General features: G+C 39.8%; 2 long non-coding RNA genes across 3 annotated transcripts; one reads left to right on the top strand and one right to left on the bottom strand.

Annotated features, from left to right (window-relative positions):
• The first annotated feature begins 26,689 nt into the window (after positions 1-26,689).
• On the top strand, positions 26,690-121,847 carry LOC130158374 (uncharacterized). Of its 2 annotated transcripts, XR_008825266.1 has the most exons (5): positions 26,690-26,784; positions 63,892-63,959; positions 78,029-78,136; positions 79,133-79,255; positions 120,450-121,847. It is a non-coding gene; the product is annotated as an uncharacterized LOC130158374 (long non-coding RNA). The 2 variants fall into 2 exon arrangements; XR_008825265.1 differs by lacking the exon at positions 26,690-26,784 and having other exon boundaries at positions 62,887-63,959.
• Positions 46,597-70,023, bottom strand: LOC130158373 (uncharacterized). Its single transcript, XR_008825264.1, has 5 exons — positions 69,947-70,023; positions 66,943-67,116; positions 61,647-61,846; positions 60,433-60,517; positions 46,597-47,407 (listed from the first exon to the last, which is right to left on the bottom strand). It is a non-coding gene; the product is annotated as an uncharacterized LOC130158373 (long non-coding RNA).
• Positions 121,848-144,179: the final 22,332 nt, after the last annotated feature.

Genomic DNA, 144,179 nt, shown 5'->3' with positions numbered 1-144,179 from the left:
ATATTTGTCCCAAATGGAGAGTAAGAGAATGAACGATACATAGCTGAAGCATTAACACACAGTGAACATGTATCATGGCAAAGAGGAAATAAACCCTTAGAGCCTGGAAAACACTTGATTCCTGAAGAGCTCTAGGATAGTGAGGACAGCATCTCTTGTGGAACTGCATTCCTCATCTGGTTCCCAGAGGTTATGGTGAGGTGGTTGGGCTCAGGACAGGATTTGGTGTGGTGCATATCTCCTCTGTACCCTCACCCTGCTGTGCAGAGGAGGGGAGGGAGGACTCTGGCTTTGTTCTCTTGTCCCCCTCCTGTCCTAAACCAGCATCCTCAAAGTCAGGATATATTGCTGCTCCTGATCCAGCAGCATGTCTTGTTAACCACCCAGCCCCAGCTGCTGTGCAGAGCGAGGGCTTCACCACCAACTCCTTGGACTAAGCATCTTCAATGCAAGGGCCAAGTCCTGCCCATTCTTCTTGCTTCCACACAGCTGTACTCCTCTTGGAGACATTGTACTGTGTTGTGTGAGGAGGATAAAGCTCAAAATACAAATATGTACCCTAAATCAGAAAATAAAAGCATCAATGTTTTTCATGTGGAGATAGGATTGGGGAGGAGGAAGGACCCAGTCTTTGCAGCAGGGGTGCGACAGTGAGGAAAGCTGTGATTATCATGTACAAAAGGACAAAAGTGGGGTCTGTGTGAGTGGGCTTAAAAGGCAGGTGGAAGGGGGTTATCTCCTGCCATGTAGCTTGTAACAAAAAACCCCAACCCTTTCAAATCCCCATGGGCACTTGTGTAACCATGTATCATGTCACAGTTGTTGGCAAGTCCCAGCAGTGGTTTTTAGCTGGCTATTGAGTTCATGTTTCAGTGTGGCTGTTCTTCTGGGGCTCTGTGTGTCTCCAACATGTCTTCTGAGACTCAACCACCCTGTAATTCTCTTCCAGGTCAGAACTTATGTGTGCATGGGGTGCTGAGTGCTCCCAGTGGTTTCCCAGAGCCTGCCTGTTGCATTGTGGGTACTTATCACAATGCTGCTGCAAAAAATATGCACCATGTTAATTTTGGCTTTGTCTGTGTCTTGTACCCAAAAATGCAGTCGTCATCTTATGTCTAGGAGATTTGTGTTTCCATCATGGCCTTTTGTATTGCAGCACTTTTGCCAGAGTCCTCTGCTTTGACTTAGCCTTGAGTCAAGCTTTGGTCAGCCTTTTGCCTTTTTGCTCTAGCAATTCCCTGAAAGCATCTACATAGTGGGATATCTTACTGTGGTGAGGCTGAGTATGTTTCTTTGGCAAGTGCAGTCAGGTCTAAGAACTATGCATGGATCTATGAAGAGACCCAGAGAGATACATGTGTCCTAAAGCAGATATATAAACTTGATATGTTGGTGTCTTTAGGGCTACTGATAATTAAAAAGGAAGCATCTAGCCAAAGCAACCTCAATACGCTGGAGACACAGAAATATCAAGGCAGCTTAGTACAGAGAGAATTACTAAGTAAAGGGCTTGTGGCAGCAGAGCAGCTAGGGCACATGAACTCCACAGGGAACAGGCTCCCTGCAAAATGGATTAACGTCTGTTCTAAGGTGGGATGCTTAGTTTAGCCTGAGGTACTAAATCACTTTGAAAACCAGTCTGATGTGCGCACCAGCTACTTTAATGCAAGCTAACCACAGTTAAAGTGGTTCAACAACCCAATGTAGACGTGGCCTAAAGCAGTGCAATAAAATTCCCTTCTTTTCCAGGCCATTTGGGGTTCTGTTGGCAGGTAATATAATCCTGGAGGTGGAAAAATTACTGTATTACCAACAGAAATTTGGAGGGGAAGTCAGTTGACAATATTGCTTGCGTTTTTATTGCAGAATCAGCAATTACAGTACAATTATCTCGTTCTGGAAGAAGTGGACATACGGCCTCCACACCAGGAATATGACATCCCTGAGAGCAAAGAATTTCTTATTTTTAGTATGTGAGACATTTTTCCATAATCCCTTTTATAAAGGGTTGTTCAGATCTATGGAGTGAAGCCTGTGCCCCTTGTTTCTCAATATATACCTTATTTTTCAACATATTTCAGCGCTAGATATCTACACTTGGGAGAAATAATTCATTTCAGCACTATATATTTATAGGTTCATAAGGCTTCTAAGTGGAACTTTAATAACTTATTTCATTTGGTTATCAGTTTCATGATGCCTTCTGCAGAATTGTATTTAATTGCTTGTGCAGTTCTCTGACAGGTTCGATGTCAGGGTTGCTTGTCATTACAATAAATCAATTAAATGATTGCTATTAATGATTATACAATGCAAGGGTAAAAGGCATTTCTTAGCTTGGGACACAGAGGACTAGTGATATAGATGGTTCTGGTATGGCAGCTGAAGACTCCCTGTTTTGCCAAGATGGAGCCAACACACTCTCCTTTACTCCATGTTCAAACAGTAATGGGGATCATTGGGTTCTGGTAACCTTACAGGGTGTACATGGTATTTGCTCTCGCCACTAAGAACCTCCAGATACTTGTGAATATCACACACACACACCCACACACAAAAATATATGGCCTAGGAAAAATAATACGTCCTACAAACTTAAAATTTATCATTGTGAAGCAAACATTGAGTGCCTTTTGTCTCTTTTCGCACTTTAAAGTTAAAATAAGGATACTACACTTTATCCCTTCACATGTGTAACAACCATGTCCTGTCTGTACAATCTTTCATGTTATCAGCTAACTGTATTTCTAGCAGACTCCAATGTTTATTTATAATTTTTCATTTTATCTAGTTCAGTTATCTTTGAAAGCTTACATATCAGCAAGTCAAGCAGAGTACCTGCTCTGAAGTGGTCCCTGAAGCATTGATCTAACTCAGCGCATTGAGCTACTCATGCCAAAAAGGCTTGCTGTCTAACACATCCTCTGTGGAAATGGAGCCAGAGAACAGTCTCTTATAGTTACAAAGAATGCAAAATGTTGGCATTGGGCTTGTAACATCTAACTCCTTCTGGTTTTCTTCAGAGACATGAAAGCCTAGTCCAGCAGAATGGCTCACTGACCTCTCAACAAAGTAAGGGAATTTGGGTAACACCACTGGTCATTTAAACTAAATTTAACTACGTTTTCTTAAAAGCGAGATTTGAAGTGGATCAAGGAAAGGTAAGGGAGCAGAGGAGAACCACAGTCACCTAAACTAAGTGGTGTGTACAAACTGCCTGTCATTACTAAAAAGTTAAAGTATATGCTGGAGTAAGAAATGGGGACACATTTTGTTTCAGTTGTGCAGTGGGGAGTTATGAGCCTTTCTGTATTTGTGACCAAGGACAACTGTTGTTTCAGTCAGGAAACACAGCACTGAGTAAACCTAAGGAAAACCTACCACTACTTTTTCCATTTAATTTTATATGAAAGTGAAATCTAAAACTTTGCCAGATTCTGCAAGAAATAGCTTTAAAATAAATTAAAAAAACCTGAGCTGATGGCTGCCCATCAGTTACACCACTTCCATTGATCCATTGCTAGAAGACCTTCTGTGATTACATAAGCTCATCTGCTATTAACATTTCTAACCTGAGATGTTTCATATTAAGTGGTTTGCATAATAACAAAACAGTCATTGGAATGATTTCTTAAGAGTCTGGGGAAAAAAAACACACTGATAATTACAGTGTTTGAGGTTAATTACTTGTGGCTTGCTTCCTTTCAAATGGTATACATTTTATACTCTCTAAATATGTGCATAAATGATGCAGCTTGTGGACTTAAAACTACAACTCTTTCCTTCTGATTTATATTTTCAATTCACTCAGACTTATATTAAAAAAAAACAGTCTGCTAGGCTGGAAGAGAGGAGAAGAGAATGACTGAGACAAATTAACAAGCAGCCAAAAGCAAGAGGATAAAAATCTTGCCAGGTTCAAAGAGCTGATGGAGAAAAAGGATGGCGGAGCCTTACTTCCTTATATGCTGTCCTTTAGACTCTGCACGGAGTCTGATGTGGTAGTACATTCTGCTGTACTAAACATAGTAGTATCTATAATATGGGGAAAATCTTCAGCTGATAGTGGTCTGTAGTAGTTAAAGGCAGAAGTTGGTTCAAGCTGCCTTATGAACTTTCCATTGGCTGTTTGGGACAGTAGTGAACTGCTATGGGTTTGGATATTATTTCAGACCAGGGGAGCTCCCAGTATGAATCCTGAGATAGGAGCAGTCTGGTAGGAGATAGGAGGCAGTTGGTTGTGCTTCAGTGTAACATTAATTACAGGTGTGTCCTTGTTTCAAATGAGATAGAGTTGATTTTCTTCTTAGCAGTTGGTGTAGTGCTGTGTTTTGGATTGGGTGTGAGAAGAACGTTGATGGCACACTGATGGTTTTGGTTGTTGCTGGGTAACGTTTATCCAAGTCAAGGGCTTTTCAGATTCTTGGGTCCTTCCAGTGAGAGGGCTGGAGGGGCATGGGAAACCGGGAGGGGACACAGCCAGGAGAGCTGACCTGAGCTAGGCAAAGGGATATTCCATACCATATGACATCATGTTGAGTACATAAGCTGGGGGAAGGAGGAGGAAGGCAGGGACATTCAGCATTATGGCATTTGTCTTCCTGAGTAACTGTTACTGGTGACGGAGCCCTGCTTTCCTGGAGATGGCTGAACACCTGCCTGCTGATGGGAAGTAGTGAATAAATTGTTTTGTTTTTCTTGTGTGTGCAGCTTTTGCTTTCCTTATTAAATTGTTTTTATCTCAACCCTTGAGTTTTGCATTCCTTTCCCATTCTCCTCCCCATCCCTCTGGGTGATGAGGAATGAGCGAGTGGCTGTGTAGTACTTAATTACCAGCTGGGTTTAAACCATGACAGGTTGAATGGAAAATATAAGCCAAGTCATGGATATTGTTTAATTTTTTACCCTGTAAATTGTATGCAGCTTGCATTACAGAATTAAGTAGGTGTGTGTAGCTTTACTCATGACTATGGCCTTATCCCACTGTTCTAAAGTTTAGCTGTCGTACAGTTTTCTTGTACGTTTACCTGTATGTTAAAAAAAAACAAAACTTGGATGAGCAAGCTCATCAGGCACTATTAATAGATCTTCTCCTATAGTCTGCATCATCAGCATGGCATTGAGACTGACCCCTCAGGGCTCTCTTGCATGTTTTTAAATTTCCTTCTGTATTTTCACATTCAGACCACCTAGTCTTAGTGATTCATTGGTTTAGTAATTCTGCAGGTTGCTTTTGAATCGTGTTTGTAAGGAATAAGACCACCCAGCAGGAAGAATCATACAGCAAAACTGCAGTTGGAGGAAGCTTCCCACATGAGAGAGTCAACCTGCAGATCATCTGCACTCTCCTGGCAGATTGTAGCTTTTCTGTTCACATTAGATGTTTTCTGCGATAAAGAACAATGTCTTCAGGAGAAAGACATCTCTAGCCTTTTAACAAGTCAGAGTAACTTAGGAACCCTTGCATCTGACATGCCAGAGCCACAGGTGCCAGCCAGCTATGTTAAAAGAGAAAACTTCCCGCACTGTACCCCAGGGGAAAGTTGAACTGTCTGGGCTGCAAAATCCTGGACCTGCCATGCTTACTAAAGAGCTTCACCCCAGGAGACTCTGTTGTTCCTAGCTAGGTGATATATGAATAACATTAGGATTTTATTGCCTGCTGTATTCACAGACCTTAAGGTAGTGCATAGTTTTAAAGAAAGGTTATGACTTGCAGTCAATAAAATTATGTGATCCTATTCTTGCTTTTGTGTAGGTGATCAAATTTTAAAATAGGTACATTCAGGCAAGTGACTACAGCAACTAAATATTTTCTTGACAAATGTGTGTGGCTTTGAAATGAGATCTCTGAATTTCAATGACAAAGGGTGCTTGCTGTTTGGTTTTAATTGTTGCTTCTGATCAGCCAACTAATGGGAGAGCTAAGCTTTCTTCCAGTCATCTAAGGATGTTCTGGTTGAAGTTCAGGTGAAGACTTGTTTTCCTTGATTTACTAGGAGCTGTACATGAACAGTTATTATTGCATGTCCCATTTGCTGATGAACTGCAAGAGAGCAGAATAAGCAATTTTCAAAGAGCTGTTGAGATGAAACAGGAAGCAGACAAGATGGGACCTTGTTTCCCTGCAGACTGAGCATTTGCATATGGAAGTGAAACATACCAGAAGCATTTGAACCCGTATTATCAGAATTTCACTCTTTCACAGCTGCAGGGCTGGATATAGCTGTGGGTGATCTGACTCTAGCTACGTTTACATAGGCATGCATTCACGGTTCACCTACTGAAATCAATAGACTTTAATATAATTTAAATTTAAATCACTGCCAAAGAGATCAAACTCGGGCTCTATGGTTTCTACATACCTCTAAAGAGTCTGGCTGAGCCCATTTTTGCATGGACTTTCACCTCATATAACCCCATTACCTTCACTAGGACCATGCAATTGTAATTCAGTGAAAGGCTGGCACCATGTTTCCTGAAATTCAGTCTGTGAACTTGAGTTTCTGGGTGGATAGCCACATATTCTTATTTCTTTTCTAAAAATGGTGTGTAATTAATCATGAAAACAGAAGACCTCTCTTCTCCCTACTGGTATTTATGATCCTCTAACCCTTTTACACAGGAATATTAGTTTCCCTTGGTGTCACTACTTAAACTTTTTTTTTCCTCACACTGATATACACATTTGTGGCGGTTTTTTGTTTTGTTGTTGTTTTTTTTTTTAATACCTAGATGTATTAGAACAACTGAAGAAGACATTCTTTTTATTTATTTTTTTAAAACTAAAATAACTATTTGTTGATTCTTCAGAGTATTTTGATACTCAGGAGATGAAAATTAGTTCACCTTAGTTCTAATGATGATCAAATATATTTGCCCTCCCATGGCCCTACAGCCAACAGTTTAGTTAAATAACTATTTATCATTGTCATTAGAGTAACACATTTATAGTGATTCTAATCCACAAAAATGTGCTACTTCATAAAACAGAAATACTGTTGATAGCTCTGCACAACAAAACAAATATATTCATTTCAACCAGCACAATATATATTTGGAACCGATTATTATTATGTCACAAATAAACATCGCTTAGCAGCTGATTACTTGCGTATTATTCTTTCCATAGATTAAATAAGGGTATACCCAAAATAATCTATTTTATTTTCTCTAATTTTCCCAGCTGAATGCAAGGTCTAAACAGAAAATACTTCAGACTTTGCACTGTGGGCAGCCAAATAATCTTATCTTTGTCTGGCTACATATATTTTTCACAACTCTTCTCCCTTTGTTGTTGCAGGTGCAAAGTTGCACCTATTACGTTTCCAAAGAGTGCAAGGGTTTGGTGTCTTTTTCCCTATCTCACTAGTGTGACAGCAGAGCCTTTGCACTAACTGTTGCCACTCCTTGGTAGGCAAAGGAATGATCTCCCTCCATCCCTGAGGAAGGTAGGTGCTGCTGCTGGCTCCCTGGGCTGGCAGTCAGCACACAGACCCAGGAACTATCCCAGTGTCGTAAGATGTCCACGCTGCTCTGGGTGGCAAAAAGAAGCAACCCACAAGAAAATCAGCCATCAGCAACTGTAGTTAATCCAATGGAGATTAAATATGTCAAAAGGTATTATGTCCTACAAAAATGGACTCCAGAGTTTGCTGAAAGCATGGATAGTCACAGCCACTGATAATAAGTATATGATTGAAAAGAATAGCCAAGCAAATATGGCAGTTTGTAATGAACAAAATAAGGCAGAACAGGGCTTCAGAGGATCTGATTGCATTTTCCTTCCTCATGTCTGTGTTGTGGGTGCAGAGAATTTTACTAAGGAAAAATTCTGTTCACACCTTGTTGATGCAAGGTGGTGCCATCTGCTGAGACCTTCCAGCTTGTTAAGGATAGGGAGCCCTTGCATTGCTTGAAGAGGCCAGAAATTTCACCAATCCCTTGTACAGGGCTGACTTCCTCTCAGCTTACCCATTAAGCTTAAGGTGGCTAGATTCCACATTTTTGAAACACAATCACACAATTTTTGGTGATTGCTCTCTGCAGCTTTTGAGGGGTTTGGGCACTGGCAGAAATCCAAGCACAGGAAAGATTGTGAGTGGCTTATAGAAGTGGCATATCCCAGGACTCTTGGGATCGCATGTTTTGGCTACACCACAATAGGTGCATATTTTCCAGTTGCATATTTCATTCTTGAAACATTTCTATCATATTTGTAGCTCCACAAAATCAAAAGTTTGGGGACAGAAAGAAATGCTGCAGTTTTGTTGTTTTGACTCTTTAAGCTGCATACAGTCTGTTTCTGTAGTCCCTGGTTCAGTTACCTAGGAAACAGCTGTAGGATGGAATTTATTTATTCTGTCTGAATAAGTGTCTGTGATATATACGTGAGACTTACCCTGCTTGTATCTGTGGAAAATCAGTGAATGCTTTTATTACTATTAGGCTGATACCAGGTGTCTCCAACTACATGAGGGCAATTACTGGCACTATTCAAATGGTTAATAAAAATTCTCTGTCATTCCCAAAAGAAAAGCATTAAAGAAGAACTGTTAAAATATATTATCAAGCATTTATGATGTTGGGTTAGAGATGCGAGCCACAGGAGACCACAGCTGTCCAGAGCAAATGGGGACTGGAGTCCAACTGGCCCCTTCCACAGAAGATAGCAACATGCATCTGGAGCATGCTGTGAACCAGGCAGAGGGCTCCCCACACCTCACCAGAGCTGGAGGTATGGAGAGGAACAAATGTGGGTCAGATCTCCTTGTCCAAATCACACCCCAGTAGCCAAGATAGTGAGTTTGTGAACTCGGACAGCCCTGTCCATAGGAGCCCCCATAAAACACCAGCTCTTGCAGGAGACGATCAGGCACAAGTCCATGTGCTCTTGCATTCTGACTCTGCTAGTTGTTACTGTACAGCAGAGGGTAGGGACCGACTCATTGGCTGATGTACAGCCAGGCCCTGTTTCACCTTTGTCCTTGTATCCTCACCACCCCCTTCCATGCACAGTGTCATGCCACGTGAAAAGCTTGTGTTTCCAGGCTAGGAGACATTTTCTGATTCATTCTGGCCCCCAGTGGGAACCATCACTCTGTTGGCTCCTTGCCCTCAACTATTTCATTTATTTTTTTGACAAGAACACTATGTTTTCCCAGAGTGGCTATCCCAGTATGCCCTGTGAACTTGGTGAAGGGAGAAACCACCAGCCTGTTCCTTATCCGCATCCTTCCTTGCTTTTCTGAACCTCCCAGCTATGATGATCTCCGTGTGGACAACCTCCAGCCACCGTGGACCAGTGTCACATACACTGTGTGTGTGCTGCATGACATATGCTGATGTAGGTTTCATGTTTTATACTACAGGGAATAGTTAAATGACAGATAGATTACAGCCCAGGCTTCATGCAGATTTTTTTTAAACTGTTATTCAGGCCTTGTTGGTAGTTCAGGACAGGCTCTTCCAGCTCCCAAGGGTGACTGTGTGTGCAGCAGAGTTGCCCACATGCGGGCTTGGAGAAATGCTGCGAAGTGAGATTTTTCACTTCTGTTTCCCATTGCAATTGCTGTAATTGAGCATCTGTGTCTACTTTTAGTAGCTGGTGGACACCAGAAATTTCTAAATCAGGGCAGTCTCAGCTGGATTTGGGACTGAGTCCCTGGGGCTGAAGATACACCTCCCACTTCACAGCCTAGGCAGCCCTGCTGACATTGCACCCTGTAATCAGCCGCAAGCGCTAGGCCTGCAGTAGAGGTCAGGCTTTTGGCTGCATTACTTTAGCCAGCATGTTGAGAAGAAAATCTTGTACTTCAGTAGGATTCAGTTACATGGCACAGGGAAGTTTTGTGTGAATAGAAATATTTTCAAAGGCATTTAGCAATTTTAATAGTAAATAAGACTTTTATGACTATGTACTTTAAACTCTCCTACAGGGTGCCCCAGGTGCACCCCTATTCTAAGATCACCCCAGCTGTGTTTTTGATTGGTGACTTTTTCCTCTTTTCATAAGCTGTGTTGTGATGCTGCCACTGCTAAGTGCAAAGAAGGCTGCTTGCACTGCTCTGATTTATGCACTATGTAGTTCTGATTTTAATAGGATTAAGCAAGAGGAAAGTAAAGGCAAAATGTGGCCATTCATTGTATTTACTGTGTGTGTATCTTTAATGTGGTATTTTGATATTTCATCCAAAGATCATGAAGCGTTTTACAAAGACAGTAAAATCAGGAGGGATACTTTATGGCTGGTAAAACTGACTCCAGTTAAGAGAATTTCCCACTGTCACACAGAGTCAAGAGCAGGAAGATATTCTAATTTTTTTTAACTCTACACTCCCTCCTTTAATCGGTACATTATTTATTACAATTAATATATGCTCTTCTTGATACTGTATTAGCATAAAGCAATCGAAACCACTCAGAAATAATTTTTAAAAGCAGAGGAAACTCTTAAACTCATAGCGTGAGCACACAGGAAATTAAAGCATGTAAGAGGTTTATGAATTTAACAGATGGCAATCTCTCAGCTCGGTACATATGATGCTACAAGTTTTTTAGGATATTTATTTGAGAGGAATTCATTACACTACCAGAGCAGAGTGTTCTTAAAAGATCTTGGTTTTGCCTCTAGATGGCTCACCTGGAACTGCCATTGCAAAAATGTTATCCAAAAAGGAATTCCTACAGTATATTCTCATGCTATAATGGCTTGCTTTTCCAGCAGCAATGGAGAGTCAATCATGTAAATGTATTATATCTGTGTAAAAACATTCTGCCAAATTGTTTTGTCTTTTGTAAGAACAAGAATAACAGATGGATTAGGGACAGAGCAGATTTATGCGTAAAGTAACTTTCTATTAGTCATTATCATGAGTCACATCCTAAAATATTTTAGGGAGGGCTGCCTTTCTGGCTATAATAAACACTTTCCAGGTGAAATCCTTGCTGTGTGGTAGGTGATATGTGAGGCAGTGATTACATTGTCACCTGTCTATCATATTTCTGCCCTGTAAATTAGAAACGGCATTTTTCTTGGGGGACTAGGATACAGACTACTGTATATGTAGTCCAAAGACTTCAAGTTATATAAAAATAATAATGAATAATCTAGTAGCAATTAAAAAATACAAAAGCAGTTGGGGAAAGAGCCAACATGTTTTACTTCTCTCACTAAGAAATATGGTTCATACACATTTGTAGAAGTCCAGGTTAAAGTATATTTCTTATGTCCATAATAATTCACAAAGAAATGAAAAAGGACAGCTGGTAGCTGAGAACAGAGTAAAATCCACCCAGCTTCCATGAGAAGAATTCAGAGAGGGCTGTCTGTGCACTGAAGCTCACAGGTTTTGTGTTGTGAGAACTGCAGTGTGTTTAGGGGAGTCCCGTCACAGCCTGCAGATACTGTGAATTTGATTTAGAGTGCTCAGGGATACAAAACCATACAGGCAACACAGAAATGAGTGTCCTGTTCTTGGGGCTTCTGCGTACCTTACTGTAGTGTGAAATGACTTCCCCAATATTTTTATTTTATATGCTGTGCATTTTGGGGGTTTTGTCAGTGGTTCCTTTACGGTGAGATAAAAATCAACAGGAAAACTGCTTACGTCACACCATTCTTCTGACTGCAGTGGAGACTCTCTTTATCCTTCATCTGTCGAACAGGAGCAGCCCCCTTTTTTCTGGCGGTGCCCCACGCCATTCCCGCTTGCGCATTCCACCTTTGTTCTGCGGGAGGAACTCCCCTTGACGTCGATATGTATTCCACACACTAGGCGAGTGCAGAGCCAGCGATCAACAGCCTCTTCTGTGCTGCAGCCTGGGGAGAAGAATATTTCTCCAGATCGTTCCTAGCATTTTAATATTCCTGAGAAAGTAGAAATCTCCATTTTCTGAAATGGAAAGAGTAAAGAAAGGAATAAAAGAAGGGCTAGGTAATGAAGTAGGAATTAAACGATTTTTTTCTCTGTTTAATTATTATTTTTTTAATTCTACTATTTAGATACATCAGCATCTGAGTGTTACATTAAATGTTAAGAATGGAGCCTCAGACTGCATAGATGAGATGGAGAGATTTCCCAGACACTTTGTGAAGAACCAGGACACACAAAGATCATGACACATGCCCAGACTTACAGCAAACAAGGAACAGGGCTGAAATCTCTTGCAAAGTCTCTCCTGTCCCTCTGGTGCATAATTATGGGGGAGAATTTTGTTAATCTATAGTTAAAACTGGGAAGAAAAAAAAAAATCAGAACAATATTCCTCATTGAAATCTGGCTCCATCTCAGCCAAATTGCTTATTTGTTGTCAACTAGTAATAAAAAGATCTCCAAAATTAAGTCTTACAAAGATGTTTAAAAAAGGTTGTGCCTGAATAGCTATTATGAACCTTGATAAATGTGTGTCCTTAGAAACAACATGAATTTCTCAGGGTGGTCCCATGCTGTATGTCTGTGTTGTACCCCCTGGTCACAAGCCTTTTTCTACACATGCAGAAATCTTACCTTCTTTCCTCAGATTCTGGACTACCAAGCTCCTCTACCCATTGACATTCACCTCAAAAAACCTAACTGTCACCTCTGCCTCAACAAAGGGACACTACATGCATTTCCACACACACATTTCAATTCACAATCTGTGATATGAAAGAAGCTAGATTTTTGCACTTCCCAAATGAGATGCTGAGAAACACACCACCCAGAAGTGGCTCTGTTGTTTTCTTTCTGGTGGGAGCTCTACTGACATGTGGCTGCAGAGCCCACTTAATATTTATGATCTTTTCTACTTGCTTAGGTCTGTAAGTTACAGTAAGACTGAGGTCAGCTCCAACTGGAAGAGTGACATGTTTAGGAGAGGCCATTATTAGAAGAAATTCTACCTCTTTCCCTGTTCCCCCAGCACACATGAAACCTGAAATCAACCCAACCCTACTGCTTCTTGAAGAATTTGTCACAGTTCAGCACAACCAGCAAACTTAGCTCAAGAAAAGCCCAGCGTATGTTAACACAGAAACCAAATATGTGCCGTCGGGTTGTTGTGTGGAAGGGAGGGTTTCTTTAGGTCAAGGGCAAGGGCAACAGCTGAGCAGAGATGTGGCTGCCTGTGCTGTCACTACTGTGCCTTTTGTATGTACATAAAACTTTGGTTTCCAGGGGTTTGCAGGCACAAACATCCCCCTGACACCCAAACAAATAATCCGAAATAAATAACTCATGAAGCTGTTGATAATAAAGCCAGAGAATGGCCATTCATAGAAATATGCACTACATCACTCCTCCTGACTGCATGGTGATTCATCACTGCTTCCCTTCTCTTGCCTTTTATTCTTTCAATTATCTTTGCTCAGGGATTCCTGAAACACTTTCCACCTAATTTTAGATATGGTTTTGTTTGAAATGCTAGATCTTGGAAAAAGCCCTTTTCAATAGGAGTATTTCCTATAAGTAGGTCACTGCAGTAAAGGGTTAGACGTGCAGCCTTTGCTGACAAGATACTTTCCTTTCTAAAGCACTTAATGCTGCTTTACGAAATAAAAGAAAAGGAAAGAAAAAAAGAAAGAAAAGATACCCAATTGTTGACCTTTGTCTGGTGCTGGGTAAAGTGTCTTTCCGACCAGCTCAAGAGAGAGACATTAAACCAGTGATGTATAGAACTATATTTATACTCTGAATAAATACACTAAAAATATCCATTCAAACAGGGTAAGCTGTAATTTTAAATTGTAGCACTTCTAAAGAGCTTTCACTGATATCAGACACTCCCAGGCTCCAAGCAGCACAGCACTGCATTTTAATCAAATAACTGTGAAACCATTGCCACAAAATTGCAACCAAAATGTTTGTGTAATGTTATGTAGCTACGGAAACAAACTTGGGCTTCTAAAGTTACCTTATTAACTGGTTCATAGCAATGGGCTCATTGCAGGGTTTTGGCAGAGTTGCATGTTAACTGTGCAATTTTGCCCCTTGCCCCAAAAACAAGTAAACCCCACGAAGGTCCAAGAATAGACAGGCATGAAGTGTTATTGGGGTTTTGTTAACTTTAGATTGATTAAGGGCAGACCAATTTCCTACTCACCATTAACAGCTGGGACTGGTAAATCAAAGGTTCTTGAATGCATGCAAATGCCACATGGTGTTTACAATGGTATTTCTTAATTATTTTATTGTATAATCTTTCTTTTCAGACCCACTTCATTTCAGTTATAGCTACTTAGGGTGCAAGCAAAGAGACAACCTTTTGATTATGTGCCTCAAAGCATGACACTGAAGTCACTAGATTCTTTTCAAAAATGTGTATTACATTTAAAATAATCTATTTATAGTAGCTTACTTGTGCTTTTCCCTACTAAGGTCCATTCAGGCTTTGTCAGGAACTACTGATACCTAGGAGTGCGCAGGGATCAGGAGGTCCCACCACCCTTTTCCTTTTCCACCCCCTCAAATTTTTGGTGACAAAACACCAAAACTATTTGTGTGGACTGCACTGTCTTCCTTACAGTCTTCCTAGAACAGGACAGTTTAAAACAGAGTAATAATTTGCTCTGTGAAAAAAGCAAATATTAAATAAGATACTAATTTTCTGCTGGGGATCACACAGAGCTATATTTTAGAATAAGCCACTCTTTATGTGCCAATAAGCAGTTATCAAAAGCTAAATATTCTATAATTCAGTCATGCTGGAGATGGGTTTCAATATTTTTCTGGGTTTTTTTAATCTTTTTTTAATCTGACATAAAATGTCATCAGTATCTATGGAAATCTTCCTGTAAGGAGGTGGAAGGCAGAAGAAAATCGAATTTTGGTGAGAGAATAATTTTGCATGGTATTTATTTAATGAATCTGTATTTGGGATGAAGTATATTAAGGCTCTAAAGTGGTGGCAGTGGTGGTGCTCCTACAGGCACATGGGGCAGGGCAGCAAGGTTCCAGCTCTGCCTGGCTGGCTCCCAGGGGTTTTGTCTTGGCTCAGGGCTGGAGGAGGCTGGCAGCTTTCCGTGATTAGGGACTGCCTCTTGTTACTAAGCTTCCAGAAGAAGCACCAAGAATGGGTAACTCACTCTGGTCACAGAGCAAGCTATGAAACACAGAGCAACCCTCAGGCTTATTTTTAGTCCATTGCTTTTATTGTTCTTTGGAGACTGTCTTTCTGTTACTTGCAAAAGGTATGGATGTAGCTGGTTGAACTCTCTTTACAACCAGCTCACCTCATGATACAACCTCGCTAAGTCATATGCTTTCAGCAGACAGAGGTAGTAAAACTCAGAGGCTTTACCAGAGACAATTCTTCAGGTAAACAGGGTACCTTAGGGTCACCAGGCTCCACTCTCCACTCCTGTCCTCAGAGGACTGTGTTCATGTCATCCCTTCTGCTGTAGCCTTAAGCAAATGTCAGAGAAAAAGTGCTTGGTTATACTTATTTCCTATTTCAAGAGAGCAGGGAGCAGTACAGAAACTTTCTCACTTTCTCTGTTTTTCTCCCAGCAATATGAATATCAAGCATTACAGAAAGCCTCTGGAAATCGGGGCATACCTGGGGATTTCTAGGGAAAGCAAGCTTCTGCGAAGCTCTGCAGATGGGGAGGCAGGAGCAACACTTTGCTGAGCATCACAGAGGGATCCAACAAACTCTTAGCTGCAGCCCTAACAATTGCACTCTGAATGCATGTTGTGGTATCTGACAGATACTTGATGTACCTTTATAGCTGCCAATCCTGCTGAGGAAGGGAGGACTGTGAGTGAATCCAACAAAAGGGATCAGGCAAGCCTGGTCTGGGACAGGGGCTTGTGTCATTTATTTAATGCCCTGCTCTACCCACCCTCCTACCTAGGCCTGTCAGGAGTGTGGGCGCTCTGTGAGGATGTTAACATTTGTACACAGGTAGCTGAGAAGGGAGCTGTGTAGTAAAGGCTGAAAGCAAAAGTAGTCAGGGCAGCTGCAATAAGACCTGAGATGGCCATTACCCAGCAAGATTTAAATCTGTTTTTCTCACTTCTGATCAACCACAGTTTATGTTTAAATCTGGAATAAACTAAACATTTGGGTGGGAGTCAGAGAAGATGAAGATGCACGTTGCTCTGAACCCAACGGAAGAGGTCTCAGCACAGTCCTGATACCAAAGTCCAGCAGTGCTGATAAAGGCCTATCAACTTGAGAATGTGTTCTAAATATAAATATTTGCCTCCTTCACTTAGATGTGGAAATCCAACAAGTGGGTCATGATCCAGAAATAGTGTGAGAAAAAGGACCTGTGCTGATGGTCCTCACAAACTTGTATTGACCAGTCATAAAGCTACAGCCCCTAAAAAGTGTGTAAGTCTGCCAATTTCATATGGAAAACATGGAGACTTAGATGTTAACATGACTGTTTTGTAAAGCTGAACTGAAGTATTAATGCCCAATTAAATCACTCAAATTCTGTCAGGTTCCCAAAAAGTACACGATTGGCTTCAAATATTTTTTCTTCTTCTGTTTTGGTTTTGGGGTTTTTTTGGTGTTTTTTTTTTTTAACATAAAGATTGTAGAGGTGGTTGTCTTCTGATTGTGGAGTCTAACATTCAGATTTTTAAGCTTTCTCTGCAGCCATGAGAACCTGAAGCTCACCTTTTCACATGCGTAATCAGAGATTCTCATCATAAATTCAGAAGTTTAGACCTTAAAGAAAACATGAAATCATGTTTTCAGGTTTATGATAAAGTCACAAGAGCTGGCAGTGCTGCTTAAACCTACATTTTCTCAGCTTTCCTATGAACACAAATTACAAGATGTTCCTAAGGTTTTCCTGGAGGGGAGAATTGTGCCAGGAGAATGCTGTGCCATTTACAATGGTAATATTCAGACTGGTTCTTAATTTCAAAATTGATTGTTAGTCTCAATAAATATAATACTTAAAGTCTGATTTTTTGAAGATTTGAACATCCACAATTGCCATTGGCTTCAGACAGGGGTTTTGACTGTTGGTGCCTCTAAAAATCACACTCAGACCCACTTTTTATTTTAATAAGGATACCAGAATAACTGTACTGAACCAGACTAAAAGTCTCTCTAGTGCATTTTCTATTTCTGACAGTGGTCAGTAACCTCACTGAGAGAGAGCAGGGCAAGCACACTTCAGTGATGCACTCTTCCAGCCTCCAGAAACAAGCAGATCAGGAACTTTCTGAGCCACAAGCATCACCAACACATTTTACTACCCCTGATGGATTGTTCTTAGACCAGAATCCTTGTGAACTTTAAGAATCTAGTATTGCACGTTGTGTGAAGAACCTCCTTTGGTGTTCTGAGTAGGCAAAAAGATGACCTGCCTTTATCACAGAAGGCATGTTAAGATTCACAGGTTCCTCTGCTAACTCTCCTTGAGCTATGTGGTGAAGAACATTGAAGCAGATACTAATTTTTCACACACAGATTGGGTTCTCTTTGAACCAGAGGATGATTAGAGTTGTGACAACTTCTGAATGGATTTTAGAATCACATCTGTATCTTCAGCAGCTACACTAATCTTCCCACATTCCTTCCCTTCCCTTCTGCTCTTTATTATATTGGCATCTAGAAATGCTTACCAGATTCAAGCACAGTACGTACGTACCAAGAAAGAAAAGAATTACCTAACAAATTCTGTAAGAGAGAACCAAGCACAATTCTTTCTTAGACTTATCCACCCTAGAAATTCTGGAGACAGATGCCTTAAACTAAAGCTAGGGCACTTCTTAGTTATGAAAGAGTCAGTTGTTGGTGCTGTCATCTGTTTCACAAATTAGAAAAACTCGAAGAAATTGGAGATAAGCAGCAGCTACCTCTCCCTAGAGATGTTTGGATATTGTTTGCTATCTTGCAGCCTCTGATGAGCCTCTTCAGCAGGATTCCATGTGAATATCCACCAGCCTTGTGGCCATATCCACCCAACTCTACCAAGACATGAAAATATAACAAAGACAACTGATTACAAAATTAAGTGCTAGGACATATTTTATTCTTAAGAACTCCCATTTCTGAGCAGCTTTAGTCTCTAAGGGAGGTATCCTCAAATGACATTCTTCTCTATGCCAGGCCTAGGAGCAAACCTTGCCTGGAGCCCTCAGAGGTCTTGGGCAGGAGGAGTCTCCTGTGCTCCTGCAGAAGAGCTACCTTTCTTCCCATTCCCTCGGGAAGCAGTGACACCAAGCTGTCATGGTTCACGGCATATAAACAGCATCCTGAAATGGGCTGGGATGGCTGTACTGGGGCAGGCACACTGCCCACAGCTGAGCACATTTCTGTGGAAATTAGTGGATCTCAATAAAACTACTGAATGGGCCTTGGTAAAAGTTAAGTAGCATTGCTCCCAGGTGGTGGAGGGATGGCATCTCCCAGTGCCCTGTGCTATTAGCTGTCTTCTGCTTTAGGCCTTCTTTTCTTGACAGCTTTCCTTTTAAAGGCAAGCTGGAATCTTCCAGCATGACTGGTGTGGGTAGATTTGCAACACCTCAAATGAAGAGCTAATCATCCTTCAAGGCCCTCTATGCATTCAGTAGAGAAAAGCAGACTCCAAAGGATGCCTCAGAGCAGCAGCCTAAAGTCAGGGATACCACTTCCAATAGCCATGGCTTCTTGGTGTCAGAAGCCCACTTTTGACTTACTCTGGGCAGGAGAACAGCAGAGCTAATCCTATTGATTAAAAGTAATAAGCCATCTTACAGTGGGAACACCATTAATGGGCTGTGAGTATGGTGCTGTTGTAACCTACTACAACCCTGAGCAAGTTACAGCCAGTTCAGGAGAACTTACTTTAAAAACAAGTATAGTCTGTAGGATATAGGCTAAGGAGCCTGGGCTGTGTCATTCCCAGGCAGCAATATGGCAATTGATGTAAGCTTTCAAAATCCTTTTGTAAGGACTAAAAAGACTAACTTCTGTAAGTAACTTGACTTCCAGTTTTCATCAGTGCCTGTGAACATAAGGGAGGAATCTGAGTATTTAACAGATCCTGGTAGCATTTTATTCATGACAGAAAGCAAGGGTTTGTAATGTAGACAGACCATACCTTCTAATGTAGTCACTCTGGGACATTTGATTGTGTTATTCTCAGTGTTCCTTTATAATTTTTTTTTTTTTAGAAGCTGGACTTATTTTAAGTGGAGGTGAGAGAAATGGTTGTTTGCAGTGAAAGCCTGATTGCTTAGGACTGGAAACCAGGAAGGTCATAGATTTACACGATAAAGATGCAAATTTGCAGCTTCTCTTGGCATTTGTTTACGATAGGATTGTTGCTTCTTTTCCTAGAGTTGTTGAAACTACAGTTTACCTAAGTTATTACCCTCCCTTTACACCTGCTGTACTGTGATTTTCTCTTTCGAAAGATTTGAATGAAGAAAGTCTTCCAAATGACATTACATGTAGATACTTTTTGCTCTGGTTTTTAGGAAATATCCTGCAGCTCCTCTCTGAGACTGATGTATTTTTAGTATCACATGCTGTTTTCAGCAGCCACCACACTGTGCACCTAGCAAAATGTAATTACCTAGTCTGTGAATCCTGCATAGGATAGGAGTCAGACACTGTGAAGACACTGACATTTCTTGTACTATACAGTATCCGAATTTTAAGTATGAACAGAAAATGTCACAGAAGTTGTGTGTCTAGTGTTTTAGCTATCTACATAGGTTACAGGAGATTATTTTGGATTCTTTCTTGAATTTATATAGCCATGCTAACTCCTTTGGAGTGAAGTGTTAATCTTGGTTATGATTCTTAGCCTTGAATTATAGAGCTTGTATTCTTAAAATCTGGAAAGCACATTGAATGTACGGTCACAGGCAAGCTGCTGGTTGGTGGTTACACACTAAACCTACACCAGATAGCACCCCTGTGGGTCAGTATCAATGATTCATACCCACAAGCCCTGGACTGCACTGCCAAACAGCTACAAGTTGAAAGCTGTTTATTTAAACTGTTCCTCTCTCAGCTCTGGTAAAATGTTCAGCCCAAGAGATATGGAATGTGGAAACCTTCTTATTCTCTTGTGGATGAACTACAACACCATGTAGTACTGTACATCAGTTGTGAGGACCTGCAGTGATCCTGGAGTTCATGGTTTATTAAAGATTGCCAAAGAAAATGCCTGAAGTGCTGTTTATCTGCCGTAAATTATTTCAAGCACAGTTACTAGTGCTGTAGTATTAATGTTCTATGTAATATTTTTATATAAATATTATACTTCTTACTAATAACTTGAATAGAAGCAATGCATTCAAAAAATCTGGAACTCTTACAAAGGTAGCTTTTATTTCAGGAATCTATTTAATTGATTCATTTAAAGTGTCTGCTATAGATATATTTAAGTGTGGCTTAGATGCCTGTAGATGGATAACAAAGAGGCAAAGTCCGCTGCTGAAATTAATTTTTTTAATGCAGTGGCCAGTAACAATTTTTTTTTACAGCATTGATTCCTCCTCATCAGGCCTCTGTGAAAAAAGATACAAGATGCATGGGGAGAAATTCCCAGTTCTAGTGATTTCACTAAGTATAAAACATCAGAAGAGCAATGAATTATTTATCAAAAACAAAACTGAATTTTGAATTCAGTTCCTGCAATTTCCAGAAGAAAAGATAAGATAGAAATGGTATCATTCTTAAAAAAAAAAAAAAAAAAAAAAAAGCTGATGTGTATTAACCAGCTTTTTTCTTTCAATATTGACGTCTGCCTTAGGCACGGATCCTCTAAACACTGTGATTTTAACTTCAAGCATAAAACCAGCCACAAAAATCTCTCTAATGGGATTATTCACATGCTTACAGTTAGGAACACAAATATGTTTCCAGGCCCATGCATCTTCTGAAAAAGAGAACTCCAGGCCTTAAATCAAGACTATATATTCTCTTGTACAGCTGAGGCAATTAGTGCTAGATTGCTGTTCTGGGGAAACCACCTATAGAGTTATTTCCAAGTCATTCAAATTGTAGGTCTTATTTTGCTTGTTCTGTGGTCCTTCATGAATACTACTGTGTGATAAGAGTGTTGTTGCACATGAATGTCAGTAAGAAAATGGTATGGCCATAAAAATTAGCTTTGCTTGTCTGTAGCTCTGTGCTGCATAAAAAGCACATCCATCTCAGTAGTGCGTAAGAAACCAGTAACTCAAACATTGTCCAAAACCAATTCTAAATACCATTTTTCAGTTTCTGCCAATCGGGTGGTTAATAGCGTGAGAGCTGTAAATCAGCACAAAATGTTATTGCCAGTGAGAAATACTTAGAAAGTCCCTTGGTTATGACCGCTTTAAGGCTGAATTAAAAAGGGAGGCTTTACTTCTTGCTTGAGAACCAGCAATCAGTTTGGGAGTTGCTTTAGATTAGGGTTCCAATCAAGAGACCCCAAAGCTTAGGTTTAAGACCCACATGGTGCCATCATGCCTGATGAAGTTCTTAGCAGAACATTTCCACAGTTCCTGAATTTCTGCATAGTGTGTAGTGTCTTCCAGCACAATTTCTTTTGTAGGGCAAAAAGTAAAGACACCTAGAAGCTAATGTTGTCAAGTAAAAGTCAGTCATAATCTTCCCTTGCGGGTTTGAGGAACTCAGAATATTGTCTGTTGGCTTACATTTTACACTAAGTTGCAAAAGTTGGAAACTTGCAGGGTGACAGCGATATTAGAAGAGGACACCAACGTGATCTAAGGAATATTTTTGTCAGTCACAGCTTGCTTCAAGAAATCACCATCAAAGAAGGGAAAGCTGAAATTGCTGCTGCTTTTTAGTGGAGAGCACCGGCCTGTAAACTTGTACATGAAAGGCAGTAACATAAGACTTTTCCCCAGGCTTTTTGTCTATATTGCTTCCTTTCGGGTTGTGCAAGGCGGCTCCCTGCCTGCCATCCTGCATCCCATCAGAGATGCCTGCGCTCCCATGCTCGCTGTGGGGAGCCTGGTGGTCAGGCTTGGGGTCTGGTGCCTGTGGAGAGAAGGGAACCTGAAGGGCTCTTTGGTGATGGTGTCCACATATTTTTTGAGACTCCTTACATATTTTTTTCATTACCTTTTTCTTACATGACTACCCTAAGCACATTAGAAAATTTGTTCTCTGGGAAAAAATTCCACAGAGTTGAAAGAGTTTTCTTTATATTGGAGTTGGAATGGAAGAAATTTCTTAACCCTTGCCCGTTTAAAGTATTCAAACGTCTCTTTGAATATTTTACTTTGTCATACCAATACAAATGATAGGCCCTATTTCTCCGATCATTGATTAAATATATAAACATAATAGTTTGACTGGACTACTTTTTGTCATTTATCACATAACATTTGATTATTAATTATCTATAAATTTCTCTAAAAATAAATAGATTTATTTGAGATAATCTAAATTGCAAAATAATAGTTTTGTTCCAGTTGTAGTTATCAACAAATGTTAAGTGTTGCATATATTATACACGCTCACTGGAACTTGACACAGTGCATATTTAGCAATATTTTGTATTCTGTGATGGGACTGGTCAGTTTGTTTATGAAAGGACAGAGAACAAACTGAGTGGGTATATCCCTATCCTTTCCACAAAGGAAATTCTTCTATTTAAGCACTAAATTTCTTTCTTTTTGTATTTCTTCTAAATGATTCTCCAAATCAAAAGTTTCATTACTCTGATAAATGTGTTTTTCCACCTGAGCAAGTTTTTTCCTATTCTAGTCTGCATTGTATGTGGTTCCTTGTTACTGAGACCTACACAATGACTTAATCAATACAAAGTACCCTCTAGGCAATGAGAGACCACAAGAAAGTGCAGCATCATTAAGCTCAATTGTAGGCAAGCACTTAAGGAGACAAATAAGTATTTTGTTACTATAAAGCTTCATTTTTTTATTGCAATGATGACTGAAAATGTTTACAAAGCATGCATGGTACAGTATGGCAGAGGAAAAAGGCTGAGGAAAGGGCTCTAAGTTGAATGGCAGCAAGCTTCTGCTGCATATTGAAAACCAGGTTGGGAGCTGAAAACCAGAGCTGTCCTCCTGGTGTGTCCACAGAGCCACTGAGACACAGCCGGCTCACAGAGCTCTCCTGACAAGCAGTCCTAGCTTGGGGCCAAGGAGAAAGCAGCCACTCAAACACTGGGCAAGAAATGCTGTTTCCCTCTGGTTTGGAAATGTTAGGGTAAACTCACAGATAAGAAATTGAATGTTGCTCACCAAGGAGAAGTGCACAGGTCTCCAGGGACAACTTACGGACAGATAAGTAATTTCTACTTTAAATACACAATCACCGGCTCCTGTTTTCTCTATTTCTAAAGAGCTCTTACTTAGCTATTGGATATTAATAGCTGTGATGATTTCTATTTAAGTAATTTGTAAAAGTCATCAACCCTTCTGTAAAAAGTTGCTTATCTGATTTCCAACTTCCTCCTAATCAAGTTTTCCTTTCCTGTTTCTTAAAAACTAGCTAAATCATGCAGTTCATCCAAAATTCCCATGACAGAGCATGCATGTATCATCCTTCCTCATCTGTCTGTCTTTCTGCCAGGATTGTATATGAACACCTTCCTTATAAAATTGAGGAGCAATACTGAAATCCCTTCTTCAGTTGATGTAGTCTTTGGCTCATCTCCCTTTGTAGGAGATTAACCTTCTGCTCAGGCTAGGATCATATATTTAATCTTTATGGTTTGCAGCTGGCATAATTATTTAAAGCAACAAAATAGTGACTAACTTTCAAGATAATCTTAAACAGAGCACAAAGCTTTTCTGTGAAATAGAGCCTTCTTTTATCCTTAAGGTTGCATAGCTGAAGAAAAATGTCTTCATAAACAAGAAAAGTCACCTAACAACAAAAAATGTTTTATGCTAGCCTTCTTCCCCTCTGTAAAAATGTGGGCAATGGCTTATATATGTGCTGAGCATATACTTGAATTCTTCATGAAAATAAAACAAATGCCTATTTTTAAAAGGATCAGAGATGTGTCCATTTTGCTAACTGCACATAAACCACCCTGTCCTGTTTGTGCAGAGAGCACAATTGCATGTTGGAACTGCATATCTGCATTGCTTGTGAATTTATACAGGCAGATCTTTAATCGGCATTGAATGGCTGGATAAGATTTTTGGGCAAGTTTTTCAGAACTGTTTAGCATTGGCTTAACTTTGCTTCAGTTGACAGAAATCCAAGAATTCATTATTGACTTACAGGAGATCAAATTAGACTTGTGATGAATGCTTTGAAAAACACTTTTTTTCTTGGTCATCACACACATTCAAATTGTGATCCAAAACCAACTAGTAGCCTGAAGTGTGTTGAAAGATCTGGCTATGCACATGGGTCTGGACCCTCCTCTTCACTTCTGTCGATTAAACTGCATTACGATTAGCTACAAAATTTTTCTTCTTTCTTAATGACCCTATACCACACTCCCAGTTCCTTTCAAGCTCCCTTCCTAGTGAAGGAGCAATTACTGGCATGAAGTCTGGGCAAACCTACAAAAGCATGGATTCATTAGGGGAGGAGTGAAGCTAAATGGGTCTTATTCCCTCATTAGCACTGGTGTAATACCTACTCCTGGGAAAACACCTCTACACATTTATTTACTCCCAGCCTAGAACTAAGACTAGACGGGGAGTGTGTAGGAGATTTCCCAGTTACAGAAATTTTACACACAGTTTGTAAAGAGCTACAGAAACCAACTGCTTCTGCTGCCCACATAGCTGCCTGTGCCCTGGATCTTACAGGCCCCAGTCTAAATGATCACAAAGCTCTGGCCATAACTGAATGCTTCCTTACACACACACCCCTATTTATTTTAGAAGACATGCATCTAAATATTTTTTTTATTATAAGGAACTTGATATAAACAACTGTAGTTGCCGTACTACTGGTAGTTAACCAACAGGCAGGAGAAGTGATCTGTATTGGTCTCCCTTGACACGAGAGGTGGCCCATACAACAAACTGTTAAGATCTAATTCTTGCTGTAAAATGTTTGGGTGCTCTCTGACTAGAGAATGCAGCACAAGAAGGAATTAAATGCACTTTGTGTTTAAATGCAAGCACAATTGTCATTACCTATCAGGCTCACAAGTTATGGCATCTGTATTTTTTCAGCTTAATTTGTAAAAGTGAGTTGGCTTAACAATATGATCTGAAGGAGCTAAAATGTATTAGAGCTGTCAACATTGCTAAATATCAGTATTAGAATGAAATAACTTAGTTTCCTTAAATTAGGAAGGCAGGAAGGCCCCAAGAGGTTTTGTTATTAAAAAATCCCCCTTTTTTATCTGAGCTTTGGTTTTCTGTTCTGTTTCTACCACTTTGAAATGGGTGAGACAGGGTGAGAAAGAGGACAGGACAGGTCCCATTCAAGTAGGCGCTCTTCTGGTCAATGCAAACTGGAATTTGTGTCAAGGTCATGGGAAAGGTCAATGACCTAATTTGTTTTCCTGCTCTCAGCAGAGCACTTCATGTGCTCAAGAAAGAGGGGAGAAAAAGGCTCAGCTCTTATGGGCAGTGTCCTAACACTATGAATAAAGTGCTCAGTGTCATCCACCAACCATTGTGCAGAAAGTCTCTCCTTTTCTACAGCCATAAATATGACAAGCCCTCAGATCTCACTGCAGCCATTACCATTAATCCCTCACAAGCAATATGATGCACAGAAAGATCATGGTTCTATAAAGAATCTCTGTACAACAAAATGCCTGTTTAGAAACTTACTTTCTCAGTACGTTACTCATCTCTGGATATGATCTGATCTAGGTAAAGTGGGTGTACTTAAACAGGGTAACACTATGAAAACAGCTCTTAGTTCTAAGAGGAATTTGCTGGCATTTAGACTAAGAAAGAGAGGGAACACCTCGAGGATCTCCCAAAATTCTCCAGAATTTGAACATGTGCCTCCTGTAAATCTAGTCTGATATAAACAAAAGTGGCTCAGTCTGTAACTCAGTAGTTCTTCAGATTTAAGATCAGTTACATACAGCAGCTAAAAAGAAGGCTAAGGACTGTCAGATACTCAGACACCAGGATTAACCCTCACTGCATTGACTTATTACATTTCCATGCTTAAATAGCATTGAAGTGAGGTAAAAAGTAAGAAAATGCCCAAATCCTCCAGTATTCAGGTTGTGGGCCATATTTATGCCTGTCTCTAGGATGGGTTTATTGCTTTGCCAGCACATTCTCCCCCAGGAAGGAGTCTGGATTTAGCACCACCCTGTATCCATATATCCCCTGAATGCATGAGGATGGGAGAATGGTAGAGCACGTAAAGTGTAAAACCCCCTTTCTGTGTTTTAGAGCAGATTCTGGCAACTTTTCAGTGCTGCTTGGCCAGACTATTTTCCTTCCCAATTCAGGGACTGAACCTACCAGGTGAAAGCTAGTGGCAGCTAGGACATGCTGCTCATCAGTGGGTTTGTGGGCACCCACTGCTGCACAAGGGGAGCTTCCCACCCACAACAGCTCATGGTGCCCATATAGGGATGCTCAGCTCCCAGCCTTGGCACATGCCACCTGTGACAGGCGTTGCCGACCCCTGTGCCAGAGCTCTGCCTGGCTCCCAGGTCACCTGCCTTTCCTTCTTGCCCTCAAACAGTATTAACACCAAATCTCACTCCCAGGGAGACGGCTTTGGAAGCAGGAGTTGCCCCAGGAAGGACAGAAGGTTTATTTTAAATATACAATGAAAGAAAAACCAGCAGGTTTTGTTTTTTTTTTTTCTAGTGTGAGAGGAAATGTCTTAAGAAAAGAGGTTTTGTTGTCTGCTAAAGCATTGGCCTGTCTCCCTCTAAGGCTTGGCTGGCATCAGACAGAGGTGCCATGGGTAAGGAATTAACTGAGGTGGTTCATCTCAACCCCAATAGAAAGTAGATCCCATTTTTTTTTATTATTATTATTATTTAAATGAAATTTGTTCAGCTTATCCTGTTTGGTAAACCAGACTTAGGAAAGAAATTTAGCAAAGGCCTAGCTAAAAAGTGAGCCTTGCAGTGCAATGAAGTCTTCAACACACTGGTGCAGCAAGCCTGGTTGTATTTCTTCATGCTCAAACATTTAAAGATCTTTCTTGTTCCCATGTGATTGGTGTTTCTTGCTCCAGTTAGCTATATCTGCAGATTAATTGACCTAGGACCATCACTCATACTATTGTAGAGAAGTTTGTTTTTAAACTTATTTAAACTTGCATAGAAGCATTCTTTTACAGTCAGTCATTTCCATAGATATCAGAAAGCTGACTGAGAAACTATTAGCATCAGGCACTTAAAATAACCTTTCTTCAGTGCACTCATTAAGCCTTCGGTTCCTTTAATTGTATGTATTATATTAGCATGTCAGTGTATGGCTGTGCCCTTCGTTTCTTCATGAACTTTTTGGTAACTCTGTAAATGTTTTTTATTTCCTTGTTCTTCTTGGAATGAAAATACTATGTTGCATAGAAGTGGTATGAAATAGAGTGAAAAGTCTCCTCACATCAAGGAATTGTAGCAGATCCTGCATGCAGTTTGCTTTTCTTTTTCCAAAGGTGTAGCTACTAGGGTGTTCCCTAAGTATTAGGTACTGTTGAACTGGATTGAGCCAAAACAATTGAGGTGGCAAGTGTCTGTTCTTGAAACATACAGTTGAAGGCAAGGAAGCTCCTGAGGGCCAGTTCTACTATCAGTCCTGGAAGGCCTGAGCATCAGAAAGGCTCAGGAGTGCCAGCCCTGAAAGGGGGAGGGCTGGGCATCCTCAGGCACTGCCCAAGTTGTGGAAGGTTCCCCTGTTCATCAGGCTGGAGACCCTTGGCAGGGATCGCTCAGTAGCCCATACAGAAAAGACCCTGGGGTGCACAAAGGGAGGCAGCAGTGCCTTCCATCACAGAGTGGGTCACAGACCTGGGAAAATTAGCTAGCAGTTCAAGGCAGGTCTTTGGCAGCTCAGTCTAATTAGAAACATGGTGTATTGACTTTGCTGTTAGACACCCCAGCTTTTGCCGGTTTAGGGACGTGCTTTTCTCTAGTATCAGTATTGCTCACAGTCTGTTTCTCAAATCTGGGGTTGTTTGCCATCTGTGAGATTACGTATTTATGTAGATAGATTAAATAGCTCACTCTGACACGCTGCTTCCATTTCTATTGTGCTAGTTTATAAATTTACATGGCTACAACATTCTCTAATTCAGTGTTAAGAATAACATCTTTAGACACAGACGTTGGTAATATTAACTCCTGCCTCCCCAAGTACGGCAAGCAACTATTAGTAGCATTAGTATTCTATTAGCAGACATTTCACAGAGAATGAAATTCACTTAAATTAGAGCTGACTGAAAAAGGTAATACATGCATTAAATATTAATACAGTTTTCTCATGAAAATATTCAGAGGACACATCAGAATTGTCATTTAGCTTTCCCTTCTGTTTGTGCAATATCTGTGATCATAATTTTCTTCCATTCATTCCTTATTTAATGAATTGATTATGAATATTTGAAAGTCAAGCTGTGCTGCTCAGTTGTTATTCATCAGAAGTCACACAGTACTTTTTTACATATTTAAGCATTTATGAAGCAGATCCTCACATGTGCCAGTTTAAAATTTTGTTTCCACAAATTCTCTGTGATGCAGCTTTGAAACTTCTGTTTTAAAAAGTTGAACACAAATGACTTCTAAAAGTGATAGGAAGTGTGTTTGCAGGTGAATTCAGCAGCACAGATTCTACCAGATGCAAACGTCCACGTGCAGGACTGACCTAATAAAACAGTTAAGACAGTAACGGAAATGCATCTCTTCCAAAGGAGCTGGTTGTGCTTAAAAGTTGAATTATACTGTTTTTTAGCAAATCCAGGCAGATATTTCTCTCAAATAACTGCACTATCTCAAAAGTGCTATTCATTGCAGCCTCCCTTAGACATCCCTCATATGCCAGTCTCTTTGCAGTGAGTAGTGAGGCAACACAAACAACCAGCTTACACATGCCATTTTTAGATACCTAACGCTGGGTGAAATGCATGTAGCATCTCACATGTTGCACTGGTGGGTTGTTGCATCCCTTGCAACCCAAAAGTGAAGCCAGTTAACTAAACTACTGCTTGACATAGATAAAATTATCAGCACCTGCTTCTCTGTTTTTTTGTGCTAAACTGAAGCTCTTCGGGAGATTATTTATTTATTGTGGTTTTCAAGTTCAAAGGAAGCTGTTTCTGTGTAGTCCCTAATTTAATTCTGTGTGGTACTAAACACTGCTCGCTGCACTTGTTCAGACTATTCCAGCCTCATTATCTAAAAGTATTGGAATGACTTGCAAAATTTGAACCCATGGAAAAAATAGTGTGCTGCTTTTTTTGCCTTTGAAAAAAACCTGAACTTGCTATATATTCAAACTGAGCAACAGGGCTTCTGAAGTGACTAAGCAGCTCCAAATCAAGGTATTTTAAAGTCTTGTAGAGCCTCTCATGGACTCTGGAAGAAGTATCAAATAGTATTTAATCAATGCTGAAAGATATAATGGGAAGTAAGCTCTACAACATCTCAGAATATTATTGCATGAGATTTTCAAGCACTATTATCTTCAGGACCACTTGAAATATTCATGTATTTAGGCAACTGATAATTCTGGAGTGCCTCCCAAAATAATATTGGATTTTTCATTTAAGGCTTTTCAAAGCAGCAGAGTACTCACTCCCAGAATATCCAACATCTATAAGGCAATTTAGGCTAACAACCCAAAAATGGAGGCACTACTAGCCAATATTAAAAATGTAGATCTTAGCTACATTACAAGGAATCTGATGAATTGTAGCACAGCACACACCAAGATGCCAAGCACTGATCTTTTTTTTTTTTTAGAACAGATGTAGCCTCATGCTGTTGAATCTTCATATTCAAATAGACACATGAGAAATGCACAGCATTTAGCACATTCCTTCAGAGCAGCAACTCCAAGGGTGAGTTAAAATAACTAGCATTATTTCTCTGACTGTTAACAAAAATAAATTCATAGTGCATATCTTTGTCTCTCTCAGTACAGTATAACACATAGGGCCTCCCCGCTTGTTTCATTTGAAGAATATGCAGTAAAACGCTTTCATTTGTAGTGTGGGCAATTGCAAGGACTGTTCACCTGCAGATCAGGGATTCTCTGTTCTGTACAAACAAGGCACAAGGACACACTGTCTAAATGGTATGAAGCAGGTAGACACTGTGTTTGAGCTTCACAGTACTGTTCCTTTTAATAAGCATTTCATTTTCTGTACAGCATTGGAATCTGCAACTTGGCTTTAATAATAACACAGAGCTGAAAATGTGACAAGGACTTTACAGACATTAACAAGATGCATCCTCAGTCCCAAAGGGCTTTCAGCTTCACTAGCCAATATAGCAGCTTCAGGATAAGCACTGAAAGAAAGGCAGCAAGCCTGTCATCTATCCTGATCACAACTCTGTTTTATTGAACTCCATATTCTGATTCATTCCTTGTATTTACATTGGGAAATTCTACTAACAATCATTGCAGGGTTTTTTGCTGATTCTGATGCCTTCTTTTAAAGGCAAGCCAATACCAAAGGGCTAGGCAGCTGGTGAACTACAAGGCGATGATAACTCCTCCAGAAATAATGATTTCATAAGCTGCAGAAACAGCGTCAAAGTTCTTTTCAGAAACATGAAAATGTTTAAAAGGGACCATCTTACATTTTTTTCCAGTGAAAAGAAGTCTCTGGCTTTCAGCATTTGACAGCCAAACTGTAACTATTAATCTAATAAATTCCAGTCTCAATCTATTGCAAATCTAGAGGAGACATTGGCTTTTGCAGAATTTATCAACTATTCACAAGTGTTGTTTGCAAAGTTGCGAGGTTGGGCTATGCATCTGCACAGCTATTTGGAGAGAGATAAAGGCAACTTTAAAAAAAAAATACTCTATCTCTCTGCTAGGATATTATTAAATGTTCTGTGGGTGGGTTCTCACCTATCTAAGGTTATTCCATTCCAAAGATTTTACATGTTTTCCTTAAGATACTACTGTTCTTGGAATCACAGAAATGACAGCAGACCACTGTTTTCCTGAATTAAACATACAGCAATGTTTCTCACCTCCCTGTGCCCCTCTTTTCCTTTACATATCTAATTTCTGAAGGCATTTCTTGTAACTTCAAGACTGCTTAATATAACTGGCCAGAGAACAAAAGTTTCATTCTATGATAACTTTAAAGACCTCAAATTCTTTTTGTTCCACTCTGGAACACATAAAATATGGTCTTTGGAAAATATCACAAAACAGAACTGTTGCATTTGTCTATTTTAAATTGGAAGGAAAAAAAAATCACATTTTTTGAGTCACTGGTTTTCCCTTTTCTCTCTGGCTGGAAGTGATCTGCACCAAAGGAATATTCACATTTCAAACTTGTTGAATCTGTACTTCAGAAATTTTTGTGCTTTGAAAATGCAGGCTAATCCATGGAAATATATTTAGTCAGAAATTTCTGGCCATTTCTTTTGTTTCAACATTGGGAAAGGTCTGGTTATGGGGAAGGACTTCTGACATTTGCTGATGAGTTTGCCAATTGTGATACCTCTCTCTCTCTGATTTATTCATCAATTTTTACTGCAAAGTCGTTGTGCCATGGATGACTGTATCACCCTGCTACTTCAGGCAGTCCAGGATTCTTCAGGAAGAGGCCTTCCCTAGAAGTTAACTGGGAAAGTGTTAGCCTACTCATTTGTCCTGGTGTATGCTAGTGTGTGCCACTCCTTATCAGATTAGAAACGAGAAATGAGATTAGAACTTTCTCAGAACTGATAATATTCTGTGATTTCTCTCCTGAATGTGGGTTCTCCAGGTCACATATTTGATTGCCTCACCTGTGCAGCCTCCTGTCTCTGTGTGGGGTCTGTGCACTCCCTGAACGCATCTGAGTGCTGCTGGCTTTGTGATACCACCAGAGCTGTAGGAGAAGGTGTCTTCCTTCTGCTCTTTCTGCCCTCATGTTTTCCGCTCCAAAAGCTGAGCACACCTTGCTCCTTCCAATTCGTCAGATGCCACCCAGTCACACCCAAGCAGCACAAATGGATAATCAGCCACTCATACACGTCAGCTTGCAGAAGGGACCTGTGCTGCTGCTGTCTGCCATTCCCAACCCCAGCAGCAGTCCCAGGACTCAGACTGACAGGGGAGCCAAAGGGTTGACATATTAGCACAGTTGTATTCCGTGTTAAGATATGACCCTGCCTATCCATTTGCCAGCATCTTCATTCTGACCTTTCCATTGCTGGCACATCTCACAGCCCAAAGTAGCTCCCTGGACAGGTGGTTTAAATGCTACTCGCTCATATCTCCACGTGTGGTTGTAAGGCTTTTGTTTGCATGTTTGCTTAGAGCTAACGTTAGAAAAAGCTGGAAAGGCAACTTTTACAATAAATCTTTCTGAATGTATTTACTATGCACAGCAAATTTTAAAACATCTATATAACAAGGTGTGGGAACTTTGCAGTGCTTCCCTAAGACACATAAGCTCTGCCTCAAAATGGTGACATGTATAGGTAAATATATGCTCATAAAACTGCATTGGTGCTCATTGATCCTGTTACGCTAAAAACTTACATGGCAGCCTACTGTGTTTCTGTCCTGGTGGTTGTAATTCTTGCATAATGTGTACCCGTCACCTGACCTCAGTGTTTTAGTCTTGCTTGGAAAAGGGGTGGGAACTTGGCCTCCTTGACGTCAATGGTAAAACCTCCTTTAAGTGCACTGGGAGACTTTCTTGGCCCTTTTATGTAGTCCTAATGAGGGGTTTGTATATGTGTCTTCAGCAAAGCAGGCTTTTGCATCTCTAAAGGGAGCTGTGTTGCAAAGACAGCACAATGAGACACGACCCACTGTAAATTATATAAGGGGACTAAAAGGCAATGGCACAGCGGCTTCTAAAGAGAGGCAAAGTGTGAGGGCTGTTGTACTGAACTTTGTAGCACATATGGGGCTCAGCCCAGGGCCTGACTACACCGCTTTCTCCCTGCTTGTGTGAATGATGTTCATCAGCAGCAGGAGTATCTCATCAGGTCTTTGCTAGGGTCACTGATTTTGGAGAACAAAGTTAATGCAACTCTCAGTTTCCTGAGAGATCCTAAATGGCAGATTTATTGATTGATGTTAATTGTGCAACTTCACAAACTCTATGAACAAATGCAAACCTTTCCTCTGCTGCATAGATAATAATGAAACCAAAAGCTGCTTCTCTAGTGCAGGGTCTTCAGATGCAACAAATGTGTCTTTTGGTTTCAGCTGCGAATGCTGATCTTCCCACCAGGCCCTTTTGCTGCCTAGAACACACTACCCTGCAAGCAAGGCAAAGAATTAGGCAAACATACCTGTGGTAACCAGGTCTGTAACTGCAGGACCTACCTTGCAGACTTGAGAAGAAGCTAACAAATAAAAGCTACAGGAAGCCTCTCATATGGCTAGTGTATCAACATAAATATCTGACATCTTATTTGTCATTGGGTCATATATGGTGTCAATAAGAAGCTGGTCTAAATTACCTAAAAAGTGCAACAGGTTAAGAATTTATAATGTATTCACTGAGAAAAAAAGAAAAGATGCACTTAACTATCCCATGAGAGAGAAAAAAAGAAGGCAACATCTGTGATACCTTCTTTCAAGAAATGGTTTGTACTGTGGTATATGTCAGAAGGGTATTTACCTTTGTCCTATGTTCCATTTTGGATTACAAAAGGAGAAAAATTAGTGCATATTCAAGCACAGGTGATTTCTTTGTGGCAGAACCCAGTCCTATAGAAACACTGAGAACATATGACCAAATTAAAAATGTTTATTCCTACTCTTCGTGTCATTGGAGTTTCTCTAGTATCACTAGAAGAATCCAAGAGTATGTGACAAATATAGTTTAATATGTAGAATATTTTATTGCTGCAGAGACGTATTTTGCTTAGATACATCATTTAACTAAATGGGTAAGCAATTGCATTATGGAAATACTGTGACTGAATGGCTACAGATACTCACTATGTTCACTGCTTCATCTTCAGATATCTATGTGCAATTTAACTCCAAGACCTTTCAAGCTGGACAGAACAAAAGCCATTACTTGGAGGCACTGCCAAAGGGAACTGTGGAGCCCTAAGATGTTGTAACCGTACCTTGAGGTCCTCGAGCTTTAGCTGCAGAAAATGGAATTCAGCTCAGAGGCAAAGGCAAATGTGTGTGGAAGTGCACAGGCTCTGTAGTTTGCACCAGGCCCTCTCTAAAGAGGTTTACTGTAAGAGACAACAGAACCCATGACAGCAAGATATCAAAGTTCTCCCTCGCATACAGGCAAATGACCACAAACTTTCCTTTTACACCTTTAATATTAGGTAATAAAAAGCAATCATGAAATAATCTTAAATAGATCCCACTGAGGGGTTTTCCTAATGCAGAGCCCATGCCCTATGGACACACTTTGTCAGTGCAGCCAGTATTTGCAAAAGTCCTGGTCTCACTCCAAAGGAGGGGCATTTGTGGGGAAGAGCTGGAGAGGCAGTGAGGGCTCAGGGCCTGTCTACATGGCCACAGCCAGAAGCAACTCAGGATTCACTGCCTAGTCTGAGCACCAAGCGAATATGAGGTCTAAAGGCATCCTTCAGTTAATCTTACACCGAGCCACATATCTTTCAGTCTGTAGTGGTTACCTTAAGAGAACTGAGGCTGAAGGGGCAAACTTATTTTTTCATCTAGGAATTTTTATCCCAGTCTTGACAGATAAAACCTCATAGTTATGGGCTTACTAGCTGCTTGTTTTAAAAGAGCTTCTGGAACTTTTAAAAGATGTGATTGTTTCCCAGAATTGTTAAAAAAAGCTTTGTAGACTACAAAACACAGTTCTGCATTGCATAAGGCTGGAGGTAGCCACCACAGGTACTTCAGCTAGCTGGGAGATGAAAGACCTAGCTCACAGCAGCAGTCAGCACTACAAAGGGTTGCTCCAAATTTAACAGAATAGAAAATATAAGACAAATATAAATAGAACCAAAATCTAGCTATCAGTAGTATGTGAGGATGATTGCTCAACTGATTATGAAACCCTGTAACTTTTTAACCTCATAACTTGCTTCATAAAGACTTGGGGGGGGGGGGGAATTCTGTTTTCAGAAATCAGTTTTGCTGAATGTTTTTGTACAGTGTGTGTTAAAAGCCAAAAATATTGACAGGCATCACTGGGGTGAGGCAGAGTACCAAAAAATACTGCAGGAAATAAATACTTGGAAGATGATGGAAAATATATTTGGGCCAATTTGCTTTTTATTTATACTAGAAAATTTAGGCGTTAACTCCAATCAATACTGGCATTAGAATTATAAAGACAGAAAACTAACGGGAGAGAAATTAATTGATTGAAGCTTTTAAGCCTGCTTTTCCTGATGCAGGAAGGTAAAAAGAGAACAAGTTTCAGAAACAAAAATAGAAATATGAAATTATAATATAAATTAAAATCCAGAGAAGATTGGCCAGAAACATGCTAGACTTAAATGAGCATTAAAACAGCACCAGCTTGTTCCTGGGGATCTCATGCTATTTATTGCATGGTTTGCTAATGAAAGGTGCCAGACTCACTCTTCTTACTGTATAACAACACACCAAGGGGTTCTGGATAGAATACAGGATGATACTAGGGTGTCTCAGAAGCACAGGCAAAGCCAAATAATGCCATCTGGTAGCCAGGTTTTAGTGAATAAACGCAAAAGCTGGTGGAAGGTTATGACAAGCACACCAAAGCTTAATAATGCAGAGACATTAATCCTTTCTCCCCTGCCTGATTACCCCAGCAGAAAGTCTGCACCAGCCTGTTCTCTGTAAATGATTCAATTTACCTTTTTTTTTTCTCCTGGGCATGTTTGTACAGCATTTAGCATGTTTTCAGCATTGCCCAAATAATAAATCAGCAACCAAATAGAAAAAATAAAATCTATTACCTCAAACTCTTATCTTCCCAAGGTACAATCTGTGCCTAAAATTGATTTTATGCAGGCAAACAGTACTCTTAAGAAAAAAAAAACAAACAACCAAAACCAAAGAAGAGTCATCTTCAAGAAGTTTCGCCATGTATAATATGGCATAAAAAGGTGTGGTTTTCATCATGGTCACTTGGTGCAGTTGACTTCTCATGTCTGCAGGATTATCAAAAAGTTTTACCTATGTCTTTGCAGTCTGACATGCCTGAAGGCCAGTGGAAAGGCAGGAGTACTTGCAGATCCCTGCTCCCAGAAGATACTAGCTAAGTGCTTTGAATCCTAGCATCCTTCATGCCCTTTCCTGGGTTCACTCCCCATCACCAAAGGTTCTTCATAGCGTCAAGATCAGGGCGAAGATAGTTTGTGCAGATCCCTATCCTACTTTAAGGGTATCATCATCCTAGGTACCTGACCTAGGAGGGTTAGGACTGGGTTTTCTTCCAAGGGAGCTGTGGGAGAACAAAATTTGTTTGACCCATGCAAATAGTACAGAATGTTAGCTGTGATAAAGGATCTATTAGCTGTCTTGCTCCAAACCATCCGCACCATGCAGGGCTCACCCTAAGCATATGGTTCCTGTGCTGCTATAGAAAGCCCACAATCCCTTCCCCCTTTGCATTCGAGCCATCTTGCTTCCCTTGCACTGGCCATATGCCACTTTCCAAGCTGCCCCTCTGCTCCCAGCTGCCATTTGGCTGGTAAGTGCTGTCTGCAAGCTGCCTGATGTGCATAGCCAGGGCAGGGACTAACCTGAGCTGAAAGGCAGGCGATCCTCCGAGAAACAGCTCATCCTCCAGGGATAGAGAGTCATGGTGAGCCAGTCTGTGTTTTGGGAAGAATAAAAGCATGTTTTAACTTGTACTGGGAATTCATGAAAAAAAATGACCATGCTGCAGGTTGAAGAGCTGTTCTGGTCTCTGTTAATGAGCAGATAAGATGCAGTGGTTTTAGATGGAAACCTAAATTCATAGTGGTTGGCTCTGAAACTGGCTGTAGTCTGTGCCAGAGAGAGCTCTGTCTCCGGAGATGCCCACATGTTGTTCTCCGTCAAAGGCTGCTATACCACCTCCATCAATGGCAGCTGGAGAAGGAGACTGAGCCTCGAAGGGAACAACTATGTTCTCAAGATTCACCCCTTTGGAGCATAAACCTAGCGTATGTAAGAAATGCAGAACCCTAGCAAAGACACAGTCCGCTGCGCTTTTTTTAAGGATCAAACTGTCCTTGTCCTAGTGAACTCTTTGGTAGATGTGGAGGCATCAAAGCTAGTGAACAGGCTGTAAAATCACAAAATGAAAAACTGGAAGACAGATTACGAATTCTTCAGCGTGCAGAGGTGCCTACCTATGGCAAGCTTATGACCCTTGCCTCTACAGCTTGTAGAAGCCTGAACAAATAAATATAAATTGTCCACAGTACTCACAGAGCAAAGAATATAGGAAATGGAATGGTGCTATATGTACTAAGATAGTCATAAGTCCTTTAATTGTCTCCTCTGGCTTGCTGGATAATGTCCTTACGAATACTTGTAATTAATAGTAAGATCTGAGCTGAATATTTCCTACTAACAGAAAATCACTTTGAGCTAGGCCCTGTTTTTTTTAAAGGAAATGCTGGGGCACCTGCATGGAGCATGTGTGCTCAACCTGGGGACATGCAGTGGGCAGAGCAAGCCAGGTGAGCGCCCAGCCCAAGGGCTGAGGGTCCAATTTTGGCCTCTGCCTGTGGCTGTGAGCTAGCCCTCACTTTGGCCACTCACCCTGAAGGCTCAGGGTGCTTGGCAGGGTTCAGTGCCTGCACTGCTCTGCTAACAGGTGCTAACAGGGCTCACACTTGACATGCTGGAAAGTTCATCAGCAAGGTCTGAAATTCTGTGTATGGAGGTAAGACACTGGGAAAAGGGAACTCTAGAATATGAAACTAACAATTTCATACAAAATATGTCCTTTCAGCCAGCAGCTCACTGAGCCAGTGTCCATGTCCATTGATGCTTATTAATGCAATCCTCCAGGTTAGGCAAGCACAAAATAACTTTCTTTCTGCATCAGTTTGCCAGGCTTATTTACAGCAAAAAGTACTGTTGCAGCTTCTTGCAGGTTGTAGTTGTTGCTTGAGAAGTCACTTCAAATGAGAAACATCCTCAGCATTTTAGCGTTTTTCACTTTGGGAAAATTTTACAGAGAAACACCCAAGCAATGCCACCTTTGGACCTTTCAGCTAATTCAACTAGAACATCATTCCTCTTTAAGGTAGCCACCCCAGTTGCCATTCAAAGGCCAAGGGATGTAAGGTTGAAAACTCAGTTTTAGTTGATCACATGGAGCAGCTAGCTGAATGCTGAATAAAAGCTCAGATGTAGAAGGCTGAGGAGCATGAAGCAGGCTTTGGTTTGAAAAAGCCTAGGTCAGATTTCAAGAGGTGGTACCATAGTGTTTGACTTGGAAATCATGCAACACTGAACAGAAACAGAATAGAAACCTCTCTCAGAAAACATATATCATTCAAATATTTCCGGCATTTTTATTGATAACCTGTAAATACAAATAAGCTTGGTCTGGAGTGTCTTAAGGTATTCAGTAGGTGCTGACTCCGTTGTTTTCCAGAGGAACTGCTCTGAGGTATGCAGAAGGATGTTGAACATAACTATCATTCTCATCAGGGAAAAAATGTGTTATTTCCAACCAACCCAAGGTACTTCCATATCATGGAAGACTTACTGGACATGCCATGTCAACCTATGGAAAGCCCCTCATTTTCTCCCAGAATAGTAGAGGCACTCCTGCATTGGTAAGTTTCCTTGGCACATATTTTTTAATCCACCTAGCACAATATATGTAAATCTGCCCAGCTTAGGATATTCTTCCTCCCCTTCATACTTACATATTCTCTATGCTAGCTAATGTTCAAACCAGGAGTGCTCCTGCAGTGGTCTGTTTGTCAGTAAGCTAAGCTCCACAGTCTAAACTCCTTTAGGTTCACAAGATAAGTACTTTCACCCCTCTGTTCTGTCTTTGGGCCTCCATCCAGCTTGCCTTGTTCTTTCGTGCTTATTTCATCTGACTGTCTTAAACAAGTGTGACGGAGACTCTTGACATTATTGCCCAGTGCCCTGGTCACGCGTTGCTCTGAAAACACTGAAGCAGAAATCAGATGGTCAAGGTGCCTTTAGCTCTGCAGAAACTCTGGAGCCCTCCAGGAAATATTTCAGTGAAGTTGAGGTGACGGGTGGAAAAAGGCATCGAGGCTGGGGAGGGAAGAAAGACATAATTTTTGTTATTTTAAACACATAGACTTGTCTTGATTCATAATGGGAATTTGGGTGGGACTCACAGCTGGGAGGACAGAGGGAGAGGCTTATTTTTATTACGAAAATGTGCTAATTGTGGCTTAAAGCAGAGAGAGAGCGTGGGACAGCATATGATGGGGAAGCCACCTGTAGCGGAGGTGGGGAAGGAAGACAGAAAGGGCAAAAGGATACTACGTTTTTCATATCTGTTAATTGAAAATATACCTATTTCTTCTCTAGTGACTGAACACCAGCTAGCCAAGTAGCCTCAGAGCATGGAGTAACCCAGATGCAGCTCTGCTTCTGGCAATAGCCTTTATGGCTTGGTTCTAGCACTTTTTATTTAGACTTGTGTGAACAATTGGGTTTGGGTGGAATGAGATGTTTCAGTTGACCCAAAACTGACATTTGTTTTCACTCAGTCTTCTAAAAAGCATATTCTTTCCCTTTCAGGCATCAATTTGTATTATATTTGTGTTTGTTTAAAGCCGAGTAGTGGAAATGTAGAGAGGCATCATTTATACATGGAAGAAATTAGAGAAAGTTCTCTTTTTTTCTCAGCAATGAAAAATCCAAGAATGTCCACATCACTCTCCCATGCTGTAAGAGAACCCTCTTTGAGCCCTGTACTTTCCGAGAAACTTTTAATCCCTGGACTATGGGCGATTCTGAGTGGCAGCATATCTGGCCAGGTCTCTGTAGTAAATGCCTGACTATGTATAGGTATTGATGCTGATATGACGTCAGACATCCAGTTGCTCCGCATGTTGGGTAAATGTCTAAATGTTCTTTTTCTCAATGGCTATGATGGAGCTCTATCCAAAATAGAATCGTTTCATCAGGATAGACCCATAACATGGTGTTAATTAATCTCAAACTATTTGGCAGATTTAATTCAGGCAGCAACTCAAAGAGCATTATTTGAATTAATATACTAATTACTGCTGGTCTGAGGTTTTTGGAGCCTTATTTATTTTTATTAATACCCAGAACGTAAATGTGGGTCACTAGTACAATGTTATCTGGGGGCCTTAGATGCAGTCTTGTCAAGATGTACTGGAGGGGTTCTACCAGCAGTGCCAGGAGATACATCTTGTTCTGCAGTAAACCTATAAACTTCAATGGGCCCAGTACCTCTTCTGAAATAGTAAAAGCTCCACTGCTTCTGGTTACTATTCTAGTTTCCTCTTAACCTAAATGATTCAGCACTGCTCCTCTGGAAATGGCTTTTGGGCCAGTGACCCTCAAGAGGAAATACAGTAGAGTTTTCTTTTTGTTTTGTTTTGTTTCTTTTAAGTCTTGTGGGCAGCTAAAAAAGCAGATGATCTCAAAATTCCCACTGAGTATCTTTTGCTTTCACCTTTGAAAAATCCTGCTGTGATCCTAACTGTATTTTTTGGTGTCTAATACATTTGAAATCTGCTCCTAAAATACTTATTCCTTTATGCAGCAAAGTGCAATATTTTAGGCCTGGCTGAATAAGATAAAGGCACATTAAGGAGCAGATGAAAAGTAAAACTTGGGTTGCTACTTTCTCAGTTCCAAGAACCAAGAGGGAGTCTTGGTGAGAGGGGAAAGAAGGAAAGGAAAAAGGTTAGGGATATATTGATACACCCTGAGTCTATGGCCAAGTTTTTCTAACTCTCCCACTCCAACAAGTTCTCATTGTCTAGTGCTTTGAGTTATAATTAACCACAACCTGACTGCTCTATTCTGGTTATCCAGTAAGTGCACTGAACAGCCTCTGATAACACTGATAACTTGCCTATGTCTACTGTGGTAATGTCAGTATGAAAAGTGCTACCTAAAAATCAAACTCTTCTCTAGCTCTTCTACCCCTGTTTGTCATGAAAACACAGTGAGCAGATAGATATAGCTAGGTTTAATACATGAAGTCTCAAAGACAAAACATTTTTCTTAGGCACCATGAAATGTTCTGCTAATATTTTTGTTATTCACACCCAAAAATTGGCCAGGAGGTGTTCTTGAGAAGAGCTTTACAGTGAGCTTCATTGAGCTCTGCAGAGAAAAAAAAGCTCCTAAGGGACCATGCATGAAGCAATATAGAGGGTGAGTCAATTAGAAAATCATCTGTGTCATCTGATGCAGGAAGTTCTGTGGCTGGTATATATACTACAGTTTTCCCATAAATAGAAGTGAGGAAATTGTTGCTCTAAAACTTGAATGTGTAGCTAATTTGAGCGTGATCTCACAGAGGGTTGTTGTGGAGTTCTTATTTGTTATTATTTGGTGATTAAGCATAGCTTGTACATCTGAAACTCTTTGTCTATTCATTCCACTTTTAGACTTGTAGCAGCAGATGCCATACCAATTCACAACAGAAGATGATTCAAGCAGAGATTTCTCTCTATTTTGGGGATTTGCAAAGGCTTCCTCAGCTCTCATAATTCTGCCTATTAATTCCTTGACTGCTGTCATAAATCTTGTTTTTTGATAACCACTCATTAGCCCACACAAGCTACATGCAGCCCTTGGCAGAGCTCGAGACCCATCTTCTATACAGCAAATAGAAAACAACAGAGTTTCTGGATCCTTCACTGGAAACTGAAGCCTAATGCAAGCTATACTTTGCTTTCCACTGCCCAGAAAAAAAAAAAAAGGGTTGATGCTTGGATTTCCTAGGCTCAGCTCTCTTTTTTCAGTTTGGCTGCAGTTTACCCTGATGTACTTCCATTTCACTTAATGAGAGTTACTGTTTTCCAGTGAATAGAGAATCATTAATCATACATTGTATCTTCAAACAAAATCCACAGACACTTTTCTTATTCTAAAGGAAAACCCTCCCTCCTCCTCTGAAATATTTCACAAAAGGTTTCCCACTACTCGGAGACTAACCAGTGACTGGAAATCAGTGTCTCCAAAGGCTATGGACTCAAAAAAAAAAAATAATTAGACTTCCACCAGCTGCTTAAGTTAAAAGTGATGTAACTGTTGAAATTTGTGCTTCCATACATGCAAACAAGATAAGCAGTGGTCAGGAAGAAATTTTACATAAGTACCAAATCATTTGATGTACTTAATTAAGAATTTTTAGTCAAGAAAACATACATATAAAAACTATTTTCCAGCATGAATAAATGTTAGAAGTTTGGTCTTCAGTGTATAAACTGTAGCAAACATACAGAACCTGGTAGGAATTTATGACGTTATGTCATTTCAAATTGTAATGCATGTATGATGCAAATATGGTTAACTGGGAATAGTAATAGCATCAGTAAAGGCCAGCTCTTTTAGACTACTGAAAAGCAAGTGCTAACCTACTTGTCTAGTACTTTGCAATCAAAATTTCAACAGCAAAACTGCACAATCTTTCTGGAATCTTGACAACACAATGAACTTATAAATATATATCTATTCAGAGAGAAAACAAAAATTGGATTCTGTAAGTCCTTATATCCCTGAAAGTTCCTAAGTCTCAAAGACGCTGTCCAAAAGGATTGATTTAAAAGGGGCACACAGTGAGCAAGGCCTTCATTGTCAAGCTGCAAGTGAACTAGTTGCATACTACCAGTTATAGGCTATTGCCAGTTTTCCCATTCACTGTGACAAGGAACATGCTTTGGTTTGGATACTTCTCATCTGGGCCACAGACATATTCTCTCTTCCACTGATATTAATGTATGTAGTTAAATTATTTGTATAGCACCAAAATTTTTAACAAAGATGATGCTCAGAATGAAATCATATAATGACTTCTTCCCCAAAAAGTGCTGAGGGTGGCTTTGAGGATTTCCAGACCAGGTATCAAATGATGTTTATGTACACATACCCCAGTGAGCCACTTGGAAATCCAAGCCTTGACAATAAAAGACCACCTTTCACCCTTTTCTTTTAGGTCAAGTGAAAGTACTGCCGAAAGTATTGGAGAACAACCTGTTTTCTCAATAGAGATTACACAACCCCCTTCCTTCCTAAGACATTTTTCATGCCTTCGATTTTATGATTGACAAAATAATGACAGCTGCATCCTTTCTAATTTCTTAAAAGAACGCAGCTAACACTACCCAGAAGGACAAACCGCCAAGGTTGAGGGGAGCTGGGAAGGGAAAGAGCTTGCATGGTTCAGGAAAACAAGTGGCGTAAAAGCTTCCTGAAAACATTGAACTAAAATATAATTACTAAAACAGCTTTGAAAGGGGGGAGTTAAATTACTGACTGTGGCTGTGATCATTCTCCCTAGTTTAAATTACTCTGGTATAAATTAAATGAAATAGGACTTGGACTTTGCTAATTAACTACCCTACCCACAGGTGATCACAATATGTGCCACGTAAAATCCCTGCAAAAGCAAAATTTATACACCTAGAAATGACAAGTGTGCATATTAAAACCATTTTTGCAGTTTACAGGAACAGCAAAGACCTTTGATAGCTAACCAGGAAAATTATAGGGGGCAGGGGGTGGTGGTGGGGGTGGTGGAGGGTTGTGGAGGAAATCTTGCATACATTTAGAAGTAATGATTTAGACAACATTTCCCTTGAATTAGTTCATTTTAAAAGAGAACAAAGGGGTTGTCCTGCTGGGTAGCTTTTCAGCAGGGATGCCCTGACTGCCTTATTTCAGATCTGCAACATTATGTGGTTTCAATTAGTGGTAGCACTTGCAAAACTAGTAACACAGACATTTTGGCAAGCAATCTGACTCCAAGGCGGTGAAGGGTACTTAAGATCTATTCAGGGATGGGTGGAGAAATACAGTATATTTGAAACAGCGTTGATCATTTGCCATAATGGTGTCACTTCTCAAAACCTGACTGTATGTTTCTAGGCTTGGCTTCTCATTTCTTCTTTGCCTTCCTGTTTAGAATTTGCCTTCCACTTACCTAGTTATCCCTATTTCCTGTCTCTTTTGTCACCTGGCTACCTACTAGGCCCTAACTTAAGTTTTTCTTCAGAATTTTAGGGCAGCCAAGTGTCCTAGCTAAACATGCTCAAAATACTGTAGTACTCACAATGCTTAACATTTACAGAGGTCCTCTTCATCTTCAAAGTCCTTTGCAAACACTAGTTACAATAAGAACAATCCTGCATTGTCAGGGACTGACTGGTTTAATAGTCTGTCCATCCCCTTAATGTTGTGAAGCAATTACTAAAATATCCTTTTAAGACAAATATTAATTCTTTTAACTTTGCTGTCAGGAAAGCTGACTTCTGTTGCTGTTTCACATCAATGTGAGTGCCTCTTGTAATACATCTGCTGGTAGCAAAAAGCCTGTGCATGATTCAACAAAGTTTCCCAGTCCTACTTATCCTAGCTATCTTGATAGGCAGGTGACATTTTGATGAGCAAAATAACAAATGTCACTGCTGTGGTGATAGACACATACAATATTCCAAATATCCACTGAAAGAGAAGTGTTTAATACAGGAATGAGAAAGGCAACTGCTTGACAGGACTTGAACATGTATAACTATAATATTTTTAGCAATAAAGTCAATAATTTGTCTCACTATCACATCTATCATGGTGCTAAAGTAGTTTTTACCAAGACTTTCCTATATGCTACGCTAGTATGGTGATTGTCACCATAGTCTAACTGAGACTACAGCACAGATATGACAACTTTTTTTCACAGGAGTTGCATTCCTAATGTCCACTAAAGGATTTAGCTTTGTTTCAGTGGTGCTGAAGGTTGGAGATCAAAAAGGATCACAAAGATAGCCACTGTTTCATATGTTTTGCTAGCCTAATGCTGGCAATAGGCCTTATAAAAAGTCTTGCTTTAACATCACCACGTATTTGTCAATGTTTCATTTTGATACTTGTGTTTGCTCTCAAGCTGAAACAAAATGTAGGGGCTGCAAATGGAAATGGAATGAAAGCGTGGAAAATGCTGCTCATGTTAAATCCCATGGTATTCATCTGCTGAGTTACTCACGTGTCTGGTCAACAGCATTTGGTTTTTTTCAGTGTCTGGCCTTACTCTTCTTCGTGCTAGGAAGCAGCAACCTGAACTAAAGAGCAGAGGAGGGAGTAAAAGCATGGGACGCGGTTAGACTTTCTCTTTCTGATCCACTTAACAGAGATGAGAATATAAATGAGCAGTTAGGCCACTGTGATCAAACTCATATGCAGTGTAATTCAACTGATTTAGAGCTAAAATATGATATACCTCACGCTTCTTCAAACTTTCTGCAATGGGAGTGTCTTATTTTGGTAACAGTCTTTTTACGTGACAGGTAATCCACAATGATCTGGAATCATACAAGCAGGCTTTTCCCAATTTCATTCAAACTGCTTAATAGCTTTATTGCAATTCTAGGAATAAAGATGATCGCATTTCACTGACTTAAGAGAGTAGGTTTAATGCACTGTGCCATTTGCCACCATCCTGATGCGTCTTTTTTGTGCATGTGATTAATACATGTCTTAATGCTAATAAAACACTTACAGAGTTTCCCAGATGTAGACATGGCCCCTTAATCCTTCCCTGTTCTGCTGGGGATAATCATTTTTATAACATGAGATCACTTGCACCAGTGAAGTGCATTTTAACACCTTTCGTTGTTATCTATATGAACTGATGATCCTAATAGAATCCCAGCAGTGCATTTAAACTTTTATTTCCTAGGTTAATCAGGATAAAAGACAGTTAAGTAAGTTTCCCAAAGGGGGCTGCCTCTACATTAAAAAAAGAAAAAAAAGGAAAAGATGCTACTGGATTTGTTTATCACCAGAAATTTTACTCATTGATAAAAGCAAAGCAGCAATGCTATAAAAAGGATGTTTTTGTCTTACAGTGGACAGCGGGGAGGGGGGGGGGGGGGGGGGGGGGCGGCGGGGGGGAGAGAGAAAAAAGAAAGAGAAGTATTTTCTGAACAAAGAAGTCAGGGTAGTCCCCCTCTTTTTTTGATCTTTAATCCCTTCTCTCCCAAGTAGAATGGCAAAGGAGCTCTTCTCTCTTTCTAATAAATAGCTAGCAAAAGCAGGCATTCAATGCTATGTCCCTTTGATCAGCACAAAGCTGTCAGCTCCTGCCGCTTTTTTTTCTACCAGCTCTTGTTCCTGGTTAAAAGTGGAAGTAATACCCCCTGAAAGAAATACCCTAGGTGTCCTGCAAATCATCAATCCTATTTTTTTACTTGTTGTTTTTCAGTGGCCCACCCTCCTGGCCTGAGCAACCTCATTACTAACACCCCTCTTCCTCTTTCCACCCTTTTTACAGAATACCAGTTTCATTTGATACGCAATTCAATGTGCCAGTCTGACCTACTGGGACCTTGCTGTCTGAGACTCTACCACTGCGCAGACAGGGGAAACCTTCCTTCTAGCAATAAACAATGTTACTTCCATACATTTATTTGCCTGTAAAGGAATGAAAAAATATTTCACAGACACAGCAAAGGGATTTTTGGAAATTAGCTTTTAATAATTTGTAATACAGCTCTAAATTTAAAAACAGCATGACCCAAACAACAATTATAAAAATCATAGGCAGTGCTTGACCGAGTGTCTGAGATCCCATTTTGCTCCAATCTTCAGGCTGTTGCATTTCAGACGACATCGTTGCATCTCAGCAGTAAACAGTTTGCAAATACTGCTGCTTTCAGACAGGTCACCCTGCACATTTTAAAGCAGGCTCCTTGTTTACTGCTCAGATTATCTGCAATCTGCATTTCTGCTCCTCACGGTGTCAAGACCTGATACAGGGTTTGCAAATATTATGCAAAGGAAATAATTCACAAAGGCAAACAATTACAATCAAGTGTAGAACATGAGACTACCTGCTAATGGGAGAGCAGGGCAGAGGCTTTGGTGTCTGTCTGTGTGTGTGTGTGTATAAAGGCTTGGAGGGGGGAGGAACAGGGGAGCAAGGAAAAGCAACTGTATAAAAGATCATTTTTACTAGACAATGTCATATTCTTAGTGACATGTAATGATGTTTAAGTACCTTTGCCATTTCCCCCTGGTGATTGCTGCACTGGGTGTGTTCTGTGTGTCTATAGAGATATGTTTTTCAAAAATCGGGATGGAGTGAATGCCGTTCGTTGTTCTGGCTGCAAAATGTCAAACTGCAGTGGAAAGAAATACAGCATTGCAGTGGTGGTGCACTGAGGCCCCCGGTAGGAAAGCAGGAGCTATTAAGTGGAAAATTCCTGCAGAGGACGTGTTTCCATTTCTAATGCGAAGAAAGAGGGTGTTGTTTGAGGCTGGCAGGTCTGTGGAAAATACAGAAAACACAGGGAAGATGAGAAAATGACCTCATTGAACTCTGAGAACTTAAGCAAACAGCCAGCCCCAGCCAGCATACCACATTCTTGCAGCACTTCTGCCCAAACAACAAATTGACCTATAAGTTATATAACCACCCGCGAGCCCCTGTGCCCCACGTAAATGTGGGGAGAGAGAAGGGGGTATTCACTGTGGGAAAGGGGGCGGGGGAGGGGTATAAGCAGTAAAATCCGCTGCATTAGGAAAAACAATATGGGGTTGTGCTGCCTGTCCCCCACACACCATCACCTTCCCACCCCAGATGGAGTACTCACATGAGGTTCAGGTTTAATTGCGCTCTGAGTACCAGCAGAATGATGGCACTGGTTGTTTATTATACTACGAACTATTTCAGTACAGCATAAATTTTCCATTTCAAAGGATCCTGCATGCCTGCAGGGAAGGAACTAGGTTTTGTGAGCAAAGGGTGGCCTCTGTAAAAGTTGGTGGGGGTTTCATCATAGCAGTGGTTAAAACTGCATTCTTTGAACCTGACTGGGGGGACTCCAGGGAGCATGTTTAGGGTCTGTGTTTCCCCGTATAGAGGCCCCCTGTAGTGTTGACTCGGACTGCCTGAACAAATTCTAGTGTAAAAATGCAGGGGCTAACCAAAGGCCATGGGTTCTTGTGTGGTGCTGCTGGTGGTTTTTCTATGTAGCTACACCCTGGCAGAAAAAGAAGATGTATGCCAGCATCACCAACATCTGACTGTGCCGAAAGGTTTGATTCGTGTACAAATGCTTGCCTCAGTGTATTTCCAGTAACTAATTAATTGAACATAACAGAAAGTTATTAATTAGCAGAACAGCAGCTAAACTGTAATTCATAGTTTACAATAATATTACTTAGAAATCAGAAAAGGGGATTTCTGTTAACTAGTAGTACATTTGCTGTGGAAACGTGTTCTCTGCTATCATGTAATTCCAACATGCACTTTTAGTGGACAGGGCTCTTCTTTTCTTGTTTACAATGATAAAATTCTGTTGCCTTTCAGTTGCAGGTGATTTTATGCACAACCAAAACCTGTTCTACCACCCAGCATTTTGCATGGACTTTGCCTGTGCTAGGCATGTTAGTTTTGAAAGGTCCTTGCAACTTTAGACTGCATGGTGCTTTGAGGAGAAGCATAACTACAAGTAGATAAAGTGTTTGATCTTCAAGGTGCATCTTTAAAGCGTACACATAGGAATGGGCAAGGTTCAAATGTTAGCAGCAAAGCAGCTGACACAAGTCACAAACTACAGATGCACGTTCAGAGTTCATGTAGGCTGCTCTTTAGATCTAATGGTTTGATCCATTCCGTCATTAGATTAGGGACCCCTAGCCATGAATGCATTGGGGTGTAATTCAGAAAACCCCAGCATCTGTAAGGAGCTGACTAGATTCAGCGCTCAGCTTCCCTTACCGAAACGTTTTAGAGCAAGGTAAAGTGAATCAAAGATGGGTGCTGAGGAAAAAGTGAGGCCATCCCAAACTCAGTCCAAACATGCAACACTTGCCTCTTGCAGGGTTTGAAAAATGTGATAAATTACCATCTTTTCCTTTCCAGTTTGACATCTCCCTGAATACCTTGAACACCAGACAAAAAATGACAGAATTAAATACTACATACAAGATTTTCAGCATTATTTTATAGGCATACTTTAAGTTGTTTGGACAAAGACCAAAAAAGGTGGCTGAAGATTGGGGCACATGGTTAAATCAAACTGAAAATCTCCCACAGCTGTTAAGTATTGCCTTTCAAGGCTCCAGATACCATTTATTTCAGGTATGGAGGAGATAGTGGTGTAGTAACACAAACAGGAAATAATACTAATTATCTGGCTCAGACTTGAAAACCAATTTGCCCAGAATCCAGAGCTGTTTTAGTTTAACCCTAAATGCCTGCCTCCTCTGCAGCACAATGGCCAAAAGACATTCAAGAGCACCACAGTGTTAGGTTATTCCCTTTCTGGGAATGTTTAACCAGGGTGAACTATATAGTGCAGCATTTCTGCACGATGCCATGGATTCTGTTTCTCTTTTCCTTGTGCTGTGTAACTAAGGGGCACTGTAAGGGGTGCATAACTTACAGACGAGAACAGCTTTCTCGTCCACACTCTGACGGGAAATAAAAAGCTCCCAAAAAACTCAACAGAAAAACAAACTTTGTGAATGACAAAAAGAAGCCCTGCCAAAACAAAAGTTTCCTGCATCTAATAGAAGGGGAAAGGGAGATTTTTGCTCATCTTTACCTTGTGGCTGCAAATGGCAAGCAAAACAAAGACATAAAGAGCGCTCTATCTATCATTAGGGCTCTGGAGTTTAGCACCCATTTCAGGATTAACTCTTCTGAGGAGTGCAGGACTTTGGTTATACTTCCCCTCTGCTTTTTATAGGTTCTTTGTCTTTTACGTAGTGGACTTGGCTCATATCAGAGCTTCTGTTTTGTGTTCAGTTTAGAAGACTTTAGATATCTAAAGAGACTTTTAAGAGACTCTTTTAAATAAAAACTTAGATAAATCTGGGTGATGAAGTACAAACCTGAGCCAAAAAGATTGCAAGCCATGTTCAGCTCCTGCCAATGCACCTCTGTCCAGCCCTACGTTATGCCTTCAGAAGTGTGCAGAAATGCCTAGTCAAACTAATCCATGCAGGAGTTCATGAAGCACAAAACCAGGTAATAGAATAATCCAAAAATGTTGCTTTATGAGTTGCCCTTCTTTGCATCACAGTGTCAAAAAGACATGGAGTAAAAGAGCTACAGAAATCATTGATCAAGATCTGGTCTTTGCTTCTTTGTTCTTTTATTTTAAATCATCAGATTCATCATAGCTGGGAAATGAGAGCTGTCAGCATGCCAAAGCTAGCTTCAGCATGTCCCTTGTTCTGACCATAGTGGAAATAGGACACTTGGCCTCTGACCACTGGTGGAAGCATTGAATCCCCAGGATTTTGCTAGCACTGATCATATGGGTCTGGTTTCCTGCCTTTTATGAATCTAAGAGCTTGAAAGTTTTGAGATCATTGTCTGTAGAAGACCTGAGAGTGAATCAGCCTCCCTCTTTCTTTTGCAGTTCAGGATGAGGACCCCAGGACACGCTGGAGTAAGCTTACTGTTTTATCTGCATGCAGAAAGAAAGCCTGTTAGTCAAAGGTTTCATACTGAGGCAGGAGCAAAAAAGGAAACTTCACAGTAGGATGTATATACAGGGCTTTAATGGATAAAATGTGTGTAATCTGCCCCAGCACTGACAAGATGGATACCTTAATCTGCCTCAGGAGCCATAGCTCAAGTTGTGGGTCCTGCTTAGGAGCCATAGAGGGCAACAAGAATCATTAGGTGTTTATAAACCATGTCTTGGGAAAGCACTGGGCTTTCAAGCGCTCAAAGGGCAGGTGCAAGGGAGGTAATCTGTGTTTTCCATGTCCATTGGAACAAGAATTGGCTCAAATTATACAGATAGAATTATCTTGGGCTGTATTAAAAATCTTAAATTGAATGATAGGAGGAGGTACAAGTACAAAAGTGAAAGCATTCCCTTGAACGCAGATCTTCCCACTACCCAGAAGAAATACATAAATCAGTCAAAGTGTGGGTCAGTTTATACTTGGAAAAAGGTTTGATTCAAGCAGGGGCTGAGTGCTGCTCAGCTAGTTTTGACTCAGCTGGGTGCTGCCAGCCACACATGAAAAAAGCATGACGGTAGACTAAGCCCAACGTTTGAGAGTGATGGCACGATGGAAGGCTTTGGGAGGGTTTGGACCTTGTTGTTCCCAGCTTCTTGAAAGATCTAAGTCACAGTTGACCTCTACACACACACACATAGAGACATATGTATTTTTCTTACAGCAATTGATCTGGCAATGAAGAGTGCTTGGTTAGACTTTCTGCAGACTGATCTGTTCACAGTGCGAGAGCCTGTAGGTAAAATTTGCCTCCTCTGTTGAAGCAGTTTGTTTCAATAGACTTTCTCAGTTTTACACCAGTGAAACCGAGTTAAATTGCATTGTGAGGCAAGACAATACGTATACTAAAGATCTGACTCAAGATCGATCAATCTCATGATTTCTCGTGTCTACCTAAGTCTTAAGAAGAACTCCTTGGAAATTATTAATTTCTATAATGTGTATTACTAAAAGAAGTCCATGGCGTTCAGGGAGAAGCAATAAGGGAAGCTTTTAATATATTCCTTTTTCTGGTTTTGGTTGTGATTTACACAAGTAATGAGTATGATGCTAAACTCATTCCATCCAGCATAGTGGGAATGTTACCTAGTGTCACTAACAAGTATTTAGTCTGATTCAGCCCCATAAGCCCCCCACCTCATAGATGCTAATTGCAAGGATTAGGGCACACCAAGACACTCAAGCTCCACTCCTGTGGGTTTGGGGAGAAACAACACATTTAAACATTCCAGTTACAGTTCCCTTGGAAACGTACATAACAACAACTCAGTAAAATCATGGGTTTCTGTTTTCTTAACCCTTCAGGACATTGATTGAACGAATACTTCCTTGAGGAAACAGTTCAGTCAACCAGATATACTCAAACACTCTTAAATCCAGCAGGCCTTTTCTTACAAAAACAACATCAGTTAAATTCCATGTCAAACTGGTCTCCTCCCCTAACTAATGGGTTTAATTCAAACACACACATACACCATTAGCAAACCCACCATCAAAGCCTGCATGAAAAAAGACAGTAAAAACCAATCCCGAAATGTCAATGTTTCATATCATTATAAAGTTCCTGTAGATCAGAGGACACAGACAAAAAATACACAAGAAATTCTATAAAGCACAGAAGTATTCTTAAGAAACAAAACAATATTAACATTTGTGTAGATTATAGAACACAATATCGTTCCTGTCAGTTATAGCAATAATAATGTCTATAGCAACTTTGTAATGACTCCTCTGGGAATTTAAAATACTTCATAAATGTTAACTAATACTATGAAATAATAAGATTTACACCATCTTTATGAAATAGATGCCCCTAAGTTTATTCCACTGCCCAATGAACTGGAGGTTCCATGACATTAAGCACATCTGCTCTTTAGCAGTGGCTGTTCCTATCACACAGAAGTTTGGAAGAGGAACCTCCAGCTGAATGCATGTGCAGGGTGGTGGATGTCACCAGACCTCACCTGTACCTCCCAAAGAGCTGGTGTAGATTTTGGGCTGTCATTAGTAGGCAAAATTGGTGAACATGCTCACAAGGCCTCAGTTAATAGCTGCCACACCAATGGGATTCTGCAGGTTTATTTAAGTCAATGTTCTGTCCCCTACTGTCTTCCTCAGAAGTTTAGGTTTATGAAAGAAAGCATTGAAATCTTTACCCTAGGGACCTTTATCCTAGAGCATGGTCATCAAATTATGTATAGTGATTGTCTGAAGAGAACTAACCTTGCTTCCTCAGCATAGAAGATGTGATTTGACCTAGCTTTTTAGGCAAGAGAAACCATCAGTACCTATGATAAACATGTAACTATTCCTTAACTATCAGTGCACTGATGCACACTGACTTTATGCAAAGGAAGAGACTGAAGCTACAGAACTAAATCAGGGATCAAACAGATGTTGGTGCAGTCTAAAGCAATTACAGTTCATAACCCAGCTTTTTCCCTCCTTTCTCTCTGTAAGCTTTAATTTTTGTTATTTTCAAAAGGAGTCTGCATGACCTTCCCTTAGATCTTCCATCCTGTGATGGCGAGGCACCTTGTCACATTTTGTAGCTTCAAGCAGATACAAGAAAGAGTAACTAACTATACCTGCAAAATTGTTGAAGGCTCTTTAGCCTTGAACATCTAAGGCTCCATTGCTCCAGCATTGCTTTCCATCGATGGAGAGGGCTCACCTCTGCAGCAACTCCTATATACATCTCTGGGAAGCAGATACACACACCCCACCTCCACCATCAGCCTTAGTTCACAACAGTTTGTTAAAGATTATGCAGCATCCTCGCTAACATGTGGTTGCCAGGACATCCTTGTTCCCTAGCCAGCTACTATACTAAGGGTTTACTGGCAGCCATCCGGCTGTGCTTCATTTAGGAACCTGTGCAGCAGTAAAGGCTGTGTTTTTCCAGTTTACTGAGGAAATAAGTCAGTTAGCTGGTTAGTTTGTTGCTTTTCTTCTAAAGACCCTAAGCATTTGGGGAAGCAGTAACTTTTCGCAGAGGATTGTCTTCCTCTTCACTACAAACCAGAATCTAAATCTTACTGCAGAGAGCTTGGATGTTGCACTAACCCAGCTATTGTGGATCCTAGATACATCCTGTGGCACTGTGCCCAGACCAGCACAGGCACAGAGCCACACATGGTGATACTTTCCACAATTGGTCTGGTAACTCCTAGTTTTTGTCTCTGCAATGTGGTGATATTGTCTTGGTCGGGAGGAGAGAGAGTGTCTTAGCATGTGCTGCCGTTTATACATATCCCATTTCGCTAAAGATCTTACAGCACCACAGCAACACAAATCCCAGCTAAAATTGCTTTTAATGTCACGTTTTCTTGGGCCAACTGCATTTCAGATGGAAGGACTATGATGGTACTAGATAGCTATAAAAGGACCTTGCTTGCCATTTCAGTTAGTGTTGGTGACACCCAAAGATGTAGTAATGCTATTGTCGATTCCAGGCTGGACTTCTGCCCAATGGCTTGGATGGGCTTTGGTTACAGAAGCTGATTGCAGGGTACGTGGTGCCAGCAGCAGGCACAAACTGTTGCCACTGCAGTACTAAATGTCCAGAGAGCGCCCAAGGCCAGTGTCCAGGCTGAATGAAAAGCCAGAGGGAGGGTCATGCCAAGAGGACAGCTTGACAGGATTTTATTGCTCATGCCATGATTCTTCTGTCCACTAAAGCCTCTGGGGTGTCACTGCTTTTGAGTTTCTCATTGCTAGAACAATTTGTGCCATTATTGCCGTCTTGTGGTAACTTAATAGCATTCATGCAGTAAGTTCCAGGTAAAGAAAGGAGGGGCAGCACCCAGATGAAGATAGGATTTACTGGGTTATATATTCCTGCCATTTGAAAAGTAGAACAGGGTTCCACACACTAAGGATAATTGAGACTGAAAAAAAAATATCAATAAAAGGCAGGTGCCACCATTGCTTCAGCTGTCACTCATACACCTAACAACTACCTCCTGTATATATCAGTCCTTTATCTGAGAATTAATGCAACCTAAACTATACATACCCTGGAATAGGCAAGTGGAACAGGCAAGGAAAGTTTTCTTTTTCAAGCTCTTTGTTTTGAAAAGGCAAGAAATACAGCTCTATGTCTAACACTAGGAGAGCTATTCAAATTTTTGAGGTCTCCACAACCTTAGGCAATTTGTTCTTATAGCACCTATACATTTTTGCTGATTTGGGTAGCAGTTTACAGTCAAATCCTGGTGTCCTTTTTATCCATACTACTTATGTGTTAGCTTACACTTTGGCTTTAGTCTGGGAGAAGCCAGCCAGATTATCTAGACAAAGTCAAGACAAATTAAACACCAGATCTCATCTAAGGTATCTCCCTGCAGGATGGGTAAGCCTCACTTTAAATCACTATTCTAAGACTGCAAGCACAGCTATTGAGGACAGGCCAGATGCAAGCCATGTCTAGTTCCCAAAGCCTAGAGTGGATTAAAAGGCGTGACTGCAGATCTAGTAAGGGAAACTTTAACATAGCTTGTAGCAGATGAACTAAGAATGATATGGATTACTAGCACCAAAGTAGAGATTCTTGCACTCTAAGGCTGCCATAGCTATCGCTTAAATGCACTATATAATAGAAGTGGCTGATCCCAAAGACTGGTTAATGAACTAAGGCATATTGTCAGTGGACTACATGTTTTTGATATATAAATATATATATACACACATAAAAATGCATAAGGATTATATGTATGTGTAGTGCTTCTGATTGATAGTACCTGAACTATTGTTAGAGGAAAAAACATTGTATTTGCAATTCATTAGATCTTACTATTTAGAAATAGTAAACACTGTATCTGTGCTACTAAGTAAATATATGAGGCCAGAAAAGCAATGTAATAGCAAAAGAAAAGATGGCAGATGAATTATAGAGCTACATCAAGCCTTACCCTGATACCCAAGAAGCCCTGATCATCAGTATTCAGCCCTTAGTATTGCACATATAGCTTTAGCATTTCAGTCCTAAAAACCTCAACCCAACCAAACCCAAAACAAAAAAATCCCACAAGAATTTGGCTTTTGTTCACTGTGTGAAAGAGGAGTGCATAGCTCCTCACATAGTCCCACAGGACATGCACAATTCAGTGACTCACTCTATACAACCTTTCACTGAAGGAATGTGCAGGCAGCAAAAGTATTTGTGATACTAATTAAAGATCAGAAAATCCTCATTTAGTAAAATGCCCCTTGGCAGGGTATTTCAAAATAAACTAGACATATTTCTGTCCAAAGTGATGGAAGGGGCTGTATTTCTCATCTTACTTAGAGAACAGGGGATTAAAAATGCACCCTGGCTGGGGTGAAATAGGTTATAAAAATGATACATAAAGCATTTTACTTCAATGCCGACAAGGGTCCAAATTAAAGAATGGCCCTTTAGTCTAATGATTGAAAAATAACAGACATCTAGACAGAATAAAGTCTCATTGAATATAATGAGCTATTAAAAAAATTGGTAGCCTTCTTCCTAAAATAAAGCAATGAAAAATTTCATTCTTTTTGTCACAGTTGGGGGGGGGGGGGGGAGTGAAAATGTTATAACTGATATTATGTCTCAATGGAACACAACCTACAGTTACAGTACCAAAGTTTACCAGAAGACGTTTAAAACTGAGACAATATTTTGAGACCATATTGTACCCAGACCTAAAACTTGGAACATTTTGACCAGCTTCATGTTGTATAGACCTTGTTGAGTGGCCAAAAAAAAAAATAAAAAAAAAAAAAAATCAAAGGTAAATTAATAAGGTATCTGAAAAGATCTACATAACATATAGTTTTGCTGATGAAAAGTAATGCATACAATGTGAACTGATATTAATAAATGTACAACATAATGCGTTATCCTTTGTGGTATATATAAATGTTGACTATACTTACGTTTATTTGGCAGTACTGTTGTCATGGTTACCGTTCAGCTCTTTATGTTTTAATATGCCCTGTTTTGTAAGGTTGAGGTTCAATTCAAGTTCATGTGAAGCAAAGCAACTGAAGTTTTTAGATGTGGCCTCTAATTTAATGCACATCATTTTTTGAGAGGCCAACTTGAAATACTTTTGGCATGACTTTAAGACATACAAAGCACCTTCAGAGTCAATGCCCTGTATGCAGTGACTTGAGTCATGAATAATCTGCCAAATGGCACAGTCCCTTACAGTCTTATTTTAAAGCTTTATATACCTGTTTCAGTTGGTATAGAGAATGTTTCTGTACTCCTACAGCCTGAACCTACCACCTTTAGACACTAAATGTACAATGTGTCATTCCCGCAGCAGCATTTATTTCTCTGAAACTAAAGGAATGCTTGACTGTAATGTTGTAAAACATAAACTTAATTCCTGTGTGCAACATCAATAATCCAATACTTTTGGTCCATTGAAATGGAAAACTCCATTTCCCCTGTCATTTTTGTTTTTCCATGGAAACAGATGGACCTGCTCTGCAAAGTAGCCTCTTTACCTTATTAGCCTCAAGAAAATCCTTTTCACCACTCCAGCAGGCCACCTGGAACTGCAGAATACTCCAGGAATGGTTCTTTCTTTGCCTTCCCTTTTCTCAATTTAACTTTAGCGCAGCAGTGTGGCAAGGAGGTGTTGATCTTTTTTGTAGTGCAGTGCATAGGAGCAGAGCCTGGTCTATAGGGAAAGGTAACTTTGTGGCAAAGTTTTAGTAGAGCCAACTTCCCTATCAGCATGTTACATCCAATTGAGAATTTAATATTGCCTACTTTTCTCTTTGGTATAAAAATGGGAAAGGAAAGGGTAGGGGAGAAGGAACATTCTAGATCAGTGTCTCTTGGTATTCTAGGTTCATGTCTTGCATAGTCTTTCAGCTTTTAGTATTTCTAGTTCTTGACTCCTTTCAAGAGTGGACACAGGTAAACTAGCTGCACCTGCTGTGTTCCCCATGGCAGGTCTTCCTATGGCTTCAGCACTAGCGTTCTCTTAGAAGTATTCAAAGACTTTGATTTCTTTTCCTCTTGATTGCTGGGCTGTTAATTTCTTTTGTTTCCTTAATGGCATGGTCCTTGGGGACATCCTTCTGCAGCGGGATGGCCCAGAAGAATCTCTTTTCAGATTGTCTCTACTCATTCATACAACTCACAAGTGTGTAGGATGCAATTGTTAAAAACTCTTGCCCTTTCCAACAGCTCCAGAACATTTCTGAGGCACTAATTTAGTCAAAAAGGAAAATTCTATGTGTAGGACACAAAATGCAGCATAAGGTACAGAGAACCAGGTCTGCATTTGTGTTATGTGAATATATACACTATCACCTGAGTGCCTATGTGCACATATACAGCTCTGTGTGTGTATGTCACAGAGACATGTAATAAATGTTATTATGGAATTTAGAAAAAAACCACTCCATTCCTTCACCTATCTTTTGGGGACCCATTTAGATGTATAAGTAGGGTTGATACGTCTCTGTGTGGGTGTGTATTTCTAATCAGAGATACTCAATCATATTCTTTTTTTATCAGACATCTCAACGTCATTTCATTATTTGATCTCATGGTGTGCATTCTTTATGGCTCTTCTCCTATTTTGATACTAAATGGGCCACTAAGTTATAAGCTTTGTCTCCTAAACCCTAGAGTTAAGCATCATCAGAGAGCTGAAGATGAGATATAAGCAAATTGGATTGAAGGAGGCCTCTTTGGCCCCTGTTTCCAATTCCAGTGTATGTTCAGATGAGTGGAAAATGTTTGCTGCTAACCTCAATGCAGAGCTTCCAGTTCATTGCACAAATAATACACTTCCATACACTTGATGATGTGGTCTGTGATCTATGGTAAGAGGAAGGGAGCTCTGAGATGAACTCCAGATGCACCTATTTGCTATGCTGTTGGCTCTGGAGGCCTAGAACCATGCAAAATAGCATTTCAAAAGTCACTTTCTAGGTCATAGCATGAGATAGTAGTGATAACATCTCTAAACAGGCTGCCTTTGCAGAGAAAGCATCACCTGCTTTTGCACTGTGTTAAACACGGAACTGATTAAGACACTGTCTGGCATTGCAGGGTACAACCTCTCCTCTAGCAAGTGAGTTTACAGTATAGATGTGTGAGAATATTTTTATCACAAGCCCATGCTTTTAAAAAGGTTATCAGCAAAGCACCAGCAGGGGGCCAGAAAAACGAAGACTACTTTTTGATTTGTTCATTAAAATAAAATAATTATTTAAAGCCTAACTGATCAAACTCTGTACTTAAAAAAAAAAAAGTCCTCATTCTGCCTGCTTGATGTTAAATGGTAAAACAGCACAGAAGTGAAAATATCCTGGAGCCTTGTATCATCTTCATTATCTTCACTGGTGAAGTGAGTGAGTGAGTGGAGAGGTGTGAAATTCCAGCAGAGAGGAACATGCTGTTTTAAGAGGAAGTGCTGACATGCAGGCTACAATTAGACAAAAAATGACTGCTGACATTTAAAAATCATTACAGAGAGGAAATTGTGAGTGTAATTATGTCATCATTGACACTGTTCAAGTGTGCTGATGCATTTTTGCTGATCAAAATCAAGTGTTTATATTTGTAAATAGAATGCACTTAGCAACTCTATCAATGGAAACGTTCTAGCCAAGAACTAAGGAAAACGGAGCCAAGTCATTCTGACAAAAAACTTTTTTCCTTTTTGTGGATTTTCAGTATTTTGATTTCAGGATAATTTCTGGCTAACAAAATTGTTTCTTGCTATTTAGCATTTTGGATGACTGTTTGATCAGGGTTTGTTTGTACGGATTGTTTTTTTTTGTATAGAACAATAGGAATGGCCATTCTAGAGCAAGCCAAAGGTCCGTTTTGTCAATACGTATCCTAGGCCTAACAGTGGCTAACAGTAGATGCCTGCAAAAGGATATAAGAGAACAGTAAATATATAATGATATTAGCTACATCAGTCTTGCAGCTTCCAAAATCTGCTGCTCAGGGACTTCACAGACTGCTCAAAACCATCATAATAATGAAGTCTTTCTGACTGGATTTAGAAATAGCCTGATATAATGTCAGCAGGTGGCAAAATATGTAAATGTTATCATTTACTGGGAGAAGGGGAGTTTGTTGACTGTGCTAATACTGAATTCTTGGCACTGCATTATCTAATACAGTTCTGCCTTAAGTCCTGTTGTAAGTCCTTTACCTATGATATATTATCACTCGGTGACAGGGAAAAGTGACCAATCTATGATACATTGAAATGCTCAGTTCAGAATGGACAAAATATCTGAAAGGGTACATTTCTGGTTGATTCCAAACCCAGATTTTTTATTTTTTTTTTGTATTGGTGATTTGGGAGATTATATATAAATACAGTTTATAAATGTGAGAGCAGAAGTGTTTACAAAGGTTCTTGAGGGAAGTAAGGAAAGATCTTGGCTTCTGCAATGAAATGTCCACAACAAAAAATGTCTATAAATGCTAGTCCTCCTGAGGATGGCATTTTTGTTCACAGTATTCTGGAACACATTTATGATGGAGATTAAGGAAGGAATAAAAGCATGGACAAGATAAAGGATGCTTAATAATGAGGTACTCCACGTTATCAACACAGTTATTGAAGGCTGTGGCTGACACAGAAATATGAATATTGAATGTCAACTCCAAGTTAAAACTAACTATTCTTCACCCTGCATCTACTGAGCTATAAAATTCCCCTTAGTATCTCTTTGTTATTTTTATAAGAAATATAAATATTGGTTTGTCTTTGCCTTTTCTTTCTGGTTTTTTCAGTCCTCTATTTATTGACTTTGCCCCTTGGGAACGGATTTTTTTACAATCCACCTATTAGTTTTCTGGGTGTCCTCCTGCAGCCAGTTTTTCTTCTTTTGGCATTGGGTCCATCAGTTTCCATCAGTGTCCCTGTTTCCTGGATGTCAAAACATATATCCAGTCAAATTGTGTTACCAGAATAATGTCAAGCAACTTTACAGTCACCACATCAGCAAAAGAGCTGCTTTCATGATGTCAGTTTATGATTGGATGAATACTGTAATTCATTTTTAGAGTGATAAGGATTTCCATGTCAAAACACAGAATTCTTTGTGTCATTGAAATAGTGGAAATCCGTAGATAGGGAACAACCCATGCTGGGTGTCTTGAGAGAGGCCAGTCCCGCAGATATTTTGGATGACTGCTTACTGAAATAGGGAATACTGAAAAACCCATGATAGAGGGCTGTAGAAATAGGTAACAAGGCTTTACTAGTGTACAAAAATATGACAGAAAGAATAGTATGTTGTAGTTTATATTCTAACAGATACTTACAAGGCTACTTCCATCTTCATCTCCCCTTTCACTAATTCTGAATTTATTTTCTCTTTGGAATCAGAGTTTTCCATATGTAATATTTGTGGAAAGCTATTTAATTGCTGCTTCTAACAAGGTAAAGAAAAAACATTTTTGCTGTTCTCTGCTTGTCTTTGAATGACAGATGTTGAAAAAAATCACCTTTTTCTGCTCTGTAGACTGGTGCCACACACTTACTCTTCTTAAACACATCATTCCAGAACAGCTGAACTTTGAAACCTGGCAATATCTAGTAATTTTTTTAGTAATGTAAGTGTATTTGAAAGACATTACTTTGTCTGAAATTTTAATGAATACAGGATTGGCAGGGTATTGCTGAGTATCAGGGATGTCAAGCAGTTAAAGCCCCATACCAAAGGGAGGTAAACTCAAATCAGTACCAATGGACAGCCCCGTGTAATCCACCCAAATGTGAGGAAATTGGCACAAGTTAAAGACCTGATACTGAAAGCAGAATTGGAAGGGGCTGTGAGAGGTCCCCTGGTGCATCCTACCAGTATAGTTAAATCTACATGTTGTTTTTGCTTTTAGCTTAATAGTGATTGCATATTTTTTTTATTTATTATTATTTTTTTTTATTAAGACCACGATGGGCATTCTACAACTTCCCTGATAAAATGTATCCACCTGCACTTCTGGAAACCTTTTACCTAAATTCTAACCTTGGCATTACCTCTTTGAATGCCTACCATGTAGTTCTTTTTGCAGGATGAATCTTTCAGTCTTTGAGGGTAGCCCCTAAGAAATCTTCTAGCCTGTGTAACACAGCACTTTGCGTTTTCTTTACTTCACTTGGGAAGCACAGGTGGTGTTGGTCTCAGAGTATTGCTGGGTGCTTTGTATGAGGCAGAAGGAACAAACACTTCCCAAATAAAACACTGCATCAGCACTGAAATTAGAAAAAAACCCTGTAAGCAATAAAAAAAAAAAAAATGGAAGTCCTTGGAGACTGGAGGGTATCTCCTTATATTGTCTGCATTCCACAATATTTTTTGCTTTCGCTGTAAAACTATTTGTCAGTCTCTTATTTGCCAAGTCATTGTCAGCATAACATAATGCAAATCATGAGCTGCTGCTCTGATACTGATAGCCCAATCCTGTAAACTGTCTCCATTTAATCATAAAGGGCCCTTTCAACAGCAAAAAGTTTTAAAAGTCTATTTTGCCAGTCTTTCCTCAGACCACTCACCACAGTGAGGTGTGACCTTCAGAGTAAATGCTGGCATTGAAAGACACCTGCAGTATTGTTTTCCTGCATTGTGTATTCTTAACAAAAGCCAGTGCAAATAACACGTGTACTAACAATGTTCAGAAGAGTGATTCTACTTGAAGGACCTTGGGTATAGCAGTGGGAGAGAGTACGTAGCACTTATAGTAATCAATGCAATTTCTTATCAGTTTGTTTTGATGACATGGAATGATCTACCCTGTCAGCTTTCAGACAGGGACCAAATGTTAAACCCCTTTATCTCCATTGTGAGTAGTTATCTATCCAGGTTGTCTTTTCTCATCACTATAGCAAGGTAGGGGATTTACCAATAGACCTAAAAAAGACACTGTAATCCAAGTGGAGACCAGTGACAAGTGGTGTTCCTCAGGGGTCAGTATTGGGACCAGTGCTCTTTAGCATCTTTCTTGGCAACATGGACACTGGGATTGAGTGCACCTTCAGCGACACCAAGATGTGTAGTGTGGTTGACACACTGGAGGGAAGGGTTGCCATCCAGAGGGACCTTGACAGGCTTGAGAGCTGGGCCTGTACAAACCTCACAAATTTCAACAAGGCCAAGTGCAAGGTCCTGCACATGGGTTGGAGCAATGCGAAGCACAGACACAGGCTGTGCAGAGAATGGACTGAGAGCAGCCCTAAGGAGAAAGACTTGTGGGTCCTGGTTGACAAGAAGCTCAACATGACCCAGCAATGGGCACTTGCGCCCAGAAATCCAACTGTATCCTGGGATGCATCACAAGAATTGTGGTCAGCAGGTCGAGGGAAGGTATTCTCCCCTTCTACTCCACTCTTGTGAGACCCCCAACATAACAAGGACATGGGCCTGTTGGAGCGAGTCCAGAGGAGGCCAGGAAGATGGTCAGAGGCTGGAGCACCTCTCCTAGGAAGACAGGCTGAGAGAGTCGGGGCTGTTCAGCCTGGAGAAGAGAAGGCTCCGGGGAGACCTTATGGCAGCCTCCCAGTGCCTAAAGGGGCCCGCAGGAAAGCTGGGGAGGGACTTCTGACAAGGGCATGGAGTGACGGGACAGGGGGAATGGCTGGAGGCTGGAAGAGGGCAGATTTAGATCAGATATTAGGGAGAAATTCTTTCCTGTGAGGGTGGTGAGACACTGGCCCAGGCTGCCCAGAGCAGCTGTGGGTGCCCCATCCCTGGCAGTGCCCAAGGCCAGGCTGGACGGGGCTGGGAGCAACCTGGTCCAGTGGAAGGTGTCCCTGCCCATGGCAGGGGGGCTGGGAATGGATGATCTTGAAGGTCCCTGCCAACCCAAACCATTCTACGATTCTATGATTAAAACAATGCAGCTCTACTTCTTAAGGCTACTTCTATATAAATGCTAAATAATAGTAACAGAAAAGGGTGTTGCCTGATTTTTAGTAAAATGTACTGCAATAAGAATAATTATTTTTTGATCCATTCCAGTTTGAGAGGCTTCAGCTGAGCCTGTAACTAAGTTACACTGTCATAAATGAGACTATAGCAATCAGTCTCAAAACCTGTTAAATCTTTCAGTTCCATGAATGTAATATGCTATTTCTGCTGTACAATGAATTAAATGAATACATGACCAAGATCTAGATAAAAACATGCAGCAGCAAGTCTGAGGGCAACACTGTATAAAATAAGAACAATTTAAAATGGAGTAATATGATTTATAGCTGAAAATCTTTAGTTGATAAAAGAACCTCATTCTCTTCCCCCCCAGCCAAGTACAACCAAAAAGATCAGGAAATCTGAAAATGTGGGAGCAGAATAACAACCCAGCAAAGAATGGTAAGAAAGGAAAATAAGATAATATCCAAATTTCATTGTTGAAGCATTTTTGCTTCTGTAAAATACTGCTAATTAGCACTATTTACTCAGGTTTCATTAGTTGAATTTCAGTTATTATACATGTGAAATAAATTATGCAACTTTTAAATCTTAATTACATTGTTAATTCGGATAACTTTATGATCATGTTGTGATGCCTCAAATCAGTGAAACATTTCTCTGTTTCAAAGTTGATCAGAGCTGGTGACACTTCAAATATAACACGCTGCTGGTACTTCTTGATAGATCTGAAATCATTAATTATAATCTTTTCATTAGATTACTGAGTTTTGAATGCTACTATCCATAAACCAAAAAATACAGCAGTATTGGGATGTAATATCATTTTCATACTTCATGCAGCAATTGCTTCTGGTTAAACAATTTATATTAATCATGCAAGCATGAACCATTCATACCCCAGGGTTTTATGTCCATCACGACAGTGAAGCAGGTTTAGATTTAGACACAGCTGCAGTTGGCAGAAGCAGTACTTGTAGTGGAACAGATCAGAGGCGTGGGAGGTTTGATGCCAGGGCATTTGTAAACCTGGTAGGTTTGCCATGCTGAGATAATGTAAGTCAGTATTGTTTATAGACATTAAGACACTGCATCAGTTTATGCCAGCTGAATATCTGGCTTCTGTTAGCATCAGTTCAACCACTTTGCTTTTAATTAAATGTTGAAAGCAGACATTGGCATGCCTGGTGAAAGCAGTCCTACCAGAGGGACTGAAAAAAACAGAAAAGAGCCATAGGACAAGGTACTGGGCACTGGTAAGGCTTCAGCTTAAGTATCAGGTCCAGTGATGAGCACATGACTTCCAGAAAATTGTTAAGTGACAGGAGACAGTGATATTAGATAAAAGCTGTGAGAAGAACCAAAAATCTAGAAGATACAACTTAAAAGTTAAAATTGAGTAATTGGAGATAATTAGTGTGCAGGGAGACGACTGGAATAACAGTCTGCACATTCAGAAAATGGTGGTATAAAAATGAAGAAATGTGCTTAGCAGGTAAGAAGAAAAGTGAGAACAACGTAATTAGCAGCAAGAAAGACTCATACTGCACATTAGGAAAAAATTTCTAATGCTAAGAACCAGCTCAGACACAGCTTGCTTTTGGGGAAGTTATGGAGGTGCTGTGTCACAGAGGTTTTAAGAACAGGCTGGACCAATGTCAATCAGAAATGAAACATGTGACTGGCCCTATGTCCTTAAATAACCTCTTATGTCCTCAGCATCTTAAGCTTTCTAGGATGCATAAAGTGCTCCAAACTCCTGCCAATCTAGAAGTTCTTGCAAGCATTCAGTAATTCTCTGCTGCTCTGTACCCTAGGAAGAAGTGGCATTTCTGCTAGGACAGTACAACACTCCCTAATGAATATGCTGAATTGAGGCATTTCCCTGGTCGGTGTGCTGCTGCCATTGATCTGATACCTATGCCCAGTGTAAAGCCATAGATTATATTAAGTAAGCCTGTAGTACTGACCTTTTGAACACTTAAATCCTAAGTATACTTAGACCTTACCCATGCATGATGTGTGAGCCAGAATTTACAAATACCATTAAGTTATTTTTCTATTGGCTTCAGTGATATCGTCAATAAAAATTGAAGCCCTTCCCAACTGATTGAGGTATGAGAAAGCTGGATTGCCTTCTCCTCACAGAAAGATAACTCACAAATGATTCCACACAAAGATATGCGGTCTTAGATTGAGGCAAAGCTGGTACATGATCTTCGCTAGAACCTATTTGCTGCTGTGAAAGAATGGGACACTGCAGACCTTTTACAGTTCTGGTTCTGGTTGTCTTCAGAGTTTTCATCGTGCTCTTCAAGTATGCCACTCCACAAAGCAAAGTTCACATTGTGCTTCAGCGTCATCCTGGAAGCCGATTCATGTACTATGCTTTGTGTTTGTTTTAAGACCAGGCTCCTCCCTAGCCTGCCTTACAACACCAAGCCAAATTCCCATCAGAGCTACATTAAAATGTTGCTACCTCTTGGACTACTGGGCATAGTAAGTAAGCAAAATTAAAAAGAAAAAAAAAATAAAAGAAAAAAAAAAGAAAAGACAAATTAATAAAGCCTCAAAATTAAAAATGTCTTTGTTTTTTTCCCATCTGCATGTAAGTCAGTATTTCAGGAGACAAAATAAAGATCTGGGGAACAAAAATCATAGGTAGTGTAAACCATTCCCTGGCATCTCTCTTTTTTTCCTCTTTATGGGAAAGCCTAACTTCTTGCTAAGTAGAACAACTCCAGGGCTGATCACAGGAGAGCTCCACCAGCCTACTCTGTTACTGGCTGGGTAATAACAGTGTTTTATTTTCCACTGCAGCTGAACACCTCTGTCTTTGACATAGTCACTTTGTACCTGAAGGTTTTAGAAAAGCTTTTCAAATCATCGTAGAATAAGTAGGAATATGCCACGAGTGTAGTTGTAGGTAAAACTAAAAACAATCCTGGTTTGTTTCTGGACAGTTGGTTACAAGCTCTGCAGCTGAAGTTTTCAAAATATGCTTTCAAAATAAAAAATGCCTCTTGAAAGAGTAGACAGCCAAAGCAGCTTTGAGCTTCACTTTGCGCTTCACTTGTAACAGTTATCTGACCCAGCCTCACACCTCTCAGCCTCTAACTCTGTTAACAGGTCACCACAGCATAGTGTTACATGCTGTAACCTTGCCCTGCCATTCATGCTTAATGTGGTCATGGCTTGACTTTGTAAGGCATGTTGGGACTCCTAGCCAAATTTCATTGCTAATAGGGGAAAAAGCCAGACTGACAAACTGAACATTTCCAGCGCAAGCAAAGGAAGACGGAATTGCTTTTTACTCCAAATACACACACACACACGTGTATCTATATAGACACACTCATATATATATATGTGTGTCTAATATCTTGCTAGCTGAAGGCTTCTTTATGTTGTATTTAAGACTTACAGTGTTCTGAGAGAAAAACAACCATTCCCCTTGTCAGAAAGCTGCAACTCAGCCAGTCAGTTCAGTATGAGAACGCCAAGTGAGCCATTTGAGACGTGTGATCTTTCAGCTGCGCAGCATCCCATTCATCATATGCTTCAGAAATGTAATATGTAAAGCTGGAAAAAACAGAAGCTGCAGAGGCAAGAAAAATCAATTAGCAGGAAAGCCCATATATGAAAAAAGGCCTGCACAGAATCACCATGTTGCCATTTTGAATTTCCTAAAGTGACCTACTCCATCTTTTTAGGTGATCTTGGAACACATTCTCTACATTAGGATGAGAGGATAGGAATCTTCTGGTCCCCTAATTAGGCACTGATAATTTAACAGAACACTGCAGGACCTAAAGTGCACAAGGTAGCACTAAACACAAAGTTGGCTTTATATCCTTCTCTCCACACCCCTGCCCCACCAAAAATTTCAGATATGGCAAGCCTCAATGTTAGGAAAGAGGCTGTTATAGTTTGCAAATAGTTTCCATCCTGGAAGAAGGCGCACCCAACAGAATTTAAGCAATGCACACTGCAATCTCAGTTACAGTGGCATAAATGAGGATCAATTCCACTGAGGTCAGAGCAGTTATATCGGTGTGAGACACATGAGGATTGAGCCCTGTTAACAGCAATAGAGTTAATTCTCATCTACTTTCCCGTAAGTCAGAGCACAATCTGGCCCCTAGCTTTCAGTTGGACTCTGTCCACATAGTGGACATAGTAGGCCAAATCTGGCTCTGAATTTCAAGAGAATAAATGTGGAGATACTGATTTTATTGGAGCCATTCCCAATTACAGTAGTGCAAATTTTGACCCAGAGACTATTTAGAGTCCAGGCACCGAGCAGTGGCCAGCAGTTGAGGTCCCATCGTACTTTGGCCTAGGTGGACTGGAACATTCAGAGTGCAGACTGCAAAAGCATTTCTGTGCGATGCGAGGTACCATGTTTCAGACCTATGTTTGATCATGGATGAAGGCAGCAATTCCAGAAATAAAGCGGAATGCACTAGTTCCTCTCCCACCCCCAGGAATATTTCTTGACTTGTTAACTTTGGAACCCGATCTTCATGTAATACAGGAAATGTGTAATAGTGATACCAACAACCTTAGTAAAGTGCAAGCTGTGAATCGCCCTGGTGAAGCTGAGCAGCCCAAAAAGACAAAAATGTTGGTATGCCAGCTGTTTATTTCTAATGCAGGTGAATGGCTTTTAGAAATATTTAAACCAGCTGGAGTATACTCAACCAAATCTTCATTAATGGGAAAAAGGAAAGAAAGAAGAAAGGCAATAAAACATAAGAAGAGCATGCATGACCACATATACTAACGTAAACAGAAAAGATTCTTCCTTCAGTGGCAGAGGCAGCAATACAGGCAGTGGCAGAAAGGCAGAGCTGAGCAAAAGGTTACAGGAACCATAGTAATTAGAAGGTGAGTGAGAAATGTAGCTGTATACAATCAAGTCCCTATTAAGCATTCTCTCTCATTATTATAGGTTGAACTGATGCAGAGCTTAATGAAGCACTGCTTTCTGACAAATAATAAATATACCACTAATTTCAGAGAAAGTGAGACTCTTCCTGAATTTGAATGGAATTTAGCAAATAGGCCCAAATGAAACAATGCAGAAAAAAAATTACAATGTCAAAACACTTCATTTTAGTATTTTCAAAATGGAGTGTTTCATTCTAGAACTGCCAAAACACTTCTAAAAACTTTCAAAACAAAGCCTTTTAGCTGTTCATTTTAAAATTGGTCTAAATTTAAAAAGAAAAAAAAAGCCTTACAACATGTGAATCAGCCCAAGACCAAAAATGAAGTCATTCTTTTGAAGCTGAAATAAGTATTTTGGGTTGAACAAAAATTATACTTTTCCTGATTATTTTTTATTTTGCCAACATTTTTTTAAAGCTTGATTTGACCAAAACTAAAATATAATTCTGAAAAGAAAAATAGTAGCTAGATAGAACCATTGACTAAAAGTTCATGCATTACCAAGCTTCAGTTCTAGGTAATCTTCTGCCCAATTAATGCCTCTTTGAATTTAATGGAGCAGTTAGGCCCATTGCTTTCCAAAAAAACTATTCAAGCTTATTGATTTACTTTTAATTGGAAATCTGAAGACATTTCTTTTTATAATGGTGAAATAATAAAGGTTCCATCTGAAAACTCCCAGTCAGAAACACTTCTGTAGCCATGCAAATGGTAGATTTAGGTGCCTGATGGCATTGCTGTTCTCTCTGGCACTGTATCAGAATCAGCGTCCTGCTTAGCCTGATCCTGGAGCTCATTTTCAGCTCAAGCTCCCTGAGCATCCCTACTGCCGCGGCTTGCTTGCACTCAGGCCCTAGCCTAGCAGGGGGTACAGAGGGAGAAATTAGCTCGCATCCAAATTCTGCTTCACAGGCAGCACCGCTGTCACATGCTGCAGCCATTTGGCTGCATGAGCTCCTGTCCCTGCTTGAGCTCAGCCATGTAAGGCAGTAAAGATGTGGCAGTTGTGAGCCCCCTCACAAAGAGCATGGAAATGAAGCACCAAACTGCCATCCTCCTGAGAGGTGTGGCAGTAGCACTCCAAATCAATACTTTCAGCCAGAAATATTTGGCTTGCAGGTGTTTGGCTTTCTGATGAATAGCTCTAATTTTCTACAGAAAGCAGATACTTTTTTGTGGAAAAAATATTCTCACAGAATCCAATTTTCCCTTTAAGGAACAGATGGAGATGGAAAATTTTTAACCTACAAGATGTAGCAACATGTGTGATTTCCCCCCCCCGCCTTCCCCAAACAGTCTTTTCTGCATACCCATTGACTTGCCTTGCTACAGAAAATTGCACTAAACGTCACTGGCTCTGAGCCCAAAAGCCCACTTTCCCAAGCACTATCAATGGATTTATTAAAGATGTTTCTGTGCATGGACCTTTTTCTCATATACCAATCCCATTAGAGGTAGAACAACATACTACTTACCGCATTGAATGTCACTGGATATTATGATCATGTTCCAGTGTTGGCCAATGGAAAAAAAAGTGTGCTTGCACATACCTGGAAACACAGAGAACACAGAACAGGTCATCAGGTAAGGGGAGTCAGGTTTTGTAGCTATCTTAGAGGAATAAAAGATTTTATTACCAATACACGTGTGCAGACATTCAAGAACTTACTTGGTTCCAAAATAAAAAGTGAAAACATGTCATAATAGGAAAAGAAATTAATCTAACAATGTTTGGGATTTTTTATGATTCAATCAGCAAAAGAAAGGAAATCCAGAGTCAGAGATCACCCCCTCCCACTGTCTATCACAACGGGTGACCATCCTTAATTTTACCCAGCTATGTCATATTGGTGACCAAATATTGGAGGCTTGATCTTTTAACTTTGAAGTTTTTCTCTTTTGTGGTATTAAGCCAGAACCACAAAATTTTTGAAAACGCAGTGCTTGACTGGATTGAATGTAGTTTTTCTCTGTGAAAGTAAAACCAAACAGAAAGCTTTCACCCTTCCAAGAGATAATTTTTAAATTGTCTTTGACCCTTTTTCTTCATATTTATATTGGCTCTTTGATTATTTGATTAAAACTGTAGGAAATCTAATGCAAAAGATTATTTTTAAATAACAAATAAGGAAACTATGATTTTTTTTTTTCAAACTCCTGCCTTTTTTTTATAAAAGCTTTCCAGATTTGGCTTTACATTTTTACACATTTTAGCATTATCTGAAAGTTAATTCAAGTAACACATTACATTGGCCATGCATTGTAGTATTTTGATGCGTCACTGTTGGTTGACTTTAAGTGTTCTCTTTAGGAATATTTGATATAGAATAGAGGGTTTTGAGATCAAAATCAAGTATACATATATAATACATACGTATGCATAGGCATAAATATATATACTTGTGTATACGTATATGTACATATGTATATGTAGCCTACAAAAATCGATCATAAAAATGTAGTGTTCACCTAGCCAAATACAATAAACACATCATTCATTACTTTAAAGTTCAATTGACCTTAGTGATAATTTTTTCTGAATACAGATTATTGACTCTAGCCACAGTAAAACTTACCGAGTGTAACAAAATATTTTAATAGAGCTATGCCTAAATTAAAGAGACCTTGACATAGGGAGGCTTCAGTGGCCGATAGGAAGGCAGCAAGTTTTTGTGTCAATAAATGCGGTGGCATTTGCCAGGTAAAATGTTGTAATAATCCTTTGGGCGCTACTTCACTCCCACTAACATGTTGGACAGTTTAGATTAACGCCAGTAGAATGAGCTGGAAACCAATGTAAATGCAGAGAAAGAGAGAGAGAGAGGGAGAGAGAGAGAGTTCATTTTGCAGCCTTGTTTTCCCTGCATTCCCACTATCCTTGCACTAAGAGATGGTGGTATGTACAGAATAATGGAAGAGGACGAAAAGAGCTCTGGGAACAGGTGGAAGCATGGAGTCAACAGAACTGGGGGGAGGAAGAGGGAAGGAAAGTCAGGAAAAGAGTTATGGAGACATTACAGGTACTGGGGGGCAGTTTAATTTTTGGTAGAATAGATAGACAGGGATACTGTCCAGTGACATCGAGGAGCTGGCAGTGTTCAGAAGTGACAGCAGTGTCAGGAAGGGGAATGGTTCTCGTGGAGATGTAGTAAAGAAAATGGGAAAGGTGAATTATCTCTACATCTATCTAGAGGTACAGGGGTAATGACAACAGCACAGGAGAGAAATCTGGAGTGAAAGGAAAAGAATCAGGCAAGCATGAGCATTAGAGAAATTATTGCCCACTGTTAGAGCGCCAGAACTTGGATCTGTGTGCCACATTGCTCCTAGTGCTGTGCTGCTAAGCGAGGCACAGTAACAGAAAAGAAGGGAAGCAAACAACTTGTAAGTCTGCATGTCAGTCTTCAATCAAAGCTCCAATCCAGTTCTCCTCTAGCTCCTTCTTAGCTCTAAATGGACATATAAGTCTGGCTTAGCTGGCCATGGTGCAGATAAGCTTGCAACCTCATCAAAGAACAGCAGGTGTATTTAAAGAAGCTCTTGCAGCTGCTTTCTGATAGATTGAGGCTTTCATTCCCTCCTGTACCCTCTTCATGTCCTCTTCCCACCTTCTGAACTTGCCTTGCTTTGCCCTCACACAGGGATTGTGCTCCTAATGCTGAGCCAGACTGCCCACACCTCGACTTGTCCACAGTGTTTCTTTAGTGTGGGCTAACGGCAGTCCATGATGATGATTTATTATAAACCTGAAGTTCTCTTTTCCTTTGGGAAATATTTGTAGATAGAGATTATTGTGCAGTATCTGTAGTTTCCAAGTACCCATATGCAGGATGAATTAGTCAAAAATTATTCGCTGACTCTGCATTTACACTGTAGTCTTCCTGACAGAAAATAAATTGCTAACTTATTTGTAGCGGAATAAGAAGACCTTTACTCTACTGTTTGCAAGCTCTAGCCGGCAAATGAGAAATGAAAATTACTTCAAAGTAATACTTATGCTAAGCTCATTTATAACTAAATTAAATTACAGCTTCAGGAATGAATGTCAGCATTAGCTTGCACTGTGCTTCATTGTCACTGTAGTATTACAATTTGTGGTGGTAGGCCTATCCATTCAGACATACATACCTCTCAGATGAGAGGTCAGCAGGTGAGTTACTGAGTTACACGGACATGCACTGAGATTCAGATGGAGCTCCAGAAAACTGGCTCCAAACGATTTCTATGGATTGGCTTCTTTAGGTAAAGAGTCATGATGAATGCTCCGTTATACCAGAGGCAAAGATGTTTTTGCAGAAAAAGTATAAAAACAAATGGATAGTCTGTTTTTTACATGGACAGACATAGACATATAAAGTTTCCTTACATTGTTTTTCAAGGAGAGCTTTGGGCTGGGCTGTTATTTGTGAAAACGGTTCCACCTTTTTTCCTCATGTTTTTTGTATTTGATGAACCTAGGACTAATACCAATATTCATTTCAGTCTTTAATGAAGAAATATGTTCATACTGAAAGAGAATGCTCAAGTAAAGGGCACCAAAGGAAGTAAAATATTTGCAGGTCATCACATTGATTCTGTTTTTAAAGAAAATATGGGACAGAATCATTGCAGGCAGATTCACTGCAGTCCATCTGTGGTAAAATAATGACAAAATACTCTTAGTTAATTAAAAATGCCAGAATTCAAACTAACTGTTATTCATAAGAAATTATTCAGCTGGCTGAATCCATGGAGTGACAGCAATAATAAAAATCAGCAATGTTTCCCCCACCCCCCGAAAGAATTCATAATGTGTTTTTAATTAGAGGAAATCAAGTTTTCAAAAATCATGGGAAATTTCTGTGTGACCAGACTACTGCTACCTGGTCCACTAGTGCCAGCAGGAGTTAAGCGTTAGAGGTGGTCTGTCCCCCACTCCAACACTGCAGGTTTCCCTGGGGAAAAGGTATCCCCAAAACAGAAATTGTTTAGCAGACTGTAAATGAGAAGGTCTAAATAATGGTCCAAAATACCAAAACTTGAGGAAAGTTCAGGCTCTAAGCTGAACTGCATGGCTTATGTGCAAAGAATTATAAGAACTGTAATTTTTTTCCCCAAAACTGAAGGAGGGCAGGGATTCAGTATTTTCTTTAATCCTTGCTTAGATAGAATGGACTTGCAAGAGTTTGGCTTCAGTTCTAAACTAGCAGTGAAACAGACAAAAAGAAGTGAGAAGGGAAGTGTTTTCTAACACAGTTGCATAAAGCTGCCTTGCTAAAACTGTGCAGTGACATGGCAAGGTACATTATAAAGTTAAGCAACTGAGTCAACTTCTTGGCTGCAAGATTTCCATCTGAGGGCAACTTGCTCCTATTTTGATTTCTATGTTCCTGAAGCCAGCAGGACTGTTTTCTAAGACAGTGCATGGGGTAAGGGAAACAACATGAGCCCTCTGCTCCTGAAAGTTTCGCAGAGCATAAAGGCTTTCCTGACAACAGATATAGCAGCTGTAAAAATTATTTACACTCCAACAATCAATGTTTCAAGGAACTTCTAGGAGATTTGCATCATAATACATAAATTAACATGGAATAGGTAAAAACAAATAAGGCTCAATTCCGAATTTTGATCAGTTTTCCTTGTTTTACTCTTGTTTACAGTTTAAACTCTTCTTGCTCCATAACCACAATATTTCAATGCCTATGTAAAAACCAAGCGGAAGCATTAGATCTTAGACAGGCACTGGACTCCAGGCTGGTGGTTCCCAAGCAAAGATACCAAAGTTGAATCAGTCTATCTCTCTTTGTTTAGAAAGTGCAGAGAGAATGTTTCTATGTGAGAACTTATATCCTACAGTCTTAAAACAATAACTTTGATCCCAGTGACTGTTAGGCTGTGACAGAGTTTATCTCTTTAACAAAATAACATTATTCAAGATACATAGATGTATCTTTATATTTATTCATATGTTTATATGCATCTTTATGTGTATTAACATACACATGAAGCAACATAATCGTACTTACTAGATCACTTCAATAATGAAAGAATTAGAGAATATAACAGATCTTTTTCACAGGAGTGGTCCCATTTACGTCAATGGAATAATTTGCTGCAATAAGGGTTTAGAGGATCAAGTCTGTATAACAACCATCTGTGCTCCTTAGGTTTTATCCTCAGATAACATCATTCTCTGGCAACAGAAAGAAAATGCCATGTTGACAGGTAACCCAACCTGTTTCCAAACAGCATGCCAAGTCACCGACTGCTTGAGTGTGACATTTGACTGCAGTTGTTTTCACGCTTTTGATTTATTCTGCTACTCTCACCAGTGGCCTGTTCCCCCTGTGCAAATTCCTTCAGACACATTAGCATGGAGACTGTCACACTGCTTGTGCACTGGTCCCAGCTGAGCCCTAAGCTATTTAGCCGACACCCTGAGAATGACCCCAGCCAAGGTGGTGGCTCTACACTCTACCTTCTGCATTGAAAAACATGGCAAGAAGACTCTCACCGCTGTAGCAGTTACTACAGCAGACACCACAAAACTGCTAGTTGTTTCTGTGAAAATATGTCCTTATTAAGACACCAAATGTTGAGCCTTCTGCAAATATTTTAAAATTATGCAAAATAACCTTCACTACAGTATAATATTACTGCTATTATTATACTTAATAAATTAATCAATTTTACAGATTTTCCCTAACAAATGTTTTCAAAGGGAAACTAAGACCAGACTGCAGGATTTGGCATTTTGCAGTAGCCACAAGTAACAGTGTCTTTTTTAGGCAATATTCTGTCCGTATAATAGCAGTTTCACTGTAAGAATTTATAACCTATTTCTGATCAAAGTATTGCAAAATCATGATGTAGTTAAGGATTTTTGTCAGACACAAGGTGACAAGCTTTATTTCAGTTTTACTTTTTAACAGTTTAACTTGCAAATAAAACCCTTCCCTTTTGCAATGAGCAGCACACAAAGAAGAAAGTTTATCAGCAACATTTGCAAAAATGTATTTAGGGTCAGCACCATAGAATCTGGCTTGTTAGATGTCTTTGCTAAAGACAGGTTTCCCCAAGAACCTGTGCAGAGAATTAGATTTCTAGAAAAGGGTACCAAGGGGAATAGCTATGAAATTAGATGTCTGTGGATGGTCCAGGACTTAGGCATCACTGTATTTCTTTCCCCAGGGGCTTCTCAAATGTGAACTTTCTCATGTCTGATGTGGTGGGAGAGGATTGCAGAATAATTAGCAGATTCTTCTTAGTCAGAGCAGGAATGAACTTAACAGCTGAGTGCCCCAAGCACCTGGTACCTGGCTGTCTTGTACCGAGAGACAGGCTCCTTTCCTGCTAGGGCATTTCAACCTGATCTGAAGAGGTCGAGTCTTCAAAAAAGGCACTGAACCAGCTAAAGAAGCGTTGCTAACCTATTTGGTGGTGGCTAAGGCACTTCCTGGTGTCTGGGAAATTGTGATTCAGATACCTGTTCCAGAGTAGAGTGAAGAATGTCTAGGACACAGAAAATGACAGAGAGGTAAAGTAGCAAGGAGCCAACTCCAACCACTCAGAAGCTTCAGCCTGAGTCAGAGCACCTAGAACTTTGTCCTCCTGTTGTTTCCTTGTGGTCCTTTTGGGTCAGGCTTTAAAGCTGACCATCAGCTGAGTTATCTGTGTAGATGCCCTGCAAATCCTCAGCAGTATCATTCTTGCAGGAGGATTTCTGCTGCTTCCCAAGGTGACTTAAAGGAAAAGGTTCATTAAGGAGGGGAAGCAACCAAAGTGAGCCTAGAGGAAAAAGTCTTCATCATGCAGTGTAAATCTGTTCAGATTACTCCAGCCAATGGGCCCGCCAGATTGTAAAACAAACGTGGGGAGAAATATGGTGAATGGTTTCTGGGTTATGCGTAGTGGTACTATAATATCGGTCTGCTATTTCAAGTAGCTTCTGATTAGCATAAATACAAGGTTATCACAGAAAACTGTTGCTGTAAATCTTCACAATTTAGCATCACAACATTCTGCCTATTGCCTCCTATGAACGATGTGATGCAGAACAGGGCCTGCTGTTGGAATGAGATAACGCAAATGCTGTGCCTGCATACTGAAACTGAGCTTTCACTGTCATGTCTCTGTGGTACACAAGAAGGAAATAAACCACCAAGAAATAGTAACACTGACTTTCATAGGAAGAAATGCAGCATGAAGCCATGAAGTTTTGCTAGAACTGGATAAGCTGGACCTAGAGCTGTGTGAAGCTAACAGCTTTAGTTTGCCTACACTTCAGCAAATTTTGCCAGTAGACTGGTTTGCTTTGCTTGGTTTCCCACTAGTGAATTTCAGATTTGTGTGTTGGAGAATCAGAGCTAGTGCTGAACCTAGGCAAATTTTGCCACGTCCTCTTTTCCTGTGTACATTATCAGCACACAGTTAATCTTCTGCTGTCTCTGACAGTGTAGTATCATACATGCTCATAATTGCGCAAACAAGGAAAAAGACATAGTGCTGACTTAATATGACCTACTGCCACAGCACTTCCAAGGTCATTTACCTGTACCTAGATACCTAGAGAGAAAATACAGGATTTTTTTAAGGGTGAAGGATTTGCATGGCTGGTGGGATCTTCAGAGCTGCAGATCTGTGCCCACCAGCCATGAGCTTTGCTTTTGTAAACACATTCCTCCCATCTACCAAACAGCAGGCTATGGTTATTGGTTCAGGTTGGGTAGGATAGAATCACCTGTACACAGAGCTGTGTCAGGGTAACAGAAGGTGCAATACTGTGTGTTTAGTTAAATTGGGTTTTTTTGCATGAAAACCCATTTAAACCAGAGTTATGTGGGATTACACTGGGGCTGGATCAGGTGAAAATACCATCAGCGCCCACTCACTCCACTGAAGTGTTTTAACAGAACTCTTCCAAATTAACTCTTTGCAGCTTCTATGTGCAGAGAACCTTTTCTCAGAAACTCCTGTTCTGCCCCTGCAGGCCAGAATTGTGACTGGAGACTGTCACAAGTGAGAGATAATGGCTGGTGTAATGCAGTGTTCTGACATGAGTGTTAGGTTCAGCATGTCACCTGGAATAATTTAGCACTCCATGTGCAGTGATTAGCACAGCTATAGCCTGAAGTGGAGACTTCTGCTTTCCCAACATAGGCTTCTGTTCCACCCATTTTTTATGTCCCACATTCACAGCCCTGTATGACCAAGAAAATGGTTTTGGAAGAATGTTCCGTCTCCCAGCAGTTGCCTACAAACAAGTAGTGTGGTTAGCAGCCTGCCACAGCAGCTTCAGTAACTAATGGCATTTTAAATCATCATGCTACTTTTTGTGAAATGACTATATCATGCATTTGGCTTGTGCATAATGTACTGTTCAGTGAGAGATGTAAGCACTGGAAAGAACATTTTTAAAAGAATGTTTATATTTCCTAAAGATTAAAGAAAGTATATGACATTTTCCTGTATCTGTAAACAACATGAAGTCGATTAAGGTATTGTGCCAATAACAATGTCAAAATCTTGTTGAAAAATGAACATGAAAGCTCAACCTTACTAAATCATTCATATTCCAGATTTTCTGTGGGAGCTATCATAGGCTTTAAGATGTATCATCTGTGCAAGAGAGAATAATTGTTATTCACCTCATTTTCTGAAAATTAAAATCCAGAAGATGTACACAGGTAAGCAAATTTTCTTATATCTTTGCTACAGGAGCTGAGTCCATTGATTATGTTAAATGTGAATTTTTCCTGGCCACTCTCCCACAGTGTGGAGAGCAATTCAATTCATGTTTCCTTGAATGTTTAGCAGCTGGCAATTGCTGGCTGCAGCCTACCTACCAAGAAGACACTGTGCATACAAACAAAATATATGTTATTATGCACCTACTTACATATATGGAACAGAATAGGTCACATTTATCCCTACATTAATAAGTATATCAACTTTCACAGTGGTGGAACAAAGCATATTTCACTAGGCCATTGCTTCAGCAATAGATTTGCCACTATTACCGACTTTGCAGGATGCATTTCTTGGAGAACGGACAGTAGCTTCCAGTATCTTTGTCTGCTGTGAATGCAGCAATAAAAAGAATTGATCAGATGAGTACTGAAAATGCAGTTCAAATGTAGTACAAGTTTCTACCTTGGCCATTCTAGCAATATAGACAAGATAGATGTATTCTGTCTGTCTGATCATCCTAAGGATATAGATCTCCCTCTGGTTATCAGTCTGGTGAGTGCAAGAAGTAATTACAATTGCATTTGTTCTGCAATGGTACTTTCTTTGCTTATTGCTCCTTTTTACCCCACACTGAGAATGGAGCTTGCAAGATATCAGCAAAATAATGCTGTGGCACCACCGTGGGCATTAAAAGGCCATATAAGTACCCAGGCAATTATCATGTAGTGCAGTGGATAGGAAACTGAAGTAGCTATGAGTTAGAAGATGGCTAAGGAAGGAAAATGCTCAACATGGAGAAACTGAAAACTTGCCTCATGAGCTTAGCTACCCTTCTGAGACCATACCAAGTCCCTCCTTTGGTGGAGGGCCACAGCAATGGAGAGATCTTCCTGACAATGCCAACACCAAGGCATTGTGGTGACGGCAAACCAGCCCAGAGTCACGTATTACCAAATTATTTCTTAATGGTCAGCAACATTCTCACTTTACAGTACTCAGGACCCTGGCTCCAGGCTAAATTGTAGTGGAAGATGTGGCTTGCTCCAGAAGTGGTGGTGGAAGCCATTGCACCTGTGTAACTGACTGTCCTGGCTAATGCTCCCAAAGGTTCCAGGGTAAGTATATTTAATTGTTAACTTTTACTTTGCCTTTAGAAAAAGTAGCTTGCACGCATGCACAGTCCTACAGTTCCCTGCTCTGACGCAGGTGTGAGGGACCCTCCCCTGCCTGATGCACCAGCTAGCACAGCTGGTAATGACAGGGTCCAGCCAGCTGCAGGACTATGACTCTCTGATAAAGAAATATTAACAAAGTACTGCATCTCCTTCGTACTTTCCCCACCACCTTGACATACACTAGCTAGGGAAGCCACAATCGGGATATGGGTTGGTACTTAAAATTGCAACAAATCGCTGTCAATAATAATTAAAAAAATGGGTTAACTAAATGCACGGTAAGAATGGGAAATAAGATTAGAGGTGACACTTAGACCAGGAGGCCTTTTTCAGGCTGTGGAAAAAAATAGAACGCAGTTATTTTTCCCACAGCCTTGAGAAGGCCTCATGTCCTAAATGTCATCTCTAATCTTGTTTTCTATTTCTAGTGTATATTACACTGCACTGCTGGTGCCGCTATAGTTAAAGCGGTGTCAGTGTTTCCATTATAAACCCCTATTTTCAGAGGTTTGTTACTCAACCATAAAAATTTTGCTCTGGGCTGGAACTTGGCAAACAAGTTTTAGAACTGAAACATGTTTAATTTTTTCTTCTTACAATTCAAAAAAATATTTGTATTTAAAAACCAAAATTTTGCAAGCCATTAAGCTGTAAGAGCAATGCACAATATGTAGAGTTTGAAATTACCTCAGAAATATTCTGGCTTGTTAAGATAAGATTTCTAAGCTTTATTTTTAATTCCAAATACAGATCTACTACAGCGGTACTTTCTTTTTTAAGAATGAGTAGTCATACAACCAGGTCAACTTATTTGAGTTTTAAAACTATGAGTAAATTTTTATAGCACTGGGTCAATAATCTGCATCTTATAAAGGCTTCTAGAGTACATGTTTACATGATAAAATGTAACAACACTGCATCACAGACAAATAAATGAATAACATGCTTCTAGAAAACCTCATATATGTAGTGTCATGGGCCAATAATCTGCAAGTTTTTTTGACATGAAAAGGGCCTTTGTTTAGCTAAGAAAACTTTATTCATGTAGAAATAATCAGATCTGGTTCATCCATCTTTCCTTTTTTCCATGTGTCGTGGTCATGGAAGATTTGTATATATAGTTAGGCTAAGACAGGAGAGATATGATAGATGGCTACTGAGGTTTGAAGAGCACACCGTGGAAGAATTATTTAAAGTAACACAAAGGGGTTCTGGCAAGGACTGTATTAATATCATAAAATTATGACTACTGGAAAATAACAACCAAGAAATCCTGCCAGATGACTGAGGAGAAACATGGGAAAACCCCATAATTTGGAACATGAGAAATAATACTAAGTAAATAATAGAAAACTGTATTTGACAGGGAAGTACCACTAGCAGTATGGATTTAATATGTACAGGCACTTTGCACTTATTTTCTGTGCTGAAAGACCACCATTTCAGTAGACTGAGACTTTGATTTTGCAATTGGATCTTCAATTAATCATTTTGGAAAGTTTTCTGGAGAGAAATATCTGACTCAAAACGTGCATATGAAGAGCAAGACAATTTTGCAGTAATTTTCTTCACCAATGTCTAAATAAAAACTGTGAGTGGTAATCACATTGGAAGTGTTGCAAAATCAGCTCAAGGGACAACCCAGAAGTGCTAATTAAAAACAATAATAAATTGCTCTTCATATAAAACTAGATAAAGACATCTTTGGTTTAAGACATGTTGGTAACTACCTGTATATTCTGTTGACCTCTAACAAAGGCAGTTGCACTACAAATTAATAACAAGGAAGACAGCTATCATTACTCTTTTTTGTAGCCTGGCACAAATGTTGTTGTAAATAGTAGTATTAGCCCTACTTCAGGTATTCTCCCTGATTTATTTATTATAGATGACAATTTGCTAATAATGCTACTGTAGCTTCAGTTCAGTTCATACCTTTAGTTTTATAACCCCAATTTAAACATTACAGGGCATGCTTTTATAATCCCTGGAACAAAGTCCATTAAAGTCACTAAGCATCACTTGAAACCTGGTCCAAATCCTGCTGAGGTGAATGGCTCTCTTGCAGTTAATTAATTGGGAATGATTTTTTACTCCACTTAAAACTCCAATGACATCTCCATTAATGTTTATGGGAAATGTAAGCATGCATTCCTTTTATTTAAACGGCTAAGTCATTTTTCATATCTTATAATTTAAGATAAAGATTCTTGTTATATGTATGTGTAGTTTGTGATGAGTTTTATTCAGCATAAAGATTCCAGTGTATTGGCACTGACAGGAAGAATCTAAGCATTACTCCTGTTGTCCATCTTCTTACTCCTCAAGATGTCCCATTAATTTCAGTGAAATTCCTGGCATAAGGTACAACATGGACAACAATATCAGAATCTGATCCTTGACTGTCATTAAAAAAAAGGGGGGTGGGGGAGGGGCGGAGACTATTCTTCTATCCATCTATTACAGGAATGCTTACGTAATGTCAGCTGTATTCCTGACTCTTACAGGAAATATTATATCTTTTTCATAACTGACCTGGGTTGTAAAGTTATAAATGGGTAGGTACTGAAAGCCCACAAAAGCTATTTTGGAAAATGTGACTGAAAGCTTATTTCTTTGAGAAAAGAGAAAGGGAAGACTCTAATCCTAGTATAATATGGAGTGAAAGAAATACCTGTGAGATTCCACTGTTTTAATATGCTAAAACACAGGAAAGTATGCACACTGTGGCATAAATTCCAATCACCTTTCTTGTGCAAGAGACATTGTTGGGTTTAAAGGGACCAAATTTTTTGATCCTTTCATCTTTTTCTAATGTCTTATTCATAGTTGCAGTCTTAGCACTATGCAGCTCTCCATTTAATCATTGCAGCTTCCAGGAGGAACCTCTCAGTCTTCCAACTTTTAAGCATTTAGTTGTCTAAATTTATGATTGCTGCTTTGCCAAGAGATAGGAGACAAATCTGGGCTCAAAAAGAAGATGGATCCCTCCAAACACACGGTAAACACTTGGTGAATGAAAAGGCACATTTTAAGGAATTTACAGCAAGTGACCTGCCCCTTTTCACAGTGGCAGCAACTGTATTATTCACTTCACGTAATGAATTGGTAGGTTATGCTAATCTGAAGAGGGAAGCTATCAATTGTATATGTCCAGACCATCTCCCCCATTGATTTTTTAATTAATGATGAATGTACGTTTTGGGAGGGAGAGACTGCTGAGGAGGGAACTTCATGTGCAGAATAAAAATGTTACAGTAGCCTAATCAATTAGGTACGGTTGACAAATGGATGCAGGACAGCACTACAAAGTACTGCGCCTTAGTAGTGGTCAAAGAGTCAGAAAGAAGATGTCACATGATATCTATATTAATCTTTGCACAGGTTAAATGTGAACCATTGCATGCATCAGCAGGACCATGAGAAAACTGTTTGGTATCTCACAATCACATCTTTGAGGCTAACTTGAAACCCATTTGCTTTGTTCACCAATAAAAACATTGTAATAATGCACTAGAAGCTGAGAAGATAATTTGTCATTTTAAGGCTGGTAACAGGACTGAAAGCCATGTAGAATATCATTTTAGGTAACAAATAGCACCCTTTGGGCATAGACAACCAATCTTAAGTGTCAGGAGAAGAAGGTATGACTTTGGAAGCAGGTAGTACATCTCCCTTCGGATGCAGCCTGTGCAGAGGGTCCATCTTTCCATCCTCATGACAGGCCTTTCAGCCTCTCACTATAGCAACGGTTGCCACCAGGTGAAGTGACAATACATATAACCAAATCAAATATTCAGCTTCAGCTACACAGTGACATTTGGGATGGATGACAACGTATGTGCTAAGTTGTAACATTTCTTTCCAACCACATCTAGAAGCCTGCTGCAAAAATGCAGCACTTACTTAACTCCTCAAGTCTGACTCATGAAAATGACCACTCCCTACAGCCAGCTCTCCACTGACTTGACTATAATTATTCATAAGAATGACAGTGGTTGGCATGACAGGGTCATGTCTAGGACAACATTTCCACAGCACATCAGACCAGACAGCGAACAACGCTGCTTCAGTTCTTCAGGAAGGTTCTACTTCCTTTCAGGTGGGCTGAAGGGCTAACATATTTGTGTGTGTGTATGTTTACGGATGTATGGCATGTAAAACTTCCATTTTATTTCCCTCTTTTGACTTCTTTGGAAATACAAAACAAAACAAGACTTTTGGAGTGACTAAGAAACACGTAGGTGAGAGAGATCTGTCAGTTCTTAACTGAAGGATGGCAAGTGCTGAATTCGTACAAAAAGCATTTATTTTCCTGTAATGGTTCAGCAAAATGAGTTGTGTGACAAAAGCTCAAAAGCAAAGACATGAATTCTTATCTAGGCAAGACTGACTTACTGAAGGGACTTTTGCCTCAGTGCAAATTAAAATCAAACTTGGCACACTGTGAAGATGAGAAATCACTCATTTCAGTATAAATCCGGGGTAACTTGCTTGATATCAATAACATCCTAAAAAGACCCATTCTTATGGAATTCAAAGAGCCCTTCAGAGAATTTGAATTGTTAAGTTAAAACTGAAGGAACTGCATAATAATCTTCTACCACAGCACTTTTCACCTCTGTATATCACAAATATACACGAAAAGGACATGTCTGGGGTTTTGGTGTGTTTTTTGGAGGGGAGGGTGGAGGAGGTGGTGTGTGTTTGTGAGAATCACACTCTAGCCACCAGTACCATGTCTCTGCCACACGTGGACAACAAAGCAATTACAGGTGTACATATACCACCTATGTTTCACAAACCATACCAACATGCTCATCAGTGAGTTCCTGCATGGAAACCGCAAACACTGGAAACACTTTAAGGTAGGAGATCAGATCTGTGGAAGCCACAGCGAATAGTGATCTTTCTCCAGTTGTGGTGCTTTGCTTTACTTACTTTTCAGGGGTGCACTGGGATGACTACTTTTAAGTTACTATTTACTTTCACTTTGGACTGAGGAGCTCTGTACAATTTGTAAAGAAGGAATACAACCAACTACAGGCACAATATAAAAATCTGGATTTCATTAACTGGAAATGTTAGGCACAGTTATGGTATCTTCTAAAATTAATTGGTGCTCCTTAAGAGAAGAATTCCTCCTCACTTTAATGCAAATAAAGAGTAACTCATCTCAGGATAGTAGCATTAAAAGGTAATAGAAGGGAGCTATGTGACTCCATCATGTTTTAGATTTTTATGTGCCCAATGACAATGTCACATAGCCTCAGTTCAGCACAAAGTAATGTGTCATTACTATGCTTGTTATTGCTGGTGCGTAGCTGGAGATCTTTTTTAATTATAGGCAGGCAGATGCCTGGAAAGGTTTTTCTATCTACTGGGAGGACATACAAATTGTATCAGTGATTATTACCAGTGAAAATGATCAGAAATATTATTAATTTCAGTATTTAAGAAAAGGTACAATACTAACTGGGTTTTCCTATGTGTAAAAGGCAAAAAGAATAAGCTATGTTCACTTGAGGACTTGCCTTAAGCTGCATATTTGTGGACAGGAGCTGAATGGAAACTAAATTGAAATGTTTTCTGGCTTCCACGGTCTTAATTCTGTAATAAATCACTGGTTTCATCGCATGCAGGTAGTTTGGGGAATGCAGGTTTTCTTAGTTTGAAATTTGTCTTTCTCAAAGTACTTTGTTAGCATACTGATACCCCTGTTTCCTAGCACATGTTGCAGACTGTTAGTAGAGTGGGTACTAAAGAAGGGGACGAAAGAAAACCTTAATGTCATACGAGAAGCCTGGAAGGCATGATACAGACCATTACAGGATCAAACTCTACAAAAATCCTTACGTCTTACTCAAAAGTACACAGCAATGAAATTCAAGACGGTTACTCTTTATATACATAGATATTTGTCCTGGGAGGTGGTATAACAACAGCTACAGGATTTATTTTCATAAAGCAGACTAATATCCAAATGAAACTTTATAGGCAAGGAAATAAAACAGATAAGATAAATACTATCAGAAGAAAGAAGGAACTGTAATTATTGGTGCATCTTTTCACATGGGAATTTGGACAGGGGTGGAAGGAGTTTGTTATTTGTTTTTACAGCTTTACCCCTTCAGCCATTTCATAAGCAAACTCCCCTAAGACTCTAGTGCCAGTCTCAGTTGTAACTCTTGAGAAAGTTTGGGTTTTTAAAGTTTAAGAGTTTCTTTGTTTAAGAGTTTCATAAGAGCTCTATGTTATTATTTAGGTTTCCTTAACAATATGTTTATTAAGTTAGATAAATCCATTCTGGATTCTAAATTAAATAAAGAAGTGTCCCAGAGTCTCAGCTTTCACTACAACTCATTTCAAGCTCAGGATGCAGTGTCTGCGGTTAATTCTCCAGTGGTCCCTGGACTTAGGAAAAGGAAATGAGCACCATGCAGAGAAGGGATAAAAGTCAGGGCCAAGGTGACTACTTCAGGTAATACTAAACTGGGGGGCGGGGGTACAGCATGGAACATGACACATAACATGAAAAATCCTTGGGAAGGTGGTTAGCATGTTCCCTGCACTTTTCTTTTACAGTAACACTTCACTGGCATCAACTACAGTCAACTGACATCACCATTTGAAAAAAAACCCAACAATGAATTTGGCCTTTTAAAGATCTTTTAGACTCTCTTTGATGCTTCAACTATGTGTTAAATATTGTCCACACATTTTATTTTGTTGGTGTTTTGAGATGCTCTTTACTTTTCAAGACTGGGCACTTTTCCAAAAACTACACTCCAGCTTGTGGCTTGAATAAATCTGTGACTTGCTATGGTCCGTTTTATTCATAGGGTCAGAGCAGATAATTATAGTCATCTCTTCTGGTCTTAAAAGCTAAACAACTTTATACTAGCCAAGAAATCATAATGTTTCAAGCGGTAGAATTCTTTTAATGAAACATCTCAGTAGCCTGTAATTTTCCTAACATGTCAATGACAGTCAAAACCTAATGGAAGTTCCCTCTGTCTCTTCTTAAAGAACACTCCTTCTAATAATGTATTTTGTATCAATCAGACATATTTTCCCCCAGGACAGAGTTTACAACTGGACTGTCTTTGAGTCATATCAGTTTTCTTTCTTGTGTATAATTTTATTATTTTAGAGGACTTTTTTTTTTTTTTTTTTTGTTCAGCTGGGTGAGTTTTTGACATGTTTTCATTTACATCTTCAAGATGTAAGGAATCACACTTGGAAATTCAAATCAATTGACTCTATCTGTTGATTGGGGTTTTTGATGATTCAAGAGTCCATTTTTTCCAAACCATTTTTCAACCTACCACATAAAAAACACAACCTCTTCCCATAAACCTTTCCTTGTTTCCATCCACAGACCTTTGCATTTATAACATAACTAAACTTTCTAAAGTTGGGATTTTAAACCATTAAAACTGCAGAATGTGGCAAACATGAATTCTGCATTACCTGGTCAAGCCCAAACCTGAAGCAATTTAATGATGGAACAGAACATAATATAGCATAGAGTGAGCTGTATTTCTCATGTTATTTCACACCAACCAATCAACATTCTGGATGCTAAAACAGCCATTATAAAGCACAAATTCTTATTTTTTCATCTCCTTGAAACATACGAGAAAAAGAGATCTGTATATGCAGTGAAATAAGATATGAAAATATTTAATTCTGCTCAGTCTAACTCCTTAGTCTGTGAATAATTTTGAAGCTAAAGGGATTAATTAAAAAGCAATTCCTCCATGACACACATTCAAAATGCATTTCTTCTTTCTTCAGGTGAAATGAGGTAGTTTTCATTGGCTACAATGTTGGTCGAACTAAAAAATTTAGAATATAGAATAAAAAGAAAGCTGCTTCCACAAAAAAGGGACAATCATGTACAGGCATAAGTATATCTATGTAAAATCCATATACAAGAGAAGAGATGGGATTGTACAGAGAAATCAAGAAAAGGTTCAAGTCCACTCTGTAACGACTCAAATACAGCTGATAAAATTCCTGCATTTCTTTGCCATTGAAAAACTGCAATATTCTGAAATTTCCTTTCATTCTAAATCAGAATTGGACCACAAATTTCAAAACATCCTTCAGCACAGAAACTTTAAAAAAATCCATGTTAGATATTACCGAAATGAGTTTTGAAATTAGCACAGTATAATTAATGTAAGAGAATAAAGTGAAAGCATTAGCATTCTGGATCTACTGATGTGAAAAGTCCAGATCTTTTCTGTATTTTTCAAATCAGTACATTACAGTGAAACCTTTCTAGGTTGATATAAAATTATTTAGGATACATGGATATATTCATCACGTGTTTGCACATATAACTGAAATCCTTCTGCTAGAAAATTTTACAGTGGATTTACTTGAAAAGCAATGTTTACAGATCATATATTAGATCTCATAAAATAATCCTCTTCTACTGGGACAACGATGTGACTAAAACCACAGTCCAAAATATGAGTATGGGAGAACCTGAGGACCCAAGCTCTGGTAGTATAAAATATCTTCCACCATCCAGACCATCAGGAACTTGGGAGCAAGCTGAGGTATCTGTTATTGTATTTTCTCTCTGGAGCAATTGGGAAGGACTCAAAAAAGAGTGGAGAAGAGATCATAAAACACCGCTCAGCAGCTCACTAGGGCAAGGGCACTTGTGTGTCCAAGCAGCTGAGTTAGCGACAGTTTTAATTTGCTGATAATGTACAGCTGCAGTAGGAGAAACAGAAGAGTCACATCTGGGCTATTTTCTTTAAGCCACGATAACAAGGCTGCTCCCATCGCTGCCTGGACTAGTTGTACAGATTAGAGCACAAATCTAAAGGAAGGACAGTGTGTAAAGTACAAGCTTAGTAAAGTAAATTTTCACTCTGCTACAGCAGTATACTGCTGTAAATTAGGAAGTCACCAGTGAGCAATCAGAGCTGATCTTCCCACAGATTTTTATAACTTATGTTGTAACATCATTTATGCAGAGGCTTGATTTCTAGTTTTCTTTTGTCTATCTAGGCGCTACTAGAAATAAATTCACAATTAAGGAAACGCTATCACAATTTCTGATAGTTTTTCCTCCTGGGCAATACAAAATAATTTTTTATTTGTTTTGGGATACGCAAGACTCTGGGTCTGTCAGCTGTTACAGTTGGTTGCTGCAGGTTTCCCCAGTACTGCAGAGATGTCTCATTTTTAGAGTGTAGTTTAAAATTGTGCTTTATCAGGCAAGGCAGGTTTCATCAGTTAAGGACCAGGTGATCATCTGTTGATTAATCAACAGACATGTCATAGCATCCAAGAATGGGAAAAAAAGAAAAATTTCTCACTCCCGTAGTACACAGCCCAAATCTCTCCTGACACTGTTGAGGCACGAGACCAGAGTGGTATTAGAATATAGAGAGCCATAGCAGATCACTCCAAATGTCTGCTGAGCCCAGGATGTGTCCCCAGGAAGGTTTCGAAGGCACTGAGCAGGGAATAGCAGAAAGAGGGCATGTCCCCACAGGTTCTTCCATATAACAACTATTTTTAGCTGCAGGGATTTTCTGAGTGGATGCAGTTTCTGCAGTTTAATAAGTCTTAATGAATTTCTCATCCATAGAGTTGTGCAATCTCTCCTTGAACCCATGTATACTTCCAGCAGCCCCCATGTCCTTTGGAAAAACTTACATATCTACTACCTGTTGCATGAAAAACAACTCTCTGATTTCTTTTGACCTTGTCTCCTACAAGCTTCATTTGATGGCCCTTGGTTTTTGTACTGGAAGACACAGCAAGGAGCCAATTCTTACCCACTTTGACCATTCCGCTCATCAGTTTGTAGGTCTATCACAGCTCTTCTAAACTGAATGGTCCCAGTTTTTTTACGCACCCCATTCCTGCGATGGAAGTCATTTCACCCTACTTACACTTCCATGAACATCTCCCAGCTGTACTACATCCTATTTGAGATTAAAGGACTGGAACAGCTTACACTATTCAACCCCTGGGTCAACACTGATTCATACAGTTGTTCTCTAGTCTCTTTTCTCACTTAACATTTGGAAAACTTTTTGGCTGCCACTCAGCACCAAGACGATGTTTTCATGGAACATGATCCTGAATCATAATGGTCAGCTTAGAGCCTAGAATTTTGTATGTGAATTTAGGATTGCTTTTTCCTACATGCATCATTTTAGATTCGTGCATACTAAATTTTATTTGCCCACACAGTCTCCTGAGGTACTTCTGTGTTTCCACATAGGTGTTCTTCACATTTACTACCCTGAATAATTAACTTCCTATCATCCTCAAACTGTTTCACCTCTCTGGTCATCTGCTTGTCCCAGCAGTTTATGGTATGCTTATGAGGACAGACCCCAGCACAGATTATGCAGAACTCCATTAATGAGATCCATCATTTATTTTCTTGGTTTCCTTTAAAAGTCTTTGGCACAGGACTTCATCAAAAGCCTTTCAGAGATATAAGTACAGCAACTAGCTCACCCTTATTCACTTCCTTATTAACCTCTTCAAAGATCTCCAGTAGATTTGCAAAGTACAGTTTTATATCCCATTAAAGCCAGCAATGGTATGAACAGTTTTCATTCAAAATTTCCTTTTAATTTTAGGCAACATAACCAGACAACAATTAATGGATCACAACCAGCCTTAAATGTAAGTGGAAGCATCTCTGCTTATTTAACAGACTGCGCTCATTTCAAGACTGGGCCATTGAAGTACCAGCTGTTTATGGGTTTCTGCTGAATCTGATTTGGTCACTAGGAATTTGTAGGCATGGCCATAGGGACCCTGAGAGCTACAGCTTACTGTGTGAGAGTAACTATCATTGAAAAAGAAAGCTAGGGTGCTGAAAAGGGCCTAAAGGGGGTTAGAAGCTCATTAGCCATCACCAATTCCCTAAGTTTCCCTAGAAATCTCAACCAGATCAGTTATAGATAAGAGATACTAAATTGACATTCAGGAAGATGTCACATCCTGCTGCCCACAACAAGCACACCAGCAAGGGCAAAAATGACAGAACAACCCATATTGCTGTTATTTAAGGAATATTTCCCACTGTCCTCTCTATAGGTTCTGTAAACATCCAGCCTTGACAGGGAAGAAGAAAAAGGAATCTACAGTCTTCATAGCTGAAAGAGCTTTCAGTCACAATTGGGCATTTCTGTATATCCCCTTCTCCATTGCAAAGTAAATGCCAAAGAGAAAAAAATAGCTTTTTCTAGCCCTCCTCCCCACTGCCGTGCAATGATCTATACGTTAATTTATAATAACATGGAAGAAAATGGATGCAAAAATTCAAGTAAAAGAGAAACAGGAGAACAGATCTTGCAGAACAGGAGCTCAGTGAACAGGAATGCAATATCTTTAATTCACTATTCTAAGAACATGAATGTTAAATGGAAAAAATACTTCTAGGAATAAGTCAGAGGCTGTGTTGGTATCAATCACGCTTCCTCACTGTGGAATACAGGTACACACAAAGAGCACTGGGCAGAACAGTAAACAGATGGGCTCCCACTCCACTGCAAATTTTACTGAGTATTTATACTCATATTATCAAAAAGGAGAAAAAAGGTCTTTTGCTTTATTTTTTACCAATGTAAATACCCTTTATAGAATGTGGGTTTGTCACTCTTTTCTGTTTTATGGGGGAGAAAAGTGAATTACACGTTATGAAAAGGAATAAACAAAAAAAAAGTATGAAAGAAAATGTGGCTAAGTACCCCGATTTTCTAAAATTTTATTATTATCAGCAAATAGCTCCCTTTTAAGAGTAGCCCTAATTGGCTATTAACAACAGTAGCTAACAATTTCAAGGCAATTAATAATATTTTAAAATAATTAGATGGCTAATATATTACATTAGAGCATACAGTAAGCAGAAGTCTTGCTAATTATATATATTATTCTCCCTACTTCGTTTAATGAAGGTGTCTTGCTTTTAAACTAATTCATTCTTTCTCTAGTTTTTATTTTTTTAATCAGCGTAACTAATCCTCCTGCACACTATTGTAGCATTAAAGCAGAAAAGATGTGGATGAAGCAGTGAAAGAAACACGAAAAAGAACATTAAAATGAAGATTTAGTTCCAAGTTTCAGAAGCAGCTGCACAAAGTGAAGAATTAAGATGTGGGAAATTACAGAGAAAATGCAGAAGCCTGAGTCAACATTTATTTAACAGCTTCTGCCTAATGCTGAAAACATAAATCTCCACACAGAGGTAATCACACCCAGATCATTTTGATTTCCAGAACAAAGCAGTTGTTCTGACAAAATATTACTACTCCATAGCTTAAATGATTGTTTTTCCTGTTTTCTCCAAAAGCAGAGAGAGGAGTGGGCCTTGGATAAAGGGAGATTTGTTCCAAATTGGGAGCTAATCTTTCAGGAGAGAATAGCAATGAATAAATGGTTTACAGTCAAAATCTTCTCATTTGTATCAGCCTATAACCACATTTCACTCCCAAATATTTGAGCTCAGCTACTTTCTGCTGGTGGGATTGCACAAGTGAATTACCTTCACTGAAAGCCAGAACATACAAGTTTTCCTGCCATGTGTACCAGAAACATACCATATCCTGCGTTTTTACCTCTAGGCTCAAGAAACAATTCCAAACTCCCTGGGAGAACGATCCCTGTTTTGGGGAGAGGCAGGTGGAGGCAGCAGCATCTTTGGGGTTCCCCGATGAGGCAGAGGGCACTCCTGTGTCCCAGGCTCAGCCCCGCACATGCAGCTGGAGGCCTCTGCCCCAGCTCTGGAAAAGCCCTTCTCCAATTTCTCAATGAAGCCTGAGCAGTACCGCCTGGCTAAAATGTTGTAATGAGGAAACATGAGGTCAACCTCTCCACTTAATTACCCGACTGCATCTCCTACTGCTCTCCTATTGATATGTAATCCTCTTTAGGTTCCTGTTGGAGCTGATAATCATCACAAAACACAACTGCTCAGTAAACAGGACAAAATCACAAAAGGAACTCTTTCGGTGTGGCAAATGTCTCTTAAATCATATATAAGATCATATTTTAGCTGTGAGCTTGCTGCTGACTTCTGTATAAGTGGTATGGCAGTAAAAGTTGTCTATCCTATAAAATCTAAAGCCTTTACACCAACAATGTGTTATTAGGTTGTGTGCTCGAGACACAAAAAACCACAGGAAATGACCACGCCCATTAAATGAGCATATTTGGTTGTAAACATTCAGAAGACATGCATGCCCATCCCCAAACCAGCATGCACACAGCAATAGCTCACACACTTACAGCTTACCACTTGTACACACTTACTGTCTTTTGTCTTAGATCATGCCTATCGGACACACAGGGCATCTTTTTGTCCTACATTTCCACCTCGCTTACGAGGAAGCAGTCTTTTTCCAAGACTGAGACTTCTCAAAATACTGCTCTACCTCTTTTGTTTTCCATATTGTAACCATGATAATGAACGGTGGCTCTTGGGGACCAAGACCCAGACAGGGCCATATGAGGCAGGTTAATAATAAATGAATACATAAATGCATCCTGACTCAATGAACATTATTTTCTTTTATTCCTGTAGTAACTAGTGCACACACAGATGCAATATGTTGAGGTTCTCCCACCTTCTGAAAAAAATCTTTGCAGCCAGGTTTTGAGCTGTTGAAAGTAGCAGATGACTGATTCCCAAGGGGTAATAAATAATACTGTAAAAGACATCTAAAAGTAAAGTTTACTGGTAAATTCCCTTCCAACCTCTGTAGTAGTTTCTTCTGCGTACTAATTTCTATAAGGTTTTTTTCTTCTCATTTCAAGTCACCAGGGCACGCAAGACTAACGTGAGACATTTAACACACACATCCACTTATCGAAAAATAAATACATTACTAGTTTGTTGGAATATGTCGCAGTACGTACCCTGCAGCAGAGATAAAGACTAACCTTGGCCCGCAGATCACACGATAGCTCAACAAACTGTTGCTTTGTACCTTATCTGTCTTTGGTACCCACGCACGGTCCCTCAGCTTCAAGCTAACTTCCTAACTTTTCAACCATTATGGAAAAAAATTGCAGCACAGGCTTAAGGCAAGTGCTCAGTGGTTGCCAGAGTGAGCAGCAGCTCCCTCCAGTCACCCCCCTCCCCTCCCTGGCTTTAATATTCAGTCCAATTATGGTCCTTTGAGGGTTGATGCCACAATGGGAAAGGGCGTAAAAGAACTTAGATATATATTTATTGATATATTATATACACACACGTGTATAGGATATCAGTGCTTATATCCTACTCACAAAATGGGCAGAATCTAGTGAAGATGGTACAAGATTGAAAAAATATCCTTTCTGGTGTCTCCAATCACTTGGCAAATGCTCATTATTGAGCTGCCAGCAGAGAACAGAGACCTTGTCCCCACACCAACCTCTGACGTGGGGCAGCAATGCTACCAGCTTCCCTTTAAGCAGAACCCGAGAGAAGCATTTTATGCTTCCATCCTCTGAGAAAAAGGCACCAGGGCAGGAACACAGACTTTCTTGCAGGTGCAGAAGCCTCTTTTCGAAACATGCAGAGGGAACACCAGGTTTGGGGTTGCCAAGTACCTGATTTCAGGGTTCATTCTGTTACTGCATATAAATTTCTCTGGTGTGTGTTTGGCACGACATGTTATCCTAGACTGATCATATGTTCACAGATTGTGGAGAGTGTGTGAAAGCCTTTTTTGCTGTAGTTATTGGGCGAAGTCACGTCTGTTACCTGGTACTCATGCAGAGAAATCTGTAATCTGGGAACAGATGGTCAGAGAGAGAGAGACGCTGTCTGGAAGACTGCAGAGTTTTTCACTCAGGGAAGATGAAAGAGGAATGAACAAACCCACCACAGCATGACAAAAACATGAAAATACAGAAGAATGTCAGTCCTGAAGGTCATTCCTTTAGAATTCACCAACTGTCTATGCACCATATGTGCATATCAACACACCAAAAAAAGCCCACCATCCTGTTGCAGAGCGGGAGGTAGCTTGGCAGCCAAAAATTGTGGGATTGTAGACTTACCATTTAGAAAAGTGACACGCTCCATAGTCTAAGCATACAGTCTGAAAAGAATCTGAAAAAATATATAGCAACTTCTGCTCTGGATTTTTTACAAAATTTGGTAGCAATAGACCAGAACAGAAAAATTCACATCCTAGTCTTCAAGCATTGCCTTTGCAGGATATGTTTGGACCCAAGACTTTTTCAGCAACCTGAGAACTGCAGAACCAAGCTTAGCTTTGGAGTCCAAGTGCTCCTGAGATTGGTGACATCTGCCATCAGGACAAGTCCATCGTTCCCAAACAGTTACATGAAGCTGGCTATCGTTACCAAAGTGCAGCATCGCTTTACTCCAAAATAAAATGAGTTTGAGCTAACCTGTCATAAAATTTTGTTCAGCCTTCTTGACAGTGGGAATTTTGGTATTCAACAGCCTAACCAAAGCTATAGGGTGCTGCCTTGCTCACATGAGCACCCACCTTGCTGGCCTGAAAGCCCACATCTCCAGGTGGGAGCTGTGATGGCCTGAGGTGCTATAGTTCTCCCAGGGACGGGAGCACATGCAGCTAACGCAGGCACAGATCATCTTGTAGCTGTGACAGCCAAGGTGCAAAAAACCCAGCTGGGGGTCTAACAGAGTCCTAGGGCAGCAGAGTCCTAGTGGTCCCTGTGTGGCCCTGAATACACCCCTGTCATCACCCACGCTGGACAGTTTAGTGCATCTCGGCCCCATCCCCACAGCTGCCATCGCATCTTTGGCCACAGAGGAGCCATACTCTGAAAAATAAACAGGCCTCTCACCTTCCAGAAAATCTCATGATCATCCCAAGCCCCATGTTCCCAAAGACATTGTTTGGGATATTTCAGCCAGAGTGAGAACAAGCAAAACTCTATGTGAGAAAGCAGCATCACAGCAATGGCAGCAAGAGGTCTGGAGCGATGCTGGCACTGCCTGGTGTCGCTGCAGGCCCCTGGCATGGCAGGGCCGTGCCAGGCAGGCTGGGCAGGAGGAGCAGAGGGATCATCCGATCGACATTTTGCTCCCAGAATCAAAACGCCTCTGTGTGACAGGCATGTAGGGAAAGCTGGACCCAGTGACAAAAACCCTCCAGCCCTGTGAACGACACACGGCAGGGACTCTCAGCGTGGGCCCTTCTAAAAGCTTCTCACATAAAACCTGCCTGCAGGAGCAGGAAAGCGAGGAAAATCAAGACATTTCCCTGGATTAAATCAGTGGTATTACCCTCACATAAAATTGATTCAAAAAGATATTCAAGCCCTAATCAAAGAGGATGATTTCACCAGAAAGGTGAGGGGCTGCAATCTCACCAAATTATTGTCTGAATGAGACTGAATTTTTAGTTCTTTCAGCCTACAGCTGAAAACTCTACTTGTAACACATCAGATGAAGCCGATTTTAAGAACACTTCAGTTTTCAGCCAGCACAAGGTTTTACATTTGGGTGCTATCCAGTACTTCAGTTTTTCACAAGAAATCCACATTGTCAGATACAGACAAGCAACACTGTATTTTACTATTTATTCTTCCAGCAATGTGTCAGTCAATTTGCAAAGTTAATTTACAGATGGGACCAAACATTTTTGCCTCTCAATAGAACTGAGTGACTTCCCTAGAACATTAAAAGGCAAAATTCTTCTTCCCTCTCGTCTTTCTGTCCTGGTGAAAGGCAGCAGAGGCAGAGCAGAGTAACAAGATCCAGGATTAAACATGTTGCCAATGGAGTGAAAAAGATCTATTCTTTGTCAGTAACAAAGTGATCTATCGTACCTCATGCCTAAGCTACTGAAGAAGACAGCGTCCTTTTGGTCAGTCTCAGTTATTAAAAGTAATTGCTTGGAGCCAAAAGCTGGCTAAGATGCTCTGGAAAAGTATGAAGTATCTTACAGAAGAAATATTGTGCAATATAAAACAAAGGCTTCGACTACAGCTTTATGCCTTTGCCAAGTCAATTATACAGATGGTGATCCTGCAAACATGCAAAAAGGGCAAATATCAATTTAAAAGCCCAGAACAAGCATCTCTATACTCCCTCTCATTTGCGTATTTTTACCCCTTTCTGAGGCAGGATTAATTCATATTATGCAGGTATTACAAAGACTGTGATGCCTTTCTTTTCCTTCTCCATAGCTGTAGAAGAGAGGGTGCTGTCTTTAAGGAACAAGTTTCTCAGTCTAGTTAGGGTGCAGGGAAGTTATTACTCACAACCAAGTGGAATTGGGCACAGAGCAAGGCAGATCTTTTGCAAGAAGTTTTGAGCACCACATACCATCACTGAACACAGCACCAAGAGTGAAAACAATATTGTCAGTCTTCTAACTGGGAGAATAGAACTTCGGAAGCTTCGGAGGAGCTGCAGCTTTCAGAAGATGAGAAAATGACTATGATTTTACACCCTGAGGGTAATTCACGTACCTGCCTGATGGCTCCCACTATCCCCTAAGCTCCTGAGGCCCTTAACTCAGACAGCTGTGTGATGTTCACCTTCTACCTACAAGTGGTGGGTGTCAACAAACAGAAACCAGTCAGCTGACAGAACTATGCAGGGAAATGGTTGATTCAGAAGCACTGTAATGTTCTTGGTAATTTACTGCTAATGAGGCAGTGAGATTACAGACATCGGAGTACTGCATGCTGCATAAAAATGAAATATAAAAAAGCTTTGGTTTTAACAAAAAGAACAAGGGAGCAGAAAAGGCATCTTCAGCTAAAGCTGAACAGTGAGACTCAGTAACTGGTAAGAGTTGAGCACTGGGACTGGGATCTAGGGAAAGACACTCAGAGAGGAAGAGCAAAAGGCCCCCAGATTAACTCTGTGCACTATCACAATGTGATGGACACTGGTCCCCCAGCCTGGGCCAAAGCTATGAAGAGTGTACAGTAGTGTGCCACTAACAATGTGACAAAGAGTCCTTACAGACTGTGTAGGACAGAGAAGAGGGAGGACAGCCCTCCAGGCATGTGTTCAGGGTGCAGGAGCACACAGAGGCACAGGCCGGGACAAGGCCAGACTGGGAATGGTGTCACTTGTGAAGAGTTTGTACTTGCCAGCAGAGTGGGCACAGACATAGGGCCAGCGGACAACTCTGCCACAGAAGATGAATGTGCTATCAGCCTGAAAGCAGATGGCACATTTAATACCTTTAAGTTGGACACTGATGCAAAAGCCAGCAGGTTTCAATTAGGAGAATGAAAAAGCACTGGGAGTAAGTAAGTAACAAACAGTCTTTTTACAAAGTATCTCAGGTGTATCCTCCATCAAGAAAGGGAAGCTAAGGGCATCTCACACCACTGTTGTGATGGAAGCAAAACATATTTTGGAGTAGCAAGGGGATTGAAAATAGGCATAGCAAGTCTGCCATAGAAAGACCCAAGTTTAGTGAGAGTACAAGACTGAGTTGAAAGAACCTAAACCAAAGGAAGCGCTGCCCCAGCTCATTACTCTGGAAAATATAGTGAGAGAAGAACCAACAAAACAAATGTTCTGAACAGATCATGATAGGGAAAGAGATGATATTCTTTGTTGCTACAAAAAACCAAGGACAAAGGGGTTCAATAAAGAGATAATGAAAGATTATCTTCTATTATCCAAAACAAACAGAACAGAGACACCAAGCATGTGTCTACATTTGTCATGCTCGGCAGATCAGCAGGCTTCTGGCCCTTGGAAAACTACAGAGACAAGGTCTCAGGCAAGACTGGAAGTTTCACCACTCTCCTGTGGGAGCTGTACTGAAGTGGGGCATGAAGAAACACAGTTTCATTAAAAAGAAAAAAGCTGAAGGTTTCTCAGGATCTGTGTCTGAAAGTTGAGCTTGAAAGCAAAAAGGCTAATGGGATCTGCTATCCACAAACTGTGCTACTGACAAGCTACATCAAGGCTATTTAACTACTAAACTGCTCTGGTATTCTGCCTGCTGTCCATGCCCTTCCTGTAATGAAGCACAGCCCTTCTGATGATCATGTCCTTCAGTGCTGGGACCAGACAATGCATGCTGCTGCTGAAGTCATTTTGGTTATACTCAGTTATACCAATGGAGTGCCTGGCCTTTCACTCCTGCCACTGTTGCAGTACACAAATTACTCCTATGGAAATTCAGCAAAGCCCGAGGTTCTTAGAAAACCATAGTTGTCTTCACACCCGAATTCTCTGACATGTGAGTAACAGGAAGGTGTTTCTTCTAGGGGTGTACAGTAGCACTGCAAACATGGGGCACGTACTGAGGCCAAAAGAGTACAACTACAACTTCCTAGTACTTCCACAACCCTTAAGCTAAAACACGAAACAATTCCTGGACTCTCTATCTGTTAATAGATCACACCTGGGTAGCCTCTTAAACACTGTATGATTTTACCTGCCAGTGCAACTTTGGTACCAATTCTGATAGAATTGCAAACATAACAGCAGGATCTAAAGCACTTCTACTGCTGGTGCCAGCGAGGCATGCACACAAACTCCCTGAAAGAAAGTACACACTTGTTGAGCTCTATGTATACATTATGTATATGTTAGAAGTAATTTTATAGTAAGTTACTTGGCTTAGAATATAATGCCAGCTCTTCGCAAGGTCCTGGTGAGCCTAGAATCCGTCGAGGTTTCATTTATTGGTGCTGATGATAGGGATGAGTTAAATTACAGAAACAAACTGCTTTTAACATTATTCAAGGGGAACATTTCCAAAGAGCATACTGTTGCAAAAGGCGACAGTAATGTCTCTTCCAACATTTCCCATTTCAGAGAACTCCAAGCTGCCAATGTCTAAAGTGCAACAGTTTCATTAAAAGAATCCATGTCTTGTATTGAGCAACCTCTGCAGATCCTAAATGTGCTCAGCACCTTAGGGTCAAGCACTAAGCAGCTTGTCCTGGCACATTTGGAAATTAACCGTAAGACCAAAGAACCAGATTTCTGTCCAAGTTTCATTTGGTGTATGTTCGCATTGAAAGCCACACTAAATCCACCAACAAAGTCATCCTCTCTTTTCCTGCACCCCCCTTATTTGTATGGTAGGAGCTCATCAGAGCTCCAATCATGAAACAGTTCTAGGTGCTGTACAAACATAGAAATGATTCCATCCCAAAGAACTATTTTGTACACATCTCCAAGGAAAGTCAAAACAGAGAACACCGTAAGCAAACAGGTAATCACAGACTCTGGTCCTCAGAAGTTACATGCTGGTGAGTTAATGGGAAAGTGTTATGACTAGGTGCTGGATTTCACGAGGTGCTTTTTCAAATCTTTATGGAACAAGACAAAATCTATATTCTCTACACAAATTCACTCCGTTTAAGTTAATGTAGTCCAGAAGAGATTTAATTCTCCACATCACTGTAGAAAAACTTCAAGTATAAATACATGTTTCAGTGACAGAAATTGCCTCATACTTAGCAAAAGCTGCCATTTGTAATATTGTGAAAGAATTAACATTTTCTAAGACTTCCTGATTTTACATATTCCCAAGAGGTGCTCAAAAGAACCTGTTTTTCAGACAAAATCCATGACTTCCCAGATCCAATGGTTCTTATCAACAGTGCATAGTAACTGCTTTCTGAAACATGCCAAACCGATCATGATAATTCATTTAAAAAGTAGGATCTGAGCTGCTCAAGAAGATAGAGCAATCATGAACCCTTATTTAATTTTGTGGGATGCCACATCAATTGCAAATAAGAAATTAAGACCTGAGGTAAAATCTTTGATGGTAATACTGAAGGAAAAATGAGACTTACTTAAAAATAAAATTATGGTAATATGGAAAAGAGTAATTAAAGACAAATTATTCAATAGAGCAAGTACAAATGAGCTTCCAGCAGACGGGGTAGTACACTTTCCTCAGCTCATAGTCAGTCTTTAAGGCGACACTGTGGTACTTGTGGCCAGTAGGAACATGCAGTGAGAAGTAAGTTCTCGCTATTCATTTGCAGCATGTTCCAGTGCTCAGCACCACCCTCCCCTGGACACGCACTTCAGCATTTCCTTTCATCACTGCCTTCCCAGGGTTCATACAAGAATCGACAGAATGGAAAAAAATACATTTTGCTGTCTCATCAGTCATACATTTAAACTCACTCCGCTAAGAAGAGGGAGATACCTTTTTTTTTTTTTTTTTCCTTTTTCCTGAATACTAAGGAGACAACAAATCTTTGTGCCTTTGAGGACACTGCACTAAGTGGGAGCCAGTGTAGGGCTGCATCAGCCAGGGAGAATGATGACATGATACCTTTCCTCTGCAGCTTCCGAAGTCAAAATCCCTACTGACACGAGTATGGTCAGAATTTTGTGTTACTGTGAAGACCCTCTTCCTGATCTACTGTACACAGATGTGGTACATTCTCCTTATTCAGATAACAAATTATTTCTAACAGAAGCCAACTGCAAAGCTACTTTTCTGAGGTGATCAAGTACAACTCCACTCATCCTTCTCATCTCCTCAAAACATTTTGTGTCTGCTGTTTCCCCAGCCTTTTCACAGAGGTGGCCCATTTAAACCACCCACAACTGCAGTAAGGACAGTCGAGGTTTTGTATTGATAGGAAAATACGGAGCTATCGCATGTAAAGGACATGTAATATATGGTACAGTTCACAGAACCATCTATACAGAGCAGCTTTTGATCACCAAAGTTGTAAGGACTAGCATACACTGTATGTGCACACATTACAGGCACATGTATTCTCACCAAACTTGTCCAAGTCAGAGCAAGTCCTGCACAGAGAATATTGTACCTGTTGTAGCTGGGCATGGAGGCATCTTTTGAACCTGCTGTTTGTTTCTCTACTCTTGTTTCACTAATTTATCTTGAGCATTTGGAGTACCGTACTTCTAACACTTTACTATGGCTCTTATTATTACAAGAAGACAGCTTTGGAAAACCCAAAGATCACTTTTCTTTGAAAGGAGACAACTAAGGTGCTGATAAACCTAAGAAAGCGGCAGGGATGCAAAAGGAGAACAGAATTTTTGCTACAAGTAGGATTTCACTTGACTCTTCAAGAACAAAGCTTAGCTTTTCTTCAGGGGAATTAAATCTTTTAAAATCAGGCAATTTTTTCTTACCTGCTACACTGTTCCCTCCAGTCCTATCCCTATTGCAGGAGTATTATGAAATTGCTTCTTCTACAGCCAGCATAGCTTACCACTCCCCTTGCTGAAAAGCGTGTCTGGACATTGCTTCACTCTCTAAAGTCCCTCCCCACAATCTTTTATTACTGAGTAGTGCTAGCTTTTCCTGAGAAAAGGTGGTGGTTTTTCCTGTTATTGATTTAATTTTCATCCCCTTTCTGAAAGCCCTCAAAGATGCCCCTTAAAATATAGTGTGGGTGAACAGATCTGCCTGTCCATGGCCCAGGACATAGAACAATGCCCCAAAAGACTGTTTGGTGCTCTGTTGCCACCCTGGATAGCAGCAGCACATACAAGTGACTCCCAGCAGGGCTGACTGCACGGGGTCTGTGAAAGCAATCACGTGTACAGCAACGTTTGAGAAGCTCAGAGGCATATTGAAAAAGTTATATAGAACACAATTAAGCACATTACAATGATAGTCTTTCCAGGAACTGGAAATTCCAGAAAAATTCTGACTTTGTATTCAGAAAATTGTCTGGAGTATTTTTGATTTAAAAAAACCTTGTCCTTGTCAGACCTAGTTCATCTCTACCCCCTTTACATTCCCATCTAAAGGAAGTGGGGCTCCTCTCCTGCTCAGAGGGGAGATGGGTAAGACACTGGGTAATTCAGTCTCTAAGCACATACAGCCCATAACATCTCTGCTGAGCGTGCCAGCAAGCGTAGCGGTTGTGAAAAGAGGTGTTTAACCCAAGTGATGTAACCTGTTACAGTTCACTTGGTGTCTTGCAGAGACTGTGGCTTCCATTCAAAGCATTACAATCTCTATCCCAAAACCAATTCAGCCCAAAGAAAGAAAGAGTTGTTACAACAACCCAAATGGTGCCAGGATTGCACAGAAGGCTCCAGCACATTCTTTGTTATGATTATTTTTATTTCTATAGCTCAGCAATGCCCACTGCATGAATACATGGTGACCCACTCTCATTTCATCCACACTACTAAGAGTCAATGAAGCTGTCAGTGCAACATAAACTGGGATAACTAATAACTGTACTAACACGATAATAATTTTATACCCAGGTAGCACCTCAAAGCTCCAGCCAAGACTGAAGCCCTGCTAGCTTGGCATCATACAAACACCACAAGGGACAATCCTTGTCCAGGCATGCTTACAAACTAAACAGACAAGACAGGCTACACGTAATAGGGAAAACAAAACCACAAAGGAATTAGATGTCTGGCCGAGAGTTACACCAGCCAGTCAATGGCAAAGCCAAAAATAGGATCCAAGTTTCTTATTCTACTAGATGTGGCAATGGGAACGATGTGGCCTATCAAGAGCCTGATTAGTCCACCAGTCTCTGGCGAGACCTACTTAAAGTTCTTCACAAATATTGAAGGACACTATTTGTACTGTGCTCTATTTTGCTTGCCTTCTTTCTCCTCAGAATGGAAACTTTTTTTGTGAAGGAAAACGGAAGAGGCTCCTTCACATGAATGTGGGTCGTGATGACTGCTAGGGAAGAAGCAGATGAATAAGTAACTCCCTCCAAATCCATAAAAAAGCCCCTCTTTTTAATGTAAAGCGTTATCCCTCTCAATGTTCATAACTGTAACTGTCAGTTATCAAAATTAGGATGGAAGCTATTGTATTTTTCAATTGTATACTGAAAGCACGTAGAGCTAAATGAAGCCTATTACTCACAGCAATTATGAAGAGTAGCAGTCCACTCAAACATGAGATCTGTAAATCGATCCACACTTTTGAAAATAAGAGCCCATATTTAGACCTAAATCATTTTATTTTTTTTTTTAGGCACGGGATTCCCAGGTGGCAGGGTAGGATAAGGAAGACCATGGGTAATGAACATAGATTTATCAGCTTGACATTAGGCTCCTAGCTTAGAGTCCACTCACATCCATATTGCCTGCATTGCATTAGGGTTCTGTATGTGGGATTTTGAAAAGCAGCCACCAACCATCTAACGCCTCCTCTTTCGCCATTAGGCATCTGATTTGAAGTACAAGACCAGCGCTGAGCCCTTCTACAGTCTCACCTGAAGCAAGACAGCCAAATGACACAGAAGCAACAAAAACATCTCTATACCCACTACTTGAGGACACATCAAAATCTCACAGTATTAATTTCAAACATAACGCATATTATCCTAATTACTATCAGAGAAGTATTTCCCTTATTTATCGTTAATTTCTTGAATAAGCCCCTGTGTATTATATGGGAACTGAAAAATCAGCCCCCTTCCCCTTATATACTACTCCATATGTTAAAAAAACCTTACACAACTTTTGGTTGCCAGTCATTTACGGTAAATGAGATTTGAATTACAGACTTTGGAGTGCTGCCATTTAGGATATGCAGTTTTGCAAAGTATTTTCCACAATGAAATGTCCAATGATTTGAAGGTACTTCACATTAACCTAAAGCAATTTATTAGTGCAAAACCCTCTAAGCTACTGATCTATCTGGTCAAAGAAAAACATCGTAAATCCAGTGCTGGGATTATAGTCATTGTACTCTGGTGAGAACTGGATTTTTGAGACGCTGGTGGTTTTTTGGATCAATCAACAGAATTTCTCACAGTGCAAAAATTAAATTACAAATGCTTTCAAGAGAAATAGGTGCCAGCTCAATGCATGCCTTTCATGTAGTGCAGGGTTGATTTGGAGTAACGTTAGTTGTTTACATGGAATAAGCCTGTAGAGAGCTTTATGGCAAGTGCTGGAGGCCACGATGCCTGTGACTCTCTACATAAACCTACAAGCAATGTTGGTGAGCTCCCTGGGAAAAGTCCTAACAGATGATTTGCAGAATTGGGCCATTTTAGCCAGAAAGTATAAGTGTTATTTCTATAGCTATATCTTTATATACCAAAGCCTCCATGAAACAACATCACATTCTACCTTTGGTCAAGAGGGGCCCAGAGATACCACCAGCCTGTGAAAAATCAGATATCTGAGATTTGTGCAGCCAGCAGTTTCCTCCTACCCAAAAAAGCTTACACACGCTCAGATGATGCAAGAAATTTAAGTTACTGCAAGTCAGCTGAGCCATGGTAACTTTCTGGATGAATTCATAGGCCCACTGCAAGTTTAATTCAATTTAACTTAGCTGGCTATTAAAGAGGGTTACCCAACATGGATTATATTGTCTTCGCTGCCACTTAATACCATACAGAAATAAATACAATAACTGAAGTGATGCATAGTATCTTGTGAGGCTGCATTACCTAAATGCATTTTTTAGTTCAATTTCTGATCTTGTGTTTATATATAGGTGTCACAAATTTACAGCAATAGGATAGAAGCCTGTAGACAAGCTCTCTGGAATTTTGTTTGAAATCTTAATCCAGAAATGCAAACAGATTCTACTGTACCTCCAGCTCATATCTGATGTTTAATAAGTCTTGTGTTTCCCTCAAAGTTGAAAGCAAATCCCCTAGTAACTGAGAGAACTTAAACTTTTGCTTTCTCATAAGCTATCTATTTGCTTTTGCTTTTTCTGACAGCACTGCCTTTGCTAGCTCATGCATTCTGTGATGGTACTTTGGTGAAGATCCCTTATTTTATTGCTCTTTTAGGGGTTTCACTCAAAAGAAAACATCCTTGTGTCCTTGTGAGACAAGGCTGTTCTGGTTTACCTGTAAATACCTTTGCATCTGTAACAAAAGGGGTCCTTTTTAGTGCAGAACTCAAAGTTGCAGTAGGCTTAGTATAGGATGCATCTACAGGGAACACAGCCTCAGTGCTCCTTGGTCACGCGCTTGTTCTCATGCTGTCAGAGGCCCAAAAGAAGGCAGCAGCTGAAAACTGAGCCTGAAGGTTGGCATTGCTAGCAATTCGCAACACAGCAGGGTAGAAGGTTCATAGGGTTTGTTGTGTTAATAGAAAGCATGGCCACACACACTTGAAATTTTATAACATTTTCCTTATCTTCTGGAAGTCACAAGATATGGAACAAATTTCTTCCTTTCTGGCAAATCTGTTTACACAGATCTCTGCCAGTCTACTCAAGGTTGAATTGGCTTATTCTACAGCTGAATGCACTCTTCAAGGAGCTCCCACCGAGGGGAAGAAGAGTGAAGACATTATTAGAATATGTTTTAAAAGTTTCACCCTCTCTCACTGTCTGTTCTTCAGTGAAGGATGTCAGGCCCTACATGTTAGGACCTTCTTTATGTCTATCACAGCCTGATTTTCCGTGCAATTGGCAAAGGAATATTGGGTGAAACATCACTGAAATCAATAGCATATCAACATAAGTGAGAGTCAAATTAAATCTTGATATACAAGAACGCATTCCTGCACATTAAGCATAAGATGAGCAGCTGTTTGGGCTTATATTTGAGATAATGTAACACTACCGTGGGCCAGCTTCCACACATGATCCCAGAGAGGAGGTATGACAGACTTCTTGCTAATACAGTTGCTGGGGGACAGGGTAAAGCCTCATCCTAACATCAGCATCAACAATGCCGATAAACTTCCAGGTCCTGAATCAAAATACTAAATCCTGAGACCTGAAGTGGAAAAGCCTTAAGCACTAGCTGTAGCCAAAACCAAACAGAAACCAACCCCTGACTTGAAAGGAACATAAAACAAAGCACTGTACATTCATGTGGGTTTTCGTATGCAGCTAACTTACCCCACTGTAATAGGATTAACCCAATGCTTAGAGCCAAATTCTGCAGTCCTTCAGGTCAACAACTTCCTTCAAAAACCAGAAGAAATTGTTATTTAATACCCATCTGCTTAGCCTAGTGTTTGAGGGCAAAAAAGAGCAAGGCTTCCTCAGAACAGAAGACAACTATAAGAAAATTACAGTAGAGCATCTGAGGGACATCTGGTCTTTAGGTAGATGTTCAAAAATGCTAGAAGTCACTTATCCTTAAGTAGGTTTGCTTTTTCCCTGGTATCTGTGGACCATTATAAGCAGGGCAGAAAATAATTACTCCTCTCCATGTATCAGGCTTGCACTGATAAGACAAATATTTTGTGTGATGCACTGTTGCAGAACCCTACCATGCTATAATTAGTGGCTGTGAAGAATCAACTCCACAGCTGTCAGCACATCCATCTCTATCTTCCAAAGGGGTTTGTGATATGACTTGGAAGAATATGGACACATAGGAATTCCGAGTAAGTTATTTCAGCTCAAAGGGAAATATTCATCTGATAATACCACAGTTCAGACCTTTGCAATACTTAGATACAGTGGGCCCAGTTTAAAGCACCTAAACATTAATTCTAAAAAAAATCCTTGTTGTTTTAAAAGTTTCAGTCCATCTTTTATTGCCACTTTACCATGATTTTGATTGAACATAATCATTGACTTTTTTTTAAAAAAAGTACTTCAGAAAACTGCACCAGCAGTAATATTTGCAAATACTATTTCAATGACCTCCAAAGGCAAGGAATTTCCTCATTAATGAAGCCTAAGTTGCTGGCTGCCTGATGTAAAAGCAGACTCGGGAAGCTCTGGACTCTTCCTACACTAAGACAGCGCAATGGCTGCCACAGAACTGGGCTGTGCTGCTGCTGAACCAGGGCTTGGGTTCCTCGGCAGCCTCTGCAGGGGATCAGCCATAAGCCAAGCAGGCGAGCGGGCAGAAGGCAGGTGGGGTTCCAGAATGGACCAGCCTCTGGTCCATTTAGATAAAACCAGACTATATTTGCAAAACAGTTCAGTCTTGCAGGCTCAGCAAACAGTATGCAATTGTAAATTTTCTCACCAATCCTGCACTGCATTGCTCTTAGAAGCAACTACATTATTTGTTACATTCATCAGATTTAATCACATGTCCCCAGACCTGGCAATAATTTGAACCTGCGTTCAAATTTCATAAAGCCTCTAAGAATGGTGGAAGCAAACTGTCCAAAAAGCAATACCAATCAAAGCTTTGGAAAGTGACTTTAGAACCAAACTAGTGATTTGGGCCAACTGTTACCTATCATATATTATCTCCTCTGAATATCTGTTATGTTTCTAGATCAAGTGAAATAGATTTTTTAAGGAGAAGCATGTCTTGCATATAAATTATTCTTGCATTTAACCCACTGCTAAACCAAATACAGTTGAACAGTAACATGCAATATATATAAAGTCGACTGCCACGAGAAGTGATCAGAATGGTTTGAGGTATTAAAAGAAGCCATAAGATAGTACTGGTGAAAGTGTGGGACTTTTGACTGAAGAGTCATATTCCAGCAGTAAGTGCCAGTACAGTTTTTCCTTGTCAGCACGGTTTTTTCTTGTCAGCGTGCAAGAGTTTATTAGCTGTCATGCAAGCTAAATATAGCTATCTGTAATACCCTGTAACGTTCTCTGAAATATGAACAAATGTGTTCATTTTAATTACATTCACTTCCTTCACAACAAAATCACAATCAAATCCCCACATTTTCACAACTGAAATTTAAGATCTGATTCTTCTCTGACTTAGGCATCCCGCTGTCATTTTACCTAAGCAAAGTGGATGCAAAACTTCCTCATGAGAAAGATTTCTGATCTGCTTTGCCTAAGCAGAGATGGCTATGGAAACATAAAAGCAGTGCTCTGCATGTAAAACATGGGTTGAACTGAAAGTGCGGAGTGCCACAGTACAGTCATACCTCATTGCAGCTTGGTTTGTTTTTATGGAAATTCAGCTGTACCACATGAAGAGAGCAGAGCAAAAGGAGGAAGCACAGTCAGGTTTTGTTACAAGGTCACTATGCTCCTGGTAAGTCCGCTTCCAGTAAATATGATCTATAAGGCTAAACTATTTTACACATTACCAGAGGTAAATAATCTTGAAAGATTTAAAGGTATAGTTCTGCCCAGCAACATCTTGACTAACGCACTCAAAAACGCAACTTTGCCAATCACTAACCTCAGTAAGAGTAATCTCCAAGTAATATTTTGCCTTAAGCAACACAAGCTCCAGATGCAATTCTGTTTTAAAAGCAAATAAAATGAAGCGTCTAAAGCAACTGTTAACAATAAGTATTGCACTTCCTTCCAGTGACACTAGCAGGAGTTCTGCCATTGACTAAAATCTACAGTTCAATAGAATTTTAGGCAGGAAATTATGTATAATATTTTTCTAAATGAAGCACAACATTTTAGTCAGGGGCAGCAGAAATATCAGAGCAGAGTGACCCCAAAAACATTGTCACTATTCATGTCCAGCAAATGAGATATCTTGATACTGTTTTATGACCATGGGTATTCGCTTTAAATGGCTTGAATAAGATCTCGCTTACTCAAATCTGCTCAATCCTTAAGGAAAATTCCAGTAAGCATCACTGTGATTTTACCCAAAACAGTCACGGGAAAAAGGAATAAAATCTAGCACTGTCGGCATTTTCTACATGTTCTAATTCACTTTAATTTTTGAAACTTAATAAAAATTGCTAATAAATATCAAAATAGGTTGTCTAAACTCTCTAGAACAGAGTAAGGTTAGTATGAATTTGGTAGTTTCACTAGTTGGTGGATGAAATAATTTTCCCATTAGCCAAGTTAATTTTTCACATATTTTATAGCTCACTTAATGCTTTTTGACTGTGCAATGAAAAGCAGAAAAGTGGATGTAGTTAATTTTTTATGGATGGCTAATGTTTGTGTCTTCAGTAATTTTAATTATTTTGGTGGGTGAAGTCACTGCCACCTCATACTATTTGAATGATAATTTCTTCTTTGCAATAAAAACTTTTTAAAGAAATAATCCCATAATTTGTTTCACTCAAAATTATCCATCAAAATATCCAAATATCCAGTATAAAGTGTTTATTATGCTAACCAAATTAATAAGAGAAGGATTAAATCAATCACTAAACTGTAATTCAACTGAAGCTACAGAATATCAGTTCTCTGGTCTTATTAATGCATTAAAAAAAGCATGAATCAGAGAAAGGTTTTCAAAATGTCTGCATGTCTTTTATAACCTGTGCTAAGCATCATCATTAACTGCTAACAGACAATAGCATAAGCTGTTATAGCACATAGTAAGGACAGGCTGCACTGTCACAGCCACTGCAAAAATTGGCAAAATATTTTTTACAAGGGCCTCAGTATTAATTTTCCCCATAATTCAAGGTGACAGAGTGAGACATGCAGGCTGGAATACCAGATATGGGTGGAGCAGTTGAGACAGCCCATAAAGCTGACGTAGACTGGTAAATCTTCCACAAAATTATGTTAATTGATGGACAGACTATTACTAGATTGAGCCGTTATCCCTGGCTAGAAAGGAAGTTAAAGCTCTTGGTTGGTTTAAGTTCCAGTTGTTGTTTCTTTTATGTTACAGAAGTTGCCTTCCTCTGAGAAATAATCTGCTCCTAAAGCGGGTTATTCTGTGTTACCTGTAGAACACCACAGGTGTACATGATATTGTACAGGCAAGCATGAGGAAAGGATCATGGCAGAGAAGGTTACAGTTTAAATTAGACATTAAGCAGAATACTGAAAGCATGCGGTAGTGATGGAAGCAGAAGGAAGAGATGCATTTCATCAATAACGGGTCAAGAAACTAGTTTTGGACTGGGTGTCGCTGCACTCCTCAGGCCTTACTTATTCTTATAGATCCTGAACACAACAGCAGAAATAGTCTCCCGTTCACATAGCCCCATGACTGCAGTGGGTTAGACCCAACACACAGGTAACATGCATGTGAAATAGGTACAGGTGAGAGAGGGGCACTGAGGGCTCACACATACTTTTACACGTAGTCACCTGTGTGCAGTTCTTTTATGGTAGGGAAGCGTGCTATGAGCATCCCATATCAAAACCTTGAGGCCTCTGCAGCATCTGCAGTATGGTGCTGTCAGTGCTAAGTGGCCTAAGTGGAAAGATAAATGCTCAATGCCTGTGATCTCTGCAGTTATCCCTATGAGCTGGATTTCCAGTTTGGCTCAGTCTTTTGGACGCCCGACGCAAATGTGGCAAACAAGCAGTTAAGAGCATTTGACTTTAGACCAAAATCCCCAGCTCCACACCATCTGAATTAGAGCTTTTTCCGAGCCTATAAAGTTTCATCATTCATTTCATTCAGGACTTGACAGTATGTTAGGGATGTTACAAGACCAAGTAAAGGGAAAAGTAAAAAGAAAAGGAGAATAACACCTGTCTTTGCAGCTGGTCAACAGGCAGACCTTTAATGTGCTGCCTGCTGGGAAACAGGGCTGGTTTCACGTTACACTGAGCCTTCAGCAAAGGATGGAGTTTGCAGAAAGGAATCCTGCAGCTAGAAGATGTGAGGCTTGGGCTTCGGCCAAAAACAATGGAGAACAGCATTAAATGAAAAGTTCCGTAAGTCCAAATGCATTCAATCACTGAACAACACACAGCTTTGTGGTTTGAAAGAATTTTAAAAAAAGAAATTTAAATCATCACTGCAGAGCTACCAGTTGTTTCTAATTTTGAAGAACAATCACTATTTTACCCTTAACTACCACCAAATGCTTCCCAGAGTGACCATAGTCAGACATAAACAGATTGAATACCTTCATTTAGGAAGAACAGACCAACCCTGATAAAAGCTGATGTGCTACTCTGAAAATTGCTTTAGTGCCTGAGGCAGAATTTCATCTTTCATAGACTAAATTTACCCTACTAAGTGGCACCAGTTTTGCTTTAGGTTACATCCTTAGAAGCTCATTGGCTACAATTGAAAAGTCATTGAAGAAGAGTTATACCAAAAGGTTAGCAGAGAAATATACATAATGGTATTACAGTAGACATTTAGAGAGTCCAATCTTAAGAATAGCAAAGAAAGGTTGTGGCAGAAAGCTGTAGAATAAAATAAAAGTTGAGCTGAAAATCCTAAAGCAGTGAAACCTGCATAGTTCTACCTCTGAAATGAAGGTACAGCAAGGACAGGACTACAGAATAGCTCACAAAAATGATCAAAGCACTACACAGCCAGGGAATAAAAACACATATTAGAACCCAAAATGCCCTTTTTTCATAGTCTCAATAATAATGACTGATAGGAAAGGATAAAGGTATGTACAGGTGTGTAAGAAGCATATCAGTAATGACCTGCATTTCAGCAGTGACCTGTAATTTTGGTTTCATAGGGTGAAACAAAGAATCTTTTTTTCTGAGGGATCTAAAGCATCTTAAACTCTCCCAGCTTATAGTAGGAAATGCAAGGACAGTAACCTTTCCTGATGAGGGAGTGGGAAACATATTACCCCCAAAATGCTGAGAAGCAAACTGTTGGAATGACAATTTCACAATTTCAGGAGCCTGACAAGACATTGAGAAAGATCTTGAGTTATTTAAAATCCTACGATATTTGGAAGGGGACTGATTGTATGAGAAGAGTTTTACGTGCTAGAGATTGAAGAATTAGTAAATATTTTAAGGTCATACACAGATACAGTTTCTACTGGCCCATTCAAGTGAGGGACAGGGTTCACATTAACAAGGCTATTTGGGTTTTGGGTTTCTTATTTTTTGGCAGACAATAATGATCCTTTGGGGAAAAAAATAAACTGCATTTCAGCTCTTTGTTTTCAAGGTCATTGCTAGAGATTTAATGACCTAAGGTTCCTTTAATCTCTAATTTTATGATTTTATTAAACAAATGATAAATAAAAATTTCCTATAGACACACAGGGCAGGGGAGGAAATCACCAAAATATCGGAAAAGGATCCAGGTTTTCAGTCAGTTGAAACCTCCCTAATTGGCTGGCACGTTTTTCTGCACTTATTACAGTGAATGCTGCCATCTGTTTCTTACTTCAAAAGAAACAGTCAAAATGATAAGCAAGCTACCAGAGAAGGAAGTCTTATCATGCATATAGAATATTTTAAAAAGCATAGTATCCACTAGCTCCCTGTAGATACAGTATTTCCAGCCTTGACATGATAATTACTAGTAGAAAAATTGTGACAGGCAAATATTCAACCAGCTTCCATTTGTGATAATGGGGCATGTACAGAGGAGATCATTTTGATTTCAGATTTTCCATTACTTGCTTTAGGTTTTGCCCTACAAGTATCACAGTAAGGGTGCTTCTTTGTGATGTCAGGCTGTGCACTGTCCATCCATTAGATCACAGGTTGTTGACTGAAGATACTGAAAAGTTTGCCAGTGTAAAACATCATCTTTAACAGCCCAAAGGGACGTCTACTAAGCAACAATAGAAAGAGCATGAAAGAAAAGGCACGTGCAATGTTAGGGTAAAGGAAAAGACATATAAGAGGGAGAATACACAGCCACTTCCACTAGACAGCTAATTTATCATCAACAGTGCCATCATCACAACTGAGCAAAAAACCATACTGGCTTTTTTCCTAATTGTTAAGCATCATAACAGAGAGCTGATACTTTAGCACTTCAGCATTTAATTCCATCAACTGCTGCTTAACCCAAGGACTGCAAAACTGATGCTTGAAAAACCAGTAGCATCGAAGACCCCTTGCCCATATATTAATGTTAGACATTCACTTCCTTCAGTACTTGCAGACTGTTCAGTGGAACACAGCCTGTTATGGGTGTACTCTAAAGGCAAAATCCTGTGCCAACCTGTACAGGAACAGCTACATCTGAAAAGTCATGGAAAAGAAACTATAGCACACAGGATATGCAGGAAACCATAGTAGCTACCACAGTCAAGAAGTGACAATACCACAAGTATGAAATACAGGTGAGGAATTCCCACACATGGAGCCTGTTAATGTATCTTGTCACCCTAGTAGTGAAATGGAGAGTAGTGAGATTCACAGCTTCTCTCCATTCCATTCTTTTCCTGTCTGCCTGTAGGAATCCAAATCTGGATTTGAATAGGTCTGTATGGGACCAGGAAAAATAAGAGCTTTCTGCTCTCTACAACTCATAGCAGGAAACAACAGATCCTATTTGCTACAGGGAGCAAAAATAATTTGCAACAAAACTTGTTTTATATCATTACATTTTTTTTTGTTTTGTTTCACAAAAGACTATTAATTCACCTTTATGCTTTGCTTTTTCTTCATATGTCAATGACAGTACCATAGTATTTCCTAGTTTTACAACTTGCCCAAAAAACGGGAGCATGAGAGACACAGGCAAGGGCTGAAGCATACCCAGCAGTAATTCCTTTTACTTCTATCTGTAGGCCACAAAGAAATAGGCAATTTTAGAAGGAATAGGATGTCAACATGTATTTTACCACAAGATGTCCAGATTGTAGAGGCACCTGCTTAGGAATGAATGCGGCAAGTTGGAAGAAAAAGAACAGAAAATAACAAGGGTGGGGGGGAGATGATGAAGGAAAAAAACCACCCCAACCAGCAAACCACAAAAACCAAGAGGTGACTAACAGGTCATCCATGAACATTTGCTATTGGAACCTATAGACCACAAAAGGTAAAGAAGAAAGAACATACAAGCCTCAGACCAGAGAAAGAAACATGTCCTGATAATGTCACAGCTCAGCTTACAAACTTGACTGATGACTGCAGTTTGTGTTTTTCACCCACTATTTTTTTTTTTTTATATATATATATATATATAAAGGAAGGTATACACACATGCACAGTGTGGGAAACAGGAGAATGGCTATAAGCTGATGTGATAGCTGCTGGCTCTTGCTATCTTAAAAGGGAAACCTGAGAAAGCCCCAGAACAGCAACACTTAAATTGCACAAGCAAAGGAGGTGTCTGTTCAGTGCTATTGCACTGAAGGGCAGTACCGTAGCCAAGGATTTAGCACAGTTCTCAGGCAGATGGACCTTTGGAAATGCAGATAAAGTCAGAGGAAATATTTGAACCTGTAAACAGGATATAAAAAAGCATGGGAATTCCATCAACTCCTCTGTGAGCGTCAGCGAGTATAACACGAGTTTGATCTTCGGGAACTATGCACTAGGATGCCTAATACAAATAGTTCTTAACCTAAATTAAAAAAATGAACAAAACCAAAAACAATCACAGCTTGGATGAAGATATCTTTTGCTTGTAGAAGTGTCATCTTTCTCATTCCAAGACAGAATACTTAGCATCTCCTATTATCAATAGGCAAACCTTAAGCTGGGCAGAGCTGCCTAACTCCACTTGTCACAAATATGTCTACTTTGCTACCAGAACTTTTTTTTGATAAAGTAATTGGAAAACAGCCTGTTTATACTGGGTAATAAACAGCAAGTGCTGGAGGGTATTTAACATGCAATAGATACATGCCACAGAATATTATGCCCACTGCATGACAGCCACTGAGGAAACTAGTTAGACATAAACTCTACAATTTCTTATGGAAGGGAAGAATTGTAATTGAAGGTAACGTTGTACAACTGTCAAATCAGTGCTGACAAATATCTGTTAACAACTTCAGCCCTTTTTCCAATTACCAGCTGTTTGCAAACAGCCTACTGTTGTGTTTGTTGTTGTAATTGTAGAGCAGACAATTGAAGTCCCTGAGCCAAAGTCCCAGAGCCTCATCAGCTTCACTGGGCTATAGGAAAGGGCTGTAGATGAACAAACTTTAATCAAAGAATTGGTGAAATATTCACTTGGACTATTTCCCACTTCTTATTTATGCTGTGTAATTGGTCATTCATGTCATATAGAATTATTTTTTTTCTTACAGATTAAATATATGAAATATTTCAATCAATAGTTTAATAGCAAATAATTTTTATATATATTCACGAGACTAAAACAATGTGAAGAACACCCATAATCCAAATGTGTATGGCAGTACAAACATCCATGAGTGGTTGATACCAAAATGCTGCAGTAAGTCTGAAATGTTCAAAATCCAAAGCAGTGTAGTTTCACTCTATTCAGAAAGCTACTGCATGGACTAGTCTGAAGCAGTAGTCTCAGAACAGACTGTATTGCAAGTTGATATATTGAATGTTGAAATCACCAATTAATCTGTCCCTCACATGAATAAAGAAGAAATCAAACACTGGGATTAAACATGTAACTGCTTAATTTTTCAGGATCTGGAATTATATTGTCTGCCTCTACAGGGGAAAGTAGTTGTCTTTATAATTCAGCCCTACTCTAGTCTGTTATGGTTAACAACAGCAATAACGTATCTGTTCGAAAGTACTCTGGGAAAAATCCTTCAGAGGATTTACCATTTAATAGTGAGATTATTATACACTTACCTTTACAGAATAACATCCTTTTTTCCTAATCCAACTGGCTTTTAATAGATTTGTTTGAGGGCTCGTGTGACATACCAGCTACAGAAGGATATCATAATCTGATCCTTAGCTTCTTCTAAATGTCTTAAGCAGTATGGATCCTACTTGTGCCTTTTATTTGAACATACCAGAAAGTTTCTTCTTGATATTCAGGCATTTTAAAAAAATATTCCCTACCTCTCATGTTTATAGACTGATTTTTCTCCATCTTGGCCTTCACCTATTAAAAAGTGGGTGTTAGGACTTGATCCTCATAACCAAGATGTCATGAAGCAATACATTTTCTTTAATGGGGCACTGTACAGAAAATATCAACTACAGTATGTATGCTGCAGAATTATCTATCACCTACCAGTGCTATGTCTATGTAGAAATTTTGGACTTACCTCTCTTTTTTCCCCTGAAATTCCTTCTCCTGAAATATGCCTAATGCAGATCAGATATTATGATTATTTATATGTTGTCTTGCATTGAAATCCCTTTCCAAGAAACACCTCCTCAAAAGCAATTTAATGACCCAGAAATTTGTGAGCAATTGGTTGAAGCTCTGAGCTACCACAAGACACCCTGTGGCACATCACAACGATGTTTTCCATCTCTTGATTCTGATGTTTAGTTTCCAAGTATTGAAATATAATATTTACTACAAGGACCATACAAACACAGTAAAATCTATCATCTGTTTAATATAATAAGCAAGCTTAAGCTGTAGACGTTCTATTCATTTTGCATTCATTTGTTTCTTCTTGATACTATCTTGAGAGCAGCAAGTAATGAATGTGAAGAAAATAACATTGGTTTAAGTGTTCAATGTGATACATAGAAACATTTTTATAAACTACCCCAAAAGCTCAAGGAAAAGGGAACTGGGGAATAACATAGGGTATGACAAGCTGAGCCAAGAATGTGATTTTGGACTGTTTCCATTGCGGTTTTCACTTCAGAGTAATTTGTATAATTTGGAAAGCTAGCAATATAACTCTGTGTAGGGATGGGTTATTCAAGGTAACCTCTATGTTTAAAGGATGGGGTATTTTTATAGCCGTGGACCAAAAACGAGGTCGCATGCTACAGCTACCTAGAGCTAGAAAGGAAGACAGAGAATCCACTGTTTTTAATTTCTTACATTATCTTGTACTGTACAGAGAAATGTATTTTACTGTTCTTAAAATACATAGGTATTAATATGCTAACGGCATGGCGAGCTAAACAGCAAAGCCTAATAAAAGGTCCCTCTAGCAGAAATACTAACTTTTCAGATTCTTCAAGGCTAGTGCTCACACTGAATCCCTCAAGAAACACAGTGAGGTAGAAGTGTAAGAGTGTACTATTTGGAACTTTTTAAATATATTGGAATTTAACGCATTCCTAGTTCATGCAGCAGCCCAGCCTGTTTAGTGCTAGATTTTCTCTTTGAGAAATCTTGAGCTAATTTCTAGAAAATAGCTAGAAAGTTTTAAGCTGCTAAAAGTTAAATCTTGTGATTTTTACATAAACCCACAGCAACTGTGGGCTCAACAGAGTACATAAAGATAGGACTACCATAATTTAACATATTTGGGTGTGAGCAATATTTTCTTAAGCACAGAACATGTAAAAGATGAAAAACATCAAATTCCCCAAAGAACCTTGAAATCAACCATTAATGAAAGTTCTACAGTGGGACCTTTTAAAGGCTTAGGTCCAGATCCTCACCTGTAGTGAAGTTTCAATGAAGGAAGTGGAAATACCTAATTTACATCAAAGAAAAACTGGACTTTTAACTATAAGGTCAAGATAATACAGACATTAAATTCTCATTCTACTCCCCACTGCTTACAAAGAGTAGAATACTTCCAAGATTTCTACAGGACCAATCTAACCTCCATTCTGGAAATCATCCACGCTTATAGGATGATTTAGAGAAATACTCATAGGGTCAAGGTCTTGAGATATCTTTATGTCCTTGACTAGAAGCCAGGTGAATAAAAAAAAAATAAGTTAGAAATTATGTAGCATTGTAATGCAAAATTAAAGGAATGATTAAACATCTAACTAAATAAAACACTGGCACTTAATAAGAGATGTCATTTTTACCCCCTTCTTTTTTCAGAAAGGTTCAGCTGTGATCTTTGATTGTTGCTTCAAAGCAACCTTTCAATTTATTGACATGATCCAAGCAATAACTTCAACCATCTTCTGGTTCATTCCAACTTACAAAAGCTTAAAAGTATGAAAAAAGGTTCTGAACCATGCAGACCTTCCATGAAAGAAATCCCTAGCATGGATGTTCAGCTCTTTTCCCACCCCTACTCCTCACAAACCCATACATCACATAAGTCCTGGGTGGGAGAAGTGGCATGCTGGGGGGACATCGCACTATATCACCAAGATGATACTGGTATAGCATTGTACCCCTAGTATTGCCTCAGGCTGCCGTACTGCAGATCCCAGGCCTAAATGGGATAACATAAGTAGTAACTCAGATAAAGAATGAGTTCAGGACTAGAGCGTGCCTGCACAAACACACACAGCTTGGAGTCACCCAGTCATCTCTCTGCATCTAGTAAAGGGATGCCAACCTTGGGCTGTGCCTCTGGTCAAGTACAGGCCTGAACATTACCATGACATCCCAAATATGTGATACTGCTGCAGAAGCAGTGGATGCTTTTGCTGAAGCTAGATGATCTGTCTGCTTTGTACGGATATCCTCCCCAGAGCCTGTCTTTATACCATTTCACTCTTAAGTTTTTAGATACTGCTGACCATCAGGCAATATTTCCTTTTCTCATACATTTACTATTCATTAATACTTTTACCATTTCAAACTTTCTTTACTGACATCTTTTAAGTTCAGAAATTTCCTAGATGTATTTTCCTTACATTTTCCACAGATGCTCAGTTATCTTTCATCTGCTGTACTGGATCTCCACGATTGCCTCTCCTTTTTCACATCCCCACCTGACAAGAACTAAGTGGGTTCTGGTCTGGATGAGGATGTGTAGTTCTGGTGACAGGATACTTTCATTACCACATGCATACTAATGCATGTTAAAGGTTTTATGGAGAGAAGAAAGTCTGATTTTTACACGAGGCAAGTTAAAGTCTACTGGGGATAGAAATATTTGTGTTGCTTCAGGAAATGTTCAATGCAATTGCTGCAGCTTTTGCTAGGTGAAGATTTTACTATGTAGTTGATCCGGATTGCTTAACTGCTACTTAAACCTGTAGGGTTTCCTCTGGAAGACAACTTTAGTTTCCTTTTTTAGAGAAATTATTGAAATTGTATTTTATAGTGAAAGAAAGAGTTTGGCTAACACAAAAGTCAGCTGACAAAAAAATTCTGTCAATGGAGTGTTATCTAAGATAAGTAAAAGCAACATTGCTAGACAGACAGGCCAGAGCATACACTGTGTCAGGCACAGCAGCTTCCTTTATCCCTCTTGCCGCGTGGCAATGCCACATGGTCAGGACTCAGCACAGAAGACAGACCAAAGTCCTTGTAATCCTTTTAGAAGGCTCTTGATATTGTCTCAGACAAGGGAAAATGAGATTTGTGGATAATCTCAGCTCATCTTAGCTCCACATGCCCATAAGAAAAACGTGACTGTAACCTGCCACAGTTTACACACACAAAAGTCCCTTTGTCTTTTGCTCTTTTCTGGAATCATGTAGCTCAGGCAGGTGGAAATACAGTGGTGGTTTCTAGTCCACTGGACTTTTTACAAGTGCAAGAGTACAAACAAATCTAGTTTCTCCCCCTGACTGAGCCCATTGGTGGGCTATGCAGAGTTGTGCCAATAAGCCAGAAGAAACACAGTTCTGTTGTGATTAGAAACCTTTAGTATGTCAAAATGTAGCAACTTATCTGCAGTTTGGCTGTTTGCCCCAGGAGTTATCATAAGCTTTCCATTTCTGAAGCTAGCACAGGAGCAACCAGAAAAGAAACCAAACTGTCCAGAAACAGGCAGATTATTGCAATCTGTGAAGCAACACAGCACTAAGAGGAGGTGATGCTGCCTTACCTTAATTTTTTTCCCTAGACTCAATAAATAACAAGAAGAAAAAGCACACTGGCAAACCTGAACGGAAGAGCTGATTCAGTAGTCAAGCTCTGATCTTCAGTATGTTCACTGAAAGTTCTGGTTTTTTTAAGGAAAGTTTCCCTGTTCTTACATAACCTTCGACAGTTTGCTACAGCAGGCTAAGTGAGGGAACAAGATTAACAGATATGAGATATTTTTACCGCTTCACCCAAAGATTCACAGAATTTTCTGGGAATTTTAACACTTGTTCAAAACAATGTGCGATTCTTCATGTTGCTATCAGTGCAATCAGGAAAGAATTCTACATAGCCTCCAAATGATTTGTACCAAACAATTTTACATAATTATTTAACATCCTTCTTCAAACTAATAAATCTGATAAATTGTTGTTTGGTTTTTTTTTTTAATAGGAACTGAAGTGCAATTATTAAATATCTCTGCAAAATAACAGCATTGGCAAAGTGGAAGTCACTAAGCTGCTATTTCTACTTACTGCTGTGTATGTTGCCATGAACTTAGCCATGAAAAATGCTAAGTTAACTTACAGGAAATATATTTGCATTGATTAGTGCAGATTATGTGATAGTGGAACAAGATCAGTGAACCACAATGAATACCGTCAATATCTACTCTGAAGTATGACATGGATTTATCTAAATGCAGTATCTCGGCTTCACTTACCACATCTCTTCCTGTTTCCCTTTACTAAGCATTTAGTAAAAACAATGCTAGTGTAAACAAAGTATGTATCATATTTTTAAATTAATTCCCATTACAATGCTGCTACCCACTGTTCCTCTAATACGATTTCCTTGCCTCACTACTATGAGGATCCACTGTTTTTATTGTTACCAGTAAAGTCCTCCAAACAGCAGCCCTGACCTCAGCTCCCAAGAAGTCCACCACAGATGCAAAAAAGAGTAGCATTTTCTCCACGCTACACAGATCCACCAAAGCAGAAGCTGAAGGTATGACGGCATCGCAACAGTCGGATGGAGCACCAGCTGTGCAAACACACAGCCCAACCTGTGATAAAATCCTTTTTCTTCTCTACAACAGCTGTAATATTGTCAGAGCTCCTTGGATACAGAAAATCCCTACAATTTCTCTAGTAGGGGAAAGCCAGTGAACAGTCCTGTAATGTAGAGTATCATGGACTATTAGTTAGCCCAGAATTCAAGAGTGTAAGCCACAGGAGAAAATTTCTTGCACCAATTACAAACGTCAACGTTTCAAAGCCTTCTGCTATGCATTAGGCACCAAAATCAGATCCCTCAGTCGCATCTCCCCAACTTCACCAATGGCACTGAAGATCTGATACTCCCTGCTCAGCACTGAAACCTCAGAGCTCTGCATCCACCCAGGACAGAATGGTTCTGTGCAGGTCTGCATGGGAATGCTTCCTGCAGATGAAAACAGTAAAGCTCATGTGCAAGACTGCCAGCAATGCTCTGCTAGCCTGCGTCTGAGAGCAGAGAGTCTGCTTTCATTGATGCAAAGAGGGTGAGCAGCATTTATACAGGCAGTTGAATCCGGGGTAAGAAGAACAAGACCACCTCAACACTGCATAGGAAGAACTCTGCATCAGAGTCAGGACCCATACTGTAAATCATAAAAACATGTGAGTCCAGGATTTCTTCAGTCTTCTGCTTTCAAGCAAATTCTCTAAGCATGCTACTGTCTTTTTTTATTCTGCTGTTAGTTGTAACATTCAAAAGTGTATTCCCTTGAACACACATTTTGAGAGACGGGTCTGGTTTTTGAAGGGGGTATGCTCAGCACTTCGCAGGACCTCATCAGGGGAAAGATTTAGCCATAAACCAAATGGACATATCCTTAACCATCAAAAACTTGAAAATTTTAACCACAAAAAATATGTGTCTGCATATGTAAATGTAAAAATTCTTATTACACAAACTCCTTGTTTCAAAATATATCAGATAACACAGCATTAAGAAAATTTACCAATGAATCTGAGTGTAATCATTTGTGTGCAAAGGAAACAAAACAAAACAACTTCTACATGCTCAGCCTACTAAAATGCATTGCCAGATATTTGAGAACAAATCAAGAATTTGTTGCTATTGAGAAATGAAACATGCAATCTCTGGAACCAAACTGGTCACTGGTGAACAGTAAAACCCTAATAATTTCCATATTTATTAAGTAATCTATTGCTGTTTACCCCAGAAATCACTGCACATGAAAACATGACAAAAAAACCCAACCTGAGAAACGCTGGTGTATGCTGCTATCCCCTTCCATTGTTCTTCAAGGAACATAATGGAAACTTACACAAAAAAAGAAAATATTAGTTTTTATATTGTTACTGGAATAATGCAGAGATAAATGATTATGAAAAGAAGATAAATGAAACTCATTTTATTTATCCTTTTCAATTTTTTTCTCTTACTGTCAGTATTTCCAGAATTTCTTGATTTAAACAAAGAGAAGAAAAGATTACTTTATAGAGGCAAGACAAACATGAAAGGAAGGGGAAGAAATATAACAAAGGAAGATGTATATGTATCTTCATCTTTCCACAGTCAAAATAAAAGATTTTTTTTTTTCTTTTAGCACTTCATAATTTTGCCGCTGTCTCCCGTAACACCCTCCCAGGTGAGCGCAGGCGGTGTGGGTCAGGCGAGCGGGCAGCGAGGTGGGCTGAGAACGGGCGGGATGGCGGAGCTCAGAGGGCTGTGACCAGCGGCGCAGGGGCCAGCTGGAGGCCTGTAGCTCACGGTGTTCCCCAGGGTCAGTGCTGGGTCCAGCCCTGTGCAGCTCATCCATCAGCGGCCTGGGTGGAGGGGCAGGGGCACCCTCAGCCAGTCTGGGGGTGGTGCGGAACTGGGAGGAGTGGCTGGTGCACCGGGAGGCTGCGCTGCCATTCAGCCAGACCTGGGCAGGCCAGAGGGTTGGGCGGAGAGGAACCTGGCGAAGTTCAGCAAAGGCAAGTGTAGGGTCCTGCCCCTGGGGAGGAGCAGCCCCACGCACCAGCACGGGCTGGGGCTGACCTGCTGGGGGGCAGCTCTGCGGGGAAGGACCTGGGAGTGCTGGTGGGCAGCAAGGTGCCCATGGGCCAGCAGCGTGCCCGTGTGGCCAAGAAGCCAGTGGGACCCTGGGGTGCACTGGGAGGGCCGTGGCCAGCAGGTGGAGGGAGGTGATCCCCCCTCTGCTCTGCCCTGGTGAGGCACATCTGGAGTGCTGCGCCCAGTGCTGGGCTGCCCAGGTCAGGGGAGACAGGGAGCTACTGGAGAGGGTCCAGCGGAGGGCTATGGAGATGGTGAGGGGACTGGAGCATCTCCCATATGAGAAGAGGCTGAGAGAGAGTGAGAGCCGGGTCTGTTTAGCCTAGAAAAGAGAAGACTGAGAGGGGATCTTATCAATGTCTACAAATATCTAAGGGCCAGTGTCAAGAGGATGGGGCCGGGCTCTCTGTGGTGCCCTGTCATGCCCAGCAATGAGACAAGGGGCAATGGGCACAAACTGTCACACAAGAAGTTCCATCAGAATACAAGGAAAAACCTCTTTAACTTTAAGGTGACGGAGCACTGGAACAGCCTTCCTCGCTGTGTGGTTGTGTGGTTTTCTCTGGAGACATTCAGAACTTGCCTGGATGTGAGTCTGTGCAACCTGCTTTAGCAGGGGGTTGGACTACATGATTTCCAGAGGTCCCTTCCAGCCCTGACCATCGTGTGATTCTGTGATAATAGTCTCTACCAGGTCCGTCCTATTTTCAGCATACACCTAATTTCCATGAGCATTAGAAACTGATGTATGCTCACATAAAAAGAAGAATACACTCTACTTTGTCAAGTCTTAAAACTGGACAACACATTTAAATGAGAAAAAAAAAAATCCGAACAACTCGGAAAAGCTTGGAGACAAGTGAAGCAGTACATAACAAGTCTAGAAAGGATAATAAGGAATACTTAGCATACCTGAAAAGACTTCAAACCAGTGGTAGAAGGCCTAAATAAATCATGCAAATGAATAAAAGGAGTATAAAATCTTTATATAACAACATGAGGAGCAAATAGTAAAAAGTGCGTATAATACTAAATTATTATATTAAAAAGCAAGCAACTGAAAATAGCCAAGAGAGCTTTTAAAAATTTAGAAGATAACTTACTCTTATGAAGGATGCTGGAGAATGAAAATGTTGCATTTATCAGGCAAAAACAATGGTCAGAATTACATACTTTTTCAGCCTTTGATTCACATCCTGCATTTTAAATCCAGTCATTTACATTCTTTATTTTCCAAATTTCATCTTCTGTATTATAGCAGTAATTTTCTCACATGTGTATCAATGTATAGTTTGATACATAAATATTTACAAAAATATTTAGGTATATGGAAAGATTAATTAATACAGATATTGATGAGCAGGGAAACAACAATTAGACAGGTGCATAGCATATCCCTGTACAGCATGGCTTTTTCTATGAAAAATATCTTGATGGCCTATAGAGCCAACAGCTTACATGGAGATATGACAAGTTTAACTGGGGATCTGTTCTTCATATTTTGAAGTTTATCACACAACCTTTCTTTACAGTTCAGGCCTACCTGATTTTTAGCTATTTTTAACTAATTCTCTGAACAAGTCCCAGAAACAACAAATATACTACAAAATAGCATAGAGATTAACTAATTGTTTTCATTCCTTTTAGTGAGCTAAGAGCCTTAGCTCATACTAAAAAAGTAATAAACCAGACAATAGGCCTCTCAAATACTAAGTGGGTATCTACATCCTTTAGTAAGTCTAAAAATTCAGTCCAAATTTCAGAACCTAACACCTTCTACTCACCTACTACCCCATCCTGAAAGCACCTTATTTTCCTGTGAAGACTAGTTTTTACTAATAGTTGCTTGTATCCATGATCCAAGCCTTGTAAGTTCTGACATGACCGTAGTTATGTTTCTTTCTTATTTATCAGACATACCAGCATTCAGAAAGTTAGCCTTTTCCAGTCTATCACCACCTTTGACCTAATGATCCATATACTCAGGCAGGATCTAGACAACAAAAGAACCAAAACTCTCATCTTCCCTCATCCTACAGACACCTCAAGAGAAGCCTCTACTCACAAAACCTTTGGGTTTCCCAGGGTAGGGTACTCTCAAGCCTTCCCACTGAAGCTAGGATACTTCCAATGTTCAAGATACCCCATGTGAATTATTAAACAGAACGTAAAAATTACTATAAATTATTTTAGCTGCAACCCCCTCAATATAAGCAAAAGACTGCAACTGCAAGGACCCAACTTGATTTTAGAAGCATGCAGAGAACACTCCAAGGAAACATCAATATTAACAGCCTTCCACTAACAAGTCCTACGCATTTAATTTCAGTTGTAACCTTTTTTATTTGTAATACAAATAAAATTGTTCAAATTAATTGGAATATTACAAAGAAAACTTTTCATAGTCAGGTAGGATGAAACTAGATTTTGAACTCTCAAAATTTCCAGCAGCTACAAAGTCATTGCCTTGATGAGCCCCTTATTACAGGATTGGTACAGGGGGAAACCAAATTATGAAAACTTAAACAGGTTACCAATCAGATCAAATATCTGAAAGTTTGCATGTTTACACAAACAACTGAAGTACCTGCTAATCTCAGTTAACAAGCGTAGCTGGTTACAAGAATCTAACTGCACGTTAACAGGTTCAGGGAAGAAGAATATAGTGACATCTGTATGCAAAAAGATCTACCTCCACCACACACTGCAATACAACTATAAGTTAAAGATCTTGTCTCATGGCATTACCTCAGAGAAAAGTCATAGGGCAACCAGAAGCTGGTAAAGTTTTTGTTAAATTATTAAGCAAAAGCTCAGTGATAGAAGTTGACAGACACAGCTGTTCAGGCAAACTCATCATTATAACAGCACTGTGTCCTCACATGCCACATAAGATTGGCACATTTTCTCAACACAAAATTGCAAACACAAGTAAATCTGTAAGAGTGCTCTTGATTCTAGATGCAGGAAAAATCAGTATGTGAACTTTAAGCAACAGCTTCAGCAGCATCAACAATTTGTATTGGCATGGGTGTCCAGACAAAGCCTATGTTGTATTGTGGTATGTAGAGCAAGCAATGGGTCATAAATAGTTTGCACTGTATGCTAAGGAGGTGAATGCATTATGCATAGTATGTTCTTTATCAATTGCAAACAGAAGGGAACTGCTTGTGACAATGGAGTTTGTCCCTGCCAGCAAGAATATGCTATGCGGGCATTTAGAGATAGTGAAGTATCCCTTAACTAGTAATGTACTAGCTTTTGTAGAAGTTGAGTTGAGGAGAATGCCACACTTAACCAGACTGAATTCCTCTTCATTGGGATATTCCAGAAGAGATACAAAGCCCAGCAGAATGGTACAATTTGCAGGACATCAATGGCCAAGTGTTCCTAGACATGTCTCCTGCACACGCTGCCTACTTTTCCGGCTCTCAAAGTCCTTTCTTTGCCCTGTTCTCCCCCAGTTCCAATACTTCTGCATGGGCCAAGGAACAGGAACAGGTTAAGGGAAGCACAACGTTACCATTACTCAACCATCCCCAGAGAAATGTTGTTACAGAATCATTTACCATTACCGTTAATCAGAAGTTCAGACAGGACACCCGGGCTCGTGACAAGTCTCTCAACATCATCAAAGAGCAGGGATGTGCAACAAGCTGCTTTTATAATAATAACGGAAAACCCACTGGATTTCCTTCCCCAGCTCATGCAGGGTTTGCTAGAGGTATAGCACCATTTTTAATGTTGCAGAGGAACATAGAAATTGTCCATGTGGATTTGACAGCCTTGTTTCTTCTAAGCAAACCAACCAGGAAACGCACTTAAGAAAACTCCCCTTCTCTTGTCTTGCAAAAATATATGTACCCATACATGATTTTTCTGCAGCAAAGGAAGTTTTGATGGTTGCCTAGTGCTGTGCACAGCTCACATATCAGAGATGAGCTAAAATGACAGCCCTGTGCCCCACACCAGAACTCCAGTGGGACACCAGCGTCAATCTCCAGTCTTGCAAAAGGGTTCCACAGTTTCTTTTATGAGAGTTATACCATTTGTGGCTTTCAATGCAGAGACATGGGTGATGAAATTTCATCCTCTAGAATAGCCTGAATACCACTAAAGAATTTGACATATACCATATTGCCAGCTGACCAAATGCACAACATCCTTGCATGTTCTGACTTTACACTGAGATACCACGAGTCATAAGAATAGACTAGATGGAGATGTTCTCATCAATTGAAAACTGATCTTAAAAAATAAAATCCAGCTTGTGAATCTAGGGGATGATTCCACAGTTAAGTTCAGAAAACAGGCTTCTGTTTCTATTTCTTTCTCTTTCTATCCTCTTTCTGCTTCAATCTATTACAGGTGTATTCCCACTTCTGAAAAAAACCCCACAAACCCTAGCAAACATGTGTATCAAAGTCCTATATATATATACACTACAGGTGTGTTAGTCACTCACCATGTCCTTTCTAGCCTAATGTGCAACTTTCTAGTCTTCTCTGGAATAAATGTCATAGAACAAGCTGTTAGCTGGGAATTTATCTGGAACACTTAGAAATTTCCCAGTTATGTCAGAAGATCTTATCTGTGCTGCTGCTTTGCTATGGAGACCAGGACTACAAAAACCAGACACAATTCAGGGTATCCAGTCCCTACTGCACCTTCCTGTTTAAAAAGCCAATTCTCACAATGCTTCTTCCTACTTTCCAGAGGCTTTTTCTACACCTTTTTTCCCCAGATGTTTTCTCCATATGTCTTCCTTGGCATCACAGTTATACTCTAGAGTCTCCTCCCCAGTATATTGGCAAAGTAAAATTAATATTGAGTTTTACATTTCTTCTATTTCCTGCAAAGCTGGGTACAGCTTTGAGGTCTCATTAGTCAGCTTATAACTACATATTGAAGAAACTGGCTCACATCAAGGGTGACTCCACATTGGCCACTCCAGATGGAAGAGGTAGCAAAAAATGACATCACAGTTCATTGAAACATTTATTTCTGTATGCATTGACTTGTCATGCAAACCTAAACTCCACTCAGTGCTCCTAACACAGATGAATCGTGTGCAGGTGCATCCAGAAGGCCTGCAAACTGGAAAGCATAAGTTACTACTGCCTTGGGGCATACTATGTTTATGCAGAACTCCCAGTGGAAATCAAGGTAGCAGCGGTTAATTGCTATTTTATAGGAAGCTGGGATAATTTTTCTATGGGTAACATATGGTGCACTTTGCTGTGACATGGTACCCGGACTGTCACAGATCTCACTCCAGTCTCAGGCAGGTGTGCTGGGAAAACAGGGACAGTGGTAGATGGGAGTATTTGACATAACATGAGACACACATTTTTTTTGTTTTCAGGCATGCCCATTCCCCAAAGGTGATCTGAAAACATTCCCAGGGTCAGCATCTCTAGTTGTCTTCCATTGCAGTCACCACATCTTAGGATTCTTCTCATAGAAAAGGAAATTCAACTTCTATGGGCAATCACATTTTCTGCCCCCCATAACTCTTGCCAGAAAAGTGTTCAAGAATGCATAGAAATGGTTGGGTTTTTTCTCATTTTGCAGCCTAAATGTATTCATGATCTATCCATACACTTGTCTTTTTGGCAGTGCTGCTCTTTAGACTAAGTAGTTCCTTGTTGTCTGTGGTTCTAAGGTAAGCTGCAGTGATGACTCTTGTTTCAAGGAGGTAGATAGCACTAAAGATAATTAATACCATAAATTAATACCTTAACATAGAACCAGGCTCTTCTAATAAGCATTTCAAATAAGCATTTTTCATTGAACTGTGGAAAGTGAAAACTGGACGTTTTGCAAAACTCAAAATTACATTATCAATTGTGAAAAATTCATAAAACATGGGGAGAGGAAACTGACGTTGCAAAAGAGAACAGTATCTTTCCACAAAATATTTAATTAGGTGTCTTTATGCTCTGTTTTCTGGCACTGTGGTCTCTGTATCAATGTTGATTAGGATTCCCGTTTTTCTATGTTTAAATTCAGAATTCATTCATCTGGGGTGAGACGTACCCCAAGGACAGTCAGAGACACCCCTTGCAAAAAAGCTACCGGTTGAACCAACACAATCATCACAGCCACGTTCTCCATACACTGCCTTGTCAACTCACAAGACATAAACAAGATGTGGGCTGGCTTTGGAAAAGTGGTGGTACTGTTCTGATGCTGGTTCCAGCTCTGATGTTGATTTCTAGCTCCAGTAAGCAGCTGAGGGGCAATGCAGCAGGCATGCTCTAAGTTCAGTTTATGGAATAGAGATTTCATTTCCCCAGTCCCTTCTTTACACCATTTAAAGAGAAGTGCTGTCTCATTGTGTATTTATCTTTTCTTCCTACCATTAATATTATCCTGGTTTAATTTTTCAGAGACTAGTTCACTATTTTGACAGTACAAGTGCCACCTCCTAATGAATATGGGCTTCTCTGTATATTGACATAACACTTCCTCTGCTTGTGCTGGGTTTGATCAGTTCTTTAAATAACTAAAAATTACCTAAACAAATCCAATCAGTTGATTTGTTCGTCTAAGGCCAGTTAATTTATTGCCACCAAGAAAAAAGAAAAAGTTAAAGTATTTTTGAAACCTCAGACCATAGGCATTTCAGCTCTTTACAGTGAGAGATGGTAGTTGTCATGTATTATAAATATTTGTACTGTAGAAGAGGACTTTCACATGACAGGAACCTCAAGACCCCATGCAAATTGTTAGGCTCATCCAAAGTGAGCAAGTAAACAGGATAAATATTGAGAAGACATGTCTGAGCCTTTTATTCAGAAAGTCAGAATACGGAATTACAGCATGAAGGATTTAAGTTTCTTCCCTTACATTTTCCCCAAGGTCCTGTCTGTAGTAATTTCAACATTACTTACATAAAATTCATCCTTACTCAAACTTTGCATTTTAATGGAACATTATATTTGTGCTTCCTTGTAAAGCATCACTGAAAATGCTATAAGGTGTATGTGACCAAACCAACTTTTACCCTGGCAATTACTGTTTTGTCCAAATATTATTTGGTAATGTAGCTTAAGTGATATTGGCCCTTAGGTTCACTTTGCACTTAAGAATACAACTTACCCACAAAAAATAAACAGAAGGCTTGAAAACCCTGTTTGAACATACAAATTTGTGCTTACGTATAGTTATGTACCTGCCATGGAAACTATCTGCCTATAAGAATCTTGCAAGTCCTTAGCCTGTTTGGGAGCTAGCAGTCGAGGAGCAGAAAAACAGAGGACACAACAAAGGCAACAAATCTAATGTGTCATGAAGAGGTCTGCTAACTGGAGACTTAACAGCACAAGAAAATAGCTCATAAGCAATACACTGCAATTTGTTCACAAAACACATTTGTTAAATAAGGGGCAAACTAACCACGGCCTTACAAATAAGTCACAAACAGAAAAACTGTAGAAAATTCACGGTATTGTTCACTGGTGCATACTTTGCTTCCTTAGACAAATCAGCAATAGAGTACTAAAGTAGCAAAGATGTGCTCTGTGCTTTTAATCCTCCAGTTTACAGGTTGTCATGTTCACATGTCCTCCCAGGACACGAAGGATTTCAAATCAAAAGCTATAGCTGAACCGTACATAGTAAATTGATGGGAAGCACTGGAAAAGTTGCAGGTTCACCAGAACGCATCTTTGGTTCTGCAAGGACAGGCAAGGCTTTCCCATTGCCTAGCCTTGTGGAGTACATTTTGTATGTGGGGTTTTGTTTACCTCTGAAGCCAGCGGACCTAAATGTCAAGAAGGCAACTTTAATGCAGAAACACCTCCCCAGAGGTGCTTCTGTTTCAGCTTTCTGTAGGACCCCAGATCACCAGATTTTAGATGGTTAGAGGTAGCAAAGAGAAATCCCACCTTCAGAACCTTCAGAAGACCTTATTCGCAGCAGCACTGCATCACAGGTTCCTGGTTTATGCCCATTTACTTATTAGTATCGCATTATCCACCAGACATACTGACTACGACAAAACTTTAGAGTCCGAAACCTTACTTAATTGAGATCAAGCATATCATGAACAGCATGATTTAGGAAATGCTGTTGCTTAATAATGAGACTCATATTTCCTTGTCTGTGAACAGCAGTAATAGTTTTTATTGTATTAGATCCCCACATGTGCTGGCCATGAGGGTTTTGGGGGTTTTTTTTTGTGAGGTTTTTGGTTTTGTTTTGTTTTGTTTTTTTTTCATGGGTTTGGGGTTTTTTTTGGGGGGGGGTGGGGGGGGCAGTGGTTTCTTCTTCAAAATCTGTACATAGCCTGGAACACACTTTGGCTTAGTGCACACTAAAGCTCAAAGAAAAATACAAAGCAACATCAATGGAAAAAAAAAAATCTTATAGCTTTAAGACTTATTTTTCAGGTGCACCTGTTCAGATGCATTTTTCCAGAATAAAACTGCCTTGCAACAGGGAAAGAATGAGAAAGAGAAAAGTCATTTGCAGAATTCTAATTCACCTATGAGGATGATCCTATTAATCAGCTTTCATATTGTTCCCAGTGACCTTTTTCTTCCTTTCACACTATTACTACTCTACTGCTGGTTTTAAATCTTCCTTCCTGCATCACTGAATAGGAAGAAAATAAGTTAGTTTAGAACAGGCCATGACCCCAAGTACACGAGAGACAAGTGCTGACTAATGTTGATTAATTTCCTCTGAATCATGTTAACATTACTCTCCAGACCCCATCAGTTCAGCTTGCAATGACATATGCAGTGACTGCAATCACAATCTGATAAAAATACTGGAGTGTAAAGTCAGGGCTTTTGTAATAGCAGTCTTTCTTAAACCAAAAACCCCGCATCTTTGTAGGCTGAATTTTCTATTAAGCATACTTCACCTTCCATTAGCACTAACAAGACTACAGATTATTTCTATGAATATGAACCTGAGAAAGTTCTAAAAACTAAAAAAAAAGTCTTGCTAAGAAGGACTTTATACGCCATAAAATATTTTAAATTAATCATATCTCACTAAAGTTTTGCATCTGCTAGTCTCATTTGCATGACGTACACATGAATATAACTTCATGAAGAGCATTGCTGAAACAGGTTGGATCAAATAAAAACTAGTGGTTTTAAAAATGCTTTTGACAGCATAAATAAAATGTTTGGAATTGTATTAGTTACCTTATCTTAGTCATCTGTTTGGTTTTTTTTTTGCGTTCAGAAGGAAGAGATGCAATGTTTTCTTTCAGCTGAGATTTACAATACGTTTAACCATGAAGAGAGAGATTATTTTTTTAACAGTGTCAGGTGCTGAAAATACCCCTGAACAGGACCAGCAATTTGTTTTTCTCAAGATACTGTGTAACAGGCTGAGTTGAGGGTTCTGCATGTGATTTTTTTCATGTCCTGCTGGACTACACTTAGAACTTCTACGTTACAAGTTTTCAGCATATGAACCTATTTTTCTTTGTAAATTTGACCAAGATTTGTCTTCTAAAAGCGATGGACTCTTAAGTTTTACTCACAACAGAGGTATCTCAAATCCAAGCACTTAAGCTTGTGGCTGGATTTGGGTTTATTATTTCCAGTGCCTGAGGTCCCTTGGAAGTACAATACCTCAGTAAATCTTGTAAAAAGGAGCGTACCCTTAATAATTCTCACTTCTGTAACCTTTAACGATTTGGCTGATTTTCTTTGGGTCTTCTTCCTTCCCCAATTTTGTAGCTAGATGCCACAGCAGTTTAGTAAGGAAATGCAACAACAAAGAACAGAATGAAGAGTGAAGAACCTTGGCTTAGGGACCACATGGACCTCTGTTCCATGACGTCCACTTTTATACAGAGAAACTTGGTAGACTAGAAGGTATTATTGTCCTCAAGATTATATCATGTATTTTAACTGGGTGTCACTTGATAAAAGCCTAATGATTGCGAGTAAAAGCGCCAGCACGAGATCTTCAGATCCCAAATAACCTTGAAAAAACTCAGAGTTTCAACAATGCAATGAGATTAAGTTGCCATTTCCATTATTTCCTAATGGTCACATTTCTAACAACAGACCTAGAAAGCCCAAGCCTGACAAACTTTTTTTTTTCCCCTGCTTCTCTTGGCAAATGCACTTGAGACAGCCTCAGCTAATTAGGCTTACTGAGCAGGATAAACTGCATATCAAAAACTTTTGTTTCTGGGCGCTCGGAACCATGTGGAGACTGCTGTAGTTGAATGGATATTTGGGGTGCATGAGTCAACTAAACCTGCTGAAAAAGCATTTGATTCCAAGCAAACTCAATATGAATGCTTGCCTCACAAATTTGGATCTAAGATGCAAAACTGTTCCTCACATTAGCCTTTTCTTTATCAGCTGCCAGCTTCTCAAGCTGCCTATCTCAAGCCAGGGCACTGAGTGGCAATAGTACAAGGCATGTGCCAGAACTTCTATGCCAGACTAAAACACAATGTGCTCATTGCATGTGATTAGACTTTTCCTTTTTTTCCTCAATTAGATTATCCAAATGAGCACCTAATGCTCTATCCTACAGGTTTGTAGAGATTCATGATTTCAGAGTCTCTAATCTCTCAAAAAAAGTAGGTGATCAATTACAGCTTCAGAGTCAGTATATCAAGGAGATGTCAAACTAGACTAGCTATGATTTTACCTCCACAGAGTTATGTTCCATGGGTGCAAATGGCTGAACATTAATAAAATCCCTAAAATCTTACATCAGAGATGTCTGTTAGACTGCCATGCAGCTATAATGATATGTCAAGGTGCATCTGAAGGGCCAGAACTGATAACAGAAGTCAATGCCTCCACATCAGTTATCACCCATTACCTCTCAGGCCCTATTCCAAAAGTGAATCCAGATTGCTCCATAAAACCCCTACAATCCTTAAATCATGCATGTAAAAAGTGACACAAAATTACAAAAACATCCTGTGCACTGATTAGGATACAACTGCTCCTTGCAAAACCTGACGCACCTGACTTCAGACTATAAAGGAAGCACTTCCCTTTTTCTATGATCCACAGACTAAAGATTTGCCTTTGGGTACTAACACCAGTCCTTTCAGATAATTTATAAGAAAACAGTGGTACACAATTAAACACAATTTCCTGTCACTGGAAGAAGCCATGCCTCCTTTATTCAGAACCCTCTTTCTGTCGTTGACTTCGGTTCAGCCAAGGAGGCAAAAATTCACATTTGCTACCTCACAGCAGAGTGCTCAGGCCAGCAGGTTTTAAGTGAAGATGGACAGGGGCACATGCTAAAACAGTCCATACAGTTAAAATGGATCACAGTGGAGAGACACAAATCAGGATTCCTGAGCTGAGCTGGAGCAGTCCTGGGAAAGCAAAAGGGAAACCATCTAAAGAATATTAGAGGTGTTAAAATCTCAGAGAGAATAATTATCTCTATTACTAAAAGATCTTGATGATCCCAGAATCCCATCAGAGTCATCAGACAGCAAAAACATGTAAAACCCAAACCAACACCCACTGCACATCATCATTTTCAAACTTCAGGGCTGCTGTTGTTAAACACCTGTGTCTATGTTTAGTCACTGAAAGACCTGTTAAGATCCTCATCTGAAGATCCCATTACATTTACTGTGAAGTGACACTGCTGCTTACCTCTGAAAATCAGATTACTTGGTTAGACTCACACCATTCAAATCAGCTGTGCAGAATTCAAAATGTTGTTCATTAGAGGTTTTGCATCAGGTTCAGTCTTATTCCCACTGACTTTCATGATAAATGGCTCAGAATCAATTAACATTATGATCCTGAACAACTGATGATATACCAGAACTTTCTAATCCTGTTATTTGATACAGAAACCTCTTACACAAGCAAGGCACACTATCACATACTGCAGAGCATGGCTATGCATCTCTTGTTGCTCCTTGATATTTAGCTTGTCAAAACTCCAAGGCTTAATCCAGTTCAGAAACATGTATAAACCAATTATACAGATCTATACAGGAACGTTTAAGTGGAAAACTATCTTACACTGGAACTGTTTTTCAAAAAGCTATCACTTTGATATTCAATGCAAAATAATGATAAAGTTTGGTGAAACAATAAAAGCACTGAGAATATCTTGACCTCCATGTCTGCCAGTCTGTATGAAAATTCGTATCTTTTGTAAAAATCATTTCACAGTTTGGAATTTATAGGATCTTCCTCTCTTGACACCTGAAACTGAAATATCCATATTTCCTTTCCAGATCCAGTTCTCCATATCCCCAAGACCAACATTCAAAAAAAAATATACACACATATATGTTTGTGTTCATGAGTATGTGTTCATATATATTTATGAATGTGCATACATACACAAATATATATATGTTTATGCTCACATATAAGTGTATATAAACCATAAGATAATACCACCAGAATGAACATAATTCTGACTACCCATCACACCTATAAAAAGCCACAGAAGCCCTTCTGGTAGCAGCCATGGTATGATATGTTTACATGTAACACCTCTTCAAAACAAAAGTGATGCTGTACCAATGGTAACTTAATTACATAGCAGCCAGATTCCAGAGAAATTAGAGCTAATTTAAGATGTCATAAAAACAAGTATAACTTCCAAGCCAAAAAAATCCACCTCATAGAAAAGAAACATAAAAATATGTGCTAGAAAAGGCCTTTTGAAAAAGAAAAGCTCATACAGACCAGAACTCACTACTGTGTCTTTAATTCTCTGCGCTTTCCTCTTGAGCTTTTATACCTGGCTTACACAGCCCATATCTCAGGCATGGATGGAGGCAGCCCCATTTCTGACCCAGGGAGGGGATAAGAGGCCGCTCCCATGCCCTGTAGCTAGCAGGCGGGTTTCCCTGCTTACTGGTATCTGGGGAGTGGGGCCTTGAGAACCCACCACCACTAATCTCCCTCTGATTTTATTTAAGATTATGATGGAGGAGACCCCAGAAGCTCCAGTTTACCATTCCTCCACCCCTTGGCTCACCCCAGGCCACTTTGTCAATGGAGACAGTCCTGGCAAAGATGCCACAGTAAGGGTGATGCACCAACATGCAGTGACTCCCCTCTGGACAGGGATCCGGCTGTGTTTGGTGCTGTATGTTTACCACATGCACCAAGGAGTTCACAGCTTTAGCCATGAACCCTTGAAAAAAAATCAAAAGACAATTTGTTAAGATATGCAAGTTCAATAAATGGCATGAGTTCCCCCAGTTCTCTTTATGAAGCAAAGCTTTTTTTTTAGACTATAGTAAAAGTGTTTAAATAATTTTGAAGCTATGATTTTTAATCAGTCATTGATCAGCATAAAGAACACAGGTTCATCTTTATAACCCTATATACCAGGTAACATGAACATTAGCACAGAAGTATTTTCAGCTTCAGTTGAAACTCGGCGTCTGTTTTTACAGGTACTTCATATTCCTTTTTTTAAGTCTCTCAGCTGTGAAAAGGTAGTGAGTAAACACTTTCATTGATAAAAAAATGTATAGTGTAAACAGATGTGTGTGCAAGTGTGTGCCTCTATCTGTTTGCATGTGCTTGGTTCTATGAAAAAGATGAAAACATTTGGCATCATCTAAACAAACATTTCTCATACACTTCCAAAAAACAAAACAACTTGGTTTCCATGCGCACATTCCTAGGGGTGGCAGGTACAATATGGCACACGAGGCTAAAGCTCAGTAACAAATCCTGGCTCAAGTAACAAGGCTGCGTAAGCTGAGTAGTACAACAAGGTTGTGTAAGCTGAGTAGTACAATCTGGTTTAGCTATGCACATTATCAGCCAGGTGCAACCAACACCAACCTGATGCGACCACATACATGCCCATTAATCCAACCATTCCTCTCTACACCACATCTCTGTTTCTTTGACTTGGGCAGTGGTGTTTATATTTCTTGGGCCAGCAGACAGGATGTAACACAACTTGTCACATCCACACGGCCAGCTACAGGGCACAATCTTCTAAGTGGTGGCAACTGAAAAGCTCCTGTTGACTAAAGCAAACTTGGATCCAACCTTTCACCTTCAAGAAAGAATCTATGCAGCTGCCAGGAGATGGTGTTTCTCTCACCAGACTTCAACACCTGCTTTTGATACACATTTTTAAAATAAAAGGCTTCTTAAAACAGCCCTCCAATATTTCTGCTTATAATAAAGTATGTATATGTGTGTCCATGTATCATGAATGTGAAAACATGTATGTGATCACTTCAGTAAGAGTTACTGGATACACATGAAATCCTAAAAAAAAAATGAAATTAGATACCTAAACCTAAATTAGCATGAAGCTAAATACTGAAGATGAATGTGAAAAAATCCAGGCCCAGCACACTGGAGCCAGTTATTGTGCCTCTGCTCAGCCCATCCTGCTTCCAGGAAAAATTTCGAGCATTCCCAACCGTGCAGGATTTGAGATTACACCTGCATTCTAGACCAGGAGCTGACCTGCAGCATGCTAATGTCCTAGCCATCAGATTTTGTTCATTTTAATCAGCCCGAAAGTCCTGTCAGGGTTTTTGTTTGCATTTAATCACTTTCTTTTATCACTGCTTCCATAATAAGGGGAAGTTTTGATTGCTGACACATTCCATGGCAGCTGCTATGGGCTTACCACATCAATGTAAACAACTTTTAGTTGTTCATTATTTATGGGGCAAATTTTACCTGAAGTAATACAAAGCTACTCTAGGTTTTGTTTGTTAGCAAGTCATAGTCAGGTTTCTGAGTGTCACGGTCACCTAGCACAATGGCAACTATTATTAAAAATGTATCAATAATAGTCCCTGAATACATGCAATGTTAAGTAGCATATTGAAGCCTTTTTTTGTTGTTGTTTTTTTTAAGAGAGCGTATCACTTCTTTTAATTGCAAAGGGCATATGGCAAATCTGCCATGTGCAAATGCAATCATAAAATTTTCATAGATATCAATGTGAGTGAAGGATTAATCCAGGGGGACTAGTGTGATTATTTTGGCAAATACCATACTGCAAAAAAAAAAAAAAAGCTTTCAAATACAAATTCATTTCAGCAATTTTTTCCAACTCCAAAAAAGTAATACAAAATAAACCATTTAGGCTTTTTGTTTCAAATGACCTTTCTTGAAAAGTTCTAAAAGGGTAAAGCAATAAGAAGATGGAATGAAATATTTAGTTTCATGACAAATTAAATGTTTCAAGTCAACCCAAAACATTTCCAGGCCAGAAACCAAACAGAAATATCCCGTAATCCCATAACACTCATGAATAGTACTGAAACAGGTATGGGTTATAAATACGAACAAATTTTCAAAATGCAACACCATGCTATTCTGAATCCATTATCTTAATTTAAAAATTGTAAACCTGCATTGGTGTTCTGTCCAGATAGTAGTTTGGCTCAAGTCTAATGCAACTTTCCGTTGAAGTATTTGAAGAGCTTATTATAGCATAACACAAGAAGGAAAGAGTCAAGCTTGAGTTTCAGACAATTATTTTTAGAGCAAAATAAGACTAATGGTGTATGATGGCCTAAAAGACAATTCTGCACGATCCTTTGACTGCCTGTTAAGGCTTTACTCTGGTCTGCTAGTGAGAAACGTTACTATTAGCCCCAGAAGCTATCACTGAACCCACAAAAGCTGTAACCATGGAAGGGTTTGAAACAGCACCAAATCCACTCAAAACCTACCTCCCACTGCTGCTCTCCAACACAAGGTAGTGAAAAATTCTGAGAATCTTGGAGGGAAAGCACTAAGTTGTCAGTAGTGGCTGAAAGACCCTGGAGCAAGACAGGGACTGATTGGAGGCACAGGGTAGAGCACAGACAGCTGGGATGTGTAAATATAGGAGGAAATTTGTCTCCTTGTGCCTCTGAGAAGGGACACTTTATTTCACAATATTGAAAGGAGCAAGCTCCTGCCAATACAGAGTAAGAGCAGAACATATAGAAGGGCCCTATTTCAGGAATATCTAACGAAATTATACCTAACAAATAGACAAATGCTTCTAGAAAAAGCCAATCTCCATTCATGTGAAAGTATCAGTGATGTAATATACTATATACTATAAGGGTGGCATGCGGTAAAAAGAAGGAGTTTAATGCAAAGAAAATGCTGTCAGGAAACAAATGGATTATCCAGGGAAGAGCAGCCTGGACTCCACTGTAATAAGTTGTGATACAGCAGTGTGAAGTTAATGTTAGAACAAATCCAAACCCACGCAACACTGATTACTTTAAGTAGTACAGAAAAAAACCCTCCTTTAAATATATAAACTGTATAGAAATACTGTGGGCATATTTCAAGGGTATACATTACAGGAGGAAATGCAGACCTGAAATACAGAAATCTGTTAATGAAATTTAACCTCAGCACCACTACAAAATTACTCAGCAAAGGTGAAATCCTGCCTGAGTGTTCCATTCCACCACCCACTTCCCAAGGAGAGACTGGATCCTTCCTCTGCTTGCAGCGTAGGATGGGACTGCTTCCTTTCCAGTTTGCCCCTGCAGTGGAATAAGGTGAGCAAGTGTTTCACCTGCAGTCTTTCTGCCCACAATACTTTCAGATCCATGTCCTGCTTATCCAAAGCAACCCCAATGCTCATACAGAACTGGTCTGGTACTTAGATTCACCATGGGGCTCAGGAGGTAGTAGAGCCTCCCCATTTCATGTCTTCCCTACCTTGCTGGAAACCACAGCCATTTTGTGGGAAAGCAAATGTCGTTCTAAAAAGTAAATGCTGTCCTGTAAAATACTGCAATGCAGACACCACCACATCTGGTGCCATTGGATAGTTGCTAAAGTCATTTGTAAGAAACCCTGTGCCCTAACACACCAATCTTATTTCATCCCTGAACAGTTCATTAGAGATAAGAAAAGCAAAATTCAAATGGTTTGGTCTTGCTGTAAGACAAGTCAATTCCATAAAAGCTCTGCCTGCCTAGGAATGAGAAGACCAAGAAAAACAAATACCATAGGTAGCCTGGAAACAGAAGAGCCTCCAGGGAGCCACTGAGGTGGAGTGTCATCTGACAAGGCAGCAGGAGAGCTTGGGGGCTGTAAACACGTACCAAAAAAGTTGGGAAACAATTGAACTGAATTCTGGGCACCCACGGAGAGCGTGAAGTAATGGGAACCTCAGAAGGTTATCTAGCTAGGAATGGCAAACAGCAGCAAAACAGAGCTATGGCAACAGAGCCCAAGGGTGTGAGCTGGGGACTCACCAGGAATGTCACACTGTAAGGACACACACAAGCCAAACGGGGAAGCAGCTTTGTCCAAAATGAATTATTGCATACAGGGGGCTGGAATCACTCTGTGGGTTTTGCCAGTGAAATTCAGGCTTACAGTTTCATTCCCGTCTCTTAGGGCATGTCTACATTGCATTATTTGGCCTGAAGCCTGAGCTCAGGGGCTTTGGCCCGACCAGTCTCCTGACTGATTGTGTTAGTGTCCAAATTAGCACACAACCGGCATGCCTCCTTGCTGAGGGGCGGCAACGGAGAGCCGAGAGGTAGTAAGGAACAACTTCTTAACACACTTCTCATCTGGGTTCGGAGTCCACATGTTTCAGTGCTCCTCCTCTGCTCCAGTGCAGTAAGTATGGGTTAGTCCAAATCCCTGCAGCCCATGGCAGGGCAGAGGGAGTGTTTTCCTTCCATCAGGTAGAGCTGAGAGGCTCCAAGGAGTTTGGCTGTACCGCCTCTCAGCTGCTGCTTTCTGCTCTTAATGCAAATTTCTATGTTGACATCTCATCAAAACATCTGAGCACACCTCAAGTCCAGGAGGGCTGGATCTTTGCTTCTCAGAAGAGAAACCTCAGTGTCACTGACCAGGCTAAGGGCAATGACACTATTTATTTAACAGTGTGGATGGTTGGTAAATGGCAACATAAACATTGATTCAGGCCCAAGCCAAACACAGAATGCAAACCTGGCTCAAGTGGGGCCCAACTTACCAGTTATTTTACTCTGCCAAGAAAGCAGAATAGCAATTGAAGGGGGATAAACTGACAGTGGAAAAGCACAGCTAAACAAAAGGACGTATCTATAACACACCATTACTGCTGCAACAGAGGTAGAACCAAGCAAGCCTTTAAATACTCCTCAGATCATGAAGATACTAGTTATTTAATTCATATCAATCAGGACACAGCACAGCTGGATTAGCATCAACTGCTTCCACAAACTATTTAACTGGGTACGGTGCCCAGCAGTAAAGCTGCACACCTTACAGCCTTTTAAAAGAAACCTCTCCAGCCTCTTGCTGCATTTGCCTTACCTTTTGATGTTCTACCAAATACGTTCGCAGACAAGAATGTTGCCAATAAAAAAAAAAGAACAATAATTAAACACTGGAAGAATGCTGACTCAAAGTAAATGTCAGATTAGTGATTATAAGCATTTTTCCAAAAAACCCAGCTCCAAGAAACATAGTGTTTGGTAAGTAACAAGTGACCATGTGAACATTTGAGTCTGGTCAAATCACATCTTATTTTAGGCTTTAAAGGGTTGTTACAAACCGTGTATTTACTGACCAAGAATAACTCAGTGAGTAAAAGTGAAATAACAAGCAAATTTCAGAAAATTGTGATGTTTTCACAGGATTAATAAACAGAAAAGAAGCAAAAGTCACCAAATAAGTTACTTTTTTAGAAATCTAGCCATGATAATTAATTACAAAATTTACAGGCATGTGACAATAGACTGATTAGTTTATAATGTGCCTACCCTGAAATACAATTAATTAAGGAAAGACAATTGTGATAAGTAGCTGAGTTGCACAATGAAATTAGATCTTGTCTTTTAATTTTAAGAAATTCTATCCTCACCAGTCTGTCCAACCACTATCCAGGCCAATCACTACACTGCAAAATAAGAGACAACACGCTTCTAAAAAGGGTATAGAAAATAGAAATCCTTGTCAAAGAATTCACACTCTAATGACAAATAGCATACATCATCTTCACTGGCCCTGAAGACTGAGTGTTAAATACAGATATTATGGATCAATAACAACATTTTAAGCATAAGAAAGAAAATACTATACCCGAGACTACCACTTGCTAACCCCAGAGCAGACTACAAGGAAGGAAGGTAATGAGGAGAAATGTATCCGATGGAAATTAGATCTGCTGTTATTAGCCAATGTACAATATGTCATGCCTCAGTCCTATTTAACAGATTAACATGAAGCAAGTTATGCCATGACAGTTTCTCTTGCCAGAACTGAATGCAGCTAACGCAATACTTTCATATGCTGGAAACTGGCTTGACTTTAAGACCAACCATCTCCTCAGTGAAACCTTTCTCCACAGATGGGGGAAACGCACAAATGATAGCAAGTAAACAGTGACATGACATCAGAACTAGTAAAATCAGGCTTCCGTGACTGGATTCTGCAAACAGGGACAGAAAATTTCTCAGAGTTTGGGATATTTATAAAGTATTTCTCCTATATGGACACTAATGCCAAATAATATAAATAATGTATGAATTCAGCAAGTAGCCTTTTGCATCACTAGAAAGCTTCCAGGACATAATTATGGGACCTCTTTTATGTATACTTCTCTCATCTACTACCCAAACTTTTGGGAGACTAATGTTTTTCTGATCTCTCATTCCTGTGAAACTGAAATTAACCACAAAGTACAATCATTCAAGCCTTATTTCCTTTGGAAATCAGACTACAAAGAGGCATCTGGACTCAACTGCTTCTGAAAAATCTCACTCCATTCATGTTTCAAGCTTTTCAGTTCGTTCCTGCAAACCTAGGCAACTTGAATATTCACCTGAAAACCAGGCTTTTGGGGTTCTGATCACATCACAAACTCAGAAGACTCGGAGATTCATTAAATGCCAATGAAAGTACAGCACTGAAGTAAAGCAAGCATTTGAAATGATAGCACTAAAAACTTTGCTACCAAAATATCCCAATATATTTTTGGATTGGTGCCATTCCTATGTTGCAAATTCACAACTATTTTAGTTTTTTGCTTTTTTTTTTTTTTCTTCAAGGCTATCAACTCAATAGTTTCTTTTGGGGATTTGCTCATTTTGATGCTGTTTTAAAATGTATCTGCCTTTATACAAATGTTGGATATCTCAGTTTTGCTTACACATTTAGTGCTCAGATGATTTGCTCCAATGGTGCCAGTAATCTGTGAAATTGAAATATGCGACAAGAAGCTCATGCAAAAGCCATTCAGAAATAAAACCGAAAACTGAAACCAAGGCAAGGGACGATGACACGTCTATATCCACTTTACAGAAACACAGAAAGCGTTGGTGGCCTTTAGTTTACCAGCACTCGCACATACAAAGTGTGGGAGCTAGTTTATAGTTTAACCTTAACCATTTGCTCCAGCAGTCTCTATGCCTCAAAGGGGATCCAAACCTAGAAAACAGGAAGACTAAAGACATTAGGAAGTTCTACAGCTGTACCAGAACAGCTGGTGAAAACAGCTACTGGATCTCAAATAAGTATAGGAAACAAATTATTAGCCCCCTTTTCTGTGCCTACAGAGGGAGGAGGATGGGGAATAAAATAAAATTCAAAGAACATCCATTAATACAAGCAAACATGCAAAACCATGAAATTCTCAGGGATTAGATTCTGTCATGACTTAGCTTTCTGGAAAGCTGAGATCCTGAAAATCATCACACTTCTTAAACGAAGGCACGCTGAAATAATACTGGTATATTTGGTTTGGGGGGGAGTGTAATTTTCACTTCAAACATTAAAATGAGAAATGGGTCATTTAGAGGCTGATCAATGGACATTACATTAATGAAATAGTGCACCTCATTTTTCTTTTTCTTTCTTTTGACATTGAGTCTTGTAACATTCATCTAGAGAGAGACAGTGTGCACTCTATCAATATTATCTGATGATGATGATCCTTCTTTGATAAATGCATGATCTGAGGGATTTGGATATTTCCATGGCAACTTTAAGTTTTTGTTTGTCTAGTAAAGAAAAGCATCATCAGGAATATCAATGCCAGATCAGCTTTCTTTACTTGCATATAGAAAGAAAGAAGGATAGAGTGACAAACATGAAGGCTGCTATACTTGAGATAGACAGGTTTTTTAGTAGTATAAATTGGTTTCTAGCTACTCTAAATAAAAGCTGCATGCAACTTCTAACTCCCATCCATTCCCTGACCACTAATGTAAAAATTAAAGATGTGTAACTCATCTCAGTCTTGATTTGCTTGTACACACTCAAATATAGCTTCTAGACTCAAAATGCTAAGTGTTTAAGAGAAAAATAATTATGATATCATTAACTGCATCCCAGCTCCCTGAAAACCCCTTAATGTCATGATCCCTTAGTGGCAGCAGCGAAGATACAGGTTACTGGCTTCACTGTACACTGAGATTAGGTAAAAGTAAATAACAAATATTTTCTACAAAGGAAGGTCCAGGCATTTTTGAGAGTGAGAACAAGTGAAATACGAAGGATCAGGAACAAGAAAGCATGCAGTCATTGCTTTAGAAAGGTCTTTGTTTTTGCTTAGAGCCAATGGTTAATAAATAAGCCAGTTACAATAAGTATGTAATGGTACAATGGGTCTGGAGGTACAGAGT

The sequence above is a fragment of the Falco biarmicus genome, chromosome 13, assembly GCF_023638135.1.
Source record: "Falco biarmicus isolate bFalBia1 chromosome 13, bFalBia1.pri, whole genome shotgun sequence".
Classification (NCBI taxonomy): domain Eukaryota; kingdom Metazoa; phylum Chordata; class Aves; order Falconiformes; family Falconidae; genus Falco; species Falco biarmicus.
This window is presented reverse-complemented; position numbering and strand designations above follow the sequence as displayed.